Below are 119714 nucleotides of genomic sequence, written 5' to 3' on the forward strand. Positions count from 1 at the left end.
GTTTGCAAGAGAGGTGCTCAGTCTCTGGGGTCTGGGATCCGGACTGGGCAGGAAGGGAAGTGGAGACGGATGGAGTCAATTTTCAGCGAGAGAGCGGAAGCCTCTGGGGAATGGGCCACCATGAGGTTGATAACCAGCAGCCGGAGCTGAAAGACAGTTGGCAACTCCAGTTGGTGGCAATGCCCAGGTTCCTGACTGGGGGGCTGGATGGGCCACTGACTGAGATAAGTCAATAGGCTGATGAGCATACAAATCTTTGGGTAAATCAAAGCTTTTTATCACCCCTCCAAGAACTTATTTTCACCCCCGTGGGGTATTATCACCCTCATTAAGAATGAATTTTTGTAGGATATACATTTCCCGAGGGCAGATTTGGGGTTGTCTTGTCGGTTGTGTTACCTCCAACACCAGTCAACAAATATTGGCAAATGCAACGGTGATTATAGCCTGTCTCCTGAGGAAGAAAGGAGAGCAGGGCAGGCAGGGCACACGTCGTGAGTACAAGCCTGGAAGCAGAAATGTGGAAGCTTCTAGAAGTCAATGGAGAGGGTACTGGGTCATGAGTCTTTGGCTGACCTCGGGAAAAAGGAAGAACTGATATTAAATTAAAAAACAAAAACAAAACCAGGATGGTCTAATACCTTCTGTCTGGCAACAGGTTGTTTGTTTTTGTTTTGCTCCTGATAGAATTCATTTTAAGCACTTATGTTTTGTCCTTGGCTCCTGGGAGGCTGCCTCTTATGTGGACAATTTTTTTATTTCCTTGATTTTCTAAATCATACCCTTCACTGAATTGCCTCAGGGCCCAAGCGCAAAATTAAAACATTAAACTGATAAAATATAACATGGCAGCAATTAAGACAGCAGCAAACAAAACAGTGCATTAAAAAAAAAAAATTAGCCTCAGAGCATTTTTTTTTTTTTTTTTACCAGTTAGAAAAAGATGGCTTTGTTAGTGGTAGAAGCCAGAAGCTTCCAGACCACACGACTGCGAGTGCCTCTCGGGTAAGCAGCACGCCTTAGTCATCTTGAATTCTCAAGCAGGGCACAGTGAGGGCACTCAGGAAATGAGTGAAGGAGGGACTGTCAGCAGAGGGGAAAGAAGCTAAGCAGGTGGGACACTATACCCTTCTTTTCCCAGCAGGATGGCTCCTGCACTGAGTTGGAAGGTAGCATGATATAGGGGAGAGGTTACTGAGCCAGGAGTCAGGAAACTGCCTTTTTGGCCAGGCTCTGCTGTGTGACCTTGGGCCAGTCTCTTGACTTCTCTGAACCTCAACATTTCTACTGGTTGGAGAGGTAGGACAAAAGCCCTTCTGGCATTGGAACTCTCAAGAGAGGGGCCCATCTGGGAAGGCTGCCTTTGTCCCCAGAACCCAAAGATGGCCCCTTCATCTACTGTAACAATGGGTTCTCCCTGGGCCAAGTCACTGGGGCCAGTAGGTTTCCCATAGTCCCCTTGCCTCTCCTGGGATGACAATTTCTCGCTTTCTTTTTTCTTCAATCTCATTGGAGATTTTAAAGATTTACAAAAGGTTTAAAAGTGATTACTGAAGTCAGGAGTCAAACAAATCAGGGATGTCCAAAGATAAAGCTAGTCCTTCCCTCCAGGTCATCCACTCCCAGCTCACTTCCCCACCCTCCAGCACCACCTGCCCCCCCCACCTCCACCCCCAGCAACCCCTAGGGGCCTGATGTCAGGTCCCTTCACACCCTCCCTTGAGGCTCAGACAGACACAGACACCCTGCATAAAGTTTTAATAAGGTTTTAATCCTCTTCTCCCATTTCCCGTTTTCTTCTCTCTGTTCTTTCTTTTTTACAAAAGGGGATTATCCGAAGCGCACAATTCTGCAACTCACTTTTTTCACCAAGTGACAGATCTGAGCCATTTCTCCAGACATTGGGATCTGCAGCAGGCTTCTGAGTAAGAGTGGCAGCTCACCTACCAGGTGAGGTGAACCAGCACTTACGGGTTTCGCCCTCAGAGCACCCTGTGGAGCATGTCACTGGTTCTCTGCCCGTTCACAGAGGAGGAAGTTGAGGCTCAGCGAGGTAAGGCCCCAGGCCATGAGCTTTGAGCTAGGGGGTGAGGGGCAGAGTTTGGATGGAGGCCAGCTGCAGGGGGGTTGGGGGTGGGGACTCCTGCTGACAGAGGTGGGAGATAGCCTGGGACAGGTTATTTATTTCTCCTTTTCTGGCTAATACAACAGCGCTGCTCTCAACGCCCTGGCAAATACATCCTTACGGACTGGAGCTTTAATTTTTGTAGAATGGAATGAAAGTGGGCCAGAGGGGATGCTCTGGTTTATTTTAATAGCTAAAGCCGGATTAACTGCCAAGAGGGTGTAGCAATTCACAACTTCATCAGCATAATTTCCTATTTACATGGTTTTATTTCTCAGAGCTGGAAGTGTCCTTGGAGAGTATGGAGCCTGGTTCTCTCTTCTCACTGGTAGGGAAACAGGCCCAGAGCAGAGGCAGGAATTGGCTTGGTGAGGTCCCAGCCGGGTTCGAGGCCGAGGTAGGTGCTGTCCCGCTTCACACCTCCCTTTCCTCCAGCTGTGTCTGCCCCCCCCCCCCCCCCCCCCCCCCCCCCCCCCCCCCCCCCCCCCCCTCTCCCCCCCCCCCCCCCCCCCGCGCTCCTCCCCTGTCCGTTCTCCACACTGCTTTTGGCGTGATTTCTCTCCCTGGCTTATCAAACCTCCCCCGGGAGGTCAACCACTGACCATGAGAATGAATCACAGCTTCCTAACAGGCATTCAGGCTTAGCCCTGTCTGGTCACGCTTCAGACCCAAGTGCAAATACCACCTCTTCCGTGGTGCCTTCCCTGACTGCCTCAGCTTCCCACCCAAGCCCAGTCGTCTCTGCTCTGCAAGGAGGCCCCTCTCTTCCTTCCAGGAGGAGCTACATTGCAGAAGGGCCCACCAGGAGGGGGCAATGCACCACCAAAGAAAGGTCTTCCTAAAGGTCAAGGTCACCAGGGGACCCGAGGCTGGCCACAAGCCCTTTGGTGCGCACCCCTCATCTCCAGGGTGGACGCTTGTGGAAATACAGCCACCCCAGTGGCGTGCCCCCCCCCCTTCCTGTGCCTCAGTTTGCGTCTCTGTAAATCGAGAGGGTTGGACCAGCTCCGCGTTTCTGAAAGCACAGTGACGCACAAAGTGACTTAAGGAGATAAATAGATGGACATTTTAAAATGGAAATCATTATGTATTTATTTTAACGTGTATTAGAGAAGAAATAACTAGCACATCAAACCTGTTATTTCACAGATATTATTGCTTACAATGGGGCTAAAGTAGGCATTCAAGTAAAAAAAAAACAGTGAGTCAATGTAAAAGAAAGTAGCAATTAAATAATAGTACAGGTGGTAAGACGGCAGTGAATGGCTTCCATCGAGAAAACACTGGTCTGCCTTTGATGTTCTAGAATTCTGTGATTTGTGGTGATTCCTGCCCTTGCCAAGGTTGGGGGCAGGGAGGAAGGCGCTGCCTCCAGGAGCTGGGGCACTGGGACTTGGAGCAGAGGGGTAGGAACTCAGCAGATGGGCCATGTCCCTACCACCAGACCCTCCTCCACCTGTGGAGGGGTGCAAGTGCTTGCCCCTCCTCCCCGCCTTCTTTCTCAGCTTCCCTGCGGTTACTAAGGAGTGGGAGGCTGAGAGGGGCCGCATTCTGGAAGCTCATCTGCTCCCTCATTCTCACCCAGCACCCTGCTTGGCATCAACTATTCAGGGTGATGATTAACAAAGATGCAGGAAGACACTGGGGGTGGGGAGAGAAAATAAGGTGATGTGGACAGAGTTTTCTGACATATGTGAATGTCCAACCTGGAATGACCGTCTGATCCCCAAACTTGCCGGTGCATTGGAATCACCTGGCAATTCAAGAGAAATGCAATTCCCGGGCCCCACCTCAGGCAATTCTGATTATGGAGCCCGGGCATCAACACTTTAAAAAAGCTCACCAGTTGATAATGATGCTTCTAGGGCTGGACCCACCACGTTGGACCACACATTTTAATCAGTGTACCTGTGGAGAGACCAGGGCTCAGAGAGGTTTGTCGCTTACCCAGAGTCACCCAGTGTATCAACAGTAGATGTCCTGACACCCAGCTCAGTGCTTCTCACTGAGCATCCCTTGTTGAGCCTAGTCCATGGTTAGCAGAGAGAACTCCACTGACAAATGTGGTGGGATTTCTTTGAGCCTCCTTTGCGTCTGGGCTTCTCAAGGACTTTCCACAGAAAAGAACATGCTGTGTGAACAGCCATCTGCTTTAAAGCCTGGAAGGGGTGGCAAGGGGCGGAGGGGGTGGCTGGGAGATGCAGCCTCCTCTCTGCACTTGCCAGCCTGCACAATCACACGGGATCCTCAAGGAACAGAATTAGGAGCCATGACTAGGGGGTAAATTCCAGATGGAATTTTCTAACAGTGATCAGTGACCTGGGTGACAATTGACCTTGGAGCCGTTGTCCGGCTCTCTGCTTCTTAATATTAAACATTCAATGTATGAAAAATATAGGGACACATACATACAGCTTCCATGTTCCCGGGACCCAGGTTGTGAAATAAGACATCACAAGTAAGTAGCAGTGTCCCCTCCCTCCTGCCCAGAGACAGTCACCGCCCTGTTCCCTGAGGTTGGCGTGAATCTTTCTTGTACATATTTTTATGTTTATGCTATATATGTATACATCCATAAAACATGTAAAGTATTGCGCTGCAGATTTTTAAAGTTTTTGTCAGTGCTATGATATTGCACATAGTCTTCTGCAACTTGCTCGTTTTCTTTGAACATTTTGTTTGAAATTTATCTGTACTATGTGCAGAGCTCAGTACAGATGTTGCCACTCTTCCAATCCATTTCATTGTAACTGCGTGCTACGACCTATTCATCTATTCTCCCATCAATGGGCAGTCGACCTAGTTGCAGTTTTTCACGATCCGAGCCTCACTGCCACGAAAATCTTTGCACAAGTCTCCCGCGTGTGCCCGGGGAGGGGTCGCCGGGCGCCTGAGCTTCTTGCAGCCCGCCCACCATCGCCTGACTGCATCTGAAGGGCTGGCCGGTTTCTGTCGCTCCCCATCCAGACTCACACTGGCAGTTGTCAGACTTTGGAGTTTATGCCGCTCTGATGAGGGCCAAATGCCTCTCATTGGTGTTTTTAATTTGTATGTCTCTGATCAGTGGGGCTGAAACGTTTTCATCACTTGTCTGGTCGCTTGCATTTCCTCTCCTGTGAATTGCCTTTGTATCTCTGGCCCATGTTTCCAGTGGGCTGTCTGTATCGTTCTTCCTGATTTGTGGGAGCTCAAATCCTGGGCCTGTTGCTACTACCTCCTGCCAGTCGGTGGCCTGTCTTCGCACTTTATTTATGGAGTCTTTTGATGCACAAAGATTTTACATTTTAGTATAATTACAGCGTCAATCTCTCCCTCTGCGGCCTGGGCTTCTGTGGTCTGTGGTAAGCAGAGGCCATTTTGCCAGCATAGCGCCCCCTGTAGGAGGTGTGGTGCTGCAGTGGGAAGAGAATGGGCTCCGGAGCTGGGCCAGCTTGGATGGAATCCTTCCTGAGAGATTTACAGGTGAGGTGAACTTGGGAGTAAGTTATTTTACCTCTGGGTTCCAGCTTCCTCTCTTGAAAACAGGGATAAGGATGGTCTTGAGCTTCAGGGATGCTGTGAGGCTGGAAAGAGGAGGGAAGTGGCCGAAGGTGGGGGAGGACTCACTGACAAGAGTCTCCAGAGAGGCTGTCATCTGAGGCCCATCTACAATGGATGTCCCAATGTTGTCTGGTCCAAAGGGATGGATACAGTCTCTTCAAATCTAACTACATCTCAGAACACGGCTAGGTCTCTGGAGGAACTGGATGTGTGCAACCCAGCCTTACCACCCCTCCCCTCCCACTCAGCCCTGGGTCCTGAGCCCATGTTGGGTGACTCCATATTACGGACAGGTATGGAGTTGCAGTCCTGACCTTGCAGGAGAGGTGGGAGGATGCACGCCACGGCAGCTGCAAGCCAATTATCCATGGGAGCAGGCTTGAGGGAGCATCTGAGGGCTCTAAGGAAAATATTTGGGGAAAGAAAAGGGCACACATGCCTGGTCACTTTCATATGTGACCACGTGCCAGCCCACACAAACAGGTCTCCTGAGGCCACAGCAGGGGGGTACCCCCATTGCCTCCCAGCAATTCATCCTGGACCCAGCACCCTGTTGGGGCAGGATCAAGCCTGGGAGGAGGTGGGCAGAGCCTCTGGGGTGAGCAGCCATTTGGACAAGACCACAGAGCCCACGAACAGGAAGACCAAAAGATGCTTACTATTCACTCGGCTGACCCTAAATCACTCCACCAACCCCCCCACCATCACACAGAGGTCGCCTGCTCAAGTGACCGGAGCACTGGGATGGCAGTCAGGAGCGTTGTTTACAACTGAAACTTATTTCTGGAGCAGGCAATACACACACGTGATGTAAAAACTAGAAAGGTACAAAAGGGATGTGGAGAAAAGTCTCCCAGCTTCCCACCCTTCTTCCCAGTTTCCCAGGAGGAAACAATGTTATTGGAGGGTATATACATATATGCATTTAAATAACATTGAGAGTAGCACATTATACACGTTTTGGTAAACTTTGCTTATTTTTTTTATACCCTATCTTCTCTGTCCCAAATTTAGGACCTAGGATATAATGGGCAGGAGTGAATATTTGAAGAACGGATGGGTTAGTGGATGGGGTGGGGGATAAATGAATGATGTTCATCCAGGTTTAGGCTTTTTGGACTCTGTATTTCGAGACTTATCTCTGACCTTGGGAGGTTCCCTCTTACTTTGGCCTGTCACTGGAGGTGGGTAAATTCAGGCCTTCTTGACCCTGGCACAGAGCCATAATGGGGGAACTATGTGAACCAGGCAGCTGAACAGCTTAATTGTCATTTCCACCAGCAGATGGTTACCAGGGAAACTCAAAGAATGTTACACTGGGAGGGGTTTTCAGGCAATGTGGAGGCAGCCTGACAGAATCTCGGATTGGGGGGTGGGGTTCCCCACAAGTTCTTTTACACTTTAATTTTTTGGTGTCCATTCCAGTGATAATCTAAAACAATTAAAGATAATATTTTTGGATCGTCGGGATGCCTGCCTGATAATGTTGCATGGCCGCGTGACTACACTGTGTTGGTGTTTGTATTTATGATCCCATTGGCCCTGGGATCGTCAATGACTCTACAGCCTCCTGAACAAACCAAGATTTTCACAAAGATCAAACTGAGCAGGTTCTTATATTTTGTGTCTGCAGACCCCTAAGATCCCAGGTCAGTGAGAATTTTTTAAGGCATGTGTCTGTTTCCCAAGCTTGAGAAACCCTGGAGAAGACAAGAGGATTCTAGACAGAGGCTGGGAGTCTGGACTGAAGTCCCATCTCTGGTGCTGAGTGGCTGAGTCACCTGGATTCTTCTGACTCTTCTGCTTTCATTTCTCCACCAATAAATTAGGAATCAAAGAGGCTTCCTCGTTGGATATCATGATGGCAAAACGAGGTAGCGAATGTGAAAGTTCTGTCTTTATGAACATGTTCAACTCTCTCATTTCATAAAAGAGGGAAACAGGCCTGAAGAGGCCAAATGACTTTTCCAACATCAGTTCCTGGCAGAGCTGTGCTGGGGGCTCGGGATCCTAACGCCATCTGGCACTTCCCCACTGCCCTGGGCACCGAGACCATTAACCGCAGTGGTGTGATTTTCATTCCTAAGGTGTCATAATAACATCTCAGGTGGAGCCTGTACTATTTGGGCAAACACACCATCTTTATTTTTATTTACTAAAGAGATGAAATTAAGGAAACCAAACAAACAAGTGAGCACGTTGAACTTTCCACAGCTATACCTCTCTTCCCGGAGTGAAAACAAATTCTTGCTCAGGCAGAAGGTCAGACAGGAGGCACACAGGGACCAAACATCCAACCAAGGGCTGCAATACCAGACAATTTGATTTACCACTTTGACCAAAGTCACGTGGGCTTCATTTCAGCACCCACTCTTCTGGAAGACATGGTTTTCAGGGTTGGGGTCCCCCGGGGCAGGCAAAGAGCTTCAGAAAGCAAGGACGATTTCTGGTCAGTGCTGTTCCTCCCAAGCAGAGCTCTGCATCTCACGTGGGAGGTGCTCAATCAATGTTTAAAGAATAAAGGAATGTGTGAGTAGAGTCATGTTATTTGTGTTTCAAGATTTGGAGGGGCCTCTGAGAGCCATGTCTAACAAGTCCAGGCTCAAAATCAGGCCATCACGAGGCAAGGGAATTAGGGGGAGAAACGGCCTTTTGTCCTGGATTTCAGGGACCAGGCAGGAGTAAGGCCAGGCCAGAGGCTGAGGTCAGACTCAACAGGCGGTTTGACTACTTTGTGGTATCAAGTCTCTGTTTGCTGAGCATCTTCCATATGCCAGGCTCTGGGCTAGAGGCTGGGGATCCTGAGCAGAGAAGGTCCTGCACCCCAGAAACCCTTACTCTGTGGCAATGAGCCCACAGTGGTGAAGAAGAATTTGGGCTTGGGAATCAGACAGATAGGACCTCAAACTCCAGCTCTGCAATGTGTGACTTTGGACAAACCACTTTAATTCTCTATGTTTCAGCTTCCTTCCCTGTGAATGGGATGAAGCATGGTAACTGCCTTCTCGGCTGGGAAATAAGATACAACCCTAACGAATGTAGCACCTGGCACAGAAATGAGGGCTTAGTACCTGCTATCCAACATGACATCTGATGGGGCTTGGGCCCCGCTGGAAGACCGGCCTGTCTCCTTCATCTGCCTGGAGGCCCTGAGTAGCTTCTCTGACCCAAGAGAAGGAGGCAGCCTGGATGGGCATCTTACGTCCATGCACATTAAGTTATTTATAGTTGAGGGACGCCTGGGTGGCTTAGTCGTTAAGCATCTGCCTTCGGCTCAGGTCATGATCCCAGGGTGCTGGGATCGAGCCCTGCATCGGGCTCCTTGCTCAGTGAGAAGCCTGCTTCTCCCTCTCCCTCTACTGCTCCCCCTGCTTGTGCTCTCTCTCTCTCTCTGACAAATCAATAAATAAAAATCTTTAAAAATAAATAAATAAATAAAGTTATTTATAGTTGATTTGTTATTGGGGTTGTTGCAGTTGCTATTGTGTCTATTAAGAACCCTGACGCTCTGAATAAACTTGTGCATTTCTCTTGGTGCATGTGAACAAGAGCTTCTCTAGGGTGTGTATAATAGTAACAAACAACCGGAAAGGTAAGGGCACTGAAGAATCAGAATGAATGCTGTGGAGCTGGAACCTGGTCCCGGAGGTATTGTGAAGGCCGGGTGTTAACCTTATAGTTGCTGGATCATGGGAATGTTGGGAGGGCCCCCAGGAGAGGAACTGGGGCAGCCAGAGCACGGGGGAGTCACAGGGTGAAGGGGCTGGGTGGAGAGAGACGTGGAGTAGCAGCTATTTACCAACTGACCTGAAATTAATTCAAAATTTTAGCAACCAGCGTGGTCCAAATGGTAAGCACTCATGTATACATACCTGGGAATATACATGCCCAGGAGTGAAACGGCCATGTTGTAGGGAAAGTGAATGATCAACTTTATAAGATAATACCAGATGGTTTTCTGAATCACTTACCCCACAGACACTCCTGTCAGCAGTGTCCATATCCTTGCCAACACTTGGTATTGTCGGGCTCCTTATCTTTTTGCCAATCTCGTGGGTGTAAAAAGGTATCTCACAATGGTCTTAATTTGTATTTCTCTGAATCCCCATGAGGTTGAACATCTTTTCATATGTTTCTGGGCCTAGAGTTATTTGTTTCAAGGGGCCAGTCCTCTCACAGCACAGAGAACATTCCGCTAGCTACTCACCTTGAATGCCAGCCAGGTAAGAGTGCTGGGTGGGAAGCCAGGAGACCCGGGGTCCAGCCTCAGCATGGTTACATCCTCACTCTGCGGCCTTGGGCAAGACATTTGCCTTTTCTGAGCCTCAAATTCACCATCAGCCAAGTCGGGGAGAGCCTTACTCTGCTCACAGGGAGGGCAGCTAAGAGACCAAGTGAGCTCAGGGAAGTCAATGTGCTTTGGGAACTGGAAAGGCCTGTACGAGGCAGAGATAAGTACTCACTCTTTGAAGACAATTTAAGAAGGCTTTGAAGCTCAGAGGAGCAGGAAAAGCCAACCAACCTCCTGGAAGCAGAGAGCACCAGCTCCAAGGCTTGAATGAATGTCTCCTTCCTCCCCAACCCCCTCTGGGCCCCTCTCTACTTTCATCAGGCAGAGAAGGAGCAAAGTCCCTTAACTCCTGACAAAAACATGCCTTAGGCACCCTGAGGGGTTTGGGGACCCAAAATGGGTACCTGGGCTGCTCCACTGGGAAGACAGCCAGCCCCTTGGTCCTGGTCTTTCCCTGGGAGGCCAGCCATTGCAGGCCTCTAGGGCAGCAGGTGCCAATAAGCAGAGATGCAGCCACATGACAGTGCCTAACCCTTAGGTTCATGGCTTTTTCTCTGTTCCTTCTGGCCTTCCATGCCTTGCCTGTTCAGTAGCGGGGGGCGGGGAGAGCAGGGAGCCTAGACAGGCATTTCTCAAAGCATGTGCTGTGGAGCAACAACTATCATGGGTGGTAGTGGAGGGGGGGCAGGGACGGGTGAGAGATTCTGTTTCAAATCAAAATGTTGAAAGTCACTTTTGCAGCTCACATTTGCTGAATATGTCAGGCACTGGGCTAGGCATTTTATAAGCATTATCTCATTGACTTCTTACAACCATGTTATGAGGCAGACACTATGGGTTGGCTCTGTTTCACAGGTGAGGAAACCAAGGTTTTGCAAGGTTAAGTGACGTACCCAAGGTCTCTCAACTGGTAAGTGGCGGAACCATGGTTCAAACTGACATTTCCAGATCTCCTGTTCTTAACCAGGTTGAATTAACAGGACTTGGTGATTGATCAGATCGTGGAGGTCTAGGAAGAGGAAAAAATTCACATGCCCGTTCTCTGATTTAGTTCCATGTCATATGGTGTCCTTGTGGCCAGTGGAGAAATGCAATGAAAAAAAGAAAAGGCGTCACTTTACCTTCCTAGAACTTCAGGTGAGGGGGTAAATTCAGCAGAGTGTGAAAGCACTTTGAGGTGGGTATAGGGAGGCAAGGCTTCCTGGTCTCTTTTAGGCTAAGATGTAAGGGAGCATTAAACATGGGAAGAGGGCGGGGGTGCGGGGTGGGAGAGTAGTGGAAAGAAGCCCCAGGCAGAGGGAATAGCATGTGCAAAGGCCAGGGTCTCAGGGAGGGCACAGTCACAGATACAGCAGATCGAAGGGTTGGGGGCACGGGAGATGAGGCCTGGATGTCAGCAGGGGGCAGTCACCCAAGGACTTGACCGCGAGGCTTCTAGTTTGAGGCTGGGACAGAGGAAGGGGAGACTGTCAAGGAGGCAGTACTCGGGAGGGAATGGGGCCGTTGGCTGGTGCTGGGAACATGGGAGGAGGAGTGAGGGAGGGGGCAGAGAGGATGGTGATAATGAGCTTCGCTTTGGCCTCCCCAGTGTTGAGGAGGTTCACCACTAAGGTCTCTTCCCGCGCTGACCTTCTCAACTTCCCTGAAAGGAAGGAACATCTCCCTGCGGCCCCTCCATCCCCAAATATTCTCGCAGGAAGGAGCGGGATCTGTTTTGTCAACGCAGCTTGCAAATAAAGAGTCTCATTCAGGGAGGCAAACAGCTGCTTGACTATTAATAGGCTGGGGCCTCAGCCGCAGCCTGCTGGGAGGGCCTCAGCATGCAGTTCTGGAAAGGTGAATCAGTTCCCTCTGCCTGTCTGGGTTTTGCACCCTGTGGTGGCACAATTGGCCAGGTGCTTATTTCTCAGAAGGTCACTCACCCTGAGCCTTCCTGGGGCAGCTCAGAAGGGGGCATGGCCCTGCCAGGATGCTGACCCTCCCTGTTCATGCTGGACCCAGAGCTGGCCAGAGACGCAGACATCCATGTGGATGGGGGAGTGTCTGGTTGGGGTCTTCACAGCAACTCTCATGGAAGGTGAGGCACTCGCCCTTAAGGGGGTCATGGAGAGATCAGAGTTGGTCAGTCCAAAAACAAGAGGACCGATGAAGGGAAATGGGGAATACAGAGGGTGGAGGTTGAGGTTGGGGTCAGGAAGAACCTATGCAGGGTCATGAGCCAGACCAGGGCCTGAGGGAGACCGAAGTCCAATCCTGAGGGGCTGAGGCCTAAGGAAGGCCACAGGCTCCTGGCTGCCGCCATCATGGCTCATGAGCTCATTTGTGGCCAGCTGAGTCACCCATGCATGCAAACCTGTGGAGAGGGTGGCTGGGATGGTGCTCACGGAAATCCGACGGGCGCCTGGGCCACACTGAGGCCAAGTCTTACCTCGCTAGCAGCCCTGTGGCGCCTGCCCAAGCGGGTGCGGGGCTCACAGGCTGGCTTTGTTCCCGCCCTCTCAGGTGGCTGCTTCAGGTGGTGGCCACTTCAAAGGAGCCCCATTTAAAGCAGGGCCTTGCCTCAAGTTTCCTAAGGGCCCTGTCCGGGCTAATGAGATCATTAAGAGACTCCTTGTTAAATGGGTTTAAATAGAGTTTGCCTGTACGGCCTCTGGCTGAGCCCGGTGCCCGGGGTGCAGCTTTTTTTTTAATTCTAAGGTACATGTACTGGTGTGGGTGTATGCACTTAACAAGGTGCTGGAGAGTGTAGGCTCCGGCCTCAGACTGCTGCGATGGAATCCTGGCCCTGCCACTTTCTGGTGGTGTGACCTCAGGCCCGTTACCCACTGCCCCTCGGTGCCTCAGTTTCCCCATCCGGAAAAGGGCACTAATCATTCATTGTACTGCTGAATTGCACTGTAGAACCCTCCACTGCCCTCAAAAGAGCCCCCAAGTCCCTTAGAGATGTCAACCTTCCCTGGCCTGCCCTTGGCCTCGTTCCTCACCACGCTCATTTTTCACACTTGCCGCTCTTACCGTACAGACCAGCCCTCTGGATCCAGCCTTCACCTGAGCTGTTTATCTGTCTTGGAACACTCTTGCCCTTCATCTTTCCTGCCTAGACTTCCTCACTGCCCCGAGCTGGAGTGCCAGCATATCGGCTTTCTTTGCTAGACTGTAAGCTCCCTGAGGGCAGGGGCTCAGCCCTGATCCTCAGTGTCCCCAAGGCCTAGCCCTGCCCGTGATGGTTTTGTAAGAAGCCCCTGTCACTTGCCATTTACTTGAAGGTTGGGGCTGCCTCTGGGTCTCCGGTCATTGGCTGTTCCTTGAAATGTCCCCCTGCTCCTTCTCTCTGGCCTTGACTCACAACCCCACTGCTGCAAAGCCTGTACCGGGAAAGAAGGGACAGGGAGGCCCAGACCCAACTGTCCTGGCCAAGCCCAACTGGAAGCAGGCTATCGTTCTTTCTTCTGAGAACTCCAACCTCTGGATTACGCCCAGCCCAGCCCAACTAGGCCTTTGCCTGAGGATAGTATGCAGATTTGCAGAGCAGGCCTCGTCTTTGTGACTTTTTCCCTCAGAACGCGCCACAGACATCATTGTTTGCTCAGTGTCTGGATTCATTGACTGGTAGGGCCCCACAGTCAGGAGGGTAGGGAGGCCCTCGGGGTGGCACCCAGCTCAGAGTGGGAGGTCTCCAGGCTGTCTGGCTGGCGGCGTAATAGAAGCTAGAGCAGGATCTTTCCTGAGCAAGGGGGGTGGGGGGAATGACATTTTTCAAGTCAAAGGGGTAAGGGAAGGGTAGATAAATGGGAAGCAGAGTAAGAAAAGTAAAGTTGGGGTGGGACAGTCAGGCCAGAAGCAGGGCCAGCTTGGAGACGTGAGCCGAGGCTGGTGGCCGGGACCAAGTGTGTGAACAGAGCGAACTCACGTTGCTGTGTGCTGTTGGGGAGAGCCGGGTGACTTACTGGGGCCACTCAGGCTACGCACCCATCTTTCCACTGACACCAGGAACTCCTCAAGGAGAGGGACTGTGTACTCTTCACATCTGGGTCCCCTGCTTTGCAGAATGAATTCCAAATCCTTCTATGCAGTCAGCATTTAACAGAAGAGTTCTTTCCCCTGGGTGCTTAAAATGGATGATACTCCTCCCCCGCCTAATAAAAATAAATATCATTTTTTGAGTTCTTACCATGTACCAGGCACTGTGCTGACGACTCCACATCCATTATCTGTAAGATTGTCAGGAACCGGGCCTGTGTTGGCTCACCACTGCTTCCCCAGGGCCTACCACAAGCCTGACACAGAGTTGACGCTTTATACATATTTGTTGAATGAACAAATAATCCTGCCTCTAATTCATAATTTACAGGTAAGGAGCTGAGTCTCAAGGAGGCTAATTAACTGAAGTTAGTTAGCTAGTGGAATGGGGAAGTCAGGATTTGAACCCAGATCTATCTGACTCCGAAATTCACGGGCTTAGCCATGCTCAGCTGTCACGGCCATGTCCTTGAAGCTCGCTATGAAAGTCTGGCCTGAGAACCAGTATCATCAGCATTACCTGGGAGCTTGCTGGAAATGCACATTGCCAGGTGCCCGCAGACCTATTGACTCGGAACCTGCATTGTAACAAGAGGCTTAGGCTATTCAGATATACATCAAAGTGCGAGAAGCCTATTTTCAGTGGCCGGAACTTCCTCCCTCCTCCCCAGCCAGTCCACCCCCACCCTCACTCAGGGGGTCTGAGCCCTTGGCTGCCAGGCAGCCTCAATCAAACTGCACTTGGCTATTGGGTCCTTTGTCCTTTGCCACGAGACTGCTGGGTGTAATTGTTAGTCCTGACAGCTGGGGCTGTGACTTTCAAAATTACCACTTAAGAATCAAAAGCATATTTCACTTATAAATCTTACTTCTCCATCAAGTTTCTAGCACCCCAAGGAACATGTTCATGAGAATGGAGGCAGAGTTCTCTAGCTGGTGGTCTTGCTTGTGAGCAGGATCATTTTGGATGGGGTCTCATCCCAACAGGGGTGGGGTGATCTTCTGATCTTCTGCCCTTCTCCACCCAATCACAGAGATTGTGGATTCTCAGCCCAGTCTCTGCTTGTTATAAACAGACAATGTAATCCAATAATTATATTCATAAACAATTCCCCAATGATTTAAGAGGCTCTGCTTGTTTATGTTTTGAAGCTTAGGAGTTCGGTCTTTTACAAGAGCTTAAAGAATTGCTTTGTCTAGCAGAAGGAACAAAGAGACTGCCTTATGGTTTATTTTACCTAAGCTTCTCCCTCCCCCCCTTTCTCCCTGATCAGCACCCCTGCCCCCAGGTCCTGGGGCCACAGACCTTGTGTGTCCCTAGCCTCTCCTAATAACTTATGTGGTGCTTTTGTTCAAGAACTCAAGTTGACTTGCCTGACTTTTGTTTATGGGTTTATCTAAATCAAGAGTTCTTAGTCTGAGGTCTGTGAGATGAACCAGGAGACCCGTGATCACCAGGTAATTGTATGTGAAATCTGGTGCATGAGGGCATCCTGACTGGGGACGGTTAGTACTTTTCTCAGATTCTCAGAGGGGTGTGACCCCTCAAAGATCACTCGTCTCATCTGCCTCTGAACTTTCAGGTCCCACGTCTGTTTCTCGCCCTGTGGTCAAGTTACTTGGATTCTATCTTATTTGCAAAACTGTAAGCTCCGTGGGAGTCAGGACTGGACCTAGTGCTATTCCCAGTAGAGGTTCTACCTTGCAAAGTTTGAGCCCCTTTTGTGAAATGCATTAGCCATCTCACTCCATCACACATAAAAGGAGATGAGTGATAATTTCATAGATTTAGATTACAGACAATGCTTGAGGTACAGACAACTTCCCAGATCTTTAAGGAAATCTCTGCTCCTCCCCTGCAGAGTGATCTGCAGCTCGATTACAGGTAATAAGAAAGGAAAGAATCTTTAGATATTATCAAGTCCAACTTCCCCACTTTACAGATGAGGAGACTAGGCTACTAAGAAGAAAGTGACTTGCCTAAGGTCACACAAAAAAGTGCCTGAGCCGGGGCTGGGAACCAGATCCCATACCTAACCCCCCAACCCTCTCTGTAGCAGCACAGATGTTTTCAAGAAATGTTTCTGAAATGGGTGAAAGAATATTGGGTGGGGTAAGGATGCCTGTAGTTGTGAAGTTTTCTCTAGTTAGTTAAAATAGGTTAATGGGATCTTTGTTCTGTCCCCCCCCCCCCATACTCCTAGACTGGGTTGCTGCAGGTGTTTGAGCCTGGAGGAAAACACAAAGGGGGGGTCAGGGGGCTTCTCTCTTTGAAGCTTAAGGTTAAGGAGCCCTAGCTTGATTGCATCTGACTCTAACCTCAGTTTTTACTAATAATACTTACCATACTGCTTTTCAAACATACATGCATCCATTTGCTAATTATTTATTGAGCAGCTTTGGTGTTGAGCACTGGGCTGGGCTGAGGATGTGAGGGTCAGGAAATGCAGGCCCAGCCCTGTCCTCTGGTTGCCTTCAGTCTCGGCAGTGTTGGCTCCAAACCTTCACAGGCCATAGAGCCAGTTGTCCCCACCCTCCCGACTGCAAGTCTGACAGGTCTTCAATGAGCCAAGGGAGTCCAAGTAGCTGGGCTCACATCCTTCTTGCGGTGGGCACCAAAGCATCCACCATTCCCGATGCTAGGACTGGAAGGAACTTGAAGGACCTGAGGTTCAATGCTTTATTTCCTATGGGGAAACTAAGGCCTGGAGCAGTCATGGGACTTACCCAAAGTAAGAAGAGAACCAGGGGTCCAGCCAGGACCATCAGCTGGGTCTCAGAGGCTGGTCCTGAGGGCTGGATCAAACAAGGCAGAGAGAAGAGGGCACCCCAGTGAAGGGCAAGAGCAAGGGCAGCGGCCAAGAGGTGAAGGGAACAGGGAGTGAGATGACTCTGGCTTTTCATAAATTGCTCTGGAGTCAGACAGAGAGGCTGCCTTGGATGTGGGGGTCAAGTTCACTATCACAGAGAAGTTGTCATGTGGCCAGCTTCAGAAACTGACTTCAGTCTAGGGACTGATGCTGCTCTTAGGCACCCGGGGGGCCTGGCAGGAGGGCAATAGAATTGTTATCAAATTTATGAAGTGCTTCTGTGTACCAAAACATTTAGATGTATTGACCCTGTCAATGAGAAAATTACTGCCCACCTACCCTTCCCTGAAGAATCATGAGGCTCAAATCATAATTATTACTGTTTTAACGATAATAGCTTCAGCCATTTACTTGAGTGTGAACACATGCTTAAGATAGAGTGTGACCCAATAAGTAATCAGATGGCTAGTCAGAGCCAGTGTATCCATCCCAATCTTACAGTGAGGAAGTGGCTACCCAGACAAAAAGGGATTTACTCAGGGTCCCACATTGGGCCAGCAGTGGCACAGGGGATTAGGACTTGGGGCTTCCTGCCCATGGGTCAGTGCCCATCCTGATGCCACCCTAGCTCTGTAGCCAGCCTTGAACCTGCAGGGGTGTGCTGGGCCACACCAGATTCCTCCCACCGTCTCCACCCTCCCTAGCCCTGGGAGTGCGGCATGGCCTGGGCTGTGCCCGCTCTTTCTGTCCTGCAGGCAAAAGCATCACACAGGCCCAACTGTCACCAGATGGGCACTGAGTCCTGCTGGTGGCTCTGGAGCCATTGTCTCCAACAGTCTCCAGGTGGGAGGCTTCCAGAGTTACTCTAGCTTCTTTGTAGCCAGAGGGAGATGAGCAGAGGGAAGGCCCAGGCCTGAATTCCAGAGGCTGGTTTTGCAATCATGCAAAGAGGATCTGGCCCAAAGCTCAGAAGAGAAGAAACCAACTGGACAAAGTGTGGACAATTGTTCCTGGACAAAGTGTGTGTGTGTGGCCCCGAAGGCAAGAATTCTAGGTTCCTTTACCTATGTGTAGGAGAGCAAGGTGATTGGCATGGTGAAGGGACGCACTTGGCAATGAACGTAGGTGGTGTCCAAGGGACAGCACCAAATACACCAAAACTTAAGGAGAAGGAGATGAAAAGTTCAGTGATATTTTCAGTCCTTCTCACTATACTATTTTAACTTGATGTTAACATGTCTTTAATACCTCTCCAAGCCTTGCTAGTGTGTGTGTGTGTGTGTGTGTGTGTGTGTGTGTACATGTGTGCTAAAAAAAAGATTTTTTTTTTAAGAGCAGGCCTTGGGCTCTGAGCCTTTGGCAGGCAACAGTATCTAGTTAGAATTTAATAACATTGTTTTTATTGTATTTATTTTTACTTTTAGGTCCTATTTATGGCAGGTGAGACTGGTTTTCCATTTGCCATAGTGATATAAAGTTTCCATTTTAAAGACATTTATTTAAGTTAAAAAGAGTCTATTTAAAGAAAAATACTAAATGAATACAAATACAGGTGGTATGCAGACATAGCCTAGGTGGTAAAGGTGGTGTGGGTATGAGACAAACTTGGGCGACACTGACATATGCAATCATGGAACAAAAAAGTCATATATTCTCAGAACCAAAGGCCATTGAATTTTAGAAGCCGAAGAAGATTCTAGAATCCCAGAATGCAGACTCTTAGCATCATAAATCCTAAAACGAACAATAAAATATATCAGATACCAGAAAACATAGTTTCTCACAAAATATTAGCATGGGGGGTTGAAGAATGCCTTGAAGGTCCAATCCCCTCATTTTGATGGGAGGAAACTGAGGCCCCAGGGGATTCAGGGTAGAATGAAGTAACATATGCGAAAGAGCCTTGTCAAACGTGATGGGCTCTTCAAATATCAGGGATATTTGAAAAAGTGCCCCCTCAAAGTCATACAGCTTTCTAGCAGAGAACTGGGACTGAAATCAGCTTTCTTGACTCCTGTCCCTGCATCTGTTGCTTTCCTGCCTGTGAGCCACCCTCCCCCCCAGCCCTGATGAGGTCCTTGAGACTCCTCTGGCCCAAGCCCAGCCTGTGCTGGGAGCTGGGGGAGCATCTGCACGGGCATGGCCTGCCGGGCCCTCTCCAGAGATGGGAGCAGAGGAAGGGAGGGGAGGCCATGTTCAGGGGTCCTGGGCAGAGGGAATCACGCAGCTCTGTGGTGTGGTGGGTGGGGAGTGGGCGGGGGGGAGTCGGAGGCACATTTAGTCCTCTTCCTTCTCTGAGCTGGAGAGGTCCCACCTGCAAAATCAGCCTGGTGCCAGATGACCTCCAAGGGAAAATCCATTTTATGATTCTAATCCATCTTTTTTCTGGGGCCTCAGGTTCTTCTTTCCCTAGTCAGAAACCTAAGCAATGCTCTTCCTGACCCCCAGGGCTTCAAGCATAATTCCCAGGGTCTTATCTGGGAAGAGAGTAGGGCTCCATCCCATGGGGGTCTTGGAGAATCTCAGTAGAGCACAGGACCTTAGGCAAGGCAAGGTCTTAAGAGCTATTGATGTGATGAGGGAAAAGAAATCCATCACTCTCTTGGGAAAGACCCTCAGCTCCTACGACAGTGACCTTCATTTCTCCACGGACCTGGAATATATAGAATCTCCGTGGCCCAGGGCCAACTACCCTGAAAAACTGAAGCTCCAAGGTATGGTGACAAGGGGGTAGTCAGGTATGCGGTTCTGCTTAGTACCTCTGGGTATCGACTTTTAGAATTGCCCCCCCGCCCCCCCGCCCCAGCCACAGGTACAAAGTGTGGCCCTGTCGGCACTGTGTAGGGAGAGAGGACCTCTGGCAGGGGTGCAGTGGGACAGCACTTTCCTCCTGCCACACAGCCGGGGTGCCCCTTTTCCCAGTGACCAGACCGAAGGGGACTCCTTCAGACTAGTCTCCAAGGCCACTGAGTTGCCCCCTTGTCGTGGAGGGCACCTCATCTACCAGGCTCAAATTTTCACACCCACTTCTCAAGTGTGTTCTCTCCCTCTCCCCCGAGAATTGTTTCATGTGGCTTGTGGGAGGGAAAATACCACGGGCTTCTCTGGGGCCAGAGCAGCCCCCCTTCCTAAGGAGCGCGTGGGGTGGGGGGAGGGGATGGTCAGTGATGTGGATTCCTGTGAGAGTTCCAGGCAACCCTGCCGCAGACCCCACCAACACGGCTGACCCTTCCCGGCCCACCACCCCCCAGACAGGCGCCTGAGGAGGAGGGAAAAAAAGGGCCACTTATCCTCGCAGCCGGCCCTCCAAAGCGTCTAAACCATTCTCTCCACATTAATCATGGAAAAGCCAGCGCCGAGCCTGGGAGGGAGAAAGTGCCTTTCTCATCTGTCTGGCTACACGGCTCTCAACTCAAAAGTTCAGCCCTGGCTAAGCTCTTGCTCTTGACAGCTATCCCGACCCATCTTGGCCTCTTCCGCCCACACCCGCAAAGGGTAACAGGATTAAGTCAATTTCACTTTTCTGAGAAAACGCTGCAGAGCCTGTCTTATCCACTGTGCCCCGGAGGCCAGCTTCATGGCTGCTTGGCGCCCATCTGCAGGCTCCCCGCCCTCCCTGGCCGTTACCCTGGGCTGGGACTGTTAAGTATTTCCTCATTAAAGCCCTGGCAGCTCCGCTCAGGTCTGCGAGCCAACACCAATAGTTACAACCGCCCCGGAATGTTTGGACAGATTTCTGCAGTTACGAGCTTATGAAGTTGAAAGGTTTTATAGATGGGGACTATGTTGGTGTTAAGGGAGACCATTTCTCCAGGGGGCCTGAGTTTGCTATCTTAAGATCCCAGTGGCAGGAAGAGGAGGGGACAGGGCCAGGAGGAACCAGGGTGGCAAACCAAGGAGCAAGAATAATGAGCCCAGACTGCAAGAGGTCTGCGGAGTTAGGGACAGGAGTGAGAGGGGGCACCGAGGGGCACCTTCGCCTCCAAATGAGGAAATGCGAAGTCCATGAAAGCGGAATCAAATCCTGAGCACCTTTTGCAACCAAAGGAACAGCTCCTCGATCCCATTGTTTTCTGTTCCCAAATCTGAAAAACCTCAGAGCAAGATCAGGGAGTCTAGGGTAGGTTTCAAAGGGGCTGGGGACACCCTCTCCAAACTTGATGTAAAATGTTGGGTGTCTGGGGCGCCTGGGTGGCTCAGTTGGGTTGAGGATTTTGATTTCCGCTCAGGTCATGATCTTAGGGTCCTGGGATAGAGCCCTGCATCAGGCTCCACACTCAGTGGGGAATCGGCTTGGGGATTCTATCTCTGCCCCCCCATCAATCAATCAATCAGTCTTTTTAAAAAATGTTGTGTGTCTGTGCTTTCTCAGGGAGGGGATCCCTAAACTGTGCTATATTTGAAAAGGCATCTATGACCAGAGCCGGGTAATAACCTACACTCCCATTGCATTGATAGGCAAATTGATGTCCATACTGGTCATTCATCCACTCATTCATCAAATATTTATGGAATGTCTAAGCACTGAGGCCACAGTAGGGGAGGAGGCAGAAGGTCCCTCCTGGTATGATTGCTGACTGTCACAGGGAGGGAAAGGGGAGATGCACACAGGCAATAAAACAAACAGGAAGTGTTTGGGTGATTGAGAAGACTGTAGAGATGCAGACATGAGCTCATAGGATGATTCTGGGGACTGGGGGAACCTCTTTGAGGAGTGACAATGTTTCTGAGGCTCCAAATGCAAGAAGGAGGCAGCCATGTGAAGATCTGGGGAAGAGAGTTTTAGGCAGAGGGAACAGCCAGTGCAAAGATCCTGAGGGCAAATGAGCTTGGAGGGAAGGCAGGAGGCTAGCATGGCAGGAGGAGTGTGAGCAAGAGGCACAGATGGGAGCGGATGAGGCTGGCAAGACAGGTCATGGAGGGCCATGCTAAGGAGTTCGTGGTTTATTCTGGGGGCAGTTGGAAGCCACGGAGAGTTTGGAACAGAGAGGACACAGGTCCTAAGAAGGGCAGATAGCAGCCACCTAGAGAATCTCCAAATTAAAATTCCTGATGGCAGGCTCAGCAGTCTGCCCACTCTACTATACTGCCTCTTCCTCAGGCTAGCCTGTTTCACTCCCTCTATTCTCTTTGTGGAAAAGGAGGATACTTAGAAAGGATCGTGGTGGGTGGGGTTGCCTCCTTGATCATTGCAGTAATTGAACTGTAGGCCACTCTGTATGAAAAGGCCCTACTATAACATCAGGCCCAGAGAGGGTAAGGGGCTTACCTAAGGCCACACAGTTCCTTCATGGCAGAGCAGGAAGTAGACCTAGTTTCTCTCCCAGGCCATGGTCTTTCCATTTGTCCACATGCTCTGGTTTATCACAGCACACCTGGTCCTGACAGTTTGCCATAGGCCAGGGCCAGGCTGGGGCCCTGACAGGGGGTGGGTAGGGGTCTAGAGTCAGAGGGAATGACAGACAAAGAAGAACCAAGTGACCCTGAAAAGGAAGCTCAGAGAATGGCCAGGAAACTCCATAATTCTTCCTGTTCTATAGGTAAAACCACTAAAATGACAAGGCAAGGCAACTCTTCATTTTTATTCTAATGAAATTCATACTTGTATTAAAAATTAGTTATATAGAAAAGTAGAAAAAAATTCACCTATTGTCTTAACCCCCCCAAAAATAGCCATGGAGGAACAATGTGGTATGCTGTCAATTTGGGTTCTGTTAACTCTTCCATCTAATGGAAAGCGGCAGCATATAAAGAACTAGACTTCTGGGTCAGGTGGCCAGGCTCATGTCCTGGGTGTATGACCTGTGCAGTCGCACGGGGCCCTGCACTTAGGAGGGCCCTGTGCTTGGATGAACGTCCTGCAGTCACCACTTTGAAATTCTTAATAATGTTTGAACTCACGGCTTCATGTTTTCACTGTGCACTGGGCTTGCAAATTATGTAGTTGGTCACACCGGGTGGCCAAGGTGAGAACCCAGCTCCACCTCTACTTGCTGTGTGATGCTGCCCATGACTCTGTCTCCTAGTATGTCAGACGGGGATAACTGGGGTACATTCCTTGCAGGGGTATTGTGAGAAGTACATGAGATCAGCTTGAGGGAGCATGTGGGCAGGCAGGTGTCCCCCTAGGGTCATTTTGTTTCTTCCTCTGCGGCTTTGCTCATTTCCTTCCCTCTCCCTGGAGCTCTGCCTTGGCCCTGGCCAGCGGGGGGTGGGGGGAACGGTGAGGGAGGTGGTCGAGTGGTCCCTGCCCTTCCTGGCCTAATCTAACGTTCCCTCCTCTGAGAAGCCTTTCTTAGGATCTGCATTGGGTGATACCTTCCCTGACCTCTTCGGCACTTTGGCAGAGTCTTAGGAGGCCCCTGTTTCTACTTTGGATTATGATAACTTGGGTCCAGCTAGTTCTTCATCACCAACTGTACTGCCAGACCTGAGATTTCATAGACCAGACACATTCCAAAAAAATTAAAAATTAAAAATTGGGAGAGACCAAAACTGGATTGGCAACTATTTTCTTTTGCTAAAGACACTTTAAAAAGGCTATTGTTGAACATAGCCACGATTTCCTTAAAGAGAGTACTTTTTGACATCAAGCAAAGCAGGAAGGGCATAACCTCTGAGCAAAAGACAATCCTTTAAGCTGAGTGAATGGAGCTTTAGGAACAACTCGGTTGTTCTTCCTCTTCACCTTGCCACAATCTATGAAATCCCCCCTCGGAGCCCAGTTCGGGCGGCTCCTCCTCAGTCTCTGCCTGGTTCTGCTTACGAAGGCCCTCGACACTGCTCCCTGCCCTAGTGAGCGTCCCCCGGCCCCCAGACCCCGACAGCTGTGATTTTCAAAGGGTTCTTTTTTTCACCAGCAGGGTCAGTGGATTCCAAAAAGTGTTATTAATCCTTAAAAAAATTCCACGTTCCGACCAAAATGTGGACATGCTTTGAAATGTTTGTAGTGCCTCCCTTCCCTCTCAGCTTTCAAGAAGTGAGGACTTCAAAGGCCATTTCCTTGCTGAAATAAACACTGGGGCTGGAGGTAGGGGAGAGAAACATGGGCTTGTTGAGTGGAAAAGAAAATTGTTTTTTTCTTCTAAAAGGCATCCAGACCCATCACTGTGAACACGGCCTCTGGTCTGGAGGACAAGGGCTGGGGGAGTATGTGGGCCGGGATGACTGGCCCCTTTGCCCTTGTGTGTTCCACGTGGGGGTGGGGGTGAGGCCGGGCGAGTCTGTGTGCAAGGGCCACGTCAGTGACTCTGAGACGCTTTAACAGTTGAGCTTAAGAGCTTGACTCTGGAGCCTACTGCCTTCCACCGCAGCACAGTCGCTCAGTGGCTGTGGGGATGTAACTTTCCTGGCCTCAGTTTGCTTATCTGTAAGGTGGGGATAACAGTTTCTGTGAGGATCAGGCCATGAACGCACGTGTAATTGTTTACAACAGCGCCCAGTCCTGGATGGTAAGTACTAGATAAATGGTAGCTGTTGTAATTACTATCATTTATGGAAATGTCCAGAGGGCAGAATGGCCATCTGATTCCCTTCTCCAAGGTTCTGCCCAACGTTGAAAAGATCCATGATTCTGACTGCCTCCCAACCCTATCCCACTCCCTCACAAGGGAGCACAGCTGGGTTCTTGGAAAAGGAGCAGGCCCTTGGCTCACTTGCCGGCCCCAGTAAGCCCGGCCATGGGTTATGGAATGGACAGGCCCTGCTCTTCGGCAAGACACGGAGGGCTTCGGTGTCACAGCCCTGTCGCAGAGCCCCTGCTCAACCACCTACTAAGCCAAGTGTCAGAGGGAGGCACTTTATGATTGTTGTCCTTGCTACTATTATTGTTGTGGTTGTTACTATTATTGTTGTTGTTGTTACTATTATTATTGTGGTTGTGTTGCTGCTAAATAGAGCCTGCCTGACAGTGGCCTCCTTGGATGTCCTCTAACACCACCTGGGGTCAGCCAGGTCCTGACTCAGTGGAGAAACGTAGGTTTGTACCCCAGCCACAGGCGAAGGGGAGTCAGAGAGCCACCACCTCAGAGGTGAGGCGAGAGAGGGGAGGGTGGCCTCTGCAAGCTGCCACAGGGCTGAGGTCAGGGAATGCGTCCAGGGCCCACCCCCTGGCGTGTGTCAAAGGGAGACAGCGAGGGAATGCCCCATGGAGAGGTCAGGCAGCCGAGGCCACCGAAATGCAGAGACAGCTCAGAAGCGAGGGTCTGCTGTCTCAGGGTGCAGAGAGGAGAGAGGTCCTGGCTTGGTTGGAGGAGGGTATCCAGCTGGGCGAGCAAGGGTTCTCAGGAAAGCAGGCCAGAGAACCTGCTTTCCGGGGGCTGCCAGGGTCCACACCAGGGAGCCAGTCGCCCCTCCCCGTCCCCACACTGACCACTCAGGTCCCATGTCACTTCCTCGGAGAAGCCTTCCCTAACTCCTCCCCACCCCCCAGCCTGTGACCTGTTCCAGGGTCACATGGTGTCCTGCTCTCCTTCACGGTACTGACTGCAAGCCTGGTTTACTGTTTGGGTAAAATGTTAAATTGTCTCTTCCTCGGAGGATATAAGACCCAGAGGAGATGGCCATCCTATCCCCTGGCCTCAGCTCCACGCCTGGGGCAGAGCCAGCTGGCAATAAATACGGGTTGAACAGATAAATACAAAAAGACATCGCTTAGCAACAGCAATGGTGAGAAAGAAAAGGCATTTTAGGTGATCTTGGCTAAATTCACGCATGTAGGTAACGTTTTCTTCCTTCCTTCCTTCCTTCCTTCCTTCCTTCCTTCCTTCCTTCCTTCCTTCTCTCCTCCCTCTCTTCCTTCCACAGTATATCAAGCACCTACTCTGTGCCCAGTCTTATCTTGGGCACTGGCGTGCTGTGTTGAACAAGACAGAGAAGGTCCCTGTGATTAGAGGACTTGTATTCTAGTGGGGGAGCCTGGGAAAAAGTAAGCTACAAGTAAGTGTGTAGTATGATATCAGGTAATAGCTGTTTTAGGGAGAAGCAGTCTCAGGGCTGTGTGTATACGTGTGGTTTCAGATAGGCTGGAAAGGGGAGGCTTTGCTGAATGCTAATGAGGGGAGTGAGGGGAAGAAGAGCACCATGCGGACAGTGGGGGACATGCCTTCTGGAGGAGGGTACAGTAGATATTAAGGCCAGGTGGTGAGGACAACCTTGTTCCGGAGGAGGGTTGGTTGTTGAACTATAGACAAGCAGACCGGAAGGGCTTTCATCCTGGCCAGCCTGTTTTGTGATGGAGACAAGAGCCGGGAAGAGGGAAAGGAATTGCCCAGGTATGTCAGTAGCAGAGCAGGAAGCAGAACCAGGAGTCCTGGCCTTTGTCTGAACTCTGGCCAGCATGCCTTTGCTCAGCCCCTCAAGGTCTGGGGCCTGAATTGCCCTAAAAGGCCCCTGCAGGCTAGAATCATACAGCAAGAAAGTTGCAGGGGCCTGCCAGAGATTGCCACCAGGCTAATACCCTCATTGTACGGAGGAGGAGACTAAGGACCTGAGAGACAGGGGCCATTCCCAGCCCACACTGTGAGCAGAACTGGTGGGGTCTCCCAACAAACTAGGTCCATCCTTTCTGAAGCCTGGCAAGGCGCTAAGGAGGGGCCGAATCTAAGGCTGTGGAAAGAAGGCAGAAACAAAGGCCCAAGAGCTAAGGGGGGACACAGTGGCCACAATGCACTGTGTGTCTATATGTTGTGGGGGCTATTTCCTTATGGTGATGATCAAATCAACATTAATGAGTGTTTATTCAAGTTTACCATGCGTCAGGCACTGTGCTGACTTAACTACATTGCCTCTAAATTTAATCCTTGCAACAAGCATATGTGGTGGCAACCTTCTCCCCACTGTAGAGGGAAGGAAACAGACTTTCAGAGCCAAGTAACCGAACTAAGGAACAGGAGAAAGGATGAGTTCATGAGAAGCCCTGGGAATGGAGAGGGTGGGGGACTGAGGGCCCAGCCTCGTGCATGTCTAATTAGCAGGGCTGGCGGAAAAACTACCATTTCGGTAATGCTGCCCAGCTCAGGGGACAGGATGAGAGGGAAGACAAAGGCCGAGGGCTAGTCTTCTCATCTGTGTATGTTTCCAGGCTGCAAAGCCCCTTCCTAGCCCCTGGCCTATTTGAGTCTCATGAGAACCTGGTTGGGGGTGGGGCGTGCTTTTCCTCATCTTACCATGAAGAATAATAAGGCCTAGAAAAGGGGAGTGCCCGACGTCACCCTGGAAGCTGCTGGCAGAGTCCAGGGGTCTGGGTACCCGGATCAGAGCTCCTGCTCACCTTCTCCCTCCGTTTCTATGCCTCCTTCCACCCGCCAGGAAAAACCAGAGGTCAAAGGGCCATGCCTTCTGACTCCTGGTGTTATGGGTTGAATTGTGTTTCCCCCCCAAAATCTATGTTGTGGTGCTAACACCAGTACCTGTGAACATGACCTTATTTGGAAATAGAGTCTTGCAGATGAAGTCATCCTGGATTGGGAGTGGACTGCTAACCCAATATGACGGACACACAAGGAGAAGACCACGCAACACGAGAGAGGCAGAGATCGGACACCTGCGTCTGCATGCCAAGGAACACGGAAGATGGATGGCCACTACCAGAAGCTAGGAAGAAGCAAGGAAAGATTCTATCCAGCATCAGCATCTCAGAGGGAGCATGGCCCTGCCGACACCCGATTTTAGACATGTAATCTCCAGAATTGTGAGAATAAATTTCTGTTGTTTTAACCTACCAAGTTTGCGGTACTTTGAACAGCAACAGTATTTTTAGACTTTAGTTAGAATTTACTAACTCTATTTGGGTTTTGCATTTATTTTTACCTTTGCCCAACATGGGGTTTTCAGTAGTAGTAGTAATAACAAGTTTCCTTTGAGAACAAAATTAATTTAAGTAAATAAAACACAACAAAAAACATTAGAGTGAGTTTTGGAGTCACAAAAATAATTTAAGTAAATAAAACACAACAACAACAACAAAACATTAGAGTGAGCTTTAGTCACCCAGAAGTCCTGGGTTCAAATCTAGATTCTTCCTCTTAGTAGTTCCTTGACCTTGGGCCTGTAACTGAACCTCTCTAAGCCTCAGTTTCCCCATCTGGAAAATGGTGGTAACATGAGTGGCCACATCACAGGATTGTTGTGAAATGTTGATCAAGCTCTTATCACACTCCTGACCCATGACAAGTTCTCAATGTTCGGGTATTATCTAGCTGGGTGGCACCTTCCCCTCCCTGGCCTCAGTTTCCCTGTCTCTGAAGTGGGTTCGGGAGATGATCTGTGGTATGGCAGGCTGTCATCCCTGCTTAGAATAGGCAGGGAAGATGCAGGTCCTTGAATGCCAGTGTGACTGAACTTCGGGAGGCAGGGAGGGACCCAGCGAGCCTGGCAGCCCCCACCCCTCTCCTCTCCAGGTCCTTCCCTGCAGGTGTTCTGCTGGGCCTCTGGCTGACGGCTGTGTTTTCTCTGCTCGGCACAGGTCTTCACCGTGAACAGCAGAAGTCGGGTGACCTCCAGCCCTGGAAACCCTCACAGGGTGAGAAAAGGCTCCTTGTGTCTAGGGTAGAGGTGGATTCTGCATTCCTCAGAACCAACTATTGAGGCAGATTTGCTCCCGGAATGCAGCTGGGGGGCTCGGCCCCCTGCCAGAAATAGCCTCCAGGTGGCTCTGCTGTGGTCTCCCTGCTCGAGCGAGGAGGGGCTCACCTCCAAGGGCCCTGCTGGTGCTGGGAAGGCTGAGAGGCACAGCAGCGGGGACAGAACACAGGCTGCCCCCTTGGGAAAATGGCCAAGCTCTTGCCAGCTTTAGTCCCGATTCAGGCTTTGGGGGGTCTTGCCCTGCAGGGAACCCCGACCTACAGAGGCACGGAATCTCATTTCGGAGAAAATAAACACGTTTTCACATGGCCTGAAAGGCCTTGACACTCCCTGTCCTCATCTCGAGCCACTCCCCTTCTCAGGGCAGCGCCACGCACTTCCTTGCCCTGCCTTTCCCAGCAGACCGGCTCCTGGCACCAGTCCTCCCCCTTGCTCTCGCCCTGGCCCGGAGGCCCTCCTCCTGCCTCCTCACAAGGCTGGTTTCTTCTCACGGTTCCGCCCTCACGTCTCAGCACAAACATCACGTTCCCCAGAGAGGCCGCCTGGCCACTCCATCTACACGGGCTCCCCCCGCCACCCTCAACCGTATATCTGCAATTTTTTTTTAAGATTTTATTTATTTATTTGACAGAGACAGAGACAGCGAGAGAGGGAACACAAGCAGGGGGAGTGGGAGAGGGAGAAGCAGGCTTCCCGCCGAGCAGGGAGCCCGACGTGGGGCTCGATCCCAGGACCTTGGGATCATGACCTGAGCCGAAGGCAGACGCTTAAAGACTGGGCCACCCAGGCGCCCTGCAATTTTCTTTCTTATTATCCACTTAACTTTGCACGGTCTCTCTTCTCCCCACTAGAATGTAAGTTCCATGATGCAGAGACCGTGATGGTCAACATCTGTGTTTTCTCGGCTCAGCAGACTCTTTGGCCATGAACATCAGCTAGCCGGTGACCTCTGCTCCCTGGAAAGCCCTCTTCCCAGCTCTGTCCCCAACTGGAGGCGCTCAGTAAATACTGGTTAAATGAATGAATGAGTGAAGGGGTGAATGCATACAAGGGGGATGCCAGAAAAGACTGCGGATAGTATTTCCTACCTTAATGATAGCTCCAATTCTTGAGCGTCCTCCCTGTGTCCGGCCCTGTGCTAAGTGCATTACATACCTCGTCTCATTTCCTCCTGCTGCGGCCCTGTGGGGTTAAGGAACTGGCCATGATCACGGGTCGTAGGAGGCTGAGTTGGGGCTCAATCCCAGCCCATGCTTGTCTCATGGCAAAGCCTGTGCTCTTAACATCCCCCCCTGCACAGAGGTGGGGAGTGACTTGCCCAAATCGGGGCAGAGAGGACATCAGAGAATCTTCTCACTGCCTGCCCACAACCTCTCCCAGCCTCGACAGTGGCTGACGCCTCCCCCCGTCCCCCCAGTTTCCTTCAGGGAGAGCATGAGGCGTCAGCGTCCAGCCCCAGGGCAGCACAGAGGCAGATGGGCTTTCTCTGAGTCATCCGAATCCCTGAGGCCCCTACAGGTCAGCTCCCAGGCTGTCGGGCCGTGACCTGAGGCCGCTCATCTGGCAGACGCTCTCACGTCTCGCCTCTCCAGAGAATGTGCCAGGCTCACCAAGACACAAGGCAAGGCTTGTGGCTGCAATGCAGCGCTGTTAGGCCCCAAGAATGCTGCTGACTCACAGCAAGCAGGCATGCCGACTGTGACTCAGGGTGGTGCAGGCACAGCCCTCGGGAGGGGAGGAGAAGGTCCCCGGGTGGAATGGAGGCCAGGCCCCAGCTCGTGGCCTGACATGCGTGAGGGCTCTCTCCATGAGAGCCATCATTATCCTCTAGCTCGGTGACCCAGATAACCCTTCCCTCTGTGGGCCTCGATTTCCCTGTCGGTGCAGGAAGCAGAGGCACAGCATGATCCATGATGGGCTGTCATCTGCCACTAAGCCAATGAAAGGGAACAAGAACCAGGTGGTACAGGACCTCAAGTGCCCACAGGCGGGTGGCGGGGGGGGGGGGACTCTGGGCTGGACTTTGTGAGGGCAGATGCCCTGGATGAAGGGTTGCAGTCCGGGGCCCAAGTCTCACCCTTAACACCAACTCCTGCCTCTGGGCCTCAATCCCCTCATCTTTCGACGGCCAGCTTAGTGGGCAGAGTGGACTGTCACTGACTTGACATCCTCTGCTGAGGATGCCCTGGCCACCGTCTGCCTCCTGATCCTTCAAGGGCCTGGTCAAATGCCACTTCATCAAGGAGCCTTGCAGAACCTTCTATTCAAAATGCATCTCTCACAGATGTAAAAATGATGACATGAATCTACATTTGATTACATAAAAAAATGGACAAAATATATTAAGTGAAAAAAGCAGGAGACAGAATAAAGTGTATAAAATGCATTTTGATCCATATATATGTGTCTATAATTGGAAATGCAGAGAAAAAAAAAGGCCTAGAAGGATATATATAAAAATGTTAACCATGACAATCTCTGAGTCATGAAGATTATGGTGATATTTATTTTTCCTTAATATTTTTTGAGGTTTTCTAAGTTGCATGCAATGAACATGTTGCTTTTATAAACAGAAAGACATTAGAGCTTCTTTCCCGTTAAGAACTTCATGTCTACTTGCCCTCCGTTTGTGTGGCCTTTTGCCAATCTTCCTCCCTGTGTTGTACACTGCTTTTCCTGGCATGAATGGGAGCCTGGCCCCCCGCAACCTCTTAAGACTATCAGTGAATGGAATCGAAGGGGCTGCCCTGTCATTTCTTGTGGGCATGTCTCCTCTCCCATGAAACTGAGAGCCCCCTGAGGAGAGACAGCACCCTACAGTGTGTACCACTGTAGGGAGAGGACATTGTCGGAATAGGAGTCAAGAAGCCTGAGTGTTGGTTCTGGCTATGGCCCTCAACTGCTGTACCTATGTAAGTCCCCTCCTCTAGGTCTCATTTCCCTCACCTGCAAAAGGAAGGGCTTGAACTCATGATCCCTCAATTAGTGCTGTCCAATAGAACTTTCTGCAATGATGGAAAAGTTCTATATCTCTGTTGTCCAATATGGTAGCCACTAGCTCTTAAAAGGTGCTCGTGCCATGTAGAAACTGAATTAATTTAAATCTACATGGCCATATTTGGGGCGCCTGGGTGGCTCAGTCAGTTAAGCATCTGCATTCGGCTCAGGTCATGATCCCAGGGTCCAGGGATGGAGCCCCATGATGGGCTCCTGGCTCAGCAGGGAGCTCGCTTCTCCCTCTCCCTCTGCCTCTGCCCCTGCTCATGCTATCTCCTCTGTCTCAAATGAATAAGTAAAATATTAAAAAAATAAATCAATGGCCATATTTAACTAGTAGCCACCAAACAGATGGTGTAGTTCCAGATTCTCTTTTAGCCCCGTCATTTGGCTCTTCTTTTATTTATTAAACTAAAGTTTCATTGTCTCAGAAGAGTGCCCTGTCTCCCACCTCTTCAGGAAATGTAACTTCCCCCAACTGCAACCATGTGACTCTAAGGAGAGCTGCCATGTCTTTGTAGATCCCACCCCTAATCCCTGTTGATTGGGCAGGGTGGGCACATGACCCAAGCTGGGCCAACTAGAGCTCTTCTATGGGGCTTTTACATTTTACCGTAGTGAAATGAATATAACCTAGAACTAACTTTCTAAAGGTGAGTGAAGAACTCAGTTCAATGTTGGACAACTACCACCTCTCATTCAAAAACCTTTTTATCACCTCCAAAGGAAACCCCACACCAGTTAAGCAGTTGCTCCACATTTCCTCTTTCTAATTCCTCTGACAACCACCAATCTGCATTCTCTGGATTTTCCTCTTCTAGCTCTTTCCCATAGATGGAATCCTACAATATGTGACCTTTGATGTCTGGCATCTTTCACTTGGCATATTGGTTTTGAGGCTCATCCACACTGTAGCATGTATCAGAACCCCATTCCTTTTTATGGCTGAGTAATATTCCACTGTATGTGTTTACCCCAAGTTGTTTACCCATTCATCCCCTGAAAGACCTTTGGGCTGTTTCCACCTTTCGGCTATTGTGAATAGCGCTGTACGAATATTTGTGTACAAGTGTACGTTTGCGTCCTTGTTTTCAATTCTTTGGGGGCACACAGTTAGGAGTGGAATTGCTGGGTCTTAAGGTAATTCCGTGTTGACTTTTGTTCTTCATGGTGGCTGCACCATTTTGACCATTCCCATCAGTAACGTGCCAGCTCTCTGGGAGCTTTTAACTTGGGCCAGGAAAGTGTCTCTGAGTGTCTTCCTGGTGAGCCTGGAAGAATACAAGTGACACCCACAGAGGGGCAAAGCGGGAAAACGGAAGAGTGCAAATCATCCTGGCAGCCCCACTCTTTCCCATCTCCTTCCTCGTGGCTCCACCGGTCAAAAAACTCCCCCTTCTTGCCTTAAGCTGGCAAAATGGGTTTCTGTAACTCCAAGTGTCCTGATCAATCCCCTCTTCTCAGTGCCGAGTCCAGAATCTTGATGAGTCAAGTTGTGCTTGAGGGTGCTCCAGATGGCACCCTCCGCATTGTGAGCCACTGAATCCCCGCCTGGCCCCTGCAGCCGAACCACCCTGTAGTTCCCTCTGCTTCTGCCCATGTCCTTAGCCAAGAGCCTCAGACAGATGCCTAAGGAAAACAACCATGGCTGGTCATCTGATATGAGAGAGGAGGCTGGTGGTAAGGGTGGGTGGGAGGTGGGTTGCAGGGGAAGAGAGGGCCGGGTTCCCCTGAGGACACTGTGGGGCAGGGAATATGCAAGAGAGGCTGGAGGCCAGGCAAGGGGAAGGAGGAGGAAAAGGTGGAAAGAAAAACCCAGCAGAATCACCAATGTTTAGATGGCCTTTCCAGGGTAATTGAGAATGCTCGCCTGGGGCCAAACATGAAGGCAATGTTCCTTCAGGGTCTGAGAAGAAAGGACTCTGATTTGGTTTTCTGGGTGGGGGCAGGGGGAGGAAGGAATGGAAAGTGGTGAGGAAGGGTGGTTTGGGGGATAGGGTTCAGGCCACTCTACCCTTTAAATCTCTAGAATCTCAAATCTGGGATCTGGGCCCATAGGAGTAGAGCCCAGCTGGTTGTTTTTTAAATATAATGTGGGGAGCACACACAGGTAACAGGATGAGGCCCTGGGGGTGGAGGTAGGGAAGTCCTAGCTGCGGACAATAAGAGAAAGTTCCAGATGGTGGGAGCCGTGTAGGTCTTGGAGAATGGGGTGGGCGGAGGGGTGGCGGGGGGAGGCAACAGGTATACTCTTGGAAAGAAAATGGAAAGATAATCAGGTCTTCCTTCTTGCATGGTTAACTGGATTTTTCTTTTTGATTTGTGCTAGTTGGAATGCATGAAACATGGGGCTTCACACATGGAAGTACTCACTGTGTGTGGTATTGCCCCAGGTTCGTGGCCTACAGACACAGGTCTTCTGACAACTTTTGTTTCCCATGTGTATTTGTTTATTGGGACTGCCATAACCAAGTGCCATGCTGGGTGGCTTAAACCACAGCAATGTATTGTCTCCCAGTCTAGAGGCTAGAAGTCTGCGATCAAAGTGTTGGCAGTATTGGTTTGTAATGGGGGCTGTGAAAAAGAATCTGGTCCAGGCCCCTCTCATAGCTTCTGGGGGTTTGCTGGTAGTCTTTGGTGTTCTTTGCCTTGTAGAAGCATCACCCCGATTTCTGCCTTTATCCCTATCTGGGATTTCCCGGTGTGTCTGTCTCTGTGTCCAAACTTCCCTCTTTTATAAGGGCATCAGTTATATTGGATTAGGGCCCGTTCTAAGGGTCTCGTTTTAAGTTGATTACCTCCATAAAGACCCTATTTCCAACTAAGGTCACATTCTGAAGTACTGGGAGTTAGGACAACAACAGACCTTTTCAGAGAGACACAGTTCAACCATAAACAACACAAAAAGAAAGGAAAGGTTATCTGCTTACAATCGTAGAGGCCTGATCATTGGAAGAACTGTCTACAGCCTAGCTTCCAGCTTCCTGGATTTCAAATGATCCTTCCTCTTCAACACACACAGTTCTGTTGCCAGATCCTGGAGGACACATTCATGGCGCCATGCAGCTCAGAGCCTACATCTCTGTGTCTTTATGCCAGGTGAGTGGGCTCAGTAGACAGCAAGGGGTTCCTTCAAGACATTTCTATCCCAAAACAGCTGACTTAAGTATATACAGCCACCAAACGCAAACTAAAGGTATCACCAATTCCACTTCTCCTTAGCCAGATCCCCAAAATGCCATGGCCATTCTAAAGCCGTCTGACAAAAGGAAGATCTGACAGTAGGAGGACAGAATGGAAAAAGTGAGCGATCTCAACTGATTACAGTTAATATGACTTGTGCAATTTTTACAGAAGCACATGACCATGTGAACACATTGCTAGGGTCCCTCCCAGGGCTTAGAGAGGGGCCTGTGCCAGGGAAGAGTCCTGATACTTAAACTGTACTAATTTTACGGTCAGTTTGCCTCAGGATGGGCACGCTCTCTCGCTCTGAAAACCCCCCACAAGTAAAAAACCAACCAAACAAAAACCCACAAACATTCATTCGAGAAAAACTTATTCATCTATTATGTCAGACTCTGTGCTGGATCCAGATGAGGCAGAGACAAACAAAGCAAGCTGAGAGCAAATCCAACTTCTAGACATCACAACCTCCCCAAGGGGCCCAGCCCTGGAGAGACTGGGCTGTCCCAGGGGGTGAGTCATCAGATGGAGGAGAAAAACTCGTCTCAGCTTAGGCTGGAAAGTGGGCCTTTCCCTTTGAGAAGTGTAGTGAAAGATCCCAGGAGAAGAAGCCTCCTCCTAAGATAATCTTGATGCTGGAGAGCCTTTAATAATTGGAGTTCTGGCCCAAGAGGAGAGGCTATCCATTCGCCAGGAGCATGGGAGTCAAATCCCCCAAATCAGAGCCACACTGTTCCCACGAAAATGTCCCATCAGGAGTCCTAGATCTGGGGGACTAGAGCCTCAGCTTCGGTGTCCAACCTCTTGCTTTGGTCTAGAACATTCCTGCTTTGACTTGGAATGAGCAGAAACTCATGAATGCCTAAACCAGTCCTTCCTGTCAGTGACTGACCAGTCCCAGCTGCCTGCCCCAGCTCCTGCCCAGCCTCATTCTGGACCATGGCACCCTGAATCATTTGAAGGACACGTACTTTGGAGGTGTCCCCCTCTCTGAGCCTTGGTCTCTTTCCGTGTCAATGGACCATCAACTCCAAGAGGGCTGGGTGGTTTGTCTTGCCCTTCCCTACAGTCTCAGCCCAGGGAAGTACATGGCACATAGTAAGTGCTCAGTAAGTGTTTGTTGCGTGAATGAATGGAATAGAGAGATCCTTGACCTTGGTGTGGAGGAGATAGTATATTTGCAATAGCTGGTACTTGTTCAGTTGCAGGTGGAAGACACCAGCCCAACCTGGCATGAGGGAAAGACTGTATCCCTTCCCATTGCCAAAGTTCACGGGGAGCTGTATGTTTGGGATTCCTCAGCTCAACTGACAATATGATGAATCTGTCTTCACCTCTGCCCTTGGCTTTCCTCCTGTTAGAGTTAGCCCCTAGAGTCAGCCTAGAGTTAGGCTTACAGTCCAGCAGCAAAGAGACAATCTTGTTCTCCGAAATGCAAACAAAAACCTCAGAAGTGAGTCTCATTGGACAGACTTGGGTCCCCTTGCCCGTCCCCGCACTAATCACCGTGGCCAGGGACATCTGATGCTCTGATTAGCCAAGCCTGCCTTGGGGTGGATCCACTAAGAGGAAGGAATAGTTCTGCACAGGGAAATGCAGCTTCCATCACCATGAAAGGGGAGAAGGCTCCATGGCTGACAACAGGTGCCCACCGCAGCACTTGACTGAGGTCTGGACATTTAGGCCAAACTTCCCCTCTCCGAGCCTCAGCCTCCTCATGTGTCCTTGGTGACAAGAATGACACTGGCAAAAGCCCTGCCCTACTTCTCAACCTAGACCTTTGGTGGGGTCCAAAGGAGACCGTGAGTTATAATAATGACTAACATTTTACTGAGGCATCGCGAGCATCTGGCCCTGTGCTACGTAAACTCTTTACACGTTTATTTTAATATTTACAACAATCCATTTTTCCGACAGGAAGCAAGCTGAGAGCAGTTACAGGGCTTATATGCTGTCACAGAGCTAGCAAGGGTGGGGCTGGGCTTAAAGCAGTGCCCTCAAGCATGAAGCTATATATAAACTGTAAATAATTTTACAAGCAGAGGGATTATTAGTAATGGTCTGTACTGTTAATAATAGTAATTTTTTAAAACCCTGAAAGGGAAACTCAAATAAATTCAAACAAATGTTTGTTTAGCACCTACTACGGGCTGATCACTCACCAGGGGCTCAGAGGGAGACACATAAATAACTGTGAAACAGGCAGACTGTGATCTAAGAGAGCCGTAAACATGCCCCAGGGGAGTGTGGGGAGCAAGAGATTGACTCCCCCTGGGGAGGGGTAAGGGGAGGGGATCCGGAAAGGTCTCTTAGACGAGGTGGGATTCGAGCTGAGCTTTTGAGATAAAGGGACTTCGACAAAGGGAGGAAAGAGAAAATCAACTTCGGAAGCGATCTGGAAGGATCCAAAGACCCAGTGCAGTGTTCCTGGGTAAGAGTTAAGCATGTCTATGCAAAATAACTCTCACACCAGCAGGAGCTTCAAAAAGTGATTGACTAAGTGGAGCGCAGCCGTTGCCATAGGAACAGAGGCAAACCTCTTCCCCGTCATTAGGGAGCATCCCTGGCTTGGCGCTGTCTAGCCGGGGCCAGGAGGCAGTGGGGGCTGGGCTGCACTGTCCCTTAGACGAAAAGCCCCGCGAGACTGCTGCCCTGGGAGACGGGCTTTTGTTTCATAGGGAGGCAGAGCTGACAGGTGACATCTGTTTTCGAGAAGTCAGGCAGCCAGGGGGAAGCCTCTGCCTCAAAGGGCTTCGGGACATCCCCAAGCTACTGGAGCAGGCACTGAGACCTCAGGGAGGGGATGCAAAGGGCAGGGAGCAGGCCGGAGAGCCAGTGGTGGCCAAGGGGTGGAGCTCTACCCAGGTGCCAGGATGTGAGGCTGCCTCCCGGGACCCCTGCGGCGCGCCAGGGGAGTCCAACGCACCAAGAGAGTTGGCATCTAACCTCCAAGAGCCCAGGCGGAACCGTAAGTGAAGACCCCAGTGACAGGCTGGGGGTCTCTAATAGGTGAGTGAATGGTGGCGCATTCAATACAACAGACCTTAGATCCCAGACCTGCGTTCAAATCCTGGCTCTGACACATTTCTAGCCGTGTGAGGTTGGGCAAATTGCTTACCCTTTCTCTGCTTCTCAGTTTCTCTGTCTGGAAGATGCAGATGATGGCAATAATTTTACCTGCGTCCTAGGCCTGCACAGGAATTCAGTGAGATAATGTAGTCATGCACGGCACGTGGCACACAGTTGGTGTTCACTAAATGCAAGCTATTATAGCACTATTATGACCTCCACATTTCGATTTGGTATTGATTCAGCGTCTCTCTCCCCCCCCAGGCAGGGTTACTTTATATTGGTGCTAAAAGCCAGGTTCTCCGAATATAGTAGATGAGGACAGTGACAACGGTAATGGGAGCGAGAGGACCCATTTACCTGCCACATTTCTGGTGACTATTATCATGAAGGCGGGAGTCAAGTTTCTGTCTCCTGAGAGCCAAGCCAAGGAGCTTGAGCCCTTTACTACAGACGGTGGGTAGCTAGCCACTGAAAATTTTGGAAGAGAAAAAGGACTTGATCAAGGGAATGCAGATTTTTGTCCCGGAGGCTATGCACTTGTAGGAATAGACTCTAAGTACAATGACAATAACATCTAAATATAGTAACAATAATAACAACAGCTATCATTTCGTGAGAGCTTATGCACCAGGCTCCTTGCTAAGCGTCACATGCCTTGTCTGTTGTAATCCTTACAACAACTTTATGAGGTAGCTACTATAATTATTCCTGTTTTACAAACAAGAAAACCGGGGCACCGAGAGGTCAACTCAGGTAGCTCAGTCACACTGCTTCCCCACTCAACGGCAGAGTAGGGAAGGAACACGGCCACTGGCTCCCGGGGTCTCACCCGGGCACTCCTGCCTTCCCTGAACCTGGGAGGGGATGCTAGTGGGCAGCCTGGCAGCCTCATTTTCGGAGCCCCTCCACTTATCTGGATCTCAGGGCCCCCCACTCCCAGCCTGACTCTCTGGGACTTTACCTCTTTCTCTGAAAGTCCCACCTGGTGTGTGTATGGAGAGAGAAACCAGCTGACCAGTGAGGATGGAAACCTCTGGACATCAAAGTGGGCAGAGCCGCGGATGGACGGGCTGGAGGCAGACCTGGGTCCTGTTGGGCTAATTCCTCCCAAGGCTGGCGGAGGTCACGGCGGGAACTTCTGAGAAGGTGGAGAACAAGGCCTTTCATACGGCCTCCCTTTGAGCTGGCCTCGAGGTGGGGCCGGGGTCGGGTGGGTGGAGGGTGGGGAGTGTGCGGAGAGGCGAGGCCGAAGTCGAGCTGGGCAAACAGATGGGGCAGCGGCTGTGAGCACAGAGCGCCCATTGTGGACCCAGAGCTCTGCTTTCAATAATCTACTCGGAAGAATGTTTCATTGAGCGCCAGAGAAAGGAGCCATTGAAATGCCCAGGACTGGGGCCCCGTGAAGGGTTAAAGGCAAGGGACTAGGGTGCCCTGGCTCTTGCCCCTCTTGGTTCAGATGTCTGATATGGGGATCCTGAGGCTAAAACAAGGGGGCTCGGTGAGACCACTGAGAGGACCGGAAGCAAGGGTCAGGAGTGTGTCTCCCCTCGGAAATGCAAAGGGAGGTGCAGCAGCATCAAGGAGGAAAATGCTCTTCCTCCCAGAACCAGTTTGCCCAAATAATATCCAGCAAGGACTGGGCCTCAGATGCCCCTCAGTCTGCCCACTGGGGAGAAGAGCTCGTTTGGGCAAGCAGTATAGTCTCGTGATGCAGCAAGCAAGCATCATGACCTTACCTTTGATCGTTCATTCATTGTAATTAATGATGCACTAGTAGAGCGTGGGACTTAAAGTGAGAACCAGTGGCCACTAGACCAGAGGACCAAGGAAACCTGTGGAATTTCTTTCAGGGAGGCATTTTTCAAATAGAGAAAGTGCTCATTAGGAGGATATGGCCTAACTGTTGGAAAAGGTGCCAGGAGCCGAATTCTGTGATCCCACTCAGTGTGCTTCCTTCCCGGGTGCCACAGGCCATATGCCCTTTCAAGCCCCAGGGGCTCGCGGGGTTTAAAGTGCGGGGAACCTAATGCTGGCATCTGTGGCCTCCGAGGAGAGACAGGAGGTGGCTGAGCCGGGCCTGCTGCTGGGGAGCCCGACCTCCAGCACCACGGCAGGGCGGCATCCTTCTCGCCACGGAACTGCTGCCTGAGCCTGCATCTTTGGGGAAGCGCTCTACAGCTGAAGCTGAGCTTACGCCGTGAACCAGTCAAAGTAACCATTTTGGATGGAAACCTTAAAACGTCTCTGATGCTTTCTCCAGCTTTCTTAAAAAGAACTTGAACAGAATTTAAACGCTGAAGGGTGACCCCCTCATTCCCTTCTGTGGCTTGGCTGTAATTTGGTGATGCCCTCGGGTCTGTTCAGGTGGATGTAGCTCTTTGCTTTTGCACCAAATGGCCCGAACTCCCAGGCTTTTGGAATTCATTGGTCTGATTTTTATGTTTATTCTTTTGTTTCTCCCTGATGTTTTCACTGTGAAACTGTATTACTATAAAACAGGCAAATGCCTCAAGCCACCTTCCTATCTCCTTGCTCTGAACTACTTCAAATATTATCGGGCTGGGAAACAAAATTGTTAGCCTTGTAAGAATTGTGGATGAAGCAAGAGTCAGTAGGCTTGGAGTGAGGAAGGCCTGAGGAGCTCTCCTCTGAGTTAAGGGATTGAACTCTATGACATTATTGACTGTTCAGAGGCCTTCTATGTTACCTTTCTGGTCTTTGACTTGGCCCAGCCTACACAAATTGACCTCCAGAGGACAAGAGCATGCATAATCTGTGCATAAGATCTTTGCCAAGGTTAATTAAGTCACAAGAAAATAATATCTGTACTGAGTTAATTTTAGCTCAAAGATGGTCAAACATACACATACACCTACACCTGCACCACACACACAGCAAATGAAAGACAAAGCCACAAAATAGACTCACCCACTTTTTCACTTTTATATCTCTGCATCCTAAAAAGTTTTGTATGGGGCGCCTGGGTGGCTCAGTTGGTTAAGCGACTGCCTTCGGCTCAGGTCATGATCCTGGAGTCCCGGGATCAAGTCCCGGGATCGAGTCCCGCATCGGGCTCCCTGCTCGGCAGGGAGTCTGCTTCTCCCTCTGACCCTCTTCCCTCTCGTGCTGCTCTCTATCTCTCTCATTCTCTCTCTCTCAGATAAATAAATAAATCTTTAAAATCAATAAAAAATAAAAAGTTTTCTATGGATAAATAACCCGAATCATAACATTTTCAAGTTGGAAAGAACTTTCAAAGTCCTTCAGTTTTGCTCCTCATTTTGTTTGTTTGTTTATTTATTTATTTATTTATTATTTATTTTTTTTTATTTTTTTAAAGATTTTATTTATTTGACAGAGAGAGACACAGCGAGAGAGGGAACACAAGCAGGGGCAGTGGACGAGGGAGAAGCAGACTTCCTGCCGAGCAGGGAGCCCGATGTGGGACTCGATCCCAGGACCCTGGGATCATGACCTGAGCCGAAGGCAGACGCTTAATGACTGAGCCACCCAGGCGCCCTGCTCCTCATTTTAGTTTGGAATCTCTCTCCCTCCCAGGCAGACGGGCACTTTCTGTCCCTCTTACATTGTGCTAGGAACACAGAGCTCAGTGCTTTTTGAAGTCCAGCAGAAAGTAAACACCACTATACCCCTGCCGTATTTGATCTCCATTTCATGTGCCGGTGTTAGGTTTCTGGTCCTGTTTTAATGCGGCTGCTCTTTGGGGGTGATGGGGAAAGCATGCACCTGAGTGAATGCGGCAACAGATCTCCCCCGTCTGTAGGGGATGGATATTCCTGTTGTCATTCACCTTGGAAACAGGAGGGTCCTGAGACAGAAACTGCAAAGGCTAGCTTAGCTCAAGAGGGAACTTCTATTTCTCTGAGACTTACTTTTTGAGCCTGAACTTGAGATATTTTAGAGTTCTTGAGTCCATCTGGATGGCAGTAGGGCTGATGGACATTGTCCCAGGAAGAAGGCAGGTAGGCATCCCGTAGGGAACATAAAGGGAAGACGAGTGAGTCACATCTTAACAGCGATATGACCTGAATTCAAGTTACTCCTTATTTATCTCCCCCTCAGCATCCCTGAGCCTTTAGAAATGTCTGGCCTAAATGTTCCATCCTGGTCCTTCTGTGTAATGGCATTAAGAGTTGCAGGTCAGTGTTTATTTCCCTAGAATGTTAGAGGGGAAAGATGCCCCCTGAGGCCACCATGGGTTTGGGGGAGTAACTGAGGGGCCCTGGAACATGAATACTGGGGAACACGAGCTGGGCCCCAGAGTTCCACCCACTCCTCTCCACGGGGTGATTCACCCATCACTGCCATCCTTTTATTAAGAAAGCTGCCAGATTTCCTACGAAAGTAATCCCTTAAATTGGCCTGAAATCTGCCTCCCAGTAATGTTCAACCCACAGGACTTGGTCTTTTCTCCCTGAACCACAGAGAACAATCATCATAATCGTTCACATTCATTGAGTACTTACTCTGTGCTGGGCACTTTATTGAACACTGTATTGTGTCTCATTTATATTATTATCCCATTTTACAGAAGAAGAAACTGAGGCTGAGGGAGGCTAAATAATCTGCGCAAGGCCTGACCCCAAATAAGCGGCAGGATTTGAACGCAAACAGTTTGATGTCAGAGCCCACAGGCTTGAACTCTTAGAAATTCTACTTGTCTTGTCCCTTTGATGCGCCCCCCCCCGACACCACCCTGTCCAGATCTGCAGCCTGTGAGCTTCGCTCCCCAGACCTTTCTTCTTCCAGGCTACATCCCCACCCCACCTCCCTTGCCATTTCTCCCTGTGTCACTTCTCCTCGTCCTCCTGACCGAGGTCTGGGACAATGCAAAGACTGCAAAACCCAAGTCCATCTGACCTCCTGTGACTTGTCCCACTTTGACCCACAGGACAGCCTTCAGGCTGAAGCCTCTGGAAGCACCATTTTAGCAGCATTCCCCTCAGGAGGCTGTATTTTTCCTGTCTGTCCTCAACATTTCTTTTGCCAGAACAACAGGCTCAGTTTTCCCTTTTGATAAATCTGGTCACCCTAAATATGGGGCTTTGAGCAAACAGGAGCGGCCAGCCCCACGCAGCCCTCATTTCAAAACGTGGATTCACTTGGGCTGCTATTTTGGAAGTCTGGTTTCTTTCCCCACACACAGTGGTTTTAAGGAAGAGGGAAGGGATCATGACAGAATACTGGCAGGGGAAAGATGCTAGGAGAGAAGACACACCTGGGCACTCTTCGTTCCCCTAAGTTCCCCCAAACACTGGCCCTTCGAGAAGCCCTGTGGAAAGGAGGGTCCTTGGCCACATAAAGTTGGAAAATACAGCTTTACCAGCTCCCCTCCCGGAGATCAGCACATCCAGCATTTGAAATGCTGGTAGTAAGGGAGCCTAACTGGTTTTGTTTAATTCAGCTTTCCCATTTAAAAATGCAGCCTAGGAAAACTTCGAAAAACAATGAAGCAGAGCGGAAGTTGCATGGCCTAACATATTCCTCAGGTTTGAGTTGGTCTGTGCAGTGCTTAAATTTGCTTTAAATTAGTTGCTAGCACTTAACAGTTGGACTATTTCTCATAATAATCTGAATTTGGATGTTCTTGGAAAATCAGAAGATCTGGAAACACTGGTCCACATTTTTGCATGACAATGGTGAGCTGGACACAAGGCTGTGGTCTTTGGCTCATGGCAGCCCCTGCCTTCCTCTGGCAATACAGCCATCCCCCTGCTTTACTCCTTTATGATAGCTGTCTGGCCCAGGAGTCCCTCTGGCTTGCCTTCTCTGCTCTGGAGATTTCCTTGGGTGGGAGTTGGCCTGCACCCATGCCGGAGGCCCATTCATCCATTCATTCATGCAACATGTGCTGATTGAGCTTCTGGACCCTGTGGATATGTATTCAACAGCCCGGGGCCTCCGGATTTTAGCACTGGCGTTCTAGCACGCGAGAGCAGAATGAAGAGGGGGAGGGGAGGGGTTGGGGAGAGGGAAGCTGGCAAAGGCCAGCACCTAGTTTCCTGATTTCCAGCCCCAGGTGCTTGCTAAAGGCATCCCTATTCTTCACTGCTGTCTCTACTGCCGCTCCAGCAGCCGCTGAGCCCCAGGGAAGAAGCTACGGACATGCCCTGTGACTTAACACGAGTTCCCACCTAGCTCAGGGCCTCAGTTTCTCCAACTGTAGAACGACTGGGTTGGACTAGAAAACTATGCGCGTCCCTTCCAGGGCTGGCATGCAAAGATGCTAAGACTCCAAGATCTTGGAATGTCTGACAGGACCATTCGGGAGCTGTTCCACTGAATTCCAAGCAGCCCCTCTCCCTCCTTTTCCCCGGCCCGCGCCGGGAGGGGGCCGGGAGGGGGCCGGAGCCAGAGGGCCGACCCGGCCTGGGCTTCCCGCCCGGGGGCGGAGCCGCTGCTCCACGTCCCGCCCCTCCACCTGGGGTTCTGCCCCGGCAGATGTTACAACTTTCTCTCATTCTCTCCCTTGGTGTCCCCCCAGGCCCGCCCAACCCGTGCCTCCCTCCCCTTCCCCGCTGGGGTCCTGCCTGCCTCCCTGCGGGGAGCCCGACTGTTCTCAGGACTCCGGGCGGGGCGAGAGGCCGGGCTGGGGGCTGGAGGGTCGGGAGGAGGAGGAAGGGAAAGCAGAGGCGAGAGAAATTAGGAGGCGGGAGAAATCGAGGGCTAGTAGGAAGGGGAGAGTCAGAGGATGGTGGAGAGCACTTTTTGGAAGCAGCCACGCCGCGTCTCAGGCTGGCCCGGCTGAGCCGGGGGAGAGGGAGCGAGGGCGGCGCAGGGCGGGCGCGCAGGCGGCGGGAGGCAGCTCGGCGCGGGCCTGACCTCTCCAGAGCGCCCCGCTGCGGCCGCGCAGGTCCGGCCGCCAGTCCTGGACCAACCCCTGGGCCGTCCCCCGGGGCCGCTGAACGATCTCGCAGCGTCCAGGCCGGCCAGCTGGCGGGCGTGCGGGCCGTGCGCCCTGGGCGCGCGAGGCGGTGAGGCCCCGGGAACCCTGTGCGCCCGGACGCGCGGGCCAGCATGGCAATGCACGCCCTCACCGGCTTCTCGCTGGTCAGCCTGCTCAGCTTCGGCTACCTGTCCTGGGACTGGGCCAAGCCAAGCCTGGTGGCCGACGGGCCCGGGGAGGCCGGCGTAGAGCCGCCTTCGGCCGCCCCACCCCAGCCTCCCCATATCATCTTCATCCTCACCGACGACCAGGGCTACCACGACGTGGGCTACCATGGCTCAGATATCGAGACCCCTACACTGGACCGGCTGGCAGCCGAGGGTGTCAAGTTGGAGAATTACTATATCCAGCCCATCTGCACGCCTTCGCGGAGCCAACTTCTCACTGGCAGGTAGGCATGTGGGGCTGGCCGGACGAGCCCCAAATAAATCCGGTCTGTAGATCTCCTCTGCATTCACAGACCGCCCCCCCCCCCTCCAATCTGGGACCTGGGAAACCAGGACTCGACCAATTCTGTCTCCAGTCGCCTGTGTGATCATTAGTTAAGTCCTTTGCCCTCTCTGGGCCTCAGTTTCTCCAACTGTACACTGAATGGCTTAGATCATCTTTGAGGTCTCCTCCCTCTGATGTTCTAGGACACACGCTATGCACCATGTGAAGGAGACATCTGGGCATCCCTCTGTGAGATGAACATGGCAGTCTCTGACACTTAGGTTTTAACGCTGTTTCTATTTACAGACCCTGAGGCCATGAGCAAGTCATTTAACTTCTCTAAGCCACCACTTTCTTGTCTGTCCATAGAATGGAGAGCAGTGTTTATCCTGAAAAAGAGTGGTGAGGATGGGATGAGTTGCTTGGCTGTAATAAATGGCAGCCCCTATGTCACCAGAGGGATTAGGGTCCCCAAACTGAGGGCTGTGTGGAAAGGAAACCAAGGAACGTAGAGGCGGGGCAGAAAGACACACACAGGATGCCGTGACCTATGGAGCCTTAGACTAGTTACTTCATTTCTCCAAACCTCTGTTTTTTCACCTGCAAAATCCTCCTAAGTTGGCTGGGAGCCCCAAGGAGACGTGCTGCCTTCTCCGTAAGGAGTTGTCCACAAGCAAGGCGGCAGGATTACAGGATTAAAAGAGCCGGGAAACGGGAGGTGGGGGTGTAGAAGGCAAACTCTGGCCACTTAGGAGAAAATCCTTTGGCAAGGCTGAAGCTAATCCTCCTTGGATGGGGTCCAAGGCATGCCTTCTCCCAAGATCCCCCCAAAAGCCGTTAGTATGATCTCAGGAACCAGAGCCTTCTCTCCCTGTTTCCCAGGTGGGAGAAACTGAGGCATGGAGTCAGGGAGGGCCCGACTCATGCCTCTGCCCAATTTCAGGGTCTGTGGGAGAGGGGGCTGAGAAGCCAGGTGGTTGGCAGGGGGCCCAGAGCTGGGAGTCGAATAGGTGCCTTTTCTTCCTTCACACGGGCACGCAGCATTCAGCTCCAGGAACAGAGAGAGAGAGAGAGAGAGAGAGAGAGAGAACTGGAGAAGTGTGGAAGCGGGGCTGGTGTATGTGTTGCGGGTGGGGGCGTTGGTAGTGGTGGTGAAGACCAAATGTTGACTAACCTCCAGAAGAGGGAAAAGAATCTGCATTCCCAGGAATTGTGCACAAGTTAGCATTTCTCTCTCGAGAGGTGACTTTTGGTTTAAGCAGGGGCATGAGCAGCCAGCAGGGCAGCGTTCCAGCCCCCGATCTGTGAAGTTAGCTGAGCGTGGCTGGGCAGCGCCTGCCCCCGGCCCCTGCAGCTGGCTCCATCGGACTGGTGCTGACGACTCTCATTAGCGTTTGTTAATGCATCCAGTCGTGTCTGGTGAAGCTGGAGAGCGCCAGTGTTTCTCATGTTACCCACTTGCAGATGGGCTTCGGTGACTCTTAGCTGGCCCACCCACTTTACAAACCAGTGCTCCGTGGTGCCCAGCCCTGTGAAGAGGCTCCGCCGCTGCTTGGCCTGGGGGTACTTCCTGTAGTAAATGGAATCGTTCATTAGCTTGATTGAGGTCTGCAGCGCCAGCATCACCGAGAGGTTTTGAACACGAGTTGTGTAGACCTGGGTTCAAAGCTCAGAGCTGCTGCTTGCTAGCTGTCTGCAGTTGGGCCCGTTGCTGTACTTTTGAGAGCCTCAGTTTCATCAGCTGTAGAATAGGGATAGCAATAGCCTTCCCTATAGGTTTTTAATGAGGATTGAATGAAATAATATATGTGGCATATAGACAAATATAAAAATGGCCACAGTGGCTAATGATGGCTAACAACGATAACGGCTTTAAGTTAAGGAAACCAAAAACAGGAGAGCCCACCCTAGTGCCTGCGTTAACAGTGTCAGGTATTCAGGTCTTGGCTTAACTCAGATTCCCCTGGGGTGAGAAAAAGGTATGGGATTCTAAGACCCTTGTGAAGTTCCAGGCTTCTTGTTTACTCTGGGCTTTTAAGGCTTGAGTAAAGGCTGGACACCACACACAGATCACATGGAGGCCTTGACCGCAGAAGGGATTTGAATGAATAGATGAGGAATGCAGGATTCTGCTAACCATTTGCTCCTGCCTCAGAGCATTAGCCTGGGTGAGTGACCCAGATCCAGGGGCCACATGAATTTATAGGCAGGCACATGAGAACTGGTCTCATAAAATTTGGGAACTGGAAGGTTTTCAGAGATCTCCCGTTCTACTGAACTCACCCCTCTATGTGAGCACACTGAGGCCACCGTGAGGGAAGAGACGTGGCAGTCTAGTTTGCTGAAAAAGAGTCTGTGCTTGGACTCTGCTTGGACTTATGTTCAAGTCCTGGTTTTGCCCCTGACCACTGAGTGACCTTGAGCAAGGCCCTTCCCCTCCTCTGGACATGGGTTTTTCTTTTCTTTTAAAGATTTTATTTATTTATTTGAGAGAGAGAGAGAGAGAGAGAGAGCGCACAAGCAGGGGGAGGGGCAGAGGGAGAAGGAGAGGGACAAGTAGACTCCCTGCTGAGTGCGGAGCCTGATGCAGGGCTCCACTCCAAGTTCGATCCCAGGATTCTGAGATCATGACCTGAGTGAAAGTCAGACACTTAACCGACTGAGCCACCCAGGCGCTCCTGGACCTGTGTTTTTAAGACAAGGTAAATACACTAGAAATTGACTTGGGTCCCTTCTGCCTGTAAAATCCTGAGTGCCTGCCTCCCTCCCTCCCTTCCTCCCTTCCTTCCTTCCTTCCTTCCATAAGTAATTGAGTATCCTTTAAACATCACCTGAATGCCAGGAATATAAAGTTGAGTAAAGGACAGCCCCATTACATATCACTGGACCCAAGAGCATGCACCACTGAGTAGAACCCCATGGCCAAGGAGGACAATGATCATGTATACTAAATGTTAACCCAGAAGCAAAAGTGATTCATTCTCTGAGAGAGTTAGGAGAGACTTTACAGAGGGGGTAACATTGGGTCTGGGCTTTGAAGAGTGCGTACGAGTTTGCCTGGGAGAGCAGGACTTGCTCCAGGTACAACAGCAAGTTAGTAGCTTAGAACTTAGGGATTCTGAAGTCTTTGGAGACCCCCTGGGATATAGATCCCAACTCCAGTTACTCATTGTTTGAATCACTGGGCAAGTGATATAACTTATTGAGCCTCAGTTTCCTTATTTAGAAAGGGAATGATAATGACATGCATGTACTCCCTAGGTTAGTGGGGAGTTGGTGAGACAATTCATATAAAGGGCTTAGCACAATGCTGAGCACACAAGAGAGTACTTTGTGTTAGCTATTATTATTTTGTTGTCATGATTAACCTGGGTTTGACTCTTAACTCCCCCATCTTCCTGGCTGCGTGATCCTGGGTGAGTGGTTTAACCATTCTGAGCTTCAGTCTCCTCCTCTGTAAAATGACAGTGAATGTCTGCTTCCATTGATTTTGAGGATTCCATGAGCTGATGCATTTGGAGTGCTTCTCACATGCTGCCTGCTGTGCGTTTTCCGGGAGCGCTGGGGCCAGAGCCCCCCTCAGGGAGGGCATGGGGGCTTGCTTGGCCCGAACAGTGGTTTGTGGCTCACCTCTGCCTTCCAAACCCTCCCCTCTTCCCACCAGGTACCAGATCCACACGGGACTTCAGCACTCCATCATCCGCCCTCGGCAGCCCAACTGCCTGCCCCTGGACCAGGTGACACTGCCCCAGAAGCTGCAGGAGGCGGGTTACTCCACCCACATGGTGGGCAAGTGGCACCTGGGCTTCTACCGGAAGGAGTGCCTGCCCACCCGCCGGGGCTTCGACACCTTCCTGGGCTCACTCACCGGCAACGTGGACTACTACACTTATGACAACTGTGACGGTCCCGGGGTGTGCGGCTTTGACCTGCACGAGGGCGAGAGCGTGGCCTGGGGCCTCAGCGGCCAGTACTCCACCATGCTCTATGCCCAGCGGGTCGGCCACATCCTTGCTAGCCACAGCCCCCGGCGGCCCCTCTTCCTCTATGTGGCCTTCCAGGCCGTGCACACGCCCCTGCAGTCCCCTCGAGAGTACCTGTACCGTTACCGCGCCATGGGCAACGTGGCCCGGCGCAAGTACGCGGCCATGGTAACCTGCATGGACGAGGCCGTGCGCAACATCACCTGGGCGCTCAAGCGCTATGGTTTCTACGATAACAGTGTCATCATATTCTCCAGCGACAATGGTGGCCAGACCTTCTCGGGGGGAAGCAACTGGCCGCTGCGAGGACGCAAGGGCACTTACTGGGAAGGGGGCGTGCGTGGCCTCGGCTTCGTCCACAGCCCCCTGCTCAAGCGAAAGCGCCGGACAAGCCGGGCGCTGGTGCACATCACTGACTGGTACCCGACCCTGGTAGGTCTGGCGGGTGGCAGTGCCTCGGCGGCCGACGGGCTGGATGGCTATGACGTGTGGCCAGCCATCAGCGAGGGCCGGGCCTCGCCGCGCACGGAGATCCTGCACAACATCGACCCCCTCTACAACCATGCCCGGCACGGCTCCCTGGAGGCTGGCTTTGGCATCTGGAACACTGCCGTGCAGGCCGCCATCCGCGTGGGCGAGTGGAAGCTGCTCACGGGGGACCCTGGCTATGGGGATTGGATCCCACCACAGACGCTGGCCGCCTTTCCCGGCAGCTGGTGGAACCTCGAGCGCATGGCCAGTGCCCGCCAGGCAGTGTGGCTCTTTAATATCAGCGCTGACCCCTATGAACGGGAGGACCTGGCTGGCCAGCGCCCCGATGTGGTCCGTGCCCTGCTGGCCCGTCTGGTGGACTATAACCGCACAGCCATCCCTGTGCGCTACCCAGCTGAGAATCCCCGGGCCCATCCTGACTTTAATGGGGGTGCTTGGGGGCCTTGGGCCAGTGATGAGGAAGACGAGGAAGAGGAGGAAGAAGCAGGCAGGGCTCGAAGCTTCTCCCGAGGGCGCCGCAAGAAAAAATGCAAGATTTGCAAGCTGCGATCCTTTTTTCGTAAACTCAACACCAGGCTGATGTCCCAGCGGATCTGATGGGGGGGGGGGGGGAGGTGAGGATCTCTGTCCCCCTAGATGTACTTCCTCATTCAAGCCTGAGCCTGCCCCTCCCCATGGAGGGGCCTGAGGTCAAGTCCCCAGTTGCCGGGAAATGGAAGGCATAGAGACCCTCAATTGCAGGGTGGGGAGCTTGGCTTGGGGAAGAATAAACTAGACTGGGGTACCTGGATTCCAGTCTTGCCTCTCCATTGACTTGCTCTGTGACCTCAGGTGGCCTGCGTGAGCTCTCAGGGCCTGTTTCCTGGTCTGTAATGAGCTCTAATGACTTGGTGGTTCTGGGGTGTGAGCCTGGCGCCTGGGGCCATGATGGAGTTCCCATTGACCTTGCCACCTCCCAGCTCATTGAAGGCCTCACCCTTGAAGCCTGCACCTCTGTGGTACTGCTTGGGTGAGGGGCCACATGGAGGCAACTCTAAGCTTGGACCCTCGCTGAGGCATGGCGGTCCGGCCAACTCTCCTAAGGAATCGTCTGAGTGCTGAGAGTGGAGGTGCAGGGATGGCGGCTGACCTTCCTAAGTCCTCTCATGGCTTGGGCGAGTCCTGAGGCCAGACTAGTGCTGGGGGCTGTGGGAGAAAGCTCCCCTTCCAGCCCCCACCACGCAGAGGATTGAGGTGGTGGGAACAGCTGTGAACAGAGGCTCCGAACCAACAATCAGGACCCTGGGTGCTGCTTTGACCTTGGACCCAATACTTCCCCTTTGGGCCTCAATTTCCCCACCTGCGAACGGGGATGTTAGCCCTAGCTCTGCCTACCTCACAGGGCTATAGAGAACTGGTCAAGGTAATGGTTGTGGAAGAGCCCATGAACTTGATTAAAATGCAGTCCCACGGACGCCAGGGCTGCAGGGCTATCTGTGAGCACAGGGGTGTGTGCATGTGCATCCTGAGGGCACGTAGGAGCTCACCATTGACAGAGTGAGTGGGAGAGGAGGTGGGCAGGCTGGCCAGGAAGCAGAATGTGTGGGTTCTGGCCCAGTCCTGCCACAGGTCCACTGGGTGACCTCTGGCAAATCCCGGACGCTCTCTGGGCCTCAGTGTCCCCCTGGGTACAGTAGAGGATCTGAAAGCCCTTCCCACTTGGTGTTCTGGGGACCGCTGCTGTGTGTGTGTTGGGGGGCACAGGCTGAGTGGCGGGAGGAGGGGCCTGGGGGGTTCAGAGCTGCTTGCTGCATAGCGTGCCTTCATCCACACACTGTGTTCTGCATATCTCCCTTCAGGTTCCAGTCGGTGCAGCATGTGTAGGCGAAAGCCCTGCTGTGAATTTTGAAAATAGTTATTTTTGTCACTGGCAAAGGAGGCCTGTTAGGACTCGTCAGCTTGTGGATGAACAGGACGGGTGGGGTGGGGTGGGTGCAGAGCCGTGGAGGGGGTTTGGGTACGGGTTCCAGAGTGCATCCCCTCTGCAGAGGTAGCTGAGCCCAGCAGTGAGAGTCTGGCCTGGGGCTGCAGGGCGGAGGTGACTGACCATGTCCTGGGCCCCTTCCTCTGCCCCCCAGGGGGAGCTTTCTCTGTCTCCAGGATGTTGATGCCTGTGCTGTGTGGGGCAGGGGCCAGGACTGGCTGAGGCCTCTGGATTCCGGCCACCCCTAGCACTTCTGCCTGCTCAGGAGGGAGACTCTGAAGAGGTTGTCCATTGGGATGGTGTCCCAAGCCCAGCATATCCCACAGATGGATTGTTCATGGTCTGCCCATGACCCCGGACACTCCAGGCTCTCCTGGGTGCTTCTAGCTGTATGGGCTGTGCCCTTCCAGAGTGGCAATGGCATGGAGCCAGGACTCCCCTGCAGCTCCAGGCTTGCACCAGTTGAATGGAGGCCTCTCCCAAGACTGCTGAGTTGGCCCTGCCTTAGGTGGCCTAACTTCGCGCTCCAACCCTGCTTCTCTTCCCAGGCCCCTGCCCTTTGGGGCCATAAGAGCAGGACCATAAAAGGCCCCTTCTGCTCTTCCCTAGACACCACAGCCTATCCCCGGTGGCTAACCTGGCCTCAAACAGAGAGAATCCAGCTGGGGCTGGGGCCCGCACCTAGGAGGAAGCTTGGTGGACTCTCAAACCCAGCCTAGAGCTTGCCTGGCTCAGAGTCCTACCTAACCCAGAACCCGGCAGACAGCCCAGGAGCCCCACTGAAGCTCCAGCCGGCAACCTAGTCCATAGTCCAGCCGTCCCCAAGCCTGCCTACCCCAGGTGCTGGCAGCTGGCCCAGGGCTGAGATGGGTGGAGGGCATTGGCATCAGGAGCCACCAGCACTAGGGCATTGTGATGAGAGGCTCAGCCTGCTTGTGGTTTCTATTCTGCCCAGCAGACAGCATGGCTCCTACCCTTCCTCCTGTCTCCTGTGGCCCCTGGTTCCCCCCGCCCCCAGCCGGAGTGCCTGGCTTTGGGCTCTGCATCAGGCCCCTGACTGGTATTGCAGGTATATGTTTATACCACCTGAGGTGGGGAGGGGTAAGGGGGAGGGCAGGCCAGAGGCAGCCCTGGCCCCTTGGGTCACAGATCTGAGGGAGTGGAGCCTAGAGATGCCAGACAGACCCTCGGTTTCCCCCTTGGCTGAATCAGATGGCAGCAGATCTGCCAGCCAGCCAGGGTAGACCCAGGGTGGCCCTATCTGAGCTGGGCCCTGCCTGTGGAGTCTTGGGCAAGCATGACCAGTCCCCCAGGAACCAGGAGGGAGCCCCGGACCTGGCTGGAGGGGCAGGGCTCTGAGCCCCACCCTGGGCCTTGGCAGTGTTTCTTCCTTTCACTTGGTACCTACTGGCTCCCTTGGGACTTAGGCAAGCAGCCCTGCAGTGCCAGAAAGAGAGTGGGCAGAGCAGGGTAAGGGAAGGAGCACTGTTCGGGGAATCAGGAATTCTGGATTATGTCCTGACTCTGCCCCTGACTTCTACTGAGGGAGGGCAGCTTCGTCTCTCTGGGCCTTGGTCTCTATCTGTACGGGGCATGGGCTGTCAGGGTCCTTCCAGCCCTTACGCAGGCCAGAGAACATAAGGCGGAGGTACAGAAGTCACCCAGACCCTACATGGGTAAGTCCTGTCACATCTCTGCAAAATAGGCAATGACTGAACCCATCATTGTGTTGTATGTGTTGTAAGGTATAAATTGTGCAGTATGCTTAGCATGGGGCCTGGCTCTAAAGCAGAAATAACTATTTTTCATATTTTTGGAGTCAGTGAAGGGACATCTTGTCCCCATATTTCTTAGGAGGAAGTGGAGGCCCCAGTGAGGAAAAGACCTGACATAAACACTCCTAACCAACAGCTGGACTTGAACTTGGGTCCTCTAACTGCAGGCTGTGCTGTGCTGACGTCGGCCCAGCAGCCACGGTCCTCTGTCGCCTGGCTCCCGGCTTCCTTCTGCTCTGCAAGCAGTGCCTCCTATGTGGGACCCCCCAGGGGACAGTGCTGCTCCCTGACCCCTGACTTCTCTCCCAAGCGTAAGCCTGGCGTTACTTACTGCCGTTAATTAACCAAATCACCCTCCACCTAGACCCTCTGCAGGATCATTTCTCTCTTGGCCCACTTTCCACCGATTCTGCCCCCCATGCTCACTGCCCTTAGTGGGACAGGCCTCGTGGGGACCCTTCCGATGGCACGTTTTCTGTGGTACCTGCCCAGGCCCTGCAGGACCCTGAGGCGCTCAGGCATGTGCATGTGAATGTGTGCGTGTGGGCTGTGCAAGGTGGGTTGTGAGTGGGCTGGCACAGGGCTACCCAGGGCTCTGATGCCCCCCGACACCCATCTGTCAGGAACAGTCCCCCCATGCAATCATGGGCTCATTCTCTCCGAGTCCCAGAGGCAGGCGTGGCTCCCCGCTGCCAGCCGCCACCAGTCGCAGCTGGGGAGGCAGTGAGCTGGCTGTCATGTGGGGCTGTGGTCACATTCAGGATGGGGGCGCTGTCCGAGGCAGTGCCCGCCCCCCTGAGCTAAGCTCTCAAAGGTTCCAAGCGGGTGTATGCGTAAGAGAGAGTTGCCAAGGAGACCTTTTGGTCTTCTCCCTACTCTCCAGCCATCTCTCTGGCACCAGGTCCTGCGTGTCGTGTCCCACCCCCGTGCACAGGGTCTGGGCCAGCGAGGGAGAGAAGAGGCAGGAGGGAGAGAGGTAGAAATAAGAAAGGAGGTGAAAAGGCACCAGAAGGATAGGGAGGATTGAGAAGAAAGCGCTCAAGGGAAGGGGGAAAGCGGGGAAAGGTGGGACAGAGAAAAAGGAGAAGAGAAAGGGGGGCTGAAAGAGGAGACAGAGTAGGGAAGGAAGACAGACTGGGGTGGGGGGCAGAACGGAGTGGTACGGGGCCAGGTTGCCCTTGCTCCCTGAAGCCACATAGGCCACCTCCATGGCCGCTGTCCGAGACAGGGAGAGAGCTGGCCATTAGCCTCTGTCCCTCTCTGTCCCTCTAGCTCTTCCAGTGACCTGAGGGCATGACCTCCCGCCCTCCCACCAGGTGCTCTGCTTTCTACGTGCCTCTCTTCACCAGTGGGGGCTGGTTATGGGGCCCGCCAAGCCACAGCAGGGTGGTCAGGCCCGCTCCCAGCGGAGCAGGACTTTCACCTCCTTTGTTCAGAACTTCAAACACTCATTCATACAGCCTCGGGGCATATTTTGTCATTTGTTTTATGTGTTAATTTCTAAAGCCTCTTTAAGTGAGCTAGGGGTCCTGTGAGCCCTCTCCTCCAAGCCCCAGTCCTTTTTTTTTTTTTAAACATTTTATTTATTTATTTGACAGAGACACACAGCGAGAGAGGGAACACAAGCAGGGGCAGTGGGAGAGGGAGAAGCAGGCCTCCCGCGGAGCAGGCAGCCCGATGCGGGGCTCGATCCCAGGACCCCGGGACCATGACCTGAGCCGAAGGCAGATGCTTAACAACTGAGCCACCCAGGCGCCCCCCCCCCCCCCAGTCCTTTGTTCTACAGGCATTGCTGCCACCCAGGCTGGGGCCAGGTGACTCTCAAACCAGGAGCTCAACTCCAGTGGGGACTCAGAGAACATCACCGGCACCAAAGTGCTAGGAACAAGGATGGTGGTGCGTGCTTCCAGGATTCAGACAGAGCAGTGTGAGGAGGGAAGGCTTCTGAGTCTCTTACTAGTAATAATTTCCCATCTCTGAGCACTCACAGTGTGTCAGCTGCTGTGCTGTGCTCACCTGCTCGTCTCATTTCATCCTTAAACAGCCCTGGAGGTAGGGAATATTAGTAACTCTATTTTGCAGATGAAGAAACTGAGGCACAGAGAAGTAAGGCTCCTCATCCAAAATCGCACAGCCCATAGATGGTGGAGTCCTCCTCTCCCCTGGACAGTGACTGAGGTGGCCTCAGCGGTCACTAAGGGCTGTGGCAGCGCCTTCACGAGTGGACGCCATCTCCTGGGAAGGGCTAGAGGGTCTGGGCGGGGAGTTGGCCGTGCAGTCCTTCCCCCACTTCCCCGCATCTGCCTCTCGCCTCTGGCGGCTTTCCGCTTTCCGTGCCCAGCCCGCTCCCACCAGCTGTGCAGCCCCCGAGCAAAGGCCTCTCTTCTCTGTCTCTGAATTGCAACGTTGGCGGCAGGAGCGGGAAGCATATTGTGCGCAGAAACAAAACGGAGTGGTTTTTCCTTTTTCTGAAGGTGGTAATGGTGCAATTAGTGGCTAAGCCATTACCCCTCCTCCCTAGCTCGCCTCCCCTCCTTCCCCTCGGCCTCCCTCCTGTTTCTCTCCTGGGAAGAAGTGGCTGCATCCTGCGTTGGAGAGCCAACCCCATCATTCTGTTACCCCTGATGCCCAGGAAGAGGGGCTGAATTGTGGGAGAGGGTACCCAGATGTCTCCAGGGGTCCCTGGGCCCAAGGTAGTGAGTCAGGGACCTGCCAGCGTTCGGGATTACCAACCAGCAGACAATATGTCCAGCAAGTGAGGTGACCAGTAAGGCAATTGAAAGGTTCAGAGGGGTGGGTTAGCAGCTCAGAAGGTTGGGATCCTGGATCCTTTTATCCCACCGGGGCTCCTCGTGGGCAAATACTGGCATGAGACCTCAGCCTGGTGGGCTGTGAAATGAGCTTGAGTGGAGGAGGTGGGTGTGAAATTCTGAGTCCAAGCTAGAGTGATGGGGGTGGCCATGGTCCCGCTTTAGACCTTCCTTTTCCTCTTCCAGAAACTAAAAAGAGGCCTCATGTTTACATACTTCCCAAAGGCTTCCACAGCCCTTAGCCCACTCCTTCTTCACAGCCTTCCTCTGCAGTGGCAGCTTTGTTCTGTTTTGCAGAAAGGGCGCTGGAGGCTCAGAGAAGGGCAGTGACTTTCCCAGGGTCACACAGCTCATGAACGTCAGAGCTGGAGTTGAACTCAGATCTTTAAACTCCAGCCCTTTTCCTTCCGAACACCCCCCCCTCCGCCAGGGCTTGGGTGAGATCTTGGGGCCATGGATCTGGCTGCTGCCCTGAAGAGTTGAACTTGGCGGGGAAAATGGGAATGAGGAAGAGGGAATGAGGATTTCAGGGCAGGCCCATGGCCACTCCCCTCCATGCCAGGCCATGCTTCCCTCCCCACTGCCGCCTCCGCCTCTTTCACCTTGACTTGAAGCACAAGCAGAAACTGGGACATGAGCCCCAGGAGACCAGATCTCCCTGGTCCCTCTGGGGGCACGGGATGGAGGCGAGGGGTGGGGGTGAGCAGGCAGGCAGGGCCATTCTCTCCAGAATCCCGATGTCTCCTCTGCACTTGTCCCTCAAGCTAGAGCGCCAGTGGGATGGACAAGGTGACAGAGAATGAGGAAGACAGAGGCAGAGGCAGAAACGAAATACAGAGGGGAGCAGAGAGACAGTTACAGACTACAATGATCCACTGGGAGAGAGATCCCAATGAATTAGCCATCGCTTCCTGTAAACCTTAGAACCCTGCTGTTGCCAGGGCAACGGGGCAATACCTGTCTCTCCAGAGGAGATGAAGTTGCCAGGGTAACTGCATCCTGTCTTTCCTGGGGACCATCCCAGAATGTGGCACCCACTGGCCGTTACCATGGCAACTGCCTTTTTGCCCCACTTAATCCCATCCTGTCTGCTACAGGGGACCCACAGTTGGAGGTGGGGGAGGTGGGAAGAGAGAAGATCACTTGTGGATTAAGTTTGTTCTTCTCCCCCTCCCCAGACCCTTCTGTCAGTCCAACACCCCGGGGGTGCCGTGTCCACCTGCCCCTGGGCCCACACAGGCCTGCAGTATTGTGTGTGGTTAGGTCCAGGGCGTCCCGGAGCAGGTTTCGCAGTGGAAGGCAGGCAGGTGTTGGGGGGGCAGTTACCCGGGCAACGGGAACAGGGCGTTTCGGAGGTGGTTGCCATGGGGACCTGGATGCTGACGAAGGCTCGCGAGGCTGTGAGCAGCCACAGTGCCCTGCTCAGAAGCCCCGGGCTCGTCAGTCAAGCTGGTTCTCGGTTCGCATTCGGCAGCACAGGCCCGCGAGTGGCCCCTAGTTCCAGGAGCAGAGTAGCAGAGCCCCAGGTCTGGTCCTCCAGCCCCACGCCTCGCCTGCCCGCCCAGCGCCAGGATGGCCACCATCACCTGCACCCGCTTCACGGAAGAGTACCAGCTCTTTGAGGAACTGGGAAAGTGAGTTGCACCTCAGAGAGTTCTGGAGGGTGCAGGGGGTCAGCGTCACGGGCAGGGGATGTGCACCTGCGTGCTTCCTGTGCACACACACAGGGAGGAAGTCTGCATGTTTGGGGGGATACTTGCCTGTGCCGAGTGCCCAGAGCTGGGTGTAGGCATGTTTATGTGTGCACAGATGTGCCACAGTCAGCCGGGTGAGTGTGTGTAGGGGTGAAGGGTTGGTGGTGCATGCCAGTGTGCAGGCACACACACACACACACACACACACACACCTGATTGCACATGACTGGGCACACACAGATTTTTAGAAACTCAGGGTTAAAAAGGGATCTTCCAAGGCAGCCGAGTCCAAAGCCAGAACCCCCTGCCGACTTTCTCTTGAGGTGTTCATCTGGCCTCAACTTGGACACCTCTGACGGGAGAGAGTTCACCATCTCCCAGGTAGTCCCCCCTGACTTTAGGCACCACCGGCGACTGTGCAAGAGTGGCCAACTTCTCCGTGAAAGCACATGCCCTCCCTCATCCCCTCTCTCCTCCCTGCTCCTCTTGGAGGGAGGGCATCAGTACAGCAGAGCTGAATAACTGAGGGACTGGTGGGGCTCCCTGGGTGTGGAGAGACGGGGGGGCACTCAGGCAAGTTGGGGGGAACACTACCATTTCAGGGCTAGTGCTATACCAGCTCTGGTCCCTTGGCAAAGTTGTCTGGCCCCAGAGCTCATTTTATGCCCCTGACGACCGGTGTGGGGAGAAGGGTGGGAGGGTGGGGGAGAAGATAGCCCCTTAGCGTCGTGGAGTGTCAGGAAGCGCACTGGACACCCCCGGCTAGGTCTGGGGAGGCTCCGGGGATGGCTCAGGGGAGGGGTACAGTTTGGAGGCAGAGCTCGCCCCTTGGGGAAAGCAGCTCCCCTGCCCAGGGTGGCCATTGCTAGGGCAGCAGGAGTGCAGGGGAGAAGGGCCCTGGTAGCAGGTACGTGCCAGTGTGAGGTCTGGATGTACACATACAAAGGTGCATTTTGATGGGTGCTGTGTAAGGGCTGACTCCAGGGTACACTTGTGTGCTCTGAGAGAGTATGCAAGTGTTCACATGTGTGCACCAGGAGGAGGTGCTGGTGTGTGCCTCATGTGGAAGGCCTGCAAGTGTGGATGTGTGCAAGGGGCCCACGGGGTCCCATTGGCCGGTTTGCATGGGAGTGCAGGTGTGAATGTGCGTCACTGTGTGTGCACATGTATGGCAGGTCAGAGCTGTGTGCACATCAGCAGGAGGATGTGTGTGAGGTCTGGGTCTGTGCAAATATATATCTGTGTAAGGGTGCATGTGTGGGACTTGGGCACGGTGGTATCCCTATGAGGTTCGGACATGCACATTTGCATGAGGATGGGGAGGCATGCACACGGGAAGGTTTATGTGCATGCGTGTGAGGCCTGGGCCAAAGGCTCGGGTGGGGGTGTGGGTGTTGAAGGCATGTGTGAGCTCATGCTGGTGTCTGCATATGTGTGGGAGGTGGGCCTGTGGCTGTGTACAAGTAGGTTGCCTGCACACACACACACACACACACACTCACATACCAGGCTATCCTGACACTCACAGGTACACACCAGGTCCCTTGTACAGACATACACCCACGTGCAGGTGTGTGGTCACTCTTGTCTGCAGACTTCCTGTGTTTCTGAGTGTGTTTCTATGCTGGGTGGGCAGCAGGCACGAGGCCGCTCCAGAGGACCGACCCTGTCTGCTAAAGGGTGATGGGCCCCTGCTCGGCGGGGTTCCTGTGCCCCCCTGGAATGCCAGGATTCCCCCATTAGCTAGGAGCTGCCCTTCAGGGGATGACCAAGGCTCGGTGCTGGGAGGACTGCGTCACAGGTGCAGTGAAATGGAGTTGAGATGTGACTCAGGCGCTTCAAGTGAAAATAAAAGTGATGTTTTGCCCCAAGAGGAGATGGATATCATGAAGACTGGGAGCTGGGGGCGGGTGGGGTGGGGTGGTGGTGACTTGGCGCAGAGAGCCTTCGTGAGCCTTCTCAACCCGACTGCCGGCCAGGACCGGGGCAGGGGCAGAATTCCAGGGGACGGGGAGCCCTGGTGTGGCCATGACAGGCAAACCGAGGGTGGTAGGCATGGCCAGTCCGTGTCGGATCAATTTCAGACCTCTTCCTTCTAGAACCATATGGACTCCTAACCTTTTTTAGGTCGCATATTCCTCCAGGAATCTAATGAAAGTCCAAGTCTACATTCTCCAGAGAAATGCACAAATCTATGAAATATTGCGGGCAATGTCAGGAGCTTGCAGAACCTTAGGAAGGCTGTGGATGGGCCTAGGGTGAAGGATGCTTGTACCGGAAGAGAATGAGGCTCCATGCCTCTGATGCAGGGGTTAAAAAGACCAGGTTACATTGCGGAGCAGCCGGGGCTCCTGCTCTGCACTCCAGGCGCCCAGTGGGGCAGGTAGGGGCGGCGCCCCGCACACGGCCCAGGCTCTGGAGCTTGCCACCCATAGCTCTGTGACACTGGCCACACAACGCACCCTTTCCCCCATAGTCTGGAAATAAAAGCAATTGCTGTGGGGATGCAGTAAGATGGCACGTGTGAAGACACAGTGACAACCCTGGCACACAGTGGGCCTTCAGCAGGGACTGCTGCTGGGATCATTGTTCTCCAAGGTGAGGCAGGCTGAAGCTGACGGCTGGGGCCTGCTACACGTTTACCTTTTGTCTGGAGCTGACCCAGCTTGGGGGAGGGGCCTGACCGGGCTCCTCTTCTTTGGGGAGAAGCCAGGAAGATGCCTGCAGGGCCCAGCCTTCCACTGTGGACCCACAGTCCCGGCCGGCTGGGACACTGCAGTCACCACCCACAACCTGAGCCCCCATTCCAGGAGCCCACTCCAGATCCCTGGCAAGGTCACTTGCCAAGGCAGCTGGGGCGGTCCTGCAAGGGGACATCGGAGCCTTTGGACGTCCTTCTGCAGGACTCTGGGCTGCCCGGCTGGAGAGGAGAGCATGTGCCTCTCGAGGGCTCCCTGGCATCCTACTCGGTGAGCCTGCCTGGTGACTGCAGGCCTTCTAGGAGGTCAGGGTAGGGCTGGCTACGGATGTAAGAGCAGCTGCCCCTCTCCCACCTGGGGGGCACCAGCTGGGCGGGGTGTGGGCCCGAGTCCCCAGGGCCCTGGGCAGGGGCTTCTGGGGCCCCTCAGTGCTACTGGACAAAGGTCTCACTCTGCATGGGGTTCAGATAAGCCAGGATCTTGATTCCAGTTCCCCTAGAAGGTTGAGGTAGAACCCAGAGACTGGCTCACTCACTCCTCCCTGACCCCCACCGTCCTTCCTCCCAGGAGATGCGAGAAATAAAAGCCCAGACCTTCGGAGCACAGGAGCTTGTCGGGAGGCCGGCTGTAGTAATGGCAGCTTCAGGGTCAGAGTGGGTCTGGGCAGCTGAGCCCGAGCTCCTGGCAGAACCCACCTTCCACAAAGACCAGATTGGAGGGGGAAGGGGTCAGGTTCCAGGAGCTGTCTCCTCCAGCCTTTGACATTCTCTGGGTTTTGGATCCCACTTCCAGGAGAGGGTAGGGAGGCAGAGAATTGCCCGGCAGCCTGTGTAATCACTGAGTGGTACAGAAGGAGATTTTACTTGAGAGAGGAGGAGGGAGGGAGGAAGCCTGGATAGAGTGCGGCCCGCCTTTCTCTAGAAACTGGGATCTGAAATCAACTCAAGGGCAGTGTTGGGCTGGGGGGAGGGGCTCTAGGGGCCAGCCAGGTGGGCAGAGGGGTGGGTGAGAGCTGGCTCCGGAGCCCCCTGCCCCCTCTTACCCCCATGGTGTGTATCAGGAACTGGGCCTGGGCCAGGGGACATGGGGCCCAGAGGCTGTTCCCCACACTGAGGTACCAGGGTCCTGGGTGCCGAGGTTCCCTCACGGGATACAAGCCCTACCATCTGCCGAGTGTGTTCAGCAATCCCAGCCTTCCCTGGCTGAGCAGTCAGGAAGCTCGGTGGGGCAATGTTGGGGAGAGAGAACACCTGGGCTCCCACACACCGCCCGAAGATGGGGGCGTGCTTTCATTTTGCTTCTAATAGCCTCTCACATTCACAGAGCTTTGGGGCCAGTGAGACACCTCTCCAGCCATTAGCTCTGAGGGAGGCAGAGGGCTTACGCATCCATCTGACAGAGGAGCAGGCTGAGGCTGGAGAAGGTGGAAGGGCCAGCGTGCAAGCATCCAGCACCCTGCATATGGGGGGCGACAGTTCATGAGAGGGACCCCGCTTGCTGCCGTGTCTGAGGAGCGCTACTAGGGAAGAGGGCCCGCCGCCTTCTGGGTAAGAGAATTCTGACCCTGAGGCTTATTTTCCAATCATGACTCTGCCTCTGATTTACTGGGCCGCCCCGTGTGGATCCGTGGGCCTTTGTGAACCCCAACTTTACCATCTATGAAATGGGGATCAGAATAACTCGGCAGATGCTGAAATGCCCCATTAGAGCTACCCTCTTTAGCTTCCCTCTACGGAAGGCACACTTGGGAAATTTCAGACTCCCAGAACATCAGAACTGAAGGACCAATACACTGTCTGTTTATAACCTAGATGGTGAAACCAACACCCAGAGAGAAAGAGTCCCAGGCCATAGGGAAAGGCTGTGTTAAAGCCAAGGCAGGGGACCAGATCCTGGGCAGGGGCCAAAGGCCAAGGATGGGATGCTGGGGGCGGTGGGGGGGAGGTCCTCAAGGCTGGGGGGAAGGTGGCAGGAACAGGGAAGGGGACAGACTTTCCTTCCTCCCCCTCCAAGCCATCCGAGCGGCAGGCACGCACATGTTCTGGTGCATGCCGCAGCCCTCCGCCCCCACACAGCCACCCCCACACAGGCTGAGACACACTGACACTCTGCCGAGCCTCCCTCCTGCCCGCCCGCCTCCCCACACAAGCACGCAGTGACACTGCTTCCAGCACCCCTGCAGTCTGGGTGCCCGGCCTTCTCCGGGCGGTGAGGGCCCAGAGCCTCGGAATGCAAAGCCTGCATCCCATTGCACACACGCGTGTGTGCACACTCCTGCGCACACACAGGCTCCAACAGAGCATCCAGCACAAAGGTACCTACCTCCCAGTGCAGGGAGAGCGAGATGATGCTGGCTGGGCTTCTGAGTGTCCCTCAGGGTGGGAACAGCACAGAACCTGCTCCCCAACCCTGCCCTTCCCCCTTTTTGCACAGGTCCCCGTGCCACAGTCCACCCTCTCGTGCACGCATGCTGCCCATGTTGCCTTCTCTACAGAGCTTCTCTGGGGCACAGTGGGAAGCCTGCACCCCAGGCCAGTCCGGCTCAGTCCCCAGAGCAGGTCCCCACTGGCTGAGGCCAGCCCAGGCCCTCCAGGTCCTTGCAGGGTTTGACTGCCCCCGAGGCGCCTGTGCTGGAGAAGGTGGGGGGCCTTGGGGTCACATAAAAGGAGGAGCATGTCTGTGCCTCTTGCATCCATGCAACAAGGATTTCCTGAGCACACGCTCTGTTCCCAGCCCTGGGCTGAACCCAGGAGGTACCACAGGCAAGACTTACGTAGTCTCTGCCCCTTAGGCCTCACAGCCTAGTGAGAGGTGGACATGAGCTGAGAGGAAGGGTCGGACGCTTAACTGACTGAGCCACCCAGGCACCTCCAGAAGTTATTATTTAAATGCAACTGGATAAGGACTATGAGCACAAGCATGGAGCTGTGAGATGTAGAGACCACAACTAGTTGGGATGAGGAAGGTATCAGGGAAGGCTCCCCCGAGGAGGTGACACCGGGGAGCTGGAGGTTGAATCAGAGTTAATCAGAAGGAAGAGGATGGAAGAGTGTGCCTCAGAGTGGGAACAGCACAGGCAAAGGCTCTGAGGTGTGTACTTTGGTGGAGCATGTCAGCCCCAGGGAAGGTGGGGGTCCCACTCTTAGCCCTCTCAACCTGCCCGCAGCTTGTGGATGCTTAGGACCTAGAAGGACTTGTAAAAGCCTTTTCTAGATTTTCTAGAAGAGGGAGCCGGGCAGGGCAGTGCTGTTCTGAAAGCCAAGTCAAGTGAGAGAAAGCTGAGGAGCTGGAGGACTTGAGCAGGAAGAAGGGACCCCTCGGAGTGAGGGTGGGGTGGTGTCCTCTCCTCTCCTCTCAGCAAGGGCATCCTGAGCAGAGCCAAGGTGTAGAGGAACACGGAGGTGGATTCAGCTCAGTATAGGCAGGACTTCTGAATTATCAGAACCGCTCCTCTCCCACCGCACCCCCTCCCCAATGGACACAGCCTCGGGAGGTAGGGAGCCCTCTGGCCCCAGACATGTGCACACTCACAGCCCTCCTTCACCCCTTGCCTCCGTCTTCCTCCTGCCCTTGCTGGTGAGATGCCACAAGCATGAAGTGGGAGATGGTTTAGGGGCCAGAAGATCCTCACGCTCACTCAGACTACTGGAGCAAGGAGTGCTCCTTTGTTTGCAGATGGAGAACTCAGGCCCAGAGAGGGCCGGGCCTGGGCCAAAGTCACACAAGCCAATGACACATAAGAGTAGGGATTCCAACCTCTTTCCAGTCTGGTGCTTGACGCTCTTACCCCTTGGAACTTCTCTCTCTGAACCTCTGAAAGCCTTCAAGGTGTGCACGTGGATGGACCCGGGGAGAAAGCGGACCCTCCGCATCCCCCCTGCTCTGTCTGCTCTGGTCCCGTCTCCAAGGTCTGCGAATATTTTTTGATTTCCCTTTTTGTAACCCATTCAAGAAAACCCATGCACAGCCAAAACAAGAAATATGTTGGGACTTCTGTTGATTCAATGTTCCCTGCAGCAAACAGAATCTTCTGGTTCCCAGGCCTTCTGTGTCCCCCACGAGACTTCTGCTGGGTTGGCATTGGGGCAGACCTGTGCGGTGGGGAACAACTCGAAGACACCGAGTCCCTGCCGCATTTTCTGGAGCCTGGCCGTGGGTGGCTGCAGCCTGGGATGCGAGGAGGGAGATGTTTGGTTTCAGTAATAAGGTCCTAGAATTTTCTGGCTGTAAACTGCTATAGTTTGTGGAGTTCTGGGCAGAGCTGCCATGGTGAACTGGGGAGAAGAGAGAGAAAACCATACAAATGGGGTCTCCAGCCCTCACAGTCCCTATCTCCTCTGATCCATTTGCCATTTGGGGACCTGCATAGTTGTGTGTTGTTTGTTATTTTAAAAGGGCATCACTGCTTGAGAAGAAATAAATAAGAGAGAGCAGGTTTAAAAATGACCCATAGTTGATTTCACAGACAGGCAAACTGAGGCCCAAAAAGGTGAAGGGATTTGCCTAAAGCACTTGCAAGTTGGTGTTGTGGAAACAGTGTCTCCCTTTCATTTCTCAGCAAATCTGACCCCAGCTTTTTAACTCTTCTGGAAATCCAGGAGCCCTCAGAGAATCTCATATGGCCCATAGGCACTTTTCCCAGAAAAACGCATACTCATGACAACCTACAGAATGTGTGTATTATTTCCCACAGAGCCCTTTGCCCTAAAGCCCAGAGACCCCGGGTGAGGGCCCCCTCCGACCTGAGAGGATGGGGTATTGGAGAGAGCAATGGATGATGGGTCAGGAGTCCTGAGTTCAAGGTCTTGGCCTCAGTTTCTCCATCTGTGAAATGGGGAAAATTTGGACCTCACTGGGAAGTTATTACTGGGCATGGCAGCTCCTCAGGCAGCCACACGTGGCCCACACCCTGGCCCCTTGGGGGAGCTGCTCTGGCGGCCAGCCCCAGCTCTGTCCCTTCCCCCAGAAGTTCTGACTCCATCTGCTCTGGCTTCCACACCCCTAGGCCTTGCTCTCTGCTGAGTGCTCAGATCAACTAACCTGGGCTCTGAGTTACTGACCACCAAGAGGTGCTAATCATCTCACGGATAATAGGTCTGACTGCATTGGACCAGGAACTTTCTGGAATCACCCCAGCTCATCTCAGAGAGACAGAATGCTTAGGTATCTTAATTGAGAGTGGGGAGACTTTCCCAGGGAGACCAGATTTTGATTATGAGCCTCCTGTCACATAGCATCCAGGCAAGATGCTGAGTGGCTAGAAATTCGGGACTGGACTTCTGGAGAGAGGAGGGGCTGTAGAGACGCAGGTTTCAATCCTGCATGATGGTCAGTGGCTTTTACCATCTGCAGGGGTGGTGGGGTCACAGAATGCTTTGTGAAGCTGATGGAAACTATGCATCTTCTGCCCAGAATAATGCACAGACACAGAATCATTTTATTGAAATTTTAGGTGCATTCATGACCACCCAGGGCCTCCCCAGGGCCTCCAAGCTAAGGCCCAGGTGGAGGGATGGAAGGAAGTGGTAAGAGGGCAGTGGAGAGAGAACAGGGGGTAGTGATTTGCGGGGAGAGGCCGGGGGCCAGGGAGAGTGCAGCCACCTAGAAACGAAAGGGAGGACAGGCCTCAAAGCCTGGGGTCAGCGGGGCCAGAAGCCGCCTGGTGGGGGGCAGGCAGAGCGGATCAGGACCGTTGGGGCTGTAGGGGCTGGGGGAGGGCATTGGGTGGGCGGGTCTGGCATGGCTTCCTTCCAGGGAGCCCGGGGGTGGGCACCAGATTGTGGTGGGTTCATGGAGTGTGGGAGGTGGAAAGAGGAGGCAGCGGATGTCGGACATTTGTTCTGGAACTTTGGCAGCAAAGAGGGAGGAAGGAAGTGGCCCAAGCTGTTGGGTCGAGAGAAAGGTTCTTGGTTTTTAATTTTAAAAATTCGGGGGAGCAGGATGGTTATTTATTTTTCCAGTATAAGGGAGACCTGTGTGTGTTTGAGGAAGCAGCCAGTGAAGAGAAGACCCTAATAATGGTCAGGACGCCTGACCCTTAAGGAGTCCAGAGTGGGGAGAGGGTGGTTTTGGTTACTGTGCTGTCTCCAGAAGGCCCCCATAAACAGTCTTCTGCCTGCTGAGACCCAGGGGCCTGCCTTGGGCTCTGGGCAGCTCAGAGTAAAGGTGGGGAGGTTTACATCAGAAGCAATGGGCAGGAAACAGTCTTGGGTAGTAGGAACCTCTTCCCATCCCCGTGTAGGAGAGACTTCTCACAAATGGCCCAGGAAGAAATGTGGCTGGGGGTCCTCATCCCCATCTTTCAAATGTGACCCCACCACCCCTGCAAGAGGATAAGCAAGCTAGTAGCCAAGCTGGGTGAGGACCCAGCCCTTTCAACTCCCCATCGAATGCTCCCATGGCTTCCATGTCAGCATTTTGGGCTGTATCAGGCCAGAGAGAGTGGTGAGCCCCCTGCGGGCTGACAGCCAGCAACTCCCAGGACACAGAGCCTGCCAGGCAGCCAGAAAGCAATTTCCCAGTGTGAATCTTGCTTTTCACGGCCCATTAGCACGTTCCCTATGTTCTCAGCCATGCTGGACCCAGTCGTACCGCGCCCTCTCCATCTGTGTGTTGGAGAACAGGGCGGGGCCTCCCTGCCTGCTTGTGCCCACACACATAGGGGCAGGGTGCTCTGCCCTGCGGAGCAGCCCCTTCGCCTCCTCACCGAGGCCCCCACAACCTCCTCTCTTGGATTTCCTCTTCCCCGAGCTTGGCAAACAAGGTCCATTTTGTTTCTGATGATGCTGGCTGTTCTCATCACTTTGTAGATAATGATGCCTATAAAAGGCGTTGTTTTCCTGAGCATTTACTAGACACCAGGGACTGTGCTAAACCCATCGCATATCTTATTATATCTCATTGAATCCTCGAAACAACTGCACAGGGCAGGTCCTATTCTGATCTACATTTTACAGGGGAGGAAACAGGCTTGCAGAGGTTAAGTAGCTTGTGAGTAAGTGGCTGCACCATGACTTGAACTCTGGTTGGCTTGGCTCAGGAGTTCTTATCCTCATAGAACTTCACTCTCCAGTGTGGTGGTCACTAGCCGCGTATAGCCGCTCAAATGAAATAAAATTAAAAGTTGAGTTCTTCAGTCCTACTAGCCATATTTCAAGTGCTCCATAACCATATGAAGCTAGTGGCCGCCACATTGGACAACACAGAATATTTCCACTATCACAGGATATTCTGGTATAGAATATTGCAGCTGGAAAGTGCTCTGTACTATTCAGCCTCATTCCCATCCGAACCCCCATGTCGCAGATGAAAGAAAGTGAAGCCTGTGTTGGGGCAGACCCCTGCCCAAGACCTCCCAGCAGGGCTGAGAGCTGAGATTCTGTCCCTCCAGTGTCTGTCTGTCTCACACACACGCTTCCCGGCCCACATTCTGTGCTTGCTGACGTGGATACGTTTTTCATACCCAGGGTGACGCACGCGTGCCTTGTCACACCCAGAGCCTCATGGAAGCTCACGCACAGGGCACTGACTGGGCTGCCTGCACACAGCTGTGGGCAGACATGCCCCCTTGACCCTTTAACATTCAGGAACACCATTGCAGACCCTCCCAGGACCCGTCCATGGACACTCACACTGGGTTCTCACACGCGGGCTTCACCCCTTCCTCTCAGGACACCCGGTCACTCCCTTCCAGCCTGAGCTGCCCACCTTGGCCTCCTCCCCTCTCTGCCCCGTGCTATTTCCAGGCTCCTGCCCCTCCACCTGCTGCCCACCTGCTCCGTTCAGGGCCATGGGAGGACTGGGCTGGCTTTTTTGTTGTTTGCCAAGGCTGCTGGGCTGTAGCCACTTGCTCGTGCAGGACGGGAATGCAGAAATAGGCCTTTTGAAAGCAAAAGATACAAAAGAGAGGAAGTTAGTCTCATTTCTGCTGTAGATTCTCGTCTGCCCCTCGTCCCCTTGACCCCCAGCCCGGTGGCGAGCAGGGTGGATGGAAACCCGAGGCTGCGTCGGTAGGAGTGAAGTGCCAAATTCAATATCACAATTGAGGATAAGTCACGATCAGACCACAGAGCTTTGTGAGCCCAGAGCCCCTGCTCTTGAGGGTCACACTTTCCTGCCTTTGGTGGAGTCAGAAGAGCAAGTGCAGGTGACCTGGATCCTCTTCACAGACCCACTAGGAATATGCCTGGTCACTTGAGGCCTCAGTTTCTCCATCTGTTAAATGGGGATCATAATTCCAACTCCGCAGTGCTGCTGTGGTCAAGAAGGAGCTTAGCGGTGCACATGCATTTAAAAGGAGGATACCTTCTGGGCGCCTGAGAGGCTGGTACCCTCTGGATCAGTAGCTCTGAACTGGTTTTGATAAACTCCTCCCTCTGAGCAGCTGCTAAAAGCTATGCATCCTTGCCCCAGAAAAAAATGCACATACCTACTCTCAGAGGCACAGGATGTCCTTCAGTGGGTACATGGCCCCTGCGGCTGCCCTCCCCATGTTGGAACCTAGTTAGGACCCCCCCAGTTAGGGGCGCCTGGGTGGCTCAGTCGGTTAAGCGGCTGCCTTCTGCTTGGGTCATGATCTCGGGGTCCTGGGATCGAACCCAAATCGGGCTCCCCACTCAGCGGGGAGTCTGCTTCTCCCTTTCCTTCTGTGCTCTCTCTCAAGTAAATAAATAAATCTTAAAAAAAAAAGGACCCCTAGTTAGAAGCTGGGATTTACACAAAAGCTTGGCACTGTGTTCCGAGAAGGAAGTTTAACAAATGTACCTTCTCTTGTTTTATAGATGTGGCTCTTAGGTCCTCAGCTCCTAGGGCAGAGCCCAGGTTCACGGGGCTGCGAAGCTGCCCTGCAGAGAGTTGCATGTGACCGCCCCGTCAGGGCTGACGTGAGGGCATCTAGCAGGACTCCCCCAGAGGGCGGGCAGGAAACAATCCCCTGGACCGCATGTTAAATGAAAATACAGATCCCCTGTGCCCCTGCCCAGAGGTTCTGGTTTGGTTAAGTCTGGATAAGGCCTTGGTATATGTATTTTTAAAATATCCCCAGGGGATTCCAGAGCAGCCCGTTTGATAACCATCGGTCTAAGATCTTTTTGGAATGGAATTTTTTACTTAGTTTTTTACTTAGAATTTGTTTCTTTAGTGGAGAAATTATATCCATCCCTCCTTCCCTGCCTCCCTCCCTCTACCCCTCCCTCCCTTCATCCCTCCATCCCTCCATCCCACATTAACTGAACTCTAGCTCTGGACCAAACACAGGCTAAATGCTGGTGAGTGAGGCAGGATCCAGCCCCTGCACTCAGGACCTTATAGCCCCTCTCCTTCCATGCCCCTGCTCTCGATGGAGCTCTCCAACTTTCCCAGAAGGGGCCACTTTAAACACTCTCCCCCAGGGCCTTTGGGAATTGTGGCCTCCAGCTGGGCAGGGACCTGAAGGTCTTTGGGTCCATCCCCCTGTCTGGGTAGGGTGGGCCCCTTTGAGAGACCAGTCGTGCCCTACCTTCTTCGGATGCCTGTTCCTATTCCTAACACCCTGACGTAAAAGCCACTCCCCTGTCTCATTCAATCTCCCTCACTGTGAATTCAATCCACTTCTTGTTTCTGCAAGTAACATTTATGGAGGCCCTAACTGGTAGCAGACATTGGATACTGGGGCACAGGGACGTGGAAAGGAAAGTTAAAGTCCTGGTCCTCAGGAACTCACCATCAGGTGGGAGGCACAAACAGGACGAGCAACCGAGCAAGAGTCACGGTGAGCTTGGGCTAGATGGGGAGGGGTGGAGTGCTCTGGGAGCACAGGTGAGGGAGTCCTTAACAGGGAGGCTTCTCTGGGAAGGAGACTCTGGTCTTGCTGCTTTCCTGGGGCGGGAGGGGTGGGGGAAGGACAGCAAGGGTGCACACCCCAGGGAAGGTCCACTGCTGCGTGAGACGATCCACTTGCCCAGGAATTCCAGTGCAAGTGGATAGTCTAGTGCTTTCTAGTGCTTTCCTACAAGGTCACATTTCCTGGTCTCATGCCCCCTTCTGGCTCCTTCTTCCTCATCCCTCTCCAGTTTTCCACTCGCTCCATTCATGCGGCTCAGAAACCAGAGACACCGTGCCCAGGGTGTGTACAGAGAGGGCGTACGGAGAGGAGCCAGCGTGCAGGCTTCCTGGGCTTGGACCGGCCCTTATGCTGAGGATAGGGCATCAAAGTTTGGAGGATGTGATGAGGTGTGGCCTTGTCAGGAACCTGGGTGTGGCAGGCTCCCTTGGTGGTGGTGGGGGGGTACGAAGACCTGAATTCTAGTCCCGGCCCTGCCTACAGCTAGCTATGTGAGCCATCTACACCGTCTACACCGGGGCTCAGAGTCTTCTGTTCCACTGCTGACGTGAGGAATCAGAATCCGCATTTTAACAAGACACGCTGGTGACTCATATGCACATTCGAATTGGGGAAACCTGCCCACAGACTTGCTTCTTGCCATTAGTCTGTGGTTGGGGTGCTAATGGCGGTAACTCTGGTCAGTGTCCGGCTGCTTAGGGGCCTCCCCTGGGATATGAAGGCGTTGCACCAGATGACTTTTGTGGTAGGGGTATGATATCATTCCCAGATCCGAGATTGAACCCTCACACTAGGTTTGTTGGGCCAGATACTCTGTTTACATTTTTTTTTTTTTTTAGAATAAGGTGCCAGTATTTAAAAATTGGGAAATGTCACATAAATATCTAGACTTCAGGCTTTTATTGAAAAATTGAACAATTTGGGAAACGGGCCACATTCCACCTGGCAATAATCAGTGTCCCCATGCAAAGCACTGGCACAACCCTCGCTCCAAATGTTTCCCAACCACTGATACTCTGCGGATCAAGTCCCAGGCGCCTCTTAGAACATGAAAAGTGGGGCGCCTGGGTGGCTCAGTCGGTTAAGCAGCTGCCTTCTGCTCAGGTCATGATGTCAGGGTCCTGGGATCAAGTCCTGCATCAGGCTCTCCGCTCAGTCAGCGGCAAGTCTGCTTCTCCCTCTCTCTCTGTGATCTCTCTCGCTTTCTCTCTCTCAAATAAATAAATAGAATCTTTAAAAAAATAAAATAAAACATGAAAAGATGCTCAGCCTCACTCAATATGAGAATTACAAATCAAACCTACACTGAGTCGCCATTTCCCACTTGTCTCATTAGCAAAGATAAGAAAGTTTGATAACACACTGTGGACAAGGGTGGAGGGAAATGGTCCCCTCACATACTAGGGAAAGTAAGTTGGTACGATCGCTAAAATGGATAATCTCCCATCATCCTTCACAATTACCAATAACACCTACCCTTTGACCAAATAATACCAGTTCTTGAAGTTGATCCACAGACACTTGCACACATGGGAAACGTTAATTCTAATGCACACATAGAAGGTTAGTCATTGCAGTGCTGTTTGTAAAATGCATGGAACTATGGATTGAACTAACCTAATTGCCTATTGATAGGGCACTGGCTAGGTAAATTATAGGACAGCCATATGATTAAGTAATGAGGATCTCTTTATGTTACAATATGGAAGGAGTATTTCCAAAATATTTATTGAAAAAGGAAGGGTGCAGAACAGGATGTGAGGTCCAAAACCCTTGTATGGCAGAGAGTATTTGTGAAAAGATGCTCAAGGACCTGGTAACATTGGCTGTCCCTGGGGACGGGACCTTGGAGACTGGGGTACAGGGGTGTGAGGGAGTCTTCTTATTATCTACTCTTCCATATCATTTGAACTTTGAGCCATGTTGATGTGTTACCTACTCAAAGAATGAAAACTACAATCTTTCAGAGACCTAGATTCTGTGATTCTGACACTACATGATTCTAATGTTTTACAACTCGGTGAGTCCAACTTATTACAACTCTGGAAGGCTCATCTCTTATGAGGCCAAGGCCCTCATAATCTGCTGGCAGGGGTTCTCCTGGGTCGCCATCCCTGCCCTGTCCCCGAGTCAGGCCATGCAGCCCCCGTGAGCTTGAGCAGCCCTGCAGGAGGGCTCCCTAGCCAACACGGTACAGATGCATGAATTTTGGCATGTCCTAGCGATGCATCGCTTGGGCCCTTGCTTACCTCCTTCACCTTCTCTGTCCTCCTAGGGGAGCCTTCTCAGTGGTGCGCAGGTGTGTGAAGGTGCTGGCTGGCCAGGAGTATGCTGCTAAGATCATCAACACCAAGAAGCTCTCGGCCAGAGGTAGGTGGCAGATCCATGCCTTACCCGCCCTCTGGGGCTCTTCTTCCCTCAGCGCCTTGGGTTAGAAGCCAGACCTGGGTCTGTCCCCCTGGGTGATGTTGCAGGGGGGAGATTCTTCTTCCTGTGGGTATTATGAGAACAGATCCCCCCATTTTCCTTCCCTAGGGGATCTAGACTGGAGGCCACAGCCTCTCAGACAGGTCAGGCTCTCTGCCTCCCACCCAGGTGAAGGCTAAGGTACCAGGTGGGACTTCCTTTCCCTACCCTTCTGTCACTTGCTTCCTTTCTCATCTCCAGACCTTGCAACCACCCTTCCTTTACCTGGCTCCTTACAAGGCTGGCCCTTTTTCAAACTTCAGGCCTCAGCTCAATGCCACATCCTTTGAGAGACTTCCCTGACCCCTACATCTGAGGGTGTCTCCCCCATTTTATATCTGTTGTTACTGTTTACCTTCTTTTCGGCTTTCCCCCAGTCTGCACTTACCCCATTTACTGGCTTGGTCCCTTATTAAGCATGCATCTTGACCATAAGCTCCAAGAGGACAGGGATGGCTTTCATTCCCTGCTATACCCAGTACCTGGGACAGCACCCAACACATCCCAGCGCTCCACCAGTGTCCAGTAAACTCCAGGTGCATTCTGCTTCAGCCACACCGGTCTGCTCTCTCAACCCTAAATATTCCCTAGAACAGTAGTTCCCAAACCTGTCCTCACCCTGGAACCCCTGGAGAGCCTCAAAAACTCCTGATGCCTGGGCCCTGCCTCCAGGGGTTGTGACTTTATTCATGTGGGGGTGTGACCTGGGTTTGGAAAAAAAAAAATCCCCAGGTAATTCTGGTTTGGAAGTGGTCCTAGACCAGCAGAGTCAACATCACCAGGAGATTGCTAGAAATGGACATTCTTGTTTCCAGACTTAAGGAATCAGGATCTGCATTTAAAAAAAAAGGATCTGCATTTTACCAAGATATCCCGGTGATCGTGTGGGTATTGGAACTTGGAAAGCCTGCCCAGGAGCCTTGCTTCTTGCCCTTAGCATGTGGTTAGAATGGTAGTGGTAGTAACCGTGGTCAGTGTGTTGGGGAAGGTTATCTTCAAAAATCCAATGCCTGCTCTGAATGCTGTCTAAGCTGCCCTGGGGACGTCCGGGTGAGGCGGGTACAGGTGCAGCATGGGAGATGTCATGGGGTGGTCAGGTGGTCAGGTGTTTACCTGGCATAGCGGCAGCTGTGTTGGGGCCAGGGCCCAGCAGGGGTGGGGTTCACGGAGGCTGGTACAGGATGTTCACATGGTCCCCCGAAGGCCTCCCTGCAGGCCCTGTGTTGGACCACGTGTTGCTGCCTTTCATCTCTCTGGCTCAGTGCTGCTGGGAGCCCAGCACCTTCTCCCAGTTACTGAACTCCCCCGTAGGCAGCCAGTGTCCTGCGGTGAGAAGAGGCTGGGCGTGTGGAGGGTGGTTCTCTGAGGGCCGGGGCCCAAGACGGCACACATTCAGCATGGAAGCTGGTGTGGAAGGACGACACCCGTGGAAAGTCTGGGGCCGGAGCCAGGGGAGGGGAGCCAGGGCGGCTGGGGCAGCCGCGTGTCCAGAGGGTGGGATCTGCCTTGCTTCCCGTGGCACGAGTGGCAATCCGGTGCCCTTTCTGTGCTTTGATCAAAGGAGATGTCCCAATCCCTGAGATACAGCGGGGGCAAGATTAGGGCCACAACTTGGTGACAGGTTGAGGTTGCTTCAAAATGAGGGAGGGTCAGGAGTCAGGATCCTCCCTGGATGCTGGAGCGCTTGGGTCAGTTCACTCAGAGCGACACCTCTCCCCGCCGTCTGGTTCTCGCTCTCTCTCTCTCTCTCTCCCTCCCTCCCTCCCTCTCTCTCTCTCTCTCTCTCTCTCACACACACACACACTCTGACAGGAAGAGACAGATGTGTATGAGGGACAATGGAAGGGGCACTGCCTCTTTTCTGGAAGGTAGTGACTAAGCATTCCTTGGGCAGTGTGGACTCTGGGCCGTGCCAGGACGAAATCAGCAAGTCCCCTGCTTTTGGCAATTTTTTGAGGCTTTGCCATCCTTACAGGAAGGTGGCCCGGGGCCTAGGTGAGTGTGGAGGGTGGGAGTGGGGAGGTTCTCAGGGGAGCCTTCTCAAACAAGTCTGCCAACTGCCAACTCTTCGGAAGAGCGGAGCTGCTTCTAGCAGGTTCCTTTGTTTTCCACCCATGGTGCCTGGGGAGAGGAGCAGTTTGATGCTGACTATTTGGCAACATATCCTAAACCGCTCCTGCTGGCACTCCCTGGGGACTTTGGCAGCTCTCAGCAGGGGCCTGGCCCACCCGGGGCGTCCATCCTCCCCGCCCCCCCCGCCCCAGCTGCAGCTCCCCCTTCCCCACCAGGGTCCGCCTCTTCTTCTGTTGAGTGGCTGCCCAACCCAGGAGATATTTTTTCCTATGTATTTTAAAGCTACTCATTTAAGATAAAATGCTCAAAGTGTCAACAATTTCAAGAAGTCATAAAGACATGGAATGGGAAGTGAAAATTTTGCCTGTCTCAGGCCCTGCCAGGTCCCCTCGGGGGCCTTTAAAAAAACGCGGCTGCCTTAGTTCTACCCTGGAGGGCTGGAGTCAGTAGGTGAGGCGCAAGCTCCTGCACTGAAAAACTCCCATCCACAGTGACGATAGCCAGTATGCTCAGGGATAACTCCCTGCCAGGGCCTCCGGAGGCTTCCCAGCCCCAGCCTCACCCAGCGCACAGAAGACACTCATTAGCATTTTAGGGGACGCTGGGCACATGGATGTGGCTGGTGCAGCCAGGGGTGACTGACAGGGGTACAGAGACCTCCACAGTAACCACTGTCCACCCAAGTGCTGAGGGCTCACTTCCTCAGCTCCCTGGCAACCAGTCCCAGGACATGGGGTGAGAAGCATGGTGTGAGCTCATTCAGGCTGCCCCTGAGCCTCAGGCCCATGCTGTGAAGGAGGCAGTGAGACAGATCCTTCCCGTTTTCCTCATCTTACTCCCCACTCCTGCCTGGCATTCTTGGCCCTTGGAATTATTCCTCTAACCTCCCAGGATCAGGAGCCCTGTTGAGGCCCTCTAGAGGGTGGGGGCATTTCCTCTTCCAAGACTTGGAAGCCTATTTTCTTCCCTGGTTCCTGTGCCTCTGGCAGGAGTCCCACCCCTACCCCCTACCCCTGCCCACTTTGCAGGCAGAGCCTTCCAGGCTGCCTGATTGTACTTCCCCCATGCTCTGCTCTGTCTTGCCCTGCCCTGCTGGCACTATCTGGCCCCAGGAACCTTACCCTGAACTTTACTTTCACTCGTCCCTGCCTGCCAAGCTCTTGGGCAGGGCAGGGGCCCTCAACCCCAACGCCCTGGAGGCCTGCCCCTAGGGAGGGAGGGAGAAGGTTCACAAGGTATCATAGTGAGCATTAGGGGGCAATCCTTCCAGGTACCTGGACAGGAGGCTTCCCTCAGGCCTTTCACCATGTGGGACTGTATCAAGCTGAAAGGATTGATTTAGCAATTAATTGTTTATAAGAATGGGAGGCAATGTAGTATAGTAATTTTGAACATGGGTTGAAATCCCAGCTCTGCCATTTCTTAGCTATGGAACCTTGGACAAGCTGCTTAGTGACTCTGGGCCCCTTAGTGACTCTGGGGCATGGCCATGACTGACAGACAAGGTCTTGCTCTCATTGCACCTGTTCTCTAGGAACAGAGAACAGAGAACTTCCTCTCTGAGGAAGACTGGAAAGAACATTAAACATACAAATAAGCTTTAGGTAAACTTTAGGTAGCAACGAGTTATAAAGAAAATGAGACAGGATAGTGGGGAAGTGATGGGGGTCAGGAGGGACCCTCAGGAAAGGCAGCCAGGGAAGCTCTCTGAGGAGGTGATACTGTGTTGGACCTGCCTGAGGAGGAGGAGGCAGCCATGAGAAGACCCAGGGGAAGAGCATTCTAGGCAAAAGGCCCAGCAAGTGCAAAGGCCCTGAGGTGGGAAGGCGCATGGAATGCCTGAGGCCAGAAAGGCGGCCACTGTGGCTGAAGCTCCAAGGCCAAGGTGAGGCAGGACCAGTGGTGTCTGGATGGCCGTGGTGAGGAGTTTGGATTGCAAGTACAATGCAGAGTTTGAAGAGTTGTTGGAGAGTTTGAAGCCAGGGAGAGACAGCATCTAATTCATGTTTTAATAAGAGGTCCTTGGCTGAAAAAGATGATTGGCTGGAGTGGGGAGAACATCCAGGAGTGGTTCCTCAGAGCTGTGGGTTCTAAGGAGGCTTGACTACCTTATTAAGTGACTTGGATAACGGGACTGCTCCTTATCACCGGGCCTCAGTTTCCTTACCTACAGAACAGAGCAAGGCCTCAGAGGTCAAGAGAAACACAATCCCTACTTTCTCTGAGGAATGTTAGAAAATAAAAACATGTCAGAGTTACAAAAACTGTTGAATAACATATATGTTTACGTAAATTCGACAAATTAATGCTTTTAGCCCAGAAATTTGCAATGCGGTGTGGTTGGACTTTGCACAAGATGATAGCCAGATTTATAAAAACAGTCAGCTCCTGGCATTTCTGGCTGTGAGGGCTGGACATCAGGTCCAAGTGTGAGGCTGTGTGACCTGCCTGTCCTTTCAGTGCTGCTCACGTGGTGGAGAAACATCAGAATTCTGCATTTGGGTCCCTCGTCCCCTGAATGTATAGGCTGGACCAGCCTTGTCCTCTGAATGTATAGCCTCCAGCCCCCTCTGATAGGCCCCACTTGACCAGCCTGCTCTCTGGTTCTTCTGCTGGGGATGGGTGGGGTGGGGGACAGGGTTGTAGGGCTAGGGGAGCGTTCAGCCGTCCTCAGTCCACTGAGGGCCCTCAGCAGCTCTGGATGCAGATGCCCCTCCTTTGTGTGGGAATTGGCCTCCTGCTATCCTGGAGGATGTGGAAGGAGGATGTGCCAGGGGGAATGTCCCCCAGTGTAGACAACCTCCCCTCCCCTAGCCCGTAGTCCACCTTCTGCTGGGGAGTTGAGCTTACCCTCTGTGGAAACAGGAGTGGACTCAATTGCTTTGCTGACGAAAAGGCCCCATTTCAGTATTGTTCTTGGCTTCTGCAGCCCCTGGAGGAAGGCCAGTGATTGCTCTACTAAAGGGGCAGGGGAAAGGGGAGCTGGCTGCCTGGGGACAAGGGCTGGGACTTTCTCCCTCCTTATTGCCCTCCTTGGTGGCTGCCTGCTCTGAAGGGGCTAGCCAGAGACTGGAATTCTAATCTGGGCTTCTGCCACTGAGAGTCGGCGTGAGGTCCCTCCCATGTGCCCCGATTTTCCCATTCAGAAATTGGGGGCAGATGGAGGCGGTGGCGCTGAGTCAGGGCGTGGAGAGCAATATAGCATGGTAAAGCTCACCCTGGATTCTGACTGCCTGGTACAAAGTGTGGCGCCACTCATCACCGCGGGTGCAACTCTGAGCTGGGTACTTGGCTTCTACGCACCTCTGTAAGGTCGGATGTGATAGCACCTCCCTCAAAGCGTTGTTGTGAGAACTTGAGATGGATATAAAGGTGCTCTGCACAGTGCCTGGCACATGGTAAATATTCTGCTGGCTCCCTTTGTATTGTTCTGGTTTTTTAAATTAAGGCATTAACTATGGAATTGTGAGAAAAGCACCGGAAAGGAAATTGAGAAGTGCATAAAATGGGGACAGTGATGCCCACAGCACAGGGTGGTTGGGAGGATTGAAAAGAGTCATGGGAAGGATTGCTCCCAGCAGCCTCAGAGCGGGAGACCACGGGGGCAGATCCTGAACAAGGCCTCTCTCCCCGGGGGTCTGGACAAAAGTCCTGGAAAGCAGGTATGAGAGCTCCGGGTAAAGCCCCTGCAGATTATTTGGGGCTGTCTGTGTCCCTGGCCCGGGGTCCCCTGTAAGGGAGGCGGCCTCTGTGAATGAATACAGCTCTTTTCCTGCAGAGAAATATATACTCCCTTAGAAAGGTTCATCATTCAATGGTTTATTCTTTAATTCAATTATTTCTTGAGCACCTACTATGTGCCAGGCATTTGGGTAGATGCCAGGCCAGGGGTACAACAGAGACCAAGCTCTTGCCCTTAAGGGTAAAGGTATCCATGAGACAAAGTGAGATGTGTTGTCCCGGGACACTGACCACACAGAGGAGGGGCCCCTACCAGGCTGCCAGGAGAGGGTATATCTAAGGATAGGTGGCAGTGAAGGAGTGGTGGCCAGTGAAGGACAGGTGGGAGGTTGAGAGGGAAAGTTCCAAGCTGAGAGAACCACATGGGTGGTTCTGAGAGGACTGAGCAGGGTGGGTCTGGAGAAGTGCCATTTAGCAGTTCAGTCTGGCTGGAGTGCCCTGCGTGCAAGGGGCAAGGCTGGAGGCGGGGCAGCAGAAGCCTGCTGGGTGGGCGTTGCAGGCTCTGCAGATGGGGCTCAGGGATGCACCTCATTTGAGAGCCCCGGAAACCAAGGCCCAGAGAGAGGAAGGAACTTCTGAGGCCCTGCAACCCTGCCCCCCACCACCCCGCCTCTGCTGCATCCCACCGCCTTCCTGGAGAACCCAGGGGCCCTGCCAGAAAGGCCAGCTTATTTGGGAGGTGGGACGGGGGCCCAGGGGCTGCCCTGGGAGGTGCAGAGCATAAGAGGCCATGAAGAGGCAGAGACGGAGTGGGTGAAGTTTCCTCCCTCATGTGGGACTCACCTGGGCATCTGGGTTTCAGACCATCAGAAGCTGGAGCGCGAAGCCCGCATCTGCCGCCTGTTGAAGCACCCCAACATCGGTGAGCTGTGGGGGGTGCATGAGGGGCGTGGGTGGAGCCTGGCCCTGCGCCCCTGCCTGAGCTGGTGGGCCTTCTGGGCAGGTGGGGGGTAGCTGCTCTCTTCTCTGGGGATGGCGGCAGTAGGGATGGGAAAGGGGGGTGCCTTTAATGGTCTCCACATTTCTCAGAGACCAGCTTGGTTGGGGAGAAGGTGAAGAAGGGGCCCTTCCTCCTATAGCCCACGCTGCCAGCAGCCTCCTTCAGAAAAGCTGTTTCAGGAAAACTCCCGAAGCTCCGAGAGAGACAAAAATAGGCCAGGCGTGGCCTTGACCATAACAGCCCACTCCCCAAACCTACCCCAGGCTGAGTCAGCCTGGCACTGTGGCCTGCCCACCTACCTAGACCAGCAGCCTGCCTGCCCCTCAGAGGCAGGCTCGGAGGTGGCCCCTGCCCCAGGGGTAGACTGAGCACCCGCTGCCGGGGAGAGGCTGGGCCTAGACCACACATCACTGCCTGACCTCCCCTCCTCCCCCATGCATGACTGGGGGTCTGCAGCCCCGCCCATCAGGGTTCTGAGTTGGGGCGGTGTGGCCAGGGGCGGGTGGGGGGAGGGGCGGAAGAGCAGATTCTAGATATAGTTCTGTCAGGGAATGGCTGTGTGACCTTGGGTGGGAGCCCTGCCCTCTCTGAGCCACTTTCCCCCATCTGCAAAAGGAGACACCCTCTGCATCATCTGGGCATCCTGTTAAAAGGTAGTTTCTGGTTCAGTGGGTTTGGGTGGTTTCTAAGATTTTGCATTTCTGACATGCTCCAAGGCGATGCCAAGGCTGCAGGTTCGGACCCCACTTTGAGGAACAAGGCCTAGGTGCTCTTCTAAGGAATATTCCAACTCTGACAGCCACCAAGGCTTTGCCCTTGGGAAGGAAGCATCTCTCTGTGCCCAGAGACCCAAGGGTTAACTTTCCTGCTGGAGAGAAGCATCTCCATCCGCTATTTATACCCAAAAGGCACCTCCCCTTCCCTGGGCCCCAGGAAGGGGAGCAGAACTGTGCAGACAGCAGCCAGAGTCTCCAGGATCAGAATCAGAGGGGGGGCAGCAAGGCGGCAGGGGGCGGGGAGCAGCCCTGCTTGTACCCTGGTCCCTGGCCTGCTGGCAGGCTCACTGTGTGGCCTTGGGCGGCTCCTGCCCTCTCGGGGCCTCTAGCTGCCCAGCCCTGTGAAGGAGGGGTTGGGAGGGAGCTCCGACCACGAAGTCCCATGGTCCTTAGAAAGCCTGGCGGCCACAGAGAAAGGAAGCAGGGAGAGAGAGAGAGAGAGAGAGAGAGAGAGAGAGAGAGAGAGAGAGAGAGAGTGTGTGTGTGTGTGTGTGTGTGTGTGTGTGTGTGTGTGTGTTGCTGCCCACTGCGGCGGTCTCAGGTCAACTCTGCGTCCTCCACCCTCCCCCGCCCCCCATACATGGGGAGCAGTACCTTATGGGCTCTGGGGCTGACAGACTGCAGCTCAAATCCTGGGTTTGCTGCTTAATTGCTGTGTGACCCTGGACATGTTGCTGAACCACTCTGAAGCCCAGTTTTCTCCTCTGGAAAACGGCAATGATACCCTCCTCATAGGGTTGTGATGATTAATTAAAGCATAGCACCATGACAGTCCCGAGGTAAGTGCCACTCCCCTTTTTCCTCAGTCCACCCCTTCCCACAAAACAACCTTACCTGAAAACGTAACCTCCATACACTTCTCATTCCTCCGAGCCCTCACCTTGTTTGGTCACCAGTTTGGGGCGCTGTATTTAACGGGTGGTTAAGAGAATGGGGTTTGCACCTGGGGTCCAATCCCAGCTCTGCAGTTCACAGGTGTTGGAGCATGCGCGGGCTATGAGGGTAATCATGGTGGCCACCCTTTACAATTGGGCGGGCTAAATGAGAAATTGCAAGGGAAGCACTTAGCACAAGCCTGGCCCGTGGTAAAGTCTCAGAAATGGCACTTCATCATCATCATCATCATTGAGGCCTTTACTCCTTCCTTCCTTCCTTCCTTCCTTCCTTCCTTCCTTCCTTCCTGCACCTGACGGCAAGGGTATCTGGGGCCCCACCATGCGCCAAGACCTCTGCTGGGGGCTGAGGATGTGCAGAAGAAGTGGGGATGGGGTTGGGGTGGGAGTGGCTGATGTACAGAGATGTGGAGAGCAGAGCTGAGCCCCAGACCAGGAGGATTTGGGGAAGAACCCTGAAGCTATCTCAGGGCTGGAAAGGCCCTGGAGGGTGCTGCTTCCTGAGCCTCTAAGCATCTCACTTCTAAGTCGATTATAATCTGCCCGAAGAAGTGCAGAGAGGTGCAGCTGTGGATGTAGAACCCAAGAGGCGAATCTGGGCCTGGAGGTGCTAGACTGAGTCCTAGTCATGCGGCTCGGTGACTCTAGCCAGGCTTACTCCCTGCTCCCCATGTGTGGCTGGTGTGCAGCCCCGGCGGGACCAGGTCAGGGAGGCCCTGGCTCAGCACAGGGGGGTCCAACTATGCTGTGCCCTCGGGACAGGGACAGTGCCCCACACCTGCTGATGGGGCCGACTCCGAAGGCCACCCCAGGGAGTTTAGCAGGGGATTTGGGGTGGGCAAGAGAAATGAGGCTGGTCAATGAGGAAGATGACAGTGTCTTCATTTGTCAAGTTCTTGCCGGTGCCGGGCACTGTGTTTAAGGCTTTGTAAGCATCATCGATTAACCCCCCGCAGCAGGCCAGTGGTGTTACCACTATGGGTAGGAAAGGAGGCTCAGAGAGGCTACCTGATTTGCCCAAAGTTAACACAGCTTATAGGAGGCAGATCTGGGAGGTGAGCCCAGCAAGACTGACTACAGAGCCCATCTTCCCAGCCATTCCACTGAGCTTCCTAAGTGGACGTCAGGAGTGTGCTGTCAGGGGACAGAGGGTAGGGCAGCAAGCACTACCTTTCAATTTCCAAGAAAAAAAACTAATCACTGTTGGAAATATGAAAGGAAGGTCAGAATTCATGAGCCCAGCTATATAAATGAAAACTAGGTTACAGATCTGTTGGATCTCTGGCAATATTTTAAAAAGTCACAAACTGGCAGCTTAGCTCAATGACCACAGATGTGTCAAGCTCTACGAGGTGGTAAGACCCTTTCATACCCTGTGGTGGCTCTTGAATCTTTCTTTTCCTCTTCGGCTTTGGACTGTTCTTTCTCAGAGCAGCCTTCACTGATGGGAGGGGAGGTTTTATGTGTCCTGTCTCCTGGGTTCTGAGCTGTGATGGTGCCACCTCTCAGGGACTAAAGCCCACCCCAGTGCCCTTATGCAGGTGGGGGCTGGAATCCAGCCTGTGTTCCCCTTGTCTGGCCGTTTAGAGGGGCAGCCCTTTTTTTTTTTTTTAAGATTTATTTATTTATTTATTTGAGAGAGAGAGAGAGAGAGAGAGAGAGAGAGATCACGAGCATGGGGGAGGAGTAGAGGGAGAGGGAGAAATGGGCTCCCTGCTCAGTAGGGAGCCGGATGTGGGACTTGATCCCCTTAAGGACACTGGGATCATGACCTGAGTGAAAGGCAGATGCTTAACCGACTGAGCCACCCAGGCTCCCAGAAAGGGTTTTTTTTTTTTTTAAACTTTATCTTGATAGACTAATAATGCAAGCTTATGGTAGATCAATGAGAAGACCATTTTTAAAGTTTTGGGGTTGTCCCTCCCTAAGACAAGGAGAGTGGCCCTTTGCACTGACCCTGACTTCCTGAGTTAGTCCGTCATTGGCTGCAGGCTGCAGGCTGCAGGTAACCTTGTACACAAGGTGGCTCCACCAGTAGTGGGCAATTCTCCAGCGAAGGGCAGTAAATGTGAGCTGTTAGCAGCCACCTCTCCCAGAGGCTGCAGGATGGCTGTCCCATCTTACAGAAGGAGAGCCGGCCAGGGCACCGATCCGGGGTTGTCAGATTCGGCATACAGAATATACAGGATGCTCATTTCAGTACACATATACACGTCAAAAACCAAGCATACCTTTGCTTTGAAATGCATTAAAAAACTGAAATAGATGAATAGATAGAGGAATGGTTAGAAATGTAGTAAAACAAGTATAAGAAAGGATTAATGATAGAATCTAAGTGGTAGGTATATGGGTGTTCACTTGAGTGTACGTGTGAATTTTTTTATAATGAAATGTTTAAAAAATTAAAGCAGGATTATATAATATGTACTCTGATTTTTAGTTTTGCTTTGCAATATATTAAAACAGGGGTGCCCGGCTGGCTCAGCGGGTAGAGCATGTGACTTTTGGTCTCAGGGTCAAAAGTTCCAGCCCCACACTGAGTGTAGAGCTTACTTAAGAATAAAATAAAACATATTTAAAATATCAGTCATTTAGAAATACATATCATCATTCCAGAATTAAAAACATTTTAATTTAAATTTGTGTTCTCGAGGTGCCTGTTTGGTTCAGTCGGTGAAGCGTGTGACTCTTGATCTCAGGGTTGTGAGTTCTAGGCCTGTGTTCAGTGTAGAGATCACTTAAATAAATAAATCTTTTAAAAAACTTTATGTTCCTGTCCTCCTCCATCTCTGGCTCTCTCTCCTCTGTCCAGTAGCAGATATACTCTGGTACATTTAACGCCTGCCTCTCCAAACTTTATGTGCAGATAGGAGAGCCATAAGCCACTGAAGGGACTCAATACTGAGTCAGAAATATATGCACATGGCCACGATTCAAATGGCACTAGGGCTCACAGTGAAAACATCGTCTCACCCACCCACACCACCCCTGCTCTCTCGATTCCCCTCCCCAAGGTCCCCCAATGCCCACTTTTTGTATCCTTCCAGAGAGGCTTATGCCATAAACAGGCTTAAATACATCTTTTTTAAGAAGTACCATGCACACTGTTTTGCACTTGCTTTTTTGCCAAACAACATAATTCAGAGACGATTCTGAACCAGGGGCTACGTAACTGCTGTATTATTTTAACAGCTGTGTAATCTTCCGTTGTACGACGTATCCTGACTCTCTGAGCATGCACCGCACTCTGTGGCCATTTTTAGGCTGTGGCTCAGGGAAGGATGTGAAGCTGTCCGGGGAGAAAATGTCGTTGGCTGGCAGGGTACAGCCCCCCAGAGGCAGCCCCGGGCCTTGGGCCCTTCCTTCCAGAATCTCAGGGGGGTAATTTTGGGAGCTCTGGGCTCCTGGGAGTCTTGCCCCTGTTCTTGGTAAGTGAGGTAGGAAGAGATGACAGTTTCTCAGCATGCCTAACTCAGGGACCGCGGTCCTCCCACCAACCCCGGCTCTCTTATCCACACCTGGGTGCACAGCAGGGTTCTTCCCCAGGGCCGGCACTGGGCGAACACCGACTGTGTGCCTCATGGAATTCTCACAACGAGCCTGCAGGTGCAGGAGTTTCATTCTCATTGTCCGGGCCAGAAAAGAGAGGCCCCGAAAGGTGTAGCACCCAGCTTGCCTGAAATCACACAGCTAGCATGTGGTGGAGATCCGAGCCACAGGTTATTTCCACGATGCCAGCCTACCCAGCAAGGAAGCTGAGGGTTGGAGAAAGGAGGAGGTCAAACTTTGACCAAAGCAGGGAGGGGTCTTCCATCTTTAAACCTGGGCCTCTTTTGATGATGCCCGAGGTCAGTGAGCCATTGTTCACTTGCGTTTGTCAAAGCACCTGTTACCTGGCTTGTGCTCAGTGCCTGAGAAATTGGCATGTTGGCCGTTGGAGGGGTGAGGTGAGAGGGCAGGAGGGGGTGGGAGACAGTGCTTCCGGGTTAACTGGCTGCCTGGGCCCCTCCCACAGTCCGGCTCCACGACAGCATCTCTGAGGAGGGACACCATTACCTGATCTTCGACCTGTGAGTTTGGGCCCACCCCGGGACGTACAAGGGCTCTAGGGGCAGCCTGAGCAGGGATGACCTAGCTGGGTCCCTTGGCCTGATTCCGAAATGCCCCCAGGCTGGGCTGAATTCCCTTGTCCGAGATAGAAGTTTCCTGAATGTTGTAGGCCTGCCACCCAAACAGTGCAGGTGGGTCTCCCTGCAACGCCAACACACACTTGTTACTTCCGTTGTCTTACTGTTTTGTTTCTATTTGTGGCCAGCGATGCTGGCTTTCCACGTCTAGTGGCAATATAAAGTTTCCTTTTGGAGTAATTTTAAAGTTTTGAAAGCCAGTCAATTGAATGAAAAACAATAATGCAATGATAAGTTCTTGGGTTGGCAAAGAAACTCAGTGAAGACACTGGTCCCATCTGCAAAAGACAGTTAATCATGGGGAGGACTCTACCTGTGTGGGTACATGGGAAATCTCTGTGCCTTCTGCTCAGTTTTGCCATGTGCCTCGAGTTACTCTAAAATACAAAGTTTATGAAACAAGCAAACAACAACAACAAAAACCCCAGCCCTTGGGCTTCCTAATGAACCTCAGTGATATGCTCTGAGTGTCCCACCCTGTGTCCTAACTCCAGCCTGGACCCAGTGGGAGAGAAGGGCAAATGATGGAGGGAGGGAAGTCAGGGGAAGGGCGGGCTGGAAGCCAGGAAGAAGGCTGTGGCAGGAGGCACCCTCGGGGCCCCTGGTGTTCCTCCCTTTGGGCTGAGATTCTGAGGTCCCTGGGTCCTGCCCTTAGCTTCCTGGAGACTCTTCCAGAAGAGGTAACACTGGGGGCCTCTGTAGGAGGGTGACTCTGTGCCCGTCTCGCCAGGGTTACCGGTGGGGAGCTGTTTGAGGACATCGTGGCCCGGGAGTATTACAGTGAGGCTGATGCCAGGTGAGTGCCAGGTGCAGCCTGCCAATGGTGCCTGGGGAGGGGGGGCAGGGCGTCTCCCCCACTGGCTTCCCAGCACCCCAGGGGACGCCCGCCTTCACACGGGGACCCTCTCCTCTCTCTCCCCAGTCACTGTATCCAGCAGATCCTGGAAGCCGTGCTGCACTGCCATCAGATGGGTGTGGTGCACCGGGACCTGAAGGTGAGTGACCCATCCCAGGGTGCGGCTCCTCCGGGAGCCAGGGGGGTTATCAGAATCCCTTTAATTCCCCTGAGTTGGGCTGGGTGGGTGGGGAATAATCACCCCACTGTTCAGATGAGGAAACTGGGCACATGGAGAAGTATCTAGGCTTAGGATCCAGTCTCCTGATACCCAGGCCCACGTGCTTTGGGCCAGACCAGGTAAGCTGTCGTTAGGCCACCCAGGCTGGCCCTGGCGGGGTCCCGGTCCCGGCCAGGCCACTCTCTAGCTGCAGGGCCTCAGCTTCCTCACGGTGGGTTGCCATGGCAACCTCTGCTCGGGGTTGCTGATTCTGTCAAAGGAGACAGCACAGCACCTGGTGCACAGAAACATTGTGTTTCTTGTTTCTGGGTCCCTGGCAGATGCGGGGAGAAGAAACACAGGCCTTGGGGCTCCTGGAGTCCCTCCTCTTCAGGCCTAGGTAGATGTGTGATCTAGGGTTGGTGCCAGCCACGTAGCCTGATCAGCACAGACTCCTAGCTCCCCTCTGCCGAGCCTCAAGACATCGAGGCCAGTAGCTCATAACATTACCCCCGATTTTCAGAGCAGCAAACAGAGGCCTACAGAGTCCAAGGGACTCGCCCAAGACTATGCCGTTCAGTTGTACCTGAGCTAGGACGGAGCCCTGGCTTCTGACCCCAGCCGCTGGGCCTGCGGGGATCTGGGCCAAAAAGCCACTCGGCGCAGTTCCTGCTCTTGCAGGAGCCCCTCTTAGGTGCCTTTGAACCTCTGCTTTTTGGCCTTCAGTGACTCTGAACTCACTTCTTACGGGGAAGCCCCTTGAACCACTGGGAAAGTCTCCTTCCATCTTTCCTGCTGTGGTTGTGAGCCCCAATTCTGCCCTTTGGGGCCACATAGATCAAGCCTCCAGCCCTAGGCCCCAGAGGCACTTGTGGTACCTCCCTAGGCTTCCGCAGGCTGTTCCCCTCCATCCCCACCCGGGACAGACCCTCTAGGCCCTCCTCAGCCTGGACAGCCTCTCTCTGGGCATGCTCCCTGGGCATCGTCCAGGAGGTCCGGGTCCCTCTCTGGGATGCAGTGCTCTGCCCAGAAGCCCTGTCTACCTCCGACTCTCACAGGGGAGCTCCCTAAGGCTCAGTCTAGACCCACAGGCAAGTGTGCACTCGCAGAGGGTCCTGGCCAGACGGCAGGGCAGTTCTCCCAGAGGGCCTGTTCCTATTACAGCTACGGCCCCTGCATTCGAGGGGACAGGAAGACAGGCAGCACAAATTTAGGCCACTCTGGATAGATTAATTAGCGGCACATTCGTCAAATCAGGGCAGGACGGCTACCAAGACCCAGGACACGTTGGGAACGCAGTCCCCAGAGGATAAAAGAGGCCTTCGAGAGGGGCAGAAGAAGCTATATTTGTTTGGGTCCCGCCTAGCTTTGGGCAGTGAAAGGTCAGAGGTAGGACCCTCTCAGAAGCCCCGGTGGGGAAGGGGGTCAGAGGAAACCAGCCGTCTCCAGGGACACAGAGCTCATGCCCCCACTCCACCCCAAGCAGAGAATGTGAGTGCTAACCCTCATCACGCATGTGCCGTGGGCCACTGCCAAGTGCTCTACATGGATTATCACGACTGATCCATATGCTACCCCATGAGGTGGGCTCTATCAATTTTTCTGAGAGGAGACTAAAGCTCGGAGAAGTGAAATGGCTTGGGGCGCCTGGGTGGCTCAGTCATTAAACGTCTGCCTTTGGCTCGGGTCATGATCCCAAGGTCCTGGGATCGAGCCCCGCATCTGGCTCCCTGCTCAGCGGGAAGCCTGCTTCTTCCTCTCCCACTCCCCCTGCTTGTGTTCCCTCTCTCGCTGTCTCTCTCTGTCAAATAAATAAGTAAAATCTTCAAAAAAAAAAAAAAAAGAAGTAAAATGGCTTGCCCAAGTTCCGTGGCAGAGCTGGGTCAGAGGAGAGGGCTATCCAATTGCAGAATTCATTTCAACCCTCCTCTGGCCTGTGTGGGGGGATTTCCTGTTCTCCACACCCAGCAAAAGACAGCAGCCTCGGGGTGCCAGAGAGAGATTCTGGTTCTGTGTCTCATCAGCTGTGTGACCTTGGTCAAGTCACTTAACTTCTCTGAGCCTTGGTTTCCTCAACTTTATCTGTATGACAAATACTTACGAAGTGCCTGCTATGTGCTGCCCCCTGCCTTAGGTGCTGGCAATATAGTGGTGGACAGACAGCTAAGGAGCTCACTGTCTATAGAGGGAACAGATAATGAACAAGCACATAGACAGATGGGGGGAAAATGACAAATTATGGTGATATCTATGAAGGTAACAACAAGTTGCTAAGACAGAGGATACCTGGGGGCTCCTCCTTTAGATAGTCATGGAGGGATTCTTTGAGGGGGCGACATGAAGGTGAGAGCGGATGAAGAGAAGAGGCCAGCTCTGTGAAGCTTGGAGAAGGAGCAAATCAGACAAGGGGAACAGGGAGTGCAAAGGCCCTGAGGTACAAACAAGCGTGACTCTTTCAGGGAACGTAGGAAGGCCGCTGTGGAGAAAGGGAATAATAATGCCTGCCCCAAAGGTTGTTGAGGTGATAAGCGAGATGACATTTGCACAACCCTTAGCCCGGTGGCTGGCACATAGTAGGGGCACAATGAATATCTCTCCTTTTTCCTTATGTGGTGGTGGCTGTCTCCCCAACTCCCTGCGCTCACGTCAGCCTCAGCCCCAAACCCTGAGGAGAAGCGAAGGAGGGGACGGGTGGTGGAGAAAGGGTCTTTCTGTTGCCAAAGACAGAGGTCTTGCCCTAGGGTAGTCCCCTCTCTGGGGGCTGGAACTGAGGGTCCTGTGGCTGGGACTGGAAGTGGGGACAGGCACCTCTGGATTGCCCAGCTGCTCCTTGTGTAGGCTCAGGCTCCCCAGAGGTGAGGCTCTGAATCTGCTCACTGTCCCCTGGCTCTTTCTTCCTCCATTTCACTCTCCTCTCTGGTCCTGGGAAGCCGGAGAATCTGTTGTTGGCCTCCAAGCTCAAGGGCGCCGCGGTGAAGCTGGCGGACTTTGGTCTGGCCATAGAGGTGGAAGGGGAGCAGCAAGCATGGTTCGGTGAGTGGGGGCAGGGGGTGGCAGGGGTGTGGGGGGCCAGCCTTGTGTGGACACACTGGCCTCTAGGAGCCCCCTGCCCAAGCAGGGGCAGGCGAGAGATTGCCGTTGCACCAGCCGGAGCTCCGGGAGCAGAGGTCCCACCGCACAGCCTCTGATCAGTGGGTGTTGCCCATCCTGTCCCCATAGAGGTCAGGTGCAGGGACGTAGTTATCCTTAAAACAGTACATGGCTTCTCCACATGCACACACACCGCCACTGTTGGCTGGGGGCTTCCGTGGCTTCCAGAGCTGATTATCCTGACTTTATGAACGAGGAACAGAGACTGAGAAACTGAAAGAGTTCATGGGGAGGTAAAAGGGGCAGAGTCTGGATTTAAGCTCAGATGATCCAGTGTGCTCAGAGGTTTTGGCATAATTGAGTGCTTTCAGCTAGCTGGGGAACCTTTTCAGTGGGCACTATTGGTCAGTGGTTAAGAGTCAGAGCTCTGAGTTCAAGTTCCGACTCTGACACTTAGGAGGTGTGTGACATTTCAGCTTGCTGAGCCTCCGTTTCCTCATCTGTAAAATGGGGGTGATGACAGCATAGTGCTCAGCACTGTGTGAGGAGTCAGTGAGAGCAGGCATGGGAGTGCTCAGCCCAGGGCTGAGCACACACACTCAATAAATAGTAACTGTTCTTATGATTCCTTGTTCAAGTACTTGGGGTGCCTGTTTATTTTAAGCGATTCTCCCCACGCTGCTGGGAGGTGGTAAAGGGAGGAATCCCTAATCTCTCATTTGACGGATGAGGGAACTGAGGCCTCGAAGGAAGAGAGACCCACCAGGGGACTTAGGGCAAAACCAGAGTTGGGGACAGGCCTCCTACTTAGCCCAGGACCAGCTCCCAGAAGGGTGGGGGGTGGGCAAGGGTTCGGCTCCGCCTTCAGCTGACATGGCGAGGACATTTTGTCTAGAGTGCCACCAGCACGCGATAGTGGCTGCAGGAGGGCTGTTAGTGTGTGACGCTGAGGCAGGACCCCACGGGAGGGACTCTGGAATTGACCAAAGACTTCTGCCATAGGCTCTGGAGTGGGGGTGGTGACAGGTGCCCTGTGCACTTGTCCACCCTGGTCTAGAGGCTTTGCTGCCCTCGACCCACTCTCGGGGGCGGGGAGTGTGTTCCCCATCCCCAGGGCAACCTCATCCCACTTCCAGCAGGACCTTGCCCTGGGTTGCTTACGTGCCAACCTCTGTGTGTGCGTCTGCCTGTCTGTGTGTCTGGGGAGCAGGGTTCGCAGGGACGCCGGGATACCTCTCCCCGGAAGTGCTGCGGAAGGACCCGTACGGGAAGCCTGTGGACCTGTGGGCCTGTGGTGAGTCCCTCCCAAAGCCCTCTCATCTCCCTGGGCGCCTACCCCTCAGACGCCTTCTCCCTTCCCATGCCTCCCCTCTTCATCGCTCCTCCTCACAGGGGGGTGAGGCTTCTCCTGGTCCTCCCCCCAGGGGTCATCCTCTACATCCTGCTGGTTGGGTACCCCCCATTCTGGGACGAGGACCAGCACCGCCTGTACCAGCAGATCAAAGCCGGCGCCTATGATGTGAGTGTCCCTCCTCTCTCCAGCCTCCCCGCCATCCCCTGCGTCCCTTCCAGTGAAAGCCAACACCCAGCGAGGTCAGAGACGTGAGGTGCCTCCCTCCCGCCCTCCCAACCCACTTAGGCCCCCTGCCACTCTTTAGCTGTGGGCGGGTGGAGCTTGAGGACTGGCCGCGCACGGCCCCGGAGATCAGGAAAGTAGGCCCCAGAAGCTACAACTCTCACCCTCTCTCTCTCTCTCTCTCGAAAATAATAATGCACACACAAATAATAATAATAATAGCTAACACAGCACTCTTCTAAATGCTTTATATACTATTAGAGCTCATGCTCATACCCATCTATGACATAGGTATGATTATTATCCCCATTTTACAGATAGGGAAGCTGAGGCACAGGGAGGTTAAATAGCTGCCCACACCGCACAGCTAAGAAATGGTAGAGCTGGGATTTGAACCCAGGCAGTTTGGCTCTTAGAGTCTGGGCTTCTAATGACCAAGCTCTACTGCTTTTCAATAAGGCTGATTCTATCATGCCACGTGCTATGTGTTTTGCATCATATTTAATCCTCACAACATCTCTAGAGGCAGCTAGAGGGTCACATGTCTTGTCCAAAGTCACACAGCCCAGGAGGCAGAGCCAGGACTTGGACCCAGCCTTCGGATTCTGAAGTCTGGCCCTAACCACTGGCCTCCTGCTCCCCAGATAAGGCACAGCCTCAGAAAAACAGAGGAAGGCCTCCTTTCCCTCTGGCCCCTGCTCTGACTTGTCCTGGGGACCAAGGACCCTGCCCCTGCTCTGGTTCCAGAGGGGTCCCTGTATTGAGGATCCCAGCTCCTCCTGGTTGTGGATGCCCAGTGGATGGACAGTAGGACCCCTGCCTGCTCCCCTGCCAGTCAGGGGCTGGGGGATCGCAGGGGTGGCCTGGGGTAGGCTGGGCAAACCTGGCCCCTCTGCCCCTTCCAGTTCCCGTCACCAGAATGGGACACTGTTACCCCAGAAGCCAAGGATCTGATCAATAAGATGCTGACCATCAACCCATCCAAACGCATCACGGCCGCTGAGGCCCTCAAGCACCCCTGGATTTCGGTGAGCCTTCCCCCGCAGGGCCCTTTCCAGGAGCCCCTCCCGACTTCAGGGTCCAGACCCCCATGGGGTCCTGGCCCTGCCCCTGGCCCCTCAGGCCCAGCATAGGATCAAGGGGGCTTCATCCAGAGATGCTGCCCTGCCGCGGTTCTCAAGGGAAAGTGGAAATGGGAGGTGTTCTATGTTGGCATCATGACAAGGGGTACTACTGGCATGGGATATCTGGTGCCAGGGATGCTAAGCACCTACAGCATTTACAACATCCCTTAGAACAAAGCTTTGTTCCCCAAAAGATGCCAACCACATCTCCACAAGATGCCCCGCTGAGGGGCCTTTGGGCGGGCCTGCCTCCTACTCACAGACGTCTCCCTACTTCCTCCAGCACCGATCCACTGTGGCCTCCTGCATGCACAGACAGGAGACCGTGGACTGCCTGAAGAAGTTCAACGCCAGGAGAAAACTGAAGGTAACAGGTCCTCACCCTCCGTAGCCCCTGGACATGGAGTAGCTTGGTTGGGTCTCTGCAGAGGCCAAGAGCCTCACTCAAGAGTTCTCTCCTTCACTGAGTCAACAAACATGTGTTGAGCACCTACTGTTTGGGGTGGGGAGTGAGCAGGTGGAAAGGACAGACAAGGACCTGGGACAGTAAGGGGGAGTGGTGAGTGCTGGGACGGGGCACGCCCCAAGGCCGGGGGTGACCATAGCAGGGCCTTGAACCAGGTCTGGAAGGACCAGCGAAGCAGTCCAGGAAGCTTGCTGGGCAAGTGGCATTTAGGCGAACGCCGCAAAGGATAAGTAGGTATTATCTATGTAGAGTGGACAGATGTTCCAGAGAGAAAGCTCATGCCTAAGTCTGGAAGCATGAGCGTGACCCTGTAGGGGGACTGTGAGTGTTTCGGCATGGCTGGCGAGGGGGTCTAGGGGCTGAGACGGAACAGGGCAGGAGACCAGTGTTGGTGAGAGAGGCCCTGCTGCCGAGCGCTGGGGAGGACAAGCCAAGAGACGTGGACAGGGTTCGTGGCCCAGAGGAAGCCACAGTGGGACCCAGGTGGGCCAGGAGCTGCCAGCCTCGTGAGCAAGGGGTGTGTGCTCCCAGGCTGTAATAGCTGCTGACCTAGACCTTGCCAGGGACCCCATGAACAGGTAGGAAGAGTAACTGAGGAGTCCCCAGCCTGCTGGAAAAGAGAAGTCATCAGAACGCTGAGTGACAGCTGCTGAGGCCCCAGCTCCTTCGGAAACTCCTCACCAACTGCTCCCAGGCCTGACGGGGTGGCCCAGGAAGGGGACATGGGCCAAGGGGGTGGCCAGGCCAGCATGATGCCAGGAGAACTAAGTCCCACCCCTCCCCCCACTGGGAGTGGTCACAGAGGAAATCTCAGAGAGTGTCCAGGTCAGAGAGCGTCAGAACCAGGAGAGCCATCCTCTAGGCCCCTTGTTGAGACAGGAGAGTTTCTCTAGGTCAACCCTCCACGGCTGTGAGCCCGGGAGCCCCGGGAAAGATGAACTAGTGATGAAGCACGGTACTGAGTGCCCTGGTGGAGGGTGAAGGGGGCCCAAGAGGGCAGGGTCTATTGTCCTTGGCCTTCAGGAGTCCCCACTGACAGGTGTCCCTGAACCCTTCCACCACCTCTGGCCAGGACAGTGGAACCTATTAATATCTGCTGCTAGGATGGCCCTGTTCTAGGAGCTGTGCCAGCTAAGGCCCAGCTCGCCCCGACTTCCCCAGGGAGGCAGGGATGGTCTCCTGGCTGTGGGGTGAGGGCAAATGGAGGGGCAAGGCAGAAAGCTTTGGCTTTGTGTCTGAAGGCAGCACCTGCCTCCCCTCCCCCCTCCCGTCCCATTTCTCTGTCTCTCCTCTCCCCCCTCACCTCCAACCTCCTGTCTCCCACACCCCCTCCTTATCTTTGCAGGGAGCCATCCTCACCACTATGCTGGCTACCAGGAACTTCTCTGGTAGGTGGTGGGACCGCAAAGTCCCAAATACACCCTGCACAGGTCTGTTGGGAGCATCGTCCTGTCGCATATCCGTGGGGCCTCAGGCCAGGGGCCTGCGGAGAGTGAGGGCTACAGAGGACCCTAAGACTGGGGGCTTAAGTCACCTGCACCCAGAAGTGGCTGGAGCCGAAAGGCCAGCAAGCGAAAGGCCTACGAGGAAGGGTTCGAGGTTGAGTCTGGCCCCCCAGCCTCACAGCAGTGCTGGGGTTCTCAGGTTGGGCCAGCCCGAGGGGGAGGCCTCCCGAATATTGGGGTATAGGTCCAGGCAGGACTGAACCAGGCCCAGGGAATAGCAACAATCCCGTTCCCTGCCAGTACTGAGCCCCGTGCTAAGCAGGCCCCATGCTTTCACTCGGGTGGCCTTTGTGACAAGGCAGTGGGGGCCGTGGCTAGGCAGAGAGAGGCAAAGCCTGCTTTTAGTGCAGCTTTGAAGCCGCCCCAGAGCAAGTGCCCTTAACCAAGATGGGTCAGCAGGGAGCCAGCCTTTGGCCTGGGACGGAGCCGTTGGTTAAGGCAGGGAGTACCCAACGACCTGCAGCATGTAGCCCCAAAGAGAAGAGGAAAGGATTAGTGTCAGGGCTTAGCAAGAAGCTCCCCTTGGCACACTGGAGAGCACCAGGGCCAGCGCCTGCCAGGGGCTCCTCTCTGGGGAGACCGGGCAGCTGACAGGGCCGCTGAGCAAATACAGCGAAGCTCACCCGAGGGGCCCTCTGACTGGGGCCGGCCAGACGGGCCTGCTGCGGACACGTGGCCGGCTCCACGGCAAGGGGTCAGCTCTGGCAAGCTATAGCTCTGACTTTGCCGAGAGTCCACCTGCCCATTTAACCAGCTGGAAGAAGGAGACCCAGAGGTGGGAAAACTCAGGAACTTCCGATGTGGGCTCGCCCCAGCGCACAGAACTGCCTTCCCACTCTCTCCCTAGACAAGGATCCTGCAGTTCCTCAAACTGAAAGATGAGCCACCCGGACAGTCAGAGTCTTTTTTTAACCTCTGCAGTGCCCCTAGAAACTCTAGTCCAGAGCTCACAAAATGGTGCCCGTGAGTCAGTTCCCATCTCTTGACGGGCTTGTGGGGCCAGTGGTGTTTTAAAACATAAAACAGTGGGGTTTTTGAAAAGAGTTTCCAGCAATTAAAAATGAGGAGATTTCACAGAACAACCCAGATTTCTGTCTTTTATTGAAAATCAGAACATGTGACCTCCTGGGACCCTCAGTCCTGTGGTCATGGGCTGGAGCTGAAAGGGCCCCCTGAAGCTGGAAGGGGGACCATTCCCCTGTTCCACTGCACAGCCCAGCCCAGCCCATGAAGCTCATAGAGGATGGACAGCCACTCCTCTCAGCTTCGGGATCCAGTGGCACTCACCCCTGCATTTACTCTGCAAGAGGGAAACTTGCCTGGAAGGGGTCTCAGGTGGACTTGTGAGAGGGACTGGGAGGCTGGGCCAGCATGAGCCTGTCCCTCTGAGCCTCTGGGGTGTCCATGTCCCGAGCAGCCCCTCTTCCCAGGTTCGCCATCCCCAGGCACCTCGAGAAGGATTTACAGCGGCTACCATTTACTGAGCATCTATTGCATACAGGTCAAGTGCTGCGCTAAGTGCTTTAGCGATCTCCTGTCTCTAACGTAAGGCATCTGTTTGAGGTCGGAAGCAGCCAGATGCCAGGCCGGGCAGGGCTGGGCATTCATGCCAGTTCCTGGCTGCGTCCTCACCAAGGGCTCTGGCCAGGAGGCAAGGAGGGAGGGAAAGAGGAATGGCAGAGGTGGGGCCTCCCTAAGAGCCGTTGCTCTGCTTTTCCCAGCCACCACGGACACCACCAGCCCTAGCATGGGGCTCCGGAGTTGGAGGGTAGGGAGGCCTCTGTAGGGGATGGGCACTCTGGCAGGGGTGGGCCCCCAGAGTGGGGCATCTGCTTCTTCTCACCGGCAAAACAAGGCTTGCAGCTGTCCAGAGTGAGTAGGCAGGGCTGACACATGACCTCGGCAGCAGCATGGGGCTAAAATTAGAGCGGGCCGGGGCGGGGAGGGAGCGGCCAGCCCCGGGCCAGGCAGCCAGGCCTCCAGGTTGGCCACCACCAGCACGGGTGGTGACCGGGATCCAGAGGGAATCCCCGGGCTGAAACAGCAACCCCACGGGCCTGGGACGCGTTGGTCACCTCCTGCAACCCATGGGGCCAGAGGGGCACACTCGAGATTGCTGAGGACGGGGGAGCCCAGGCCCTCCTCACGGGCCACCGGCAGTCCAGACCCCAAGGAGGAAGGAGGAGCAGGAGGAGGAGGTGTCCCCCAGATCACTGAGCCAGCTCCGTGCCCTCCGCCTTCCCACGGATGTTGCTGTTCCTCACCCTGTGGGCCTTGGTGCCCTGCCTGCTGTTGGTAACCCTCTACTTTTTCTCCTCCGCAGGAGGGAAGAGTGGAGGAAACAAGAAGAATGATGGTGTGAAGGTAAGCCCCCGGGAGCCTGGCAGGGCCTGTACCTGGCAGCCTTTCCGCCGACAGGGCCTGGCTTTCAGGGCTGGGGCGAGACCCAGGCCTTGCTGACGGTGTTCTGGGCAGATGTGGTCACTCGTGCAGCTGGGCTGTCCCCGGGATTGGTGGGGGCAGTGGGGGAGGGGGAGAGGTAGGTGGCCTGGAGTTGGGGGGTGGGGGGTGGCCACAAGGAAAGGAGCAGGTCTGAAGGAGATTTCTGTGGTTCTCTGAGATGGGAGGACTGGAAGGTGAGAGGGTACAAAGAAGAGACAGAGCGGATCATGAGGGGTGACCTCTTCCTTCCCGAGTGTGGGCTGGCTGAGATGGGCCCCTGACCCAGGGTGCGCCCCAGTCCAACCCGCAAAGCCCATGAAGGATGGATAGCCACGCCTCTTGGCTTTGGGATCCAGAGGCACCCACCCCTGTCAAGGCCGGCCAGTTCAGTGCCAAGAATCTCCTTCTGCCCTAACCCAGGCCTGTCCTCTGTCCCCACCCCTGATGCCCGAGCTACTTCTTTCCACAACCCGCTGACCACTCCTTCCCTCCTCTCTCTTCTCCCTCTGCTCTCTGGGGCCTGGCCCCCCTCTCTGCAGCTCCCTTCTCCCCTGCCACTGGCTTGCCTTGTGGGTTCTCCTCTCTTGAGACCCTGCCTTTTTCTGGGCTCAGAGCCCTGCCTGGCCAGGACCCCAGGGCTGGGCTGTGCCCAGGACCCTGGATGGTGTGGGATGCAGTCCAAACACAGCCACCCAGGTGGGCCGGTGGCTTCATGGCTTCACTGTAGCAGTATTTATGGTCTCAGGCCACTGGCTTTGGTTTGAGGGTTGCATGGGAAGAGATCTGGGCTGGCTGGGTGAGGCCAGGATTTGGGCCTCTCTGCTGCGTTGAGCCCTCTGGGGGCTTGAATTTCCTCACAGGTACAATGGGTGGGGTGGGAGGAGTGTGGACTCCATGATTTCCAAGATTTAAGCTTTAAAAACAGAAAAGAAAAGAAAAAGGCAACAAAACCCTATCTAATCACTTTTCCTTCTCATCTTGAGTCCTTGAGGAATACATAGTTATTTGGTTATCAGCCAAAGTCGGTGGTTTTCAAACTGAACTTCCTGGAGCCTGAAGGTTTTGGGGAGCCACCCTTAGCAGCAGATGGGGTAGAGTGGGATAGTAAGGGGGAGGCTGAGCAGAGAAGGTTCTGGGCTTCTCATGCCCACTACAGCCAGAACAGCTCCATGTAACAGGCATCGCAGTGGTTAAGGGAGCCAGGCTGGACTTAGCAGCTGGAAACCTCGTCTGATCATCTGAATCCCTTGAGCTTGTGTTTCCTCATCCGGGCAATGAGGGTAAAAGGGATTCCCACCTCCCAGGGCTGCTTGTGAGGATGAAGGAAGATAATGGGTGTTGAGGATTTAGTAGGGGTACTGGCATGGGATACACGCTCATGAGATGCTATCCAGTATTGTGTTTTCTAGGTTAGACTTTCAAGTAAGATTTCTCTTGAAAACAAAGTTTGATCAAGGAAGTATTTGGAAACACAGATCTAAAGCCAAACCAATTTACAAAGTTAACACCCGCTTATCCCAAATCCTATGATGGCATCCAGAATTGAGTTCTGGCTTACTTGCTGTTTTGGGGTTACCCACGAATCAAACTCTCTCCCCTCTCTAATTGGAAAGGGTAATGGGGGGATGTGCAATTTGGGGGTGGCCCAGTTTGGAGCGGCTGGGGCCCTCTCGGCCATAGCGTGTAGACCCTGGGGATGCTGGATTCCCTGGGAAAAATCATAATTGGGAGATATAGGGCAGAGGCCACCGGGGCCAGTGAGCTGTGGCCCAGGTCAGTGGAGGAGAAGGGGGCAGACAGAGGACTACCCCACCGGCTTGGCTCTTAGGTTGGCCCTGGCAAAGCGCTGACACAGAGCCACGGGTGTGAGGTCAGGGCCTCCCTCAGGCCGGGTCTTAGGACGAAGCTTTCTTCTGGCTCCTCTTCAGGCAAGGCCAGGAGGCAGAGGCTGTCTGAGGGCAAGGACATCGCAGAGCATGGTGGCCAGTCACTGCAGGGCTTACCAGTGGGCATGGCTGAAGAAAAAGCCACTCCTTCCTGTAGCAGCAGGACGGACCCTGAGTGACTTCTCAGGGTGGCTGGGGTGTGGATGAAGAGAGACCCAAAGGCTATTTCTGGCCAGACTGTCTCTTCGTAGCTCAGCTTCCTGCCCCTTTTGGAGGTGGAGAAGGAGAAAAGTCCAGCCGGAAGATGAGAGTAACCAGGGGATCTCCCCGGGATTTGGGGAGCCCGGCCTGCAATATGTTGGAGGTCCAGTCATGTGTTTCACTACAAGGGATGCTGGACCTCAAGTCCAGAAGCTATGGTTTTGCCGGGCCCCATCGTCCCCCACTTTGGAGACCTGTGTCATCAGTTCTGCCGTCCGTGCAAGGAGGGGGGAAGGGCAGGTGGGGCCAGCGAGAGGCTTGCTCCGGAGTGGGCCTTGGGGAGTCACACCATGAGCTCCTTTAAGCAACACATGTTCAGCCCCAGTGGGGAAGTACGTATTCTTCTTACAACATGGTCCCTGGAGAAACCACCACCTTCATCAGAGGCTTAGCTGGAGGAAAGATGGGCTGGCTGGAGAACAGAGATACTGTATTTTATGGGCTTGTAGGGGCTTCTCGAGGCTAATGTTGACCCTACTTTATTTCTACCATCTTTGCTAACCCTAGAACCATGCTTCTACACGTGGTTCTGAGAGATGTGAGTCTACTTGTGGTGAAAGATCCTGGTCAGTATGGGGTTATTATTAGTACCGTCATCATTTGTGATCCAGGAAAATCGAGTCTTTCTGTTCCCGAGGAGTGCTGACCCCCCTACCCCCAGCCACCTCTAAGCCTCTACTTCTATGAGGAGCGGCCGACCGCTCCCACCCCTCAACCCCACTCACTGCCCCCTGTTGGTGTCCCATCCGTGCCATTGTGACTCCTCTCCCCCATGTCCCATCCTGTCACTGTATGTCCGACTCTGATGCAGTCTCTGCTCTGTGTTCCCTCCTCGTGTCCCGCCTGGAACCCTGGCCCCCGTGTTCCTCAGGTTTCTGCTGACGGCGAGCTGAGAGGGCCTGTCCCCTCCCACGTACCCCGTGCCTGGCCGGGCTCCGGCCAGAAGTGAGGCCCACCCTAGGGCCTGGCTGCAGGCTGCTGGCTGTGGGAATCCCACTCTCTACCCAGCTGGGGCGGAGGCAGGGACCATGAGCCTTTACGCCGGGCAATGCCCAGCAAGCCGCTTCTGCCACGTCTGTGGGGGCCCTGGAAGGACAGCACAGGATCCCGGGCTCTGGGCCCTCAGAGGCTCCTGGATCTTGGAGTCAGAAAACCCACAATTAGACCTAAGGATCCTCAGAGAATAGCCAGTGCCTCCCACAGGGCAAAGGCCCACCCTGAGGGCATCTCAAGTCCTTCCCTCCACACCGCGCCCCCCCCCCCCCATAGCACAGCAAGGAGAACAGCCTCCGGGCCTCTCAGATGGAAGCGCGTCTGGGAAGGACGAGCCGAGGCAGAGCAGTCAGGCCGCAGGGTCTGGAGACCTGGACAGAGGAGAAAGCCTACATTCAGGGGTTCTAGCATCCGCTCTGCTACCAGCCAGCTGAGAGACCTCGGGCGGGTCACTGTCCGTCTCTGGGCCCCAGCTTCCCATCCATGCAATGCAAGTGTTAGGCCTGCAGCCTTCCCCGAATGCGAGTCTTTATGACTCCTGGCTTAGAGTGAGAGAACGAGAGGACAACGTGTCCTCCTCCTCTCTCTCTCTCCCCTTTCCTTGCTTCCTCGGCCAGTAATACGAGTGAAGCTGCAAATCCTCCAAAAGCTGGACTAGGAGGGATGGCAGGGCTCAGCTATGCATCTGGCCGTGCCTCAGTTTCTCTGTCAACATAAGGGAGCTGAACAGGCCTGTCGCTGGGAAGCTGCGACCACAAGCAGGATTTCAAAGGCCACTTAGAGGACTGGTTTCCATAGCCGGGCCTGCTTTGAAGTCAGCTGGGGATACTGTTCAAAATGCAGTTGCCCAGGCCCCTCCCCAGACCCAGTTATTGAACTCCTTGTGGGGGCCTGGTTATGTTTCTTTTGGACAGGTTTCCCAAGTGACTCTGCCACTCGACCAAAGCAGGGGTGGGGTTCTTTTAGTAGAGACACACGGGGAGGCTAGGAGGAGGCACTGGGCCTCATCTCCAGACCCGAGCACCCTGTTGTCCTGCAAGAGCTTTGGCTTCCAGAGGCCTCAGGCAATTGGCGTCCAAGGCCCAGGGTTTGTTGCCCCCATCAGAGCTTGGTGTAGAGGGAGGCCTGGTCCAAGGGAGGCTTGGGCCGGAGCTTGCTGGTTGGATGGTGAGCCCCAGGTGGCTGTGCATGAGGCGCCCAAGAGCTTCAGGCTGACAGTGGACTGGCCCTGCTGGGCAGTTCTTGCTCGTGGCCCTGACTTCTCGCCCCAGTGCCATGCTGGCAAGGGACCGTAGAGGATGACCCTGAGGCCCATCATCCTTCCAAACCTCCCCTGTCGTTCGTTTCTTTGCTCCCTGCTGTTTCTCTGCTCCCTGCTGTTTTCACGCCGTGTCTTTTCCTGTCCCATCTCTTCTCCTTGTTTTTCCAGAAAAGAAAGTCCAGTTCCAGCGTTCAGTTAATGGTGAGTGTCTGCCGTCTCCCAAACGCCGGTAAATGCTGGGCCTCGAACCCTCGCTCCTGCCTCCCTCCTGCAGGCTGCACTGGGAACCCGGGGCGGGGAGAGGGTGCTCAGGGCGTGCTTGGTACGTGTGCCTTGTGTGACAATCTGTGTGTTGTGTGTGCGTGTTGTTTGCGTGTTTCTGTTGACACCTCCAACTCCATGGCCCAGACCAGCCGCCTGGCCGTAGACCTGAGAACCCCCTCAGGTATGAAGGGTGATTTGAACCCCATCCCACGTCCAGCCCTTGGCTTCTTGCTTCTCCCCGCCCTCTGCTCTAGATCTCATCTCAGGGCTTGGTTTGTGCCGGTTGCGGCGTGGGGGGGCTTGGTTTGGCCAAAGGAGTGGGCGCCAGAGAGGCCCTTCTTGAGCTTCTCGATGCTCCCCAGGGCCCGCCGGTGGCAGAGGGGCCACGAGCCCCTGCCTCTGTCTAGGGGTTCCAGTGGTGGCATGGTGGCCCACATCCCTCTTCTTCTGATTCCATGGCTATCTCCCGCAGTTGTGTGGTTTTTCTCCCCCTGAAAAGCCCAGCCTCTCTCACACTGGGCCTTCCCACCTCTCTCTCTTCCTCTCCTGCCAGTGTGTGTATTCCTTCCCCATTCTGTGGCCACCATGAGCCTCTCTGCTCTTCCACACCCCCTCTTTGCTCCCTCAAGCAGACAGGGCCGGGGAGCCCTCCCAGCCCTTCCAGAAAGGCCAGGGTTCTCCTTGCATCCACCCCTTCATCCACGCCCCCTGCCACCAGCCACCTGCTTAGCTGGGCCCTTCCCTTCCTCAGGCTCGGGAGTCCGGCAGGGTTTTCAGGGCAGCATCTGGATGGCAGAGCCAGGGGGGCTTACAGAAACCTGGCCACAGCATCAGGCAGCCGGGGGGCAGCCCCCAACGGGCCGAGCCTCTTCCTGCCCGCCGGCTGGGCCTCACCGCCTCCCGTGTTCTCTTTGGCAGGAATCTTCAGAGAGTACCAACACCACCATTGAGGATGAAGACACCAAAGGTAGGGGGGGGCCTTGCCTTCAGCATCTGGGCCCCCCGGGCCTCCCGGCAGGCCCCCTTCACTAACAGCCCCGGCCTGAAAGGGCCCCAGGGCCAACCTTGTGTTCTGCTCCTCCACAGACAACCTGGCCATAGCCCCTTGCAGACTGGGCAGTGCCACTGCAAGGCACTGTGTCCTGCGCGAGGTACTCGGTCCCCAGTCCCCTGGCAGTACGCAGATGGACTTTGCTTCCTGCAGGGGTTATGTGCGTAGTGTAGTACGTTTTAGGGGGAAAAATTACCCTATTCAGGTCACAAATGTATCATGGTGGCATACTTTTTCTTTTTGAATTTAAAAAAAAAAATAAGTTGATTTCAGGGGCGCCTGGCTGGCTCTGTCGGTGAGCTTGCGACTCTTGATCTTAAGGTTGTGAGTTCAAGCCCCACGATGGGCATACAGCTTACTTTAAAAATAAATAAATAATAAACATGAGTTGATTCTAAAAACATGAAGTGACAAGAGGAAGGGAAGGGAAAGCAAAAATTCAGAAAATTCAGGTGACAAGAAACCTTGCCTAAGACCAACCCCCAAAGGGCAGGGGCTACTGTAGCCAGTGGCTAACAGTCCCCACAAGCCTTCAGATGGAGGAAGGAGCAAAACCCCAGAGAACCGTGACCGGCTTAGTAAGAGGGGAGCTAATAAGGACGATAATCGTGGCCACCCTGCGAGGGGCACTTGCTGTGTGCTAGACCCCGTCCAAGTGCTTTACATTTACCTGAGCTGTGAGCTGGGCACTGTGGTCAAGCCCGTTCTACAGCTTGGGAAACAGAGGTTGAGTAAATTGGCCCAAGGTCCCCTAGCTCCTAAGGGTGGAATTAGGATTTGAACCCCGTAACCGCGGCTCAAAGGCTTCGGTGTGTGGCAAGCATGCTTGGAGTTGGAGGAGGAAGGATGAGTGTCACCTTCTGTTCAGAGGACCCCACATCCTTGGATGAGTTAGCGAAGTCCTGCTGTCCTGCCCGCACCCACTGTCCCACGGGACCGGGAGACTAGCCAGGGCTGGGGTTCTCACACTCAGCGCATGTCAGAGACCCCTGGGAGTCCTGCAACTTAGAAGAACACGGCTAACCTGGAGAGATGGCAGCTATACCAGCGTAGACATTTTTCCATTTAGATATTGGCCCCTAGAGGAGTACAGCGAAGGGGCAAAGAGCATTTTATGACGTAATAAACATTTTTGCACAGTTGTGTTTCCGCCTGTAAAGGCAGTTTGGCACACACTGAACACCATGACTACCTCCTGACTCCGCCCGGGTGCCTTGGAAGACCCGCCCCACCCTGTGGGTCCCTGTGTGGTCATTCCCAGCCGGGCCGTGGGGGCGGTCACTTCATCACCACAGCCTGGCACTGGAGCAGATCAGTCTTCCCCCATGGCACTAGGGACGACCTTTAAAAACCAATGATCTTGTAGAAAAATTCCCCATCGGGGGCAAGTGTACATTCTAAGTCCCTCAGGTGTGTTTCCAATCACATTGCCAGTCCTGGCCCTGTGGACTCTGATGCCATAGGTTTGTGGAGGGCCAAGACATGGCATTTCCAAGACTGTCCCCACATTTGAGGCTCGTTGTCCTAATGATAAGAGGCACTGGGATTTTGAAAAACCCATGTGGCCTCATAGTGCTGGTCTTGGAGCAGACAGGGATCATAGAGGTGAACTGGCTCTGTGCTTCTTCACGGCAGTCCGTTTGCTGGGTGACTTTGGACAACTTACTCAACCTCTCTGAGCCTCAGTTTTCCTTCGGTAAAGGGTTGAAGATAATACGATCAATCTCAGAGGATTGCTGTGCGGATGAAATGAGAGGCTGTGTATAAAGTGATTTCGCAGTGTTGGGCACTGGTAATGGTTTAATAAATTTTAATTTCTTTTTTTTCAAACTGGAGCTTATGGCTGAATGACAGGAAGCCACGTGAAATTTTCTTGGAGCATCAGTTTTACTCAGATTATTTTAAGACAGATATTTATATGTTAGACAGAAATATTTGGAAAGGAATGCAAAATTTGTATGTGTTATAAATGTAAATGTGACCCATTGAAGACATTTTCCACCTGGGGTAATGGCTCTGGGTGGCATCCCTGAGGCCCCACATTTGCTGTCTTTAGACTCTGCTCTAGAGAGATCGGGATGGGAAAATTTGTGGAGTCTTAAATTTTAGTTCACCCTTTTACAGAGGGGCATCTGAGGCCCAGAGAGAAAGGGCACATCCAGGTTATTAATGGCAGAACTGGGGCCCCATTCTCTGCCTCAGTTTCCCACATGTAAAAGGCCATGTCTGATAGAAGAGACACTGGCTCAGCCAGGAGTTTCTCCCTGTGTTTGGCAGGAGAGAGGAGCCCTGTGCCTCCCCCAGCTTCTTCAGGCCTCAGAGAAAGTTTAAAAAAAAAAACCAAACCATTTTCTGGTGTTAATTTGTTAAGTCTTCTCACTAAGTGAGAATAGCAGCTGGTGGGGTAGATTCTGACCTAACATTAAAGTTAATTAGAAATGTCATCCTCCAGGGAACATTTTCCCCTGAGCAAAGAAAGAGACATTAATATTTCAGAGCACCTCAGGCTTAATGCACAGGCCTCTGGCCCCCTGAGCTGCGCGGACGGGGCTCTGCCAGGCTTCCTTCCCACTTCCCTACCCCCTACTGGTCAGTTCCATGAAAAATTAATTTCCTCCCCAACCCAAAGAGCTGCCTCAGAATCTAGGCAGAGACCTTCTGGGAAATACCAGCCAGGAGTGCTGATCCCATCTGAGCCTCAGCATGCTGTGTGACCTTCGGAGAGTGCCATAACCTCTCTGGGGCCTCAGCTTTCCCATCTGAACGAGAGCACTCCTGGATGGCAGATGAGAAATGCCAGAGGTTGCTGCTGAGAAGCTGCTGAATGAATCTCTCACAGCAACAGGACTGCTGAGGACATGGAAGGGACCCAAAACCAAAGTGAGTTTCTCCAGATCTAAGAAGCGCCAGATTCCCAGATCTTCTGTCCTAGAGATGAAGCTACTAGGGAGATTTCTGCCCACTAGCCTTCCACTGTTGGCAAACTTGATGTCCTGAGTGGCTAGAGGCACAGCCAAGTCAGGCATTGTCTCTGGATGCATTAATAGAGGTATAGTGTCCAGAATTGGGGAGAGGATAGAGAGTTCTGCCCCAGACCTGATATTCTGCAATATTCAAGCCACATTGAGGATTGTGTGCTAACACTCAGGGAGGCATTTAAGCAGCTCAAGCACCCTCAAAGGGTGGATGGCCAGCTTAACTCAGATCCTGCAAACCCTATTCTGGAGGCTTTCAGCCCTAGAAAGAGAAGATTAGTAGAGGGGGAGGGCATTGGGTCTGGGGAAGCAGGTGCACCCTTTGGGGCCCCAGAAAGCAAGGGGCTTTCAGAGGGGAGAGTCTGACTTTAAAGAAGAAGGAGGTGGGTGCAAAGGGAGAGATGCCCGACAGTGTGTCAGGCTTCCTGGCAGGCTGCAAGCCCCAAAGTTCCAACCAAGATGGAAGCATCCATCACATCTCAGGCTGCTGGGAAGCATCCATGCCCTGGCTAGAGACCAGAGGCTGTCCTCAGGGAGAACTTCCAATTCAGAGATTTCCAGATGATAATAATCATAGCTCTTATTCACGGACTGCCAGGCACTCCTTTAAATGCTTTATATTATGCATCATTATTGACATAAATGAGTTGATAGAAAGGGCTTGGAACAGTAGCCGGTTCTTAGAACCATATATGTGTTAGTTATTTCTACTGATGCATCCTTAAGTCAGTCCTTAGAACCACCCTGTGAGGGAAGTACCATTAGAAGCTCTGTTATACATACGGGAAAACTGAGGCATGGAGAAGTACTTTGCCCAAGGTCACAGTTACTAAGTAGCAGAGTCAGGATCCAAACCCAGGGAGTCTGGCGCCAGAATCCAGGCCCCTGACCATTTTCCTAGTGTCTCTGGGATGGCAGTGAGAAGGAGCCCACGGGAGGTAGGGCATTAATTAAGCACAGGCTCATGGAATGTCAGGCTGGAAGGAATCTTAACGTCTGTGTAGAGAAAGCTAGGAGGTGGCACAGGTCCTATGGCCTGCCGGGAGCACATGGATCCGCTCTGGATCATCACCCGGATCATGAGTGGGAGTGGAATGAGGAGTCTCCTGGCAGGGATGGGTGTCTTCTTGCCCTTGGTCTCCATGAAGGAAGGCAGAGTTGGGCAGCAGGCCAGGCTCTTGGGCTCCAAGGGACAGAGACCCCCCCTGGCAACTTGGTAGATTCCAGCACACAGGGCAAAGACAGCAGCCCCAGGCCCTGGTTTGGTCCCCCCACTGATTCATTCATTCCTGTCTCCTCTGCCCCCGCCCCAGGCAAGGCCTCGGTCTCATGGCCCAAGACCGGCTTACCCCCAGCCCTGGTAAATCTTAGCAGAGCCAGGAGATAAAGGATTAGCCCCTCACTGTGCTACTGACATTGAAGATAGTGACCATTATGTCTACAGAGCACCCACCGTGTGCCAAGAGCCATGCTGGGCACAGGGCCCCTGCCCTGAGGAGAGTGTGACGGGCTTTGGGACCGCAAACTCTGGTGGCGGCGGTCGGCCCCCCACAGCAGGCTAGTCAACCTCTCTCACCTCCGGCTTGTCCAACTCTGACGTGGAAGTGATAGCCACATGAAGCCATGCCATGAAGCTTCCAGATGCTGCAGGCTGAGCACACAGCGTAATGCCTAGTGCGCTTGTTCGTGCAGTGCGGAATGCCTGTGGGGCCGGGTCCATTCCAGGTCCAGGCGTCCAGTGTGACAAGGGCAGCCATAGCCCAGCTTCCATGAAGCACGTCTCTGAGTTGGGAAATAGACAAGTGTGCGGGCCTAACCCGTCAGGGAGCACGGGGTGGAGGGGCGTGGGGGGTCCTGCGGAAAACGCCCTGGGCTGGGAGCCAGACTCTGCACCAAGGTGTTCCATGTCCTTGGGCAAGTCAACCCCTTCCTGGGCCTCCATTTCCCCCACAGTTTGAAAAGGAGGCTGAGTCCCTGGTCCCCACAGGTTCTTTCAGCCTGGATGTTGTAGGATTCTGCGTCCTCTGGGCCTGAGGTGAGCTCCCCGGCCGCAGATGGGGTAGGGTGGCACGGGCAGTGGTGAGGAAAGGGGCAGGGACAGGGCCTCAGCCAGGCGTGCTCCCCTCCCTCCGTCCCAGACGAAGACATGGCAACGTGCCCACGTACCTCACCGGCGGCTGCTCCGTTGGCCAGCCAGCTGACAGGGTTGCGAGTGAAGCTTGGACCTGTGGTGGGGAGAGCCTGCCCCAGGGAACTGCGCCAGGCTTCCGGTGGGACAGTCCTGCTGGGAGCCAGGACTCCCAGCTCCAAATTCCTCCGTCACCAAGGCTCAGTCTCCGCGTGCATCAGATCGGGGGGTGCTGGCCTTGCTGACCTCCCGGGGTGTCTGTGAGGAGCGGGTGTGGCCACCTGTGTAGGAGGAGGCAGGAAGTGGCAGCGCTTAAAAGTGTGTACCTACCGTGTGCCAGGCGCTTGGTGCGCAGCGCCTCATCCCACCTCGTTACCTCATCACCGGGAGGGGGGCGCTGTTGTCTCGGTCGGACAGCGCAGGAACCCTGTGGCCGCGCCACACAGCTTGTGAGGACCTGCGCCGGGACTGACGCGAAGTCTGTCTGGTACTCAAGTCTGGGTTTGGCACTGGAGGGACGAGAGGTGGTGCTGTTTCCATTTCACAGCTGGGAAAACTGGGGCTCAGAACAGCACACATCTAATGTGAAAGCGGATGCCTAAGCCTCTACCAGAAAGACCAGCGATTCGTCGTTTCAGGGTGGACAGCGGAGGCCAGGTCTCAGCAACCGGGATTCATCATGGCTAGAAAGTGCTGAACCCCTCAGTGCCTGATTCCTATCGGCCCCCAAATGGAACAAAAAGCTCACCCAGACCTAAGGGATGAGTAAGCCCTAAGACCTTCCTTAAGGGCCCCAGTTTGGGCCCAGGGAGAGCCCCTGGTTCGTGGCTGCTAGTGACAACCACCGCTGTTGACCCAGTTTTTGATTCAGGTGGCAAAGCAAGGGGCAGAGAAGCGTATTTTGGAGTCCGCCTGGCTTCCCATCAGGCCTAACGTCAGAACATCCACCATGCATGCTTCACCGGGGTAAAGGCTGCAAACCGGGACACTGGCTCTGCCCTTTGCAGCTGAGGGAAATTTCCCAGCTTTCTCCACCTTTCTGGGCCTCAGTTTCTGCTTCTGTGAAATGGGAGTAATGATACCGACCTCCCAGGGATAATGTGAGGCTAACAGAGACCGTCTCTACGAGGCCCTCAGATCCTAGCGCAGGGCCTGGCCTATGATAGGGACTCAGAAAATGGTAGTTGGTGCTTCATTACTATTACTATCATTTCTCTGTGTCTCCTCCTGCCTTACAGTGCGGAAACAGGAGATTATTAAAGTGACAGAGCAGCTGATTGAAGCCATAAGCAATGGAGATTTTGAGTCCTACACGTGAGTCGGCTGGGTCCATTCTGCATGTCCTGCCTGGATCGTTGTTCAGGGGGCGCTGATGGCTAACTTTGGGGGTCCTCGTCTCTGACCCTCAGTCACTCACTCTGCATGTGCCGTGAACCAGACTGAACTCATACTTCTGTTTTGCATTTAGACCTTATGCTTTAATGAAGCTTTCTGTTCACAATACTCTATCTTGGTCTTCCTCATCTCTTGTTCCCCAGGAGGAACTCCAACCAAACTCCTTTGCTTCCCCACCACAGCATGGGCCCCCGCAGGAGATGAGCGGGGAAGGAGGGGAGGGAGGCGGGCCTCTCCTCAGACCTGCTGCATGGGCCTGCTCCTCACCCTGCACCTCCTCAGGCCTCTGACCTCAGGTGGGCAGGAGGAGGCAGGAACCCATAGGATGCGTCCTCCAGTGAGCAGGGGCGAGCAAAAGAACCTCAAACAGAACCTTAAATCCTCTGAGGAATAAGGCCAAGTGTCCAAAAATAACATAAAATGAAACAGATGGTAGGAGATGTCCCCTACCCACCTGGACCAGCCTGTCAAGGGGCAGCTGTGTGCAAAGGCTGGGCTGGAGCGCCCCTTAGTGGCCACCCCCCCCCCACCCCCCCGGCCTGGTTTGGCCCAGAAGCAGGCCCACGCCAGGGAGCGGGAGGATTCTGGGCTGAGGCCTCAACATCTCAGCTAGGGCTGACAAGACCCCACATATGCTTTTTGGTGGACAAAAGCTGCCAACTGAGGCAGAATGACCCGTGCCTGTTGGGTTTAGGTGAGGTAGGAATAACCTAACTGGGATTTGGGTCTTGGGCAGCTGGTTCCCAGTTTCCACTGGGCCCAGGAGCTTAAGTTTGTCTCCCAAAGGCAGGCAAGGTGCGTTTTAATTGTGGGAGGGTTTCAGCAGCAGCGGGTGGCAAAGCCCCAGCAATCTACTGCTTCTCTCGGAGGAACCAGGACTCTAGAAGGTACAGGTGTGAGACTGAGGCCGCATGGATGCGTGTGTGCATGCACTTGTCCACACGTGCACGTTTGTGACTTTACCTGGGTAAAGCCTAAAAAGCACAGAAACATGACGTTAAACAGGTCTTGCTGCCAGCCCTCAAGAGAGCTAAATCAGCCACGGGAAGAGCTTGAGACTATCTCTGGAAAGATACAGCCAGGGAGGGAGGGAAAGAGAGGCGGTTTCTGTGGACCCCAGCCCCCTCCCCGCAGTGCCATTTCTGGGGACCCCCCTCCCACCTCTGTGATGTCACTTTCCCTGGCATGTGCAGCCTACTCTAGGTTCTGACCCCGTGCCATGACCTCTGGAGCCTGTGGTATCACGAGTCTGGCCCTGTGTAACCCTCACTCACTGAGCCTCAGTATCCCTAGATATATAATGGACTTGGAGCAAGTGGTCTCTGAGTTGCTTCAGAGTCAGGGACCCCAGAGACCTCCTGGAGAAGGGCTTCTCCAGTGAGGGTGCTCAGTCTCCCCAACACTCGGAGCTCAGGCCCGCAACCTTGAAGGCTTCTGGAACTGAAGGGTCTCAAGCATCTCATTTGGTCTGAGCAGGGCCCCCAGCCCCTCCCAATCCACTTGGAGAATCTGAGGTGCTGAGTGGAGACGCGAGTCGTCTGGGGTCACACAGACAGGACCATCAGGGAAGAGCAGGGATAGAGTGCCCTGCAGTCACCACAGTGTCCAACTCAGACAACACAGGGCCCGATACCTGTCCTCCCGGTGGCTCCGGTCCCTTCCCAGCTTGGGGTCTTTGCTTGTCCTGAGGTACTTCCTGTGCTTGGCTGCACTGTCACTGTAACGGGGGTCTGTGTTGCGCCACAGATTCCAGAGGCCTGGGGGGTGGGGGAGACAGTTTTTTTCCTTCCTCAACCTGGTTGTCAGGGTTCCCCAGAAGGCTGAGACCTGGAAGGGAGCTCTGAGCTGAAAATACACGCCTTCCTCCCAAGCATGACTTCATGGAAGGCTATTTTCCTAACGTTACAGAAGAGGAAACTGAGGATCACACTGAGGGCAAAACGGGCACCTTTAAAGAAGCAAAACGCACCCCCTCCAGGGACGTACCTGCTCTGCGAGCAGAAGTCACTTTCATGTGAAGGAAAAAGTCCTCCCCCCCCCCCCCCCCCCCCACGGCAAATTGGGAAAAGCCCCTCCGGGCCCAGCTGCCCTGGGCGGGGAGATGCGATGTGGAGAGGAGCCTACAGGCTGAGTTACCCCGGCCAGCTCCTGAGCGCTGCGCACGACGCTTCGCGGCCCCTCGTGGTGCTCTTGCTTGGTGCTGGGGGTCTTATGACCAGCGAGTGGCAGGCCCCAGAGCCAAACCCAGGCTTCTGAGTTCTAAGTGGCACCCCCTGGTGGGCGGTGGGTGCCTCACGGTACAGTTCGCAAGCCCGGTCCCACCCACTGACCCCACTGATCCTGTGACATGGGCGCAATCCCTCCAATGTCGCAGGCCCACCCTCCTCCAGTCCAGGCCCCTGGAGTGAGAGGGCGGCCCCAAGAGGCCACCCCAACCCCTCTTTCCTCTGACTTCCTCCCCCTAGGAAGATGTGTGACCCCGGGATGACGGCTTTCGAACCTGAGGCCCTGGGGAACCTGGTCGAGGGCCTGGACTTCCATCGATTCTATTTTGAAAACTGTGAGCAATCCCTTCTCTCTGGGGTGCCTGTTGTCTGCTCTCGTTCCATGTCCTGCCGGATGGCACAGCAGGGTGACGGGCAGGGCCCCCGGGGCAGCTCAGGAGCCAACGAAGAGGAAGATCCCGTGTGGACAGGGGTTGGTACCATCTTGGTTCCCTCTCGTAACCTGGGCCTGTCTGACTGCCAGCCATCCCTCCTGTGGCTGAGGATGGGGACCTGGGACAAGTGTGACAAGCCCTTCCAGCCCTCTCCTGCCCCTGCCCCGGGGAGGGCGTGGGCAGGGCCTTTATTCTCAGTTTACAGATAAGGGAGGCTTCCTGCCTGGGCATGCATCCACGTTACAACCATCTAGAGGCCTGGGGCCACCCCAGCTGCCCAACTGGTCACAAGCTGGCTGGTGGGCTGTTATGCCTGTGGGTGGGCAGTCCACGGAAGAGGAGGGGACCCGAGCTCACACTGCTGTGCCCCTGCCTGTATGTCTAGGTCTCTGTCCGCCTGTCTGTCCTTCCTGGGTCTCTCCTCTGCAGGAGAGACCCTGGCAGCTTTGCAACCAGGGGCTGTCAGGGGGCTGAGGCTGGGCCTGACCTAGGGCGCTTTCTGCCTGTGTCCATGTCTCACCTTGGCCAGGGGTCAGACGGGGACGAACCAAAGCAAGTGCAGGTTAGACTCATCTAGCTCAGGACCTAGAGGAAGGCCCTGAGAAGTGGCATACCCAGGGTACCCCAAAAGGAAGGCATGTACCATTGAGGCTACGCAAGATGATTTCCGGTGCATGTGGGCACCACTTAAAATAGCACTGGTTCGCACAGTGAGCAAGCTGGTCCCTTTCTAAATCCTCTTTCCATATGTCCGGCTTCATCAGGGGGAAAGGCTCGGCTGGGCGCTAAACCCCTCTCCCACACTGCCTCGTTTACCTCTCCAGCAAAGAAAGAACAGTCTCAGATTCAGATCCCTTGCAGGCAAGAGGATCACATAGCTTTATTTCATTTACACTGGATTTATGATTAAAGTTGTATTCTGTGATACCGGTTGTTCATTATTGATTGTGCTAGAAAGTTTTCTTTTAAAATACATTTACATCAATTAATAAAGTGTATTGATTCAAGAAAATATTTTAATGAAGTAAGTACAAGTCGATAGCAAAAACAAAGGCGGTATTTAAGTGACTGAAATAGGATCTAGTCCAGCTGTAACCCACCCAGAAGGGGAAACTGATGCCCAGAGAGGGTAAGTGACTCACCCGAGGGAACCCAGAAAGTCAGTGGCAGAACCCAGTCCTGACTCGTTCCTCCCCATCCCTGCCCCGGGCCGCGCCCTCTCATCTGCGTGTTAGCAGCCCCCAGCCAGACAGTCCTCTCCTGCCTGCACCCAGTTAGACTGACCTTATAGACTAGAGTGGTCCAAGAACACCCCCAACAAGCTGTGAAGAAAGAAGTTGCCTTTTCCCTTGATTAATAAAACTCTGATACTCCAAGCCTAGCAGTGGAGGTTAGATTTTCATGTGAAGAGAGGTGGCTGGACCCACGTTTTCCCCCATCACCCTGGAGCTCCCTGGCTGATCACCATGGCCACCTCTATACAGGTCTGTCTTCTGGAGGTGCTGGTTTCCCAGAGTGAACTCCCCAATCCCCACTGAGCGGAGCGGAAACCAGGCTGAGCCGGCTCTAAGGGCCCAGGGATAATAAACACAAAGAGAAGGCTGACCTAGCTCTGGGCCTGCATCCAGGCAGTGGGCACCCCTCACAACACCGGCCCCTGGGATTCTCGGTTTGAATGCCAAAGGGCCCATGAGTGCGAGACCCAGAGCAACTTCTGGCCCCAGGGCCGAGTCCCACCATCCTGCCTGTTTTTCCCTGGGGACGACCTGGCCCTTTGTCCCATGCGACCTATAAGGGTGGATGTTAGAAGGCCATAGTCTTTTCAGAGAACACACATTAAGGTGGTCATTTCTTTACAAATGTCCCCCAGAACCCCAGCCCTTGCCAACAACAGCGAGGCACCCTCAACAATGCTGACCTTGTTTGTTTGTCTCTTCTGAGATCGTTCGAGATTGTCCTAATTCAATCCCATCTGGACACTGACTTCTTTTAGGTTCTATTGCATTTCTTTTAGGAAGTGGCCCAGCTTGGGACAAGTCAGATTGCTTCTCTGGACCTCAGTTTCCAGATGTGTTGAATGGATGCATTGAACTAGATGCTCCTGAGTGCCTCCAGCCCTGTGTGCTGTTGAGGATGCTTACAGAGGCCTCCTTGCATTTTGTAGGAAGGCCACTCGGTGACCTCTGACCTCTGAGGTCACTCCTAAGCCTATAATGCAAAAACTCTACATTCTCTCTGAGAACGCCAAGTGGTAACAGTCTGTTAGTCTATATATGTAAGACTGAGTGATTTGTTGTTCTGTAGCCAAAGCCTGGGTGTAGTGTGATTATAATGTTAGGGATGCTTTCAGTAGTCCTAAAAAAAAAAAAAAAAAGATGTTTTACATTTTCCAGGAAACCCATGGCTCACAAACCTGGCTGGGCATCAGAATCAGAGGGTGGGGAAGGGCAAAGAGCCTTTTGAATAGCATAGATTTTTGAATTGTCATCTTCAAGAGAGGAGATGGGCAGTGTATATTTTAAACTGGTTCTCTGTGGGATTTGGACCTACATTTGGGCTACACTAAGAGAAGGCATGAGGGTTCCTCTGAAGCCTGGGACCCTGGTGAGCCCTGTCCAGCCTCGCCCTGGGTCATTGTCTTTCTGTGCTTTTGTTTTCTATCTTGCTGAAAAAAAATGGAAAGTTCCTAGAACCAAAAAAATAATGATTAATAATAATAATAATAACAGTGGCTCATATTTTGCATAGAGAAAGCTGGCTTCAGGTACTTTTCTCGGTTCTGTCATGATTAGAAGAGTTATGCCTTTCTGCCTGACTCTGGAAAGCTCCATGACCTCACCCCATGACCACCAATTCCATCTTACAATTCCAAGATCCTAGAATTCTACAATTTTAATATGACTCAGGTTTCCATAATTCCATATATCTGGAACAGGAGTGGCAAATCAGAGGTCCACAGGCCATATCTGGACTGCATATATGCTTCACGTGGCCTGCATGAGGTTTTAAATTTGAATTAGAGACCAATAATAAAAATGATGCCTTTTCACATAAAAATCCAGGTTTCCACATTCTCCTGAAAAATCAGGTGTGGCAAATGTGGGTTCCACTTAGAGCTGACACTTGAACAACACAGGTTGGAACTGTGCAGGTCCACTTATACACACATTTTCCCCAATGAATACAGCCCCGCCCTGTAAATATATTTTCTCTTCCTTGTGATTTTCTTTTTTTTCTTTTTTAAAGATTTTATTTATTTATTTGACAGAGAGAGACACAGTGAGAGAGGGAACACAAGCAGGGGGAGCGGGAGAAGGAGAAGCAGGCTTCCCGCTGAGTAGGGAGCCCGATGCGGGGCTCGATCCCAGGACCCTGGGATCATGACCTGAGCTGAAGGCAGACGCTTAACAACTGAGCCACCCAGGCACCCCATCCTTGTGATTTTCTTAATAACATTTTCTTTCCTCTAGCTTACCGTATTGTAAGAATATAGCATAATAATACAAATAACATACAAAATGTGGGTTGACTGTTGATGTTACCGGTAAGGCTTCCAGTCAACAGAAAGTTATTAGCAGTTAAGTATTGGGGAAGTCAAGTTATATGTGGATTTTCAAGTGGGGGGTGGGGGTGGGGCTAACTTCCCCCCCCCTCCCCCCATCGTTCAAGGGTCAACTACTCACAGAGCAGCCACCAGGGAAGTTGTGGACAGGGCGCCCTCTGCAGGTGGGACAGGGTGCGCTCTTCACCACAGTCTCTGCCACTCCCTATCGCTCGCTCCCTGACCCAGAGGCAAAGGGTCTGTTGCCATTTAGCATCTTATACCCCACTCACCCCCCTCGTTTATGTACTTACCTGGCCTCTGTAGGGAACCTGGGGTTGAGACTCTGGTCTAAGTTCATCTGATTCTATAATCATAGCCCTATACTTCTGTGCGTCTGAGATACTGTGATTCTAAAATCCCATTCCCCTGTGTTTAAAGAATTGGCATGTCTGAAATCTGGGATCTGCTCTAGCCATCTAGAAGTTCTGCCTTGACTCCTAGCTGAGCCCTGTCACAGAGACCCCTCCTGTGGAAATGAGGCAGGTGGGGGGTGCCTCTGCTGAGAGGGTCATTGGGAGATGGGGAAGTGAAGGAAGGGACACAGGAGGCCCCCAGTTGCATCTCCTCTGCCCCCTCCCATTCCCACCTCCAGTGTGGTCTCGGAACAGCAAGCCTGTGCACACCACCATCCTGAACCCCCATATCCATCTGATGGGCGACGAGTCGGCCTGCATCGCCTACATCCGCATCACACAGTACCTGGATGCGGGCGGCATCCCCCGCACGGCCCAGTCGGAGGAGACCCGCGTCTGGCACCGCCGGGACGGCAAATGGCAGATCGTCCACTTCCACAGATCTGGGGCGCCCTCCGTCCTGCCCCAGTAAGAGCCCCTCCTTCCTGCCATCTGTCATCTGAGACAGTTTAAAGGAATGGGGTGGTGTCAGTCTGGAGGGGGACATGCTGGGGAACTTGGCTGCTGGAAGGCCACGGGGTGGGGGCTGGAGGACCACAGGGAGGAGCCCAGACCTGCAGGTTCCCTGGGGGAGGGGGGAAGCTGGGTGGGACCCACAGGAAGCAGCGTCAGCCCCATGTAAGGATGGGGGGTGCAGGGTGGTTGCCCAAGGAAAACAGGCCACCCTCAGAAGCACCTGCATTACCCACCACACATACCATTTCTTACAGCTGAAGGACCAGGCCGGGGGCCCTGTACTGCAGAGATTTATTCTTCGTTCATGGAATGTGGCTGTTGGTTCTCCCACTTGGATTTTGCTGGAACTCCCCCAATCACATCACCCCACTACCACTATCATCACCATCACCATCACACCTACGTCAAGAGAATCTGCCTGCTCACAAAAGCTATCACGACTTCCGAGCAAGTGGCACGTCTCCCTGCCACCACCTGTCACGCTGGCTCTGTGTCCCCTGCCAGGGCGGGGCTTCCTCAGGCCTGGGTGCCCTGGGTGCCCTGGGTGCCCTGGGTGCTGGCTCTGAGGACTTCCCCTCCTGGCTGTTGTCCGCCTGGTCTTGCCTTGGCTGTAGGCTAGAATGCCCAGCTGTGTGTCCCCCCAGGGGCTGAGGAGAAAGAGGGGCAGAATCAGGAAGAATGTGGCATCCGCCCCCCATCTCCCTGTCTCTCCCTTCCAGGGTCCCCCCAGCCCCGTGAGCCAGCCTCCCCTGTGGGAGAGGGTGAGAGAGGAGCAGACACCAGGAGCCCCCACCTCACACTGCCTCCCTAGCTCTTCCCCCATCCCGCCCCGTCCTCTGTCCGTGCGGACCCTTCTCCCTCAGTGTGTGGAGCACGATCCTCTCAGGGTGCCCCCCACTCTCTCCTCCTGCCTTCGGCTGATGTTTACCTCCGACAGTAACGCCCATTCCACCCTTCCACCAGTCCGGGAGAATTCCAGCTTCGTCACATCGGAGGGAGAGAATCTGATTGCTTTTTGGGGGCAAAGAAGGCAACGTTTAGGTATCACTTCTACTCGGACCGCATGCCTTTTTATAGCCAAACTTCTGTGTGTTTCGTAAATGGATTTTGCGTTCATGGATATTTATGTAATAACTAAACCTCTCAAATTATAGCGAGGAGGGTCGGGTTGAGGTGGGAAGGGAGGTGGGAAGAGGGGTGAGGGGTAGTTTTTTTCTGTTCTAGGTCTTTTTTTTTTTTTTTTCATGTCATCTCTGAGATGCACTCTGTCACCTGTGGTTATCTGGGGCCGAGGTGGACTCAGCCCTGGGGACGGGGCGGGGGCGGGGGGAGGGCCTCGCTGACATTTTGGTCCCAAGGTTCCTTTCAGGACTGTAGAAACACCAGATGTTAGTGCTAAGAAACAGCAAATCAGGGCAGAGAGAGTGGGGAGGTTGTCAGGACAGAAATATCTTTTTTTTTTTTTTTGCTTGCCTCCCAAACTGAGGTTCCCAGGATTTCATCCCACCGCATCCATGTGTGCCCCCCAGCCCCTCCCCCAGTCTTTGGGGGTTCATGAGCATGTGTCTTCATTGCCTTTCCCCTCTGCATCTGCTGGTCCAAGCAGAGCACTGGAATTTTTCCTCTTCACGCCTCGTCCTGCAGCCATGGGTTCGAATCTCTTTCTTTTCCCTTCTCTTTCCCTCTTCCCCGGGATTGACTCTGATGTGGAATGCCTTGGCACATCCACTAGGATCTACTGTCTGCACTGTTTTCTTTGCATGACTTTATATGCAGTAAGTATGTTAAAAAAAAAAAAAAAGGAAAAGAAGAAAAACACTCAGCAAAACCAATCTACATGTTTTGGACAAAAAAAAAAAAATAGAGGTTGTATTCTCAGTGTCCAACTCGGAATTATGTTGCCGCCTCTCTGTGCTTTTTGGCCTCTGTGTGGCCGTGTTTTGCCAGCATGAGATACTGTCCCCTCTGGAGGATTTTAGGGGAGGAAGAGCTACAGCCCCAGGAATTTGGAGGAGGCCCTGGTTCCCCCGAACCTCTGGGGAGTCCTGGGTGTTGGCTGGAGGACTGGTGGGGATGTTCGATCCAGGACTTTCTGAGTTTCCCCTGATCATGAGATGTCTGCTGGGCCCTTTTCTCTACAAGCTGCCCCTGGGGACAGGTGAGGCAGGCTGGACTGGGGCTGCAGGCCAGGAAAGAGGCTGCCTGGGCTTCCTGCTCTCCAAATTGGTTGATCACTGGCCTCCATCCTTGGCAGACACCCTGCTGCCGAGGCCCAAGGGGCAGGCACTTGGCCTGCCCCAGGTCCAGAGGGCTTCCCAGTAAGGCCCAGTGATCCCAGCGTCCCAGCGGTAAGACCACCTGCCTCCCTTGTGGAGCTGCCAGCTTCCACAGCAATCCCCAAGCCCAAGATGAGGGTGTGGCCTTCACAGGGGATGCTGCAATTACCAAGACCAAGTCCGGTCCCTTTCTCAGCCTCAGTTTCCCCATCAGTGAAAGGGTTAAATATTCCTGCCCAGCCTCTGCTGCAGGGCTGATGGTGGATCCAACGGGACGGTGAAGCGAAGCCCAATATACCTGTGAGAACTGACAGGGTTAGTCACTGGCTAGACTCCTGCTTTGTTCTGGGCCTGGCCAGCCCCCCTGCATGCCCCCACCTGCCCCTCATTCCCCTCTTTGGTGCCTGTTGACTGCTTATTAGCAGTGGACTGCAGGAAAAGAGCCATGCTTTGGGGGTTAATAGATTCCATTCCCAGTTCTGACCAGACTTGCTGTGTGACCTTGGGCAAGTCCTTTTCCTGCTCTGGCCCTGGGTTTTTCCACCAGAGGGAACTGAGCTGGAGGACGCCAATGTCCCGATTCCTATTTGCTGACATGTCTCGTGCCTCCTATCCACTGTGTCCCATTCCAAGTGCCAGCGAAATGGAGGCAGGTCCCTACCCCGGGAGGAAACGGCCTCCACGAGGAAGGCCACTCTGATGGGTGGGTAGTCAGCCAGTGTGGACCACAGGGCACCAGCGTGATCCCGAGGCGGCACGCAGGGGAGGTGGGCAGACAAAGCGGCCCAGAGCCCACCGCCACCAGACAGTGAAACGCTGCTCCTCTAAAACATCCTGTAGATGCAAAAAAAAAAAAAAAAAAAAATCCAGGCCTAAGACCAGACCTAGGCTCCAGCATGCAAACACCTCCATAGGAAAGTATTCTCCCAGGATTGTGCACACTGTGGCGCTAATCCTGGCCTCCTGTCTCCCAAGGGGAGATCCTTGGGGGTGGGGTGGGGAAATGTGTTTGCCAGACTCCCCGTGCTGGTTTCTTTGTTATTATTGGTTTGGGGATTTGTTTCAGTTCTTTCTTTCCTTTTCTTTCTTTCTTCCTTTTTCTTTTCTTTCTTTCTTTTTGTTTTTTTTTAAATATGTGGCTGTGAACTTGAATGACCACTGCTCAAAACTTCTGCTATTGGGTGGGAGGGGGGAAGAAGGGGTGTCTGTTTTACTGGTGTTTTCAGTGCAATAAATAGCTACCAACTTCTGTGCACTTTGCTGTCTCCCCGTCAATCACCAGCACTGGGTGGGTTTTGTTTATTTGTTTGTTTCCTGTTCAAGAACTCGCCATTTGCAAAATAAAAGGCAAGGTCTCCATTCTGATTGGGCCAACTTGGTCTCATGCTCAAGGCTGAGCCAATTACAGTGGGATTATGCCTGGACCCTGGGCCCCAGCCTTAGAACCCGGGGAGGAGGCTGGCTTTCTCTCAGGCACTTGAGGGGCCCTTATCTAGAGC

General features: G+C 53.5%; 2 protein-coding genes and 1 long non-coding RNA gene across 5 annotated transcripts; 2 read left to right on the forward strand and 1 right to left on the reverse strand.

The window, feature by feature from the left end:
* Nucleotides 1–44662: 44662 nt before the first annotated feature.
* Nucleotides 44663–50349, forward strand: ARSI (arylsulfatase family member I). Its single transcript, XM_025867250.2, has 2 exons — nucleotides 44663–44982; nucleotides 48688–50349. Exons 1-2 carry the CDS (start codon nucleotides 44663–44665, stop codon nucleotides 50093–50095), a joined length of 1728 nt encoding a protein of 575 aa, XP_025723035.1. The 3' UTR covers nucleotides 50096–50349.
* A 7105-nt stretch (nucleotides 50350–57454) lies between these two features.
* On the forward strand, nucleotides 57455–119464 carry CAMK2A (calcium/calmodulin dependent protein kinase II alpha). Of its 3 annotated transcripts, XM_073890865.1 has the most exons (19): nucleotides 57455–57680; nucleotides 72535–72629; nucleotides 79342–79401; nucleotides 85164–85218; nucleotides 86066–86131; nucleotides 86258–86330; nucleotides 89321–89423; nucleotides 90691–90774; nucleotides 90905–90999; nucleotides 91962–92084; nucleotides 92464–92547; nucleotides 93992–94034; nucleotides 96475–96515; nucleotides 101163–101195; nucleotides 102177–102225; nucleotides 108651–108726; nucleotides 111273–111367; nucleotides 115663–115891; nucleotides 116194–119464. In XM_073890865.1, exons 1-19 carry the CDS (start codon nucleotides 57619–57621, stop codon nucleotides 116195–116197), a joined length of 1470 nt encoding a protein of 489 aa, XP_073746966.1. In that variant the 5' UTR covers nucleotides 57455–57618; the 3' UTR covers nucleotides 116198–119464. The 3 variants fall into 3 exon arrangements, with proteins under 3 accessions (XP_073746966.1, XP_073746967.1, XP_073746968.1); XM_073890866.1 differs by lacking the exon at nucleotides 101163–101195; XM_073890867.1 differs by lacking the exons at nucleotides 101163–101195; nucleotides 116194–119464 and having other exon boundaries at nucleotides 115663–115895.
* LOC141372384 (uncharacterized) lies at nucleotides 64561–73968 on the reverse strand. Its single transcript, XR_012377567.1, has 4 exons — nucleotides 73839–73968; nucleotides 72509–72750; nucleotides 68212–68318; nucleotides 64561–64606 (listed from the first exon to the last, which is right to left on the reverse strand). It is a non-coding gene; the product is annotated as an uncharacterized lncRNA (long non-coding RNA).
* Nucleotides 119465–119714: the final 250 nt, after the last annotated feature.

The sequence above is a fragment of the Callorhinus ursinus genome, unplaced genomic scaffold (genome assembly GCF_003265705.2).
Source record: "Callorhinus ursinus isolate GAN/ISIS: 27379988/994484 unplaced genomic scaffold, GSC_fseal_2.0 scaffold3, whole genome shotgun sequence".
NCBI classification, from domain to species: Eukaryota; Metazoa; Chordata; class Mammalia; order Carnivora; family Otariidae; genus Callorhinus; species Callorhinus ursinus.

Bases quoted from the DNA above. Each gene is read 5' to 3' on its own strand.
- ARSI (XM_025867250.2), top strand. From the start codon at position 44,663: ATGGCAATGCACGCCCTCACCGGCTTCTCGCTGGTCAGCCTGCTCAGC. The intron at 44,983-48,687 runs GTAGGCATGTGG...TCTTCCCACCAG, and splicing joins AGCCAACTTCTCACTGGCAG to GTACCAGATCCACACGGGAC.
- CAMK2A (XM_073890865.1), top strand. From the start codon at position 57,619: ATGGCCACCATCACCTGCACCCGCTTCACGGAAGAGTACCAGCTCTTT. The intron at 91,000-91,961 runs GTGAGTGTCCCT...TGCCCCTTCCAG, and splicing joins TCAAAGCCGGCGCCTATGAT to TTCCCGTCACCAGAATGGGA. The intron at 101,196-102,176 runs GTGAGTGTCTGC...TCTCTTTGGCAG, and splicing joins GTTCCAGCGTTCAGTTAATG to GAATCTTCAGAGAGTACCAA.